General features: G+C 44.1%; 3 protein-coding genes across 7 annotated transcripts in view; all 3 read right to left on the minus strand.

The window, feature by feature from the left end:
* Positions 1-13,577: 13,577 nt before the first annotated feature.
* Positions 13,578-104,180, minus strand: LOC147638484 (uncharacterized). Of its 5 annotated transcripts, none has more exons than XM_086798392.1 (14): positions 103,968-104,180; positions 80,651-81,108; positions 80,445-80,558; positions 80,055-80,161; positions 78,027-78,132; positions 77,848-77,936; positions 77,688-77,765; positions 77,466-77,530; positions 68,015-68,081; positions 67,742-67,924; positions 44,196-44,252; positions 43,956-44,051; positions 14,207-14,383; positions 13,578-14,055 (listed from the first exon to the last, which is right to left on the minus strand). In XM_086798392.1, exons 2-14 carry the CDS (start codon positions 81,072-81,074, stop codon positions 14,008-14,010), a joined length of 1,611 nt encoding a protein of 536 aa, XP_086654518.1. In that variant the 5' UTR covers positions 81,075-81,108; positions 103,968-104,180; the 3' UTR covers positions 13,578-14,007. The 5 variants fall into 5 exon arrangements, with proteins under 5 accessions (XP_086654518.1, XP_086654520.1, XP_086654519.1 ...); XM_086798394.1 differs by having other exon boundaries at positions 13,578-14,101; XM_086798393.1 differs by having other exon boundaries at positions 80,055-80,152; positions 103,968-104,137.
* On the minus strand, positions 56,673-58,522 carry LOC147638485 (uncharacterized). The gene is made up of 3 exons (XM_086795865.1): positions 58,076-58,522; positions 57,657-57,975; positions 56,673-57,529 (listed from the first exon to the last, which is right to left on the minus strand). The coding sequence occupies exons 1-3, from the start codon at positions 58,519-58,521 to the stop codon at positions 56,996-56,998; spliced, it is 1,299 nt and encodes a 432-aa protein (XP_086651991.1). The 5' UTR covers position 58,522; the 3' UTR covers positions 56,673-56,995.
* A 26,621-nt stretch (positions 104,181-130,801) lies between the features above and the next one.
* The window catches only part of ATSEC20 (Sec20 family protein), a 40,971-nt gene continuing 27,593 nt past the window's right edge, over positions 130,802-144,179 (minus strand). Inside the window, exon 8 of the mRNA XM_086798397.1 lies at positions 130,802-131,260. Coding sequence (XP_086654523.1) covers positions 130,942-131,260 — 319 coding nt within the window. The 3' untranslated portion in view covers positions 130,802-130,941. The remainder of the gene's footprint in view (positions 131,261-144,179) is intronic.

A 144,179-nucleotide genomic window follows, 5' to 3' on the forward strand; every position in this document is an offset into this window, starting at 1 on the left:
GCTTCTATTGGAAAAACACAACACCTCAAGCTATGGCTATAGAAGCTTGTGGGGGGCTAATGCAAAACTCTAAAATAAGATGGATGTTGCCTAAGTACACACATAATGATGAGAAAAGAAACTAATTAAGCTTTAGAATCAAGTTCAGTTAGGTTACAAGATTGAGACTTGTACTCATAGAAAGTCTTGAGAGCTTGCTTGATTTGATTACTTGAAAGTGACCCCTTTTATATGAGGTGGGTACATCTTGGCTTTGTTAGCTCATGTGGGATAATTCCTACTTGCTCATGTGACAGCTTGCTAGACTTACACTCGCTCCTTACCTTGTGCTCCATGGCACTGTATCTCTCAACACCGACGGCATATTCTTAGGGTACTGTGAGGTGGTTGGATGGTTACAACTCCAATACCCTGCCAAGGTGTATAATTTGCTACTCTCAGGTGGTAAGGTTTGATTACAACATGCCATCACCCCCCTTAGTGCCAACATAGCTACTTAAGATGGTAAGGTGTGGTGAAAATAATAGAAATGAGATGAGATAAGTGTTTACTCATATAGTGACCCCTTTTACAACATGTAAGCTAAAATATAGGCTTGGGTAGTGAGGTTTATTGATATAGCTCTTAGAAGAGTCTATCATTGGGAATCTCCATGTAGTTGGCTTCTTGGTTCTTGAATCTACATTCCTCTTCTTTTTGTCGGCTTCTTGCAATGGTCATACTTTGGCTTGTGCTTGAGTCTACATTCGCTTTGGCAATGTCCCATCTTTCCACAATGAAAGCATTTCTTTGTTGTTTTGTTGAAGAGTGCATGTTGGACAGTTATGCTTCCTTGCTTTAGCTCTTTTTCTTCTTCAAGAAGAGAGGAGACACATCCTTCAAAGGTTAGTTCTGGCAAATTTTTTGGTGTAGTCACTGATGCATTATAATCCTTTAGCATGCTTTTTAAGAGAATGGCTAATGTATCTTATCTCCTATCTTGGCATCTATGCTATCTAGTTGTGTCATTATACTTTTCATCTTGCTAACAAATTGTGCTAGTGACTCACTAGAATTCATTTCTAGCCCATAGAATTCAATTTTGAGATGATTTTTTTTAATTTTTTGCTTTATCTCTAAAGAATGAGTGTAACTCTTCCCATGCATCTTGGAATTATCCATGTGATCAATGTGGTGAATGAGATTAGGCCCCAAATGCAACCTAATAAGTGACAATGCTTCTTCATCTGTCTCTACTCACTCATCAGTTTTGTTATTAGGTACATCTTCCTTAGCCATCTTCCATAGCTTTTTATGCGTTAATAGATACTTCATTTATGTAGCCTAGATGTGAAAACCTTCCCTATTAAACTTCTCATCATGACTTGTTGTGTTTGTTACCATTTTGAGGTGGTCTTACTAGAGAACTACTCTTGACAATGTCTATGCCTCTTACAAGATTTGGCATGCAAAATAGGTCTTCGATTTGGCATGAAAAATAGGGCTTCGATTTGCAATGATTTTCTTCAAACTTGATGCAATAAGAGAAGTGCACAATGCAAGTATAACAAGATTTTTTGTTAAAAATTTTGTGATGTTGAAAATGCTAATGCAAGATTAGTAATGCTTAGTAGATAGATCTAATCCTAAAAGTTCTCGAAGATGTGATATATATATATTTTTGGCTTCCTGGACCTTTCCAACACACCCAAAGTGCAATGTGATATGCTTTGATGCTTGGCACACCCAAATACACCCTCACTTTTTAAGTTTTTACCTTAATTAAGCTTGATTGTTACTAATTTTAGTTTAATAAGCTTAATTACCTGCGTAATGTAGTGATTAATAAAGCTGTGAGGTGGAGACCAAAATTGAGCTGATCAATGGGGCTAATCAAGGAGGAAATGTGATAGAGACTTTGAACTTGATTGCTAGGAAAGGACTAAGCTAGAGATTTAGCTCTCCATGCCTAAATGATGGTACTTTGAAGCAAAAATTGTTGATTGGTTTTTCAGTTGTAGAGTCATGAGGACCAGTGCTTTAAATACCTTGAGATTTGGGTTGTGAGTTTCTTAGATGATAAGGAAGAAGTCCCTAAGAGCTTATAGCTCAAGTTTACCACATAGGGAGAATGATAACTTTCTAACTTCATTAGATTTTTGCAGACCTACTACCAGCGATTTCACATGAATTGGGCTAAGAGACTTATCATGGGGGGTCTCCTAGAGATGAGAAAGCTTGCCCTAAAGTGGCTTGACTAATGGTGAAAAGGGTGGGGAGAATGAAGCTCAATAAATTTGGGCCACAAGGGGAGTGAATGGATATGATTGTGATTAGTGAGCTTAATGATGAGATTAGTGATAATGAAGTGCTAATGAGGTTGACAAAGATAAACTAAGCTAAAAGTTGAGAGAATCATGAGGAGAGGGGAGGCTCTGATACCATGTTGGAAAAACATATAGCTTCGAGCTTGATATTTTTGCTATGAAGGTGATGAAAAGTTAAGGTGGGATGAAAAGGGATTAGCCATCATTGTATTAGAATTAGGGGATGAATTTATCCATCACATTGCATCACAATATACATCTAAGGGTGTTTGGATGAGCTAGAGAAATTACTTAGGGAAAAACAATAAGGTTAAAAATATAATTCTTTGGCTTAGACATCAAAGATAATGAATCTCTTTCAACTCATCTCAACAAAATGAAGAGTATAGCACAACAATTGGCTAGCATTGGGGCACCCATAGAAGAAGAGGATGCCATAGCCATATTGTTAAAAAGCATGACACTAGAGGAGTATAGCCCCTTGGTGACTACCCCCTAGAATCTCCTAGATCTAACCATTGCAGGAGTGAAAGTAGCACTCATAGAAAGAAGAGAATAAAATTTGAGAAAAAGTAGTTGAAGCTACATCAAGTGAGGAGAAAACATTCTTATCAAGAGAACCATGATCGAGAACTAGAGAAGGATCAAGGACAAAGATGACCTACCACTGATGTGGAAAGGTAATCACATGGCAAAGGATTGTTGGCACAAGAAACATGTTGAAGAAGCAAATATCATGAAGACAATGGCGAGGCTTCCAAAGATGGAAGCAACCCAAAGACGATTGTTCTAAGCTTGAGAGGCATGGCTTCTCACCCCTAGCTATGACCCCATCCTCTCGTGTGTGTAAAGTATCAAGTCAAAGCCAATATTATACTAGGGTAAGCTAAGATAGACCACTCTAGCATATGACTAGGAGTGCATGTCCCATGTATCATATTAGGTGATATACCCTCATCACATTGAGGGTCTATCACCTAATATAGATTACTCTAGCATATGTTTAGGAGTGTAGGAGACCCTGATCACATTGAGGGGGAAAATGTGTGAGGGTACAACAAGAGTAGAGCAAGGGGGATAGCATGCACATTAGAAATGAAGAAAGACTAAGAGTCCTAACTCAAAGGTTGATTTGTATGGTTACTTGTAAGAGGTGAGGTCAATGGTCAAAAGGTAGCACATGGAAAAAGCACAAGGAGGCACACGTAGTGTGATTTATTGACACACGGATGGCACAAGGTTGCACATAGCTTGTGATTTGGGAGCTCCATGAGAACTATAAAAGGATGCACTTGGATAAAATCCAATGCAAGCTAATTATACTATTTGTTTATATTCTTGTTGTGTCATCTTGCTATCTTTCGCTAATCTCAATTAGCACTTAGACTATGTCTAAACCATGTTTTTAGTATGCTTTGATCTAGCATGAGCTTGATCCAATGTTGATTTTCAACTTTCCCTCTTCTATTTCTTACTTCTCAGACTACTTAACTATTTCTATAAGCACTTTTATAAGCCTTTCTTATACAAGTGTAAATTTATAAAATTCTAATATTCCTAAAAGAGAATTTTGACATCCTATTATGTTTTGGACACAACCTAAAAATCTTTCTATCAATAAGTATAGGTTCTTCAAATTTCTTCTTGATGATTAATGATTGTTTCCCCCTAGTAAGATTGCCAAATGTGGATGACTGTCATGTTCAAATAAAAACTTGAATAAGCTATGATAAGAAACCTTTTGAATTTGAGGGTCTTTGTTGTTGGCACTTCCACCAATAGCACCTTGCCTTTTCTGGGGAAGGTATTATTTACCTATTTTACCTCAACTTTAGGGACTCTTAGGGTAACTCATTTTTTTGGGTATATCCGAGTTGGTGTGTTTCCTTCGTAGAAACCAGATTAGTGCGTTTCCTTCGTAGAAACCAAATTAGTGCGTTTCCTTCATAGAAACCTTGAGCATGAAGTAGATTTTTGCTATCAGATCTTAGAGCAATCGTAATCCACGAAGCTAATGACTTCTTATGACTTTTAGCTCTAGTGAATGTGGTAGCTCATTGAGATTTAGGAAACCATAACCATGTGCTACCTCAAAACTATTCTTAATCTTCAAGTAGTTTCTGTAGCACCAATGCTGAAGTGTTGGTTGGCTACTTTGATGATACTCTTTCTTGGACTACGTGTGCAATGCTTCTATGTGCATTAATGATACTCTTTCTTAGAATACTTGTATAGTGCTTGCTCGTGCATTGATGTTGATGGCCTTTTGGGAATCCAAACTTTAGGTTAACCATAACAGTAGCCTAATGTTCACTTTCATTCCTTTGAGGACCCATTGTTATGAAGCTTTCTTGGGTTGCAATGGAATGCACACTTTTGGCAAGGATTGGATTGGTTTCTATAGGGTCGTTGATGTAAGGGTCTCCTTGATAGAGGATTCTCTTCATAAGATTGTAATATTGGGTTTAATAAGATTCTTGGAAGAAGTGGTTGTTGATAATGAAGCTTTTACAAGATTTTAAATAAAGATATGATATAAGAAACTTCTTGTTGACTGGTGGTTTTCACTGTTTTTAGAGGTTGCTTTGTATAGCATTCTTTAGATGGAATTGAGCATAATGAACTTTTTCTTGCATTATTTAGATGGGATTGAGCATAATGAAGTTTTGGTTCTTAGAAATATCTCTTTAACAAGAAGGATATCCAAAGACAAGGATAACTCTTTTGAAGGGGACTTTGTGATATTGGGTTTGGCCAATGGCCATCTTTTCAAAGCCAATAGATGGTACATTAGGATTTTGGTCCATTCCCATCCAAGGAGTAGAGGTGAACTATCTCATCCACCAGGACATATATTCTACATTCCACAAAGTTAGTTCCCACCACAAATACACATTGCTCAAAATAACCAATGCTACATTGGTGTGTAGCACCACCCATGATGAATGGAATATAACCATGTGTTAGTTTTGACACACGTTTCCCTAATGACTTCCAAGTATCAAACGTGTGTTAGTTTTGACACGAGTTTCCCTAATGACTTCCAAGTATCAAGCCTCATTACATTTCATGTTTTCAATACATGGGTGTTTGTTTCACTTCCACATCTTTATGGGTAGGAAAACCTAGCCATATTCTGGGTTCCTTTCTTTTGGTCATCAAAGGGTCATGAGTTTTAGAAGTTGGATATTCTGTTATACTCAAAATGTTGACTAACCATTGGGATATATTTCTTGTGTGATAAGAACTCTCAATTTGTTCATCATAAACCCCAAAGGATTAGTTTTATCAGCTAGGACATTTGTGCATATATTCTATGGAGGACGGGTCTAGTAATTAGTACCTACCTTGGGCATTATATCAATTATTCCCAATAATATATCTAGTTTTCACAAAATTTTGGCTCTCAGGAAGTGGAAAACACATAATAGGTTCATAACTTGCCTTTTAGTATTGATGAATGTGCCTTGATGTGTGTGTGTGTGTGTGAGAGAGAGAGAGAGAGAGAGAGAGAGAGAGAGAGAGAGAGAGAGAGAGAGAGGACATTGATAGAAGTCCACAATCCATGTAACCCTAATGAGATGTTCAACTCGTGTTTATATATGGGTTTTCCATTTGATTTAATCAATAGCACACTCTTTATGGACACGTTTGCCATTTGTGTTAAAATATTAGTTTGAGCAGTAATGCAAATCTAATTGTACTATTTCACAAAATCAAGTCCCATGATATATAATATGTATGTAGGCAAAAACATATGTATAGGTGTATACATGCACTTACACATATGGGATGAACCATGAATTGGCTAGGTGTAGGGAGCCATTTATATGCCTAATATATATACACTTTTTTTCTTGACCCAAGGTACCAAAAGAACCCTAAATTATGGTATAAAATTATCCCAGATAAGGGCTCCTTAAGGGACACAAAACATGGGCACTAGACAAGGGCTCCTTTAGGGATACAAAACATGGGCACTAGACAAGGGCTCCTTCAGGGATACAAAACATGGGCACCATCCCCTATATGAATGGGCATCAAACGATCCCAAACTAGCCGGCTATGTGTTGTTGCTAATTACTGTAATGTGGCTAAAGCTATATATTTTGTGTAGCTTGAGAAAAAGTTGTAATCCAATAATTGCACCATGATCCTTGTGTGTGTGGTGTGTTTACATTGTGTGTTTACACTGTGTGCTTACACTCTATGTTTACATTGTGTGTTTACACGATAAATTAGACTCTCTAGCTTTAGCCAAATCTTCCCATAGATGGCAATCTACCATCAATTATCAAATTAGCATTCAGTGTCCAAACTAACATGACAAGTGTCTAGTGTGCTCAAACATGGCATCATAAAATGGGCCTTAGATAAATGAGATATACGGATCACAAAAGCACACATTACTTAGGGTGGAGCATTGATTTACAACATAAACGCCTACCTATTTGGTTGGTATTTTTTAATGTGTTGTTTCTTTTCTCTTCTCAATTTGCCCCAAGTTACATATGTAGAACCTTCGCTAGAGGATTGTTCCATGTCACCTTTGACACACCTATTGGTTTTGAACTCAATCACATAGCCATATAGGGATATTTTCCTAGCTCTTTGGTGCTCCAAATGATGCGAATGTTCTTGTATAGTATAACCCATTTGTATGGATGTATGTAAAATTAACAAGGAGTCATCAATACACAAATAACAAGTCTAGTGAGTGACAAAAGATGAACATATCTTTGCAATCTTACCTTGGAATGAGAGTCTGGTTTTCCCCAATACATTTACAAGAGCTTGAGTGAAATCTTTTGCATATACCTTAAATTCCTCATGATCTTCACAATTGGTGTGACATTTGCAACTTTATTATAATACCTAGGCAAACTTTGGCATGTTTTTTCATGTCCACATGACCAGCAAGCATGGCAACCCCTATATATAAGGGTGTTTTTGCCCTTGGCAAGACATCTTAGCATTCCCTTACACACATATCTTTAACATATGGTAGATACAATTGTGAGATGCAGCCCTCAACAAGTCCCAAATCAGCGTTTACAAAGCAAAATGCAGTTCATCCTTAGAGCTTGTGTGAAGGAAAACACACATCATCAAGCTGTCCACAACAGGTGCTACAATAGACAGCCATCATTTAGCCCAAGTTCATATGTTCCCTTGAGCAGCTAGGAACTATGGTAGTGAAAGGAGTCAATAGACAAGGGATTGTTACTCCTCTTTTCATACTTTATGTGCTGTGTCAGGGAAACTAGTTGTAAGTATGCTTGCTTTTAGTGCAATATAACCAACCTCACCATGGTACCCTTAAGCATCTTTGATAGCTTTTATCAATTGAAAAGTTTTTTCTATATGCTAGTTAGCATTTAAATTATTTTTTTCATGCCTACTGCTAATTAATAGAATAAAAATGCATATTATCTAGGATACAGCTTTTCGGTTTACCGTACATTTATATACTTAACTCCAAGATTTGTGAATTTCAATTTTCCCCATTCATCCCAATTCTTTTTAAAAGATCTTCTCCCAAAAAAGGAAATCTTTTTTATGGTTACATTATGTAAGCATATTCAATGTGCAATCACAATCTTGATATCCATTAAAAAAATTGGGATATGTTCATCATTTTTTGATTGTGATTGTGCAATCACAATCATCTTGATATCCATTAAAAAAATTGGGATATGTTCATCATTTTTTGGCTTCTACTGGGAGAGAATTTGATCGCAAGTTATAATTTCACACCGTCAAAATCCGTGATATCTTCTTCTTATCCTTATCTTTGTGATGTTGGCTTGCACCTTGCTTTCTACTTACCTTTATAGAGGGTTCTTCTTGAACCAACTCTTCAAATTATTCTTCAGAACAAGTAGCTTTCTCACATGTGCACGTGTGTTATTAATATAGATAGGATGGGAGGAACATCACGCTTATGACATTCTAGGTTTTACATCTATTTTGGTGAAATTACATGCTTTCTTATTAGAAGCACTTCTACACATGCTTGAGAGAAGTTAGTTCAAGGGTTAGGTTCAGTAAAGGCTTCACTTCTAAAATTAAATCCAAATCATTAACAATGTTTCTTCCTTTTTGTTTCATGTTTAGTAGTGTGAGCCTTGAGAAAGGTTTTGCATTTTTTTTAAGTGCCATATATTTTTGTCAGCTTTTGGTAATTAGTTGTGCCTCTTAATCATAACCCACCAAACAGTTGACAACCACAGGGAGCTGCTATTGAGCTTTGTTTAGTTGCAGCCATCAATATGTAGAAAATGTGCAAGTCTCTCAAGCTCTTGTGGTCATATGTTGTAACATGCGACTGTTGCCAAGGCCAAAGACATTTTGATTCTTCAATGCCAGCCACTTTTGTGGCTGGCATTGCCGAGGCTCAGGGCTTCAATGCCAGCCACAAGTGTGGTTGAAGACATTTTCTAGCAAGTTTAGTGTGTTGCCATGAGAGAGGGAGGGAGGAGGGCTGTGTGTGTGGGGGGTCGGGTTGGGGGGGGGGACATTTTTGAGTTCTATGTAGATCACAAGGCACTCTTGTATTTGGTAAAAAGGGAGGGGGGTGGTCTTTTTCTTATCGTGAAGGAGTAGTGAAATAATACAAAGATTCCTTTCCATGTTAGGGAATGTTTTTGAGTTCTATGTAGATTACAAGGCACTCCTGTATTTGGTAAAAAGGGAGGGAGGTGGTCTTTTCCTTATCATGAAGGAGTAGGAAAATAATGCGAAGATTCCTTTCCATGATGGAAGAGGACATCGAACAAGAGCCCCTTTCCTCTAGGGAAAGGATGATTTGTTGCCATATATATAGGCAGTGATGTGTGTGAACACACTTAGGACCGTCGGGCCACTTTTTTCCTCTTTAGGAGGTTTTTTTCCCCCGGCTTGTATATACGCCCATTCTTCTAGGGCTAACTTATCTTTTGTACATTGACACAATCTAATACACGATGTGTTGTGTGCATTCTTGCTTCTTCTTCTCCAAGCTTTGTGTGCTTTCCTGCAACCCTAATTCCAACAATTGGTATCAGAGCAGGCATCGGCTCCCAGGGCTACGCCGCTAGCACCCTCCGACTCACGTTCTCCGATTGAGGTGAGCTTTGACGAGCGCTTGCAGGTCCCTATACTTTGTAGATAAGCCCGTAGGGCCATGCGTTCTCAGAAATTGCATCTGAGGTCGTTTCGGGCTCTGTTTTTGCATTTCAAGTTCTGCACAGGTGTTTTGGTCATTTTGTGCAGAAATTTCAACAGTGCAGTTTTTTGCAAAACAAGAATACGTATTCTATTGTGGACCGTGCTACATAGCACGAGTTGTTTTCTGTTCAGTCTTTGCTTCATTACAGGTAGCTTTTGCATCAGTTTCAGTCAGTGGCCATGGCTGATAACAGCAATGATGTATTTCACATGTTGTCTGCTGATGACAAATTGGATGGAGATAGCAACTACCCACTTTGGGCATACATGATGCAGCATGTTTTGGTTGCAAAAGGAGTGTGGAACATTGTGCAGCGTATGGATGTACATCGAGGTTCTGTGGATGTAGGATCTGTTGAGAATGTTGCAGGTTCTAGCAGCTCTACTGTTGCTGCTGTTTTACCCACTGCTGAACAAGCTCATTGGGATGGTAAAGATGCGCAGGCTCATGCCTTGATTGCACTTTCTATCAAACGTAACATCACCCCACATATTCGTTCAGCTAAAATAGCAAAACAGGCTTGGGATATTCTAGCTGGTTTTTTGTATGCAGGTCATAACGAGGCGAAAATCTCTTACCTGCGTAAAGAGCTAGAATCGAAGATTATGCAGGAAGATGATGACATGAATGTTTTTCTTGCTGAGATTAAAGATCTCAAGGAACATTTGATTTCTACAGGTGAGATTATTCCTGATCATTCTCTTATGCAAATTGTTCTTGATGCTTTACCTGAGTCATATCAGACTTTTGCTTCCACATGGAGACTTGTTAAATACTGAGGACAGACCTGCTGATGTTGTCAAGTATGATACTTTAGTCAACAAGCTCTTGTAAGAAGCGCAGTTCAGGCAAAACAGGGCTAGGCAGCGTGCAATTGATCAGGCATTTGTTGCTGCCCAGCAGAGAAGAAGTGGTAAGGCAACCCCTTCCACTGTTTCTTCTCCTATTAGTAGGTCTGCAACTTCTTCTCCTTCCACAGGTAGCAACAATAGGTCTGAGAAGGCTCTTGATAAAGGCAAGAAAAAAATGAGGTGCAACTATTGTAAGGTAACTGATCATGTCATTAAGAATTGCCCTAAGCTAAAGGCTAAAGAGGCAAAGAAGAAAGAGTCAAATGCAGCCACAATAGCGGATGCTTCTACAAATGCAGATTCTGCAAATGTTGTGCAGGGTACAGAATGGGCGTTTAGCGTGTATTGCCAGTATGACCCATCTGTACATGATGCATGTTTGGCAGTTTCTGTTGACTCTCATGTATGGTATTTTGACAGTGGTGCTACAAAGCACATTACCTCGCATCGTGATATGTTCACCTGTCTTGAGACTGTCCCTAATGGGAATACTGTCACATGTGCCAATAATGCTTCTTACCCAGTGAAGGGCATTGATAAAATTATGCTTACTGTTGCAAATGGCAACGCTTTCACACTTTCAGATGCTTTGTATGTGCCAGGGATAAAGAAGAATCTATTGTCTGTCTCTGCGCTTGCTAGACTTGGACTTGTAGTCAAATTTCTGGATGACAGATGTACTGTTCATGATTTGACTTCTGGTGATACGATTATTGTATCTGGCACCTTGTTTCGTGGGCTGTATAGGCTCAATTCTTATGATGACAAGTGTGTGGAAGATTTAGCAAATGCAGTTTTTGATGAAAAGGTAATTTCAGATGCAAAACTATGGCATGCTCATTTTGGTCATCTGAACTTTGCTAGTTTGCTGCGTTTGCAAAAATTTGATATGGTTGCTTCATTGCCCCTCTTGAGGCACCATTAAGATATGTTTGTGAAGGCTGTATTTTGGGCAAAATGCAGCGTTTTACGTTTCCAAAGGATGGTTCTGTGCGGGCCACTCGCAAATTGCAACTTGTACATAGTGATGTATGTGGGCCTATGCAAACTCCGTCATTTAGTAAACACTTGTACTTCGTGACTTTCACACTTGCAAATATTATCCAGTTACATCTTGGATAATAGCGAAGACAAGAAATGGATGAGTAGAAGGTTCTCTGCAATTTGAAAGTGATGAAGCTCCCTCACCTTACACAATGCATAGACATCAATGAAATTTTCTTCACGTATACTCCTAGTGCAAGATATTTCGATCCGCAATATGGCAAATCAAAATCGATGAAGATGAGTGACAAAAATGAAGATGCATGTCACGATGAGTGCAATGAACGTGATACACAAGTGATTTAATGAATTTAGCCACTTCTAGAACCACTAACCTATACCACAACCGTCTACTCATAAATCAAGGTTACCATTCAAAGATTTGCAACCTCCAAACATGCTATCTCTACTTAAATAGACACATGGATGCCATTGAAAAATGCTGGTCATATTTGGAATAATGTTTCTACTTACGTGAGATCTATTATGAAGAGACACACATCAAAGAAACTGACTACATCTATAATGGTGGCATAACTCAAACCTAGGATGAATTTAAGATGATGTTTATGAACAATGTCATGCATTTACTCATGGTTTTTCATGTCACAAAAGGATCTCTGTCCATGAATAATCAGATAAGTAGAAAGCCACAAATCTTGAAAGTGTTACAATAGATTCCAAAGTTCTTATAGGTACATAAACTTGTATTGCATCTCAATAAAAATACTTGACCTTTAGAAGAAGTGTTAAGATCATGCAAGTCCCATTTGTATGAGGATGGCAAGAAAGCTAGTGTTATTAGGTGGCCAATAACCCACTCAATTTAAGTGAATTATCTTTAGACCTAGTTCACACACTTACTAGTGCCTGCTAATGCCGCGCCCCCTGATCCAAGTGTTTCCCACTTAAACTATGAGTAAAGTCACGCATTGGCACAATATTTCAATAACAGGCACCATACTCTTAAAAAAAACACATGTGGGCATCTCTTTTTAGAGAGCATACCCTGGTTAGTTTTGTCGTATTCACACCATCTCAGCATTATGCATTTCTTTAACATTCCATTTCTACATCAAATGACACCGAACACCCACCCTAAGATCTTTCTACAAATCAAGACTTGAAAGGTCTTTCTTGACTTTTTGGAAAGGTCAATCTAAGTAATATAGTAGAAATGATATTCAAACAGAGCAAGCTCAATAAAGCACCACAGGATCAAACAAGCAAGGACAAGCTGTATCCAAAGAGGCCAAGCCTCTGTAGCAATTTCACATTGCCTCTCCTTGCCTCTCTGTAGTAAGAGCTTGGGTCAAGCAAATAGCATGGAAACCAGACATTTCAAGGAATCTATGCACGTTCTAAAACTTACTGATGTGTAAGCTATAGGCATAGTCTACTGCCTGCAAGAACTAGTCTGTTCCTTGTTGATATGTCAAACACGCATCAAATCTGCTGTCAGAATGCGGTGTAGAATGTGATGGTACCAATAATGTTGTGCTGTTCTTTTCTCAAGTCACCATCACAGCTGGATTAAAGCCCCTCTCCCCAATCTTGGGTTAAAAACAAGGCATTGGTGGTGCAAATCTCAAACAAAACTGGCTATTGCTGCAAACAGGTCTTTCATGTCCTACAGAAATGCCATTGTAAAAGCCTTTTTTTTCCCGGTGACATCAGTGAATTTTTTCCCACCCAGTTGTAGCCCAACTGGTTGAAGGTCTCACCCGGGACGGGGACAAGGACTACTGTTACTTGAATGTGTTTAGGATTCCATTGAATTTCCAAACTTGGGAAATGGCATGGCAACCAAACGTTTCACTAACCTGAAAAGGAGGAATCTCTGCACATTCTGCGTCAGATCCAAGCACGGTGTATTGCCTACCACTGCTACCTTGCAAGTATGCACCAAATCTGAAACTCAATGAAATCCTGGACACACTCGAGTAAAAGGATTTTCTTTTCAAAACAGCTTTCTACAAATGCCTTTTATGTTGTATACGGTGAATGCAGCATTAACATTTCAGATAAGTTTAGGGGGCTTAGTCTTCCCATTCATACATCCCTTGGAGATAGATACATCCATTCATACTTGGTGAGGTACTTGGATGCTGATAAAGGTGCACATGCCATGTTGCCTTGATGCTCCTCACAATTGAAACAAGTTACGTCAAACACGATCTAAGATAAAATGTCAGTCACAGCATTAGGTAATATCAACTAGCATCTGCTTATACAAAGGCGTTCACTTTCGCGTTTCCAATGTTTCCTTCAGAGGTGAAGAAGCCAAATCCATAGCCACTTTTGGCTCAAAATTGCAAAACATTAACAATCTCTCAACACAAGGTTGCTCTATCAGAAGCTATCACACTTTAGAGTGCCTCTAGGAGAAGCTCCAAGTAATAAATTTGGGGTTGATAAATTAGTACCTACTGAGGCAAGCCTATATTTGTAGCACTTCACCAGACTTCTCGAAGTCATACAAACATTCGTAGATACGAAATCAAAGAAATCCAAGCTATTCACTGAGTATGAAGATGGGGCCTTTTCTCTGAGTATGAAGACAGCAATCCCAACCGCTGGAGAGTAAGCTTACCCTTCATCTGCAGGCTTTGATGGTCACAACTTCGAAATTAGTTGCTTCTGACTGTGGGACAAAAGAGTGCTCTTTAGCTTGACTCATCTTGCACTACCTGTGACATAAATGAAAAGATTTGACCACCTACCAATAATACTGCACCAGAAAAGACCTAACATATAAAAAAACTCGGCGTTTTACTTAATTTTAAAAAAATTACCTGTTCCATTTTGAAGGCTGCTACAGAAGAAATGGCACCTGAGGCAGCTGCTGAGGCTGCAACACTAGCCATTGCAAGATTTTGCTGCTTACGCTCCGCTTGTAATGTCCGACACAGTGCTTCTAGCTTCTCTTTCTGATTCCTTGCCGTCTCCAGCTGTTTTTTAAGATTTGCACGCTACAAAAAAGTGATCCTACTGTCAAACTTGTAGCTCTCCCTTCTCCAAGGCTTAACCACAAATCCAGGCAAACTGGACGACTTCCAATACCTCACTGATATTTTTTTACCGATCACTATACCCAGCTCCACAAGTACATGAACTATCAAATCAGCTCTAAAAGTATGACTAGTCATGTGCATGCGAGGAGCAAGAGCCCCTCTAATTGCCCAAAAAGGGTTGAGCACAATCTTGACACTTGAACTATTAATACTATTAAACGAGATGAAATGGCACAAAACCAAACGAGATAGCAATGCTGAAATTTAAATGACATTGCAAATTGCAATAGGGCCGGAAAGTGCCAACCGCCCTTGTAATATGATTGTATTTAAGAGATAAGCTTCATGGGCATCACATGCCAGATTTCCAATGACATCCATGCAATGAAATCATTTTCCAAACATGTTTTGTCGAAGTCGGGGTTGATTGCACAGCTTTTGTCGTGGAACCTCACTCCCCAATCCCCCGTGTCTTGCCACAAGCAGCTATGCTCCACTGGCATCCATACACAAGCATGTGTGTGCCAGGCCGAGTCATAGAAGACCTTAATGGTCAAGCACATGGATGTAGAGTAGGTGAAGAGAAAGTCAGCTTTTGATCAAATTGTCAGCGATAGTGTAGCACTCATCTGCTGGCTGATCCAAGAGTTGGAGAAGCAAGAAATCATGCCAGAAAGTGTGTTGTGCTGAAAATTGTCTTCCTTTTCCTCCTCATGAAGACGGTGCCTATTTCCCTACAAGTAAGGGAGAGGATAAGCCTTTCCATTCATATAATGGATGGCCATTGGCCCACCTCAACAGGAGCCACACCTCTCCCATAAGTGGAGAGGGTGCCCAATAAGTTGTCCACACTCTTTTATTTAAAAGTGTGCCTGATTCATGCCGCCATCTAATAAGTGCCCAAACTCACTCACAACCTGTCCGCCTAGTCTTTAATGAGGTGTGGATGCCCAAACTCACTTATAAATTGTCAGGCCGTACTTTAATGAACTGTGGACCTGCAAAGCAACACTATGCCCAGTCTTTAATGAGGTGTGGACGCCCAAACTCACTTATAAATTGTCAGGCCGTACTCTAATGAAGTGTGGACCTACAAAGCAACACAATGAGCTAAAACACAATAAGCTTAAACAAAGATATACCTAGATGAATCCAGGAAAATGCCCAAATTCACCTTATAAGAAAGTGCAATTTATAACCTCATGGTAATCATTCACAAGACAATAAACCATCAACTCCATCATGCGTAGTATGGACTAGATACTACAACATCCCCACGAACGTCATCGGTGTCCAATAATGGATGTAGAACTTGGTATCAATATATGCTCCTACCCCCCCCCCCCCCCCCCCCAATGCACCCACACGTAAGAGCATACATTCTCTGTACTGAGTTTCTGTCTCACAGCTTCGAAGATGTAGGGCAGACTTAGCCATAATGAAGCCTAGCACTAAGGATCATAACAAATAGAAAGAATTATTACAACAAATAGGTAGTTGATAGGGCATAAGCACCACTAAAGATAGAAAGAATTAACACAATATCAACTGGCTGCAACTTGGACGAAAACATCACAATGTGAAATTTGCATGTTTGCTAATACAACATAGAGATATACCTAGATGAATCCATGAACATGCCCAAATTCACCTTATAAGAAAGTGCAATTTATAACCTCATGATAGTCATCCACAAGACAATAAATCATCAACTCCATCATGCATAGTATGGACCAGATACTATGTCATTAGTGCCCAATAGTGGGGTTTAGAGTCACACCTACCGGTGTGCTTGTAGCTTCCGGAGTGCCTTGGGGTTTTGCAAAACACTTGACCATTAATGCAATCAGCCACTGAAATTGGCCACAACCTTAAACATATGCCACTTAATCCACAAAACTGTAAAAGAGAGATGTGCAAAGGTGAGACCACGTGAGGCTAAAATGAGCCGCCCTCCCCCTTGGAGTATATTATTACCCGTTCACACTTATTATTATAAGTGGTGATGTGCAATAGTATGCCGCCATTGGTTTTCCCCCACAACGTCCACGTGTCACACGCATTACTTGCATGTGAATAGTGTGTACACGTCCCACGTGTAAAGGTCATAAACAAACACTAGATTAGAGAAAACCCAACAAAGGGGTCCAGGCAAGCTCACCACCCAACCGTAGGATCAATACTTCGATCCACCCCCAAGCCAAGGGCTAAGGTTCCACTCCACAGATACATGCCAATCATTGGCATCCCATACCACCAATGTGTCACGTGCACCCATGCACTGTGGTACACGGTTACAAACTGGCTCATCAACAGTGCAAGAATATTGTACAAAAGTAGTACCTTTTACCAGCCTTAGAGTGTCAGGTCAATCCTCTTAACCCACTGCGGAGAATTCAGCAAGCATTCATCATTCAGGAGCATGTAGAGGTTAGCCGTAGCAGTAGTTGCATGTTAGGCATATAGTTGCAACACATGTAGAAGGGGCCAACCCCAAGTGGTGGCTAGCCTTGCAAGGGGTAGTCAAGCCCCTTGTCATGCCACATTAGACTAGTCGGCAGCCCTTCATGGGCTTGGGGAGCCAATTGACCAGACCAGACAGCTTGTCAGCCAGAAGCCCAACCACTGAATTGCTCTTGCCTTTTTATATGGCCTATGGGGGTTGGTCGGCTGCCTGAAGAGGCTATCGGCTTGCAAGAACTGCTCACACGACTAGCTGCAAATGGCATTAAATGCCTATGTGCATAGTTGGCTGGTACTATACCTGGTCGGGCTGCTGGGGCTGGCCCGAGACTACGGGAAGGTGTGCTCGAAAAATCCTGAAGAGACTAAGCTTCTTTGCCTTGGGTTGAGAGCACAAGTGGGCTGAAAGTATGCACAGGCACAAGCCTAAGCATACATGCTTGAGTACTGATGTTGAACTCTGATTTTCAGACAGAGGGTGTATTACTCTTGAAGATAGCTTCACAGTCGCCTAAAGCTTATGCACAGTTCTGCCTAGTGTTTAGTCGCTTTGTCCTTGCGTTTGGCGGTCAGTCAATCAGTTTGTCCGCTCAGTCTTGTAGGCACAGTTCAGCTTGTTATAGTTCTCCAAAAGAAGAAATAAAGCAAATACTCCTGCTTGCAGAGGGGGGCCCTTCAATGGGTAAATCAGGATCCCATCTGGTGTCGTCTCTACTACATCTACTTTCAGATTCATGTATTCTGTTTTAAGGGATTGCTGAAGACTCACTAAACTCGGGTTTAAAGAAAGGCTTCATTGTTTCACATGGTCCTAGCTCAGCGCATGCTACATTGGTATCAGAGCTTGGGACGTGATTCAACCAGGCAACCTAGGGTGAGGGCATCTGGTGGATGGTAAAGTTGAGATCGGGAGAACCACTCGCCCATCCACAATGGCATCAAGCTCCAAAGACATCACTAAAGAAGAACCAATCAAAGAAACGCTTCCGCAAAAAGAAGACGAAGACAACCAAAAGCTAAAGGAGCAGATACGGCAAATCCAAATTCAACTCGAAAGAGTGCAGATGGAAAAAAAAACTGACAGAATTACAAGCAACCTTGGCCCAACAGGAGACACCCAAAGAACAAAGTTCCTCAATGGAACAATGGTGTCGATGAATGACTGAAAAGGAAGAGCAAGACCGTGAAGCAAGATTGGCCAAATAGCTGGCAGAGAGAGCCATACGCAAGGCCAAAGAGTAGCGATTGTGGGCGGAGCTCGAAGCGAAGGCGTACCACGAGCAACAAGCCTGAGAAGACTTGAGGGACTAGTTCCAACAAACACTCCCGACTCTGGTAACTTCTTTCCACCTTGCTCAATCCTCCACAACCCCAACCATAGCCTCGACAACAGTTATCTGTGCCGCACCGAACTTCACCAAGTACGACGGCAAGTGCGACCATTCGGTTGTGACTCAGTTTATTCACTAGTTTGTTGCCCACTTTCCTCTTTGAGAGATCATAGAAACCCAAGACAAAGTCCATTTGGCGGCTCCACGCCTCACGGGTGATGCAATCACTTGGTGGCAACATTAGTCCCGTTTGCATACAGATCCCTACACTAGCTTACCGGACTATGATTGGGACACTTTAGTGTCAGATTTGAAGACCAGGTTTCTACCTCCGCAATACATGACAAATCTAGAAGATGAGTTCTACGAACTCACCCGGAACAGTTCCCCTATGCTCACTTACTCCAACAAGGTGATCACATCAGCTCAATAGTTGGGAAAGTCCGAGGAGGAGAAGCTCAAGCAATTCATTCAGGGATTGGATCCAAACATTCGGTTCCCCGTTCGAAATTTTGAACCTCAGACATATGTAGGGCTTTGACTCTTGCACAGAATCAGGAGATGATGCTCAATGGAGGCAAGCCCAAGACCGCTCGAGTCACCCCCAAACCTCAGCAGTAGACTCAGACCAACCAATAGAACCAGGCGTCTAACCAACAGTTAGACAAGGGGGTTCCCAACAACAACAACAACAACAAGGATCAAAAGAAGAAGGGCCAGAATAGCTCTGGGAAGGATGAAAAGATGCAGGGGAGAAGAGAGCTTGAGCTCTTGCAAGCACACACACACTCACAAAAGCCTAAAAGAGAACACAAGGTGAGAGGCTGAAAATCTTCTTCTTCTTCACACAACACTCAACACACCATATACAAAGATGAGAGTACACACTATATGAAAAGGTACTCAACCAAATACATACTAGGGTTCTCTATAGTGTGAACCAACTAAATGAGCTGGCGCTATAACTATGCCAATCTCTAGAATGGCTGTCACACAGCCTGTCATCCCACTGGCCGCATATCACCCATGATCTCACCAACCATGCCAGTGGTGTGTGGGGCCTATCCCCCAGGCGGGTCATCAGTGTCCACCCCCTCACTAGATGAGCTCGATATCTCAACACTCCCCCTTGAGCTCAACTCCATCTCATGTACACCAAGCGAAGCCCTGAATCTGCGGAGCTTCTTTGTACCCAATGCTTTGGTGAAGATGTCAGCGACCTGATCCTGTGTACTGACATAAACAAGGTCAACGTCTCCTGCCAAAACCTTCTCTATGACAAAATGGTAGTGGACCTCTATATGCTTCGTGCGAGCATGAAAAACTGGGTTCCTGGCCAACTGTATACTACTGATGTTGTCACAGAAAATGACAACTTGTCTATCCACTGATAGACCCAAATCTGCAAGTAGCTTTCTCAACCAAGCTACCTCACATGCTCCCATAGCAGCACCTCTGTACTCGGCCTCTCTACTGGATAGAGCAACTGTAGGCTGCTTCTTGCTGCTCCAAGTCATAGCAGCACTCCCCAAAGAAAACATGAAGCCACCAGTAGATCTTCTATCTGAGATACTACCAGCCCAATCAGCATCTATGTACCCATGCACGCATATCTCTGTCCCAGTTTCATAAAATAGTCCACAATGCAAAGTAGACCTCACATACCTCAGTATGCGTCTCAATGCATCCAAATGCGGCTTTCGAAGAACCTGCATAAACTGACTCACCAACCCAACAGCATAGCTCAAATCTGGCCTGGTGATCGTCATGTAGATCAAGCTTCCTACTATGCGCCTATACATAGTAGGATCCTCCAAAATCTCTCCTGAATCTGCACTCAACTTGCCATTCTAATCCAATGGCACTGAGATAGGCTTACAGCCTATCATACCATACTTGGACAACATGTCCAAGCCATACTGTCTCTACAGTAATCCAATACCATGTGGTGACACCTAATCACCTCAATGCCCAAGAAATATCTGAGCTCCTCCAGATTCTTCATCTCAAACTTCTGTCTAAGCAAGATCTTTACATCAAAGATCTTTGCATCATGGTCCCCTATAATGATCAGGTCATCTACATAGATGACAACAAGCACAATCCCTCTATCACTGTGTCTCACATACAGCGAGAAATCTGCATTGGCTACATGAAAGCCAATAGTGACAAGATATTCAAAAATCTTGTCAGACCATGCTCTTGGTGCTTGTTTTAAGCCATACAAGGCGTTCTTTAACCTGCAAACATGCTCGGGGTGACTCACATCCTCGTAACCAGGTGGCTGCAACATATACACCTCTCCTTGCAAATCCCCATGCAAGAATGCATTCTTTACATCCATCTGATGTAAAGACCATTGCTTTAACGCAGCCACTGCTATCACAACTCTCACTGTTGCCATCTTGGCAACTGGGCTGAAAGTTTCCTCATAATCAATGCCATATGTCTGCACATATCCTTTGGCTACCAATCTAGCCTTGTACTTGCTTATGCTTCCATCACTGTTATGTTTTACTTTGTACACCCACTTGCATCCAATGGCTTTCTTGCCTTCAGGCAATTGCACTAAATCCCAAGTCTCATTTCCATATAGTGCATCCATTTCCTCATCCATAGCTTTCTCCCAACACACATTTCCAACAGCCTCATCAATGCATGTGGACTCTACAACCTGTACAACTTTTGCCATGTATGCATAACAGGTGACAGGATATAGATGGGAGACAACTTGCAGAGTAGAGACGAGATCGGTACACAGTAGTAGAGGATCAGGGGGGGTGGCAGTTCTTTTCAGGGAGGAGCTGCAACCGCTTCTACACATCGTTCGGAGAGATGATCAGACCAGATATATGTGGGTGAGACTGAGGGCCGACACAGGCAGATTCCTGTATATTGCCATATGCTATTTTGCTCCTAGTACATCGACATATGCAGCACCTAGAGGGCAGTCTCCTTTCTCTGTGCTAGATGATGACATATGGGAGTTCTCTAGGGATGGAGACATCATCCTGTTAGGGGACTTTAATGCCCGGACGGGCAACCGCCAGACAGCCTTTTATGATACCTCAGAGGAGATGCTGAGAGAGCTGGACACTCTGGATATGGGATTAGACAGACGCTCACAGGATGTGGAGTGCACAGAGTATGGGAGATATTTGGTAGATATGGGGACTGCACATGGGTTGGCCATACTTAATGGCTTGCAGAGGTTTCCGTCAGCAACTGGTTTTACTTGCTTTCCACAAAGACATGGTGCTAGCACAGTGGATTATGTTATGGCTATGCCGAGCTTTGTTTCATGCATTGAGGACTTCACAGTAGGATCTCGGCCCATTGGGGTAGTAGTGGATCATGCATTGTTGACATTGACCATCTCTTTTCACTTTACCACAGCTCAGAGGACACGAGGGGCAGATCACACTCGATATACTTTTACTTCAGAGACTGATGCTGTCTACAGAGATGGGATTTATAGACGTTTGTACACAGAGGAGCCAGAGAGACCTTTTGAGGAGCTAACCCATATACTGACAGAGACTTTACAGGATGCAGCGAGAGAGGCATATCCACATACTTAGCCTGGACACAGACAGCGTTCTAGGTGTATGCCCCAGAACAGCTGGTATGATGAGGAGTGCAGAGAGACAAGAGCCCGACTGCAACGGGGGAGTCACTACCCACCGACAGTCACGTATTGCCTTCTGGCGCCTTGTGCGGAGGAAGAAGCGGGCCTTCCTTGCTCAGCTAGAGCAGGAATTATACCAACTGTTCTTTAGCCAGGATACGAGGGAGTCTTGGCGCTTGTTTCATGAGTCCTCCCCTGCTTTGGCAATCACTTCTACAGAGGTCTGGGGTAGTTATGCAGCATCTCTATATACAGTTCCTGGACAGACACCTTTTCCTGACCTGCCAGCACCATGCCCACAGACATGTACTTTCTTTACCGCAGAGATGGTAAGGAAGGCCATTGATAGGATGAAGACTGGGAGAGCTTCTAGCAGTGATGCTCAATCGTGCCATGTGTGAAGGCTTACCCGAGACTTGGAGTATGTCCACCATCGTGCCTATCTTCAAGTCAGGGGACCCTATGGAGCCAGGGAATTATCGCACTATTATGATTGGTCACACACTAGCACGATTGTATGCATCCATTCTTGAGCAGCATTTGAGTAGATGGGCAGAGAGAGAGGGCATTCGAGCAGAGGGACAGGCAGGGTTCAGGAGAGGTTTCTCTACTCTTGACCACATCTTGACTCTGCGGGCCATTATTGAGGAGGGCAGGTCGCATGGGCGACGGATTTATTGTAGCTTTGTGGACTTCCGCAAAGCATTTGATACAGTCCCCAGAGCCAGATTGATGAGGCGATTACAAGAGATGGGACCCACAGAGCTCATATGGGGGATTATGGCTTTATATAGATCAGTTGTAGGACAGGTACGCACCCCAGAGGGGGTCTCTACTTTGGTTCACTCAACTATAGGAGTGAAGCAAGGTTGCCCGTTATCTCCTTCATTGTTTGGTATGTATGTGGATGAGGGTTCTAACTACATTGAGAGATTGGGGGACAGAGGAGCCCAGCTAGCAGGTACATGGATCCCACTATTGTTATATGCTAATGATCAGACCCAGTCACATGGATGTACACTTGTCTCATGCAGTACGATGTGCTATTGGTCAGATTCGCACATCCTCACACCAGCTTGGCCGATATATAGGTATACCAGCTGAGGCCAGGATATGTCGAGTATGCCATGGGGAGCCAGAGACAGAGCTGCATTATATATGCCATTGTACTGCATACTATGAGATACGTGGTTGTTTCCACTGTTTATTCAGAGAGGGTTTTGGACCACTTTCCAGAGTCATGGGGTACCAGGACCAGAGGTGTTTGGGATTGTTCTTGCTTGAGCTGCGGAGATATAGAGATAGCCTGCTTAGGCGCACAGAGAGCCAGACTCAGAGGCACATTACAGACTTCTTTAGTCCACAGCCAGATTGATGAGGCGATTTACAGGAGATGGGGGTACCCACCACAGAGCTCATATGGGGGATTATGGCTTTATATAGATCAGTTGCAGGACAGGTACGCACCCCAGAGGGGGTCTCTACTTTGGTTCACTCCACTATAGGAGTGAAGCAAGGTTGCTAGTTATCTCCTTCATTGTTTGGTATGTATGTGGATGAGGCTTCTGACTACATTGAGAGATTGGGGGACAGAGGAGCCCAGCCTAGCAGGTACATGGATCCCACTATTGTTATATGCTGATGATATTGTGTTGATCTTTGACTCCCCTGAGGGTATGCAACGTCATCTGGATGCTTTACATGAGTTTGCACATGATAGTGGATTGTCTATCAACCTTGGCAAAACCAAGGTTATGGTGTTTAACACCACGCCACAGTGGGTTAGGCGATCAGCTCCCACATTTACATATGGGTAGGAGATTGTGGAGTATACAGATGCATATACATATCTTGGGGTAGTATTCAGTGGGCCAGTGTTTTCCATGAGGAGAGCAGCAGAGACTAGATTGACTAGAGCACATGCAGCCCTGGGTGGTTTGGAGAGGATGTGTTCGCAGGTTCAGTTTCACGAACCTCGAACGAAACTTTGGCTTTTTGACACTCTAGTGACATCAGCTATGCTTTATGGAGTGCAGATATGGGGACCTCCAGTGGGCCATCACAGCGCAGGCGGGAGGAGAGGTATGGAGAGGCCTTTGGTATCTATGATTATTAGAGCCAAGGCCGTGGTACCTCATGAGATTATTCGAGCAGAGCTGGTGGCTGCCCCTCTGGTGATTGAGGCTCTTACGAGATCAGTCTCCTACATACATGGCTTGTGGGATTTCCCCCGAGACAGATATGCATGCCTCACCCTTGAGTCCTCCCGACGGCTTGTTGGTATGGACAGATGACATCTCGGTTCCAGGCACATGGTTTTAGCATGGACAGATTGCCTCCCTTCCACTATTCTCTGGAGGCACCCTCTCTCACTCTCACACGGACAGAGATTACCAGACTCATCCGTCAGGATTGCCTAGAAAGGAGTGGAAGGTACTCACGGCGGAGTCCAGGGAAGCAAATTGTAACATGGAAAAGGCGCTCTCCCTGCTCGGCCGCTGCTGGGTCAAAGCCATGCTGCCAAGGTTTGAAGAATGCCTGAGCGCCCCTGATGTCAAGGGGACTCATGGCTAGGACCTGGGCCACACTCTGGGCTGTCTCGAACTCAATCTGGTAGGGTCCACGGCCCAGTAGCTGAACGTCCAGGATCTTGCCCACATCTGTAAGAAGGCGGGCTTGGAGAAGATCCCGGATCTCCCCTCTGCTGGGGCGAGTGCCGACTATATAGCAGATGGTGGAATGTGCCTGGAGGCGTTCCACCCAGAGTCACACGGGGACGCGGGGACGGGCCTTAGGGACGCGGGACGCGGGGACGCGGAGACGGGGACGGCCGGGGACGGCCGGGACGCGCAGGGGACGCCGTGCAACACGGGGACGCATGAGGGCGTCCCGGGGACGCGGTGAGGGAACCTCTCCAACGGCCAGAAACGGGCAGAAAACGGCCTGAAACGGGCAGAACGGGCAGAAACGGGCAGATTTCCAACTATAAAAAAAGGCACACTCTCTATTGTACCCACACTCATTTCTCAAGCCTCAAGCTTCCAGAATCCAAACTTCAAAGTTCCAAGTTGTGCCAACTTCCAAGCCATCTCTCTCTCTCTCTCTCTCTCTCTCCAAGCCATCTCTCTCTCTCTCTCTCTCTCTCCAAGTTCCATGATCCATCCCTCTTGAGACTTGCAAGCCTCAAGAGTCAAGCGGCAACTTGCAACTCTCTATTGCACCCTTCTTCCCTCTCTCTCACACTATCATCATTCATGGCATCTCAAGGTGAAGGCGCCGCCGCCACATCTTCCGTTGCGGGCTCTTCACGAAGGAGGCCAGCGGTGCACACATGGTCATGGTGGGATGAGGTCCACTACGCTAGTCGTGGAGTGGGCGGTGGTTCAAGGGCATGGAATTGCAAGCTTTGTTCCTACAAGAGAAGTGGCGGCGCCAACAAAGTGTGAGCTCACTTTTTGCACGAGGCCGGTCATCAAGTGCAATTTTGCGCACGCGCTACTCCTGAGAAGCGAGCGGAGCTTCTTGAGAAGCTCAAGGTTTATGAGGCGGCCGAGGCGGCAAAGAGAGGGCGACATGTTGCCGTTGATCCTCATGATGTGGTGAGAGCACGAGAGCAACCGACGCGAATGGAGGTGGAGAGGAACCCAAATCTTGCTTCAAGCTCTCAACCATTCAAGTCCACTCCATCCACATCGGGTGCCTCCATTCCCATCCGCCGTCAATCCACTCTTAACGAGAATTGGAACCCAAAATTGAAGGATGAGGTGGATAGGTCGGTGGCTAGGTTCTTCTACCACGACCACACTGCGTTTCAAGCGGCACGGTGAGAGTCGAGACTCAATTCTCTTCAGTCTTTTTTTTTTTAATGTCTCATGCTTCAAAGCATTTGTCATATTGCCAAAAAAAGCTAACATGCTACATGGTTTTCCTTACTTGAAATAGGTCTCCTTACTTCCGTGAGATGGCCACAAAGATCGGGGAATATGGCCCCTCTTATGTGCCACCTTCATCGGAAAAGATTCGCACCACTTTGCTTGATAGGGAGAAGTTGGCCGTTGAGTAGGCAGCGGCGGATACAAAGGCAACGTGGGAGACTAACGGAGTCTCTCTCATTGTAGACGGATGGAGTGACACGCGCAAGCGCTCCATCCATGGAGTGGTGGCCTACTCAAGGGGCAAAGTGTACTTCATCGAGTCACATGATGCAAGTGGCACTGGGAAGGCCGTGGATGTGCTTGCCGCGGAATGGGCGTCCACGATTGAGGTCATTGGGCCGGAGCTTGTGGTCGGCATGGTGGCGGATGGAGAGGCGTCAAATAGGGCAGCCGGGAGCATTATTGAGTCAATGTATCCATCCATCACAGTTTCTTTTTGCATGGCCCATTGTCTCAACAACCTCCTCAAAGACATAGGTGCCTTGCCATGGATTGCACCCACCATTGAGGAGGCTAACCAGCTTGTATCCTTTGTCCTCAACCACCAAAGGCTGCGACATGAGTTCTCTAAAAGGAGCACTCTTTCCCTCCTCAAGTATTCTGAGACAAGGTTTGCATACAACTTCCTCATGCTAGGCCGCTTGTCTACATGTGGTGGAGCCCTAAGAGGGCTTTTCCTTAGTGATGAATTTTCTGCCATGCCGCAGTCAAAATCGGCAACAGGGAGAACGTGCCGAGATCGCGCCGACGATGCCGCTTGGTGGGAGAAGGTGAAGACACTCGATGCCTTGGTCAAGCCTATTGTTCACCTTCTACGAGTCATTGACGGCCGTGAACCATGTATCGGCAAGGTCTATGAGGCCATGGATCGCATGATCGAGTCACTCCAGCAGCTTGTGCCAGACAGGGCCGAGTTTGAGGAGATCCACTCATTATGTGAGTCCAGGTGGAACTCCTACTACTCCCCTCTTCATGCGGCTGCCTTTGTGGTTGATCCAGAGTTCCAGGGCAGAAAGCAAGAGGGCGACAAGGAAGTAAGCAGGGGATGGCGGATCATTTTGGAGCGCTTAGAGCCCGACCCTACCATCAGGCGGAAGATCAGGCGGAAGATCAGAGACCAGCTATCTCAGTACAGGACACGGCAGGGATCTTTTGGATGTTTAGATGCACAGCTTGACCGCCTCAAGATTGGGTCTCCTCTTTGGTGGGAGGATTACGGATCAGATGGGCCGGAGTTGCATCGCTTGGCTATTCGCATCCTTAGCCAGGCTGTGAGCTCTAGTTGCTTGGAGCAACTTTGGAGCGTTTACAGTCACATTGCCTCTAAGAAGAGGAACCGCCTTGAAGTGCAAAGGGCAAGTGATTTGGTTTTTGTGAGCGCTAACTTGCGCATGCTATGTGCGACAGCAACAGGGAAGGCGGATCCCTTCACCGAATGGGAGATGGCACAGCAGGATCCTGCAGCTCAGGAGCATCTTGAGGAGGTAGAGGAGGAGCTACAGCCTGAGGGGGAGGAGGAGGCTTCAAATGGCATCGACGACTTCGACTTCCAAGCCTCCCGCCAGGCTAGCACTTCAAGAGCTTGAGGCTTGACTCTTGAGCCTTGAGCCATCTCACCTTTTTTGTGCCCACTGCCAATGGCCATGATCTATTGTGATCTATCTAGTATCCCTATTTTGTACCCACTCTTTTTTGTAACCCTCACTGCCCATGAGGCATGTACTTATCTCTTTGTATCTATCAGACTATCAATCACATAATCAGTGTGCCATCGATGTTTTATTCGCGCATTTTGCTCAAAATGACTCTTGTTTTTTTGTCTATTCGGTGTAAAATTTTGTTCAAAGTGTGTCTCTATATGTATGTCATGCATACAACTCCTAAATTGCTTTTAAAAAAGAGGTTTTTTTTTGCCGTTCCCGACCCCGTCCATCTCCGCTTCCAAGAAAGCCTATGCTCTGATACCAATGAAACTCGCGGCGGCGGGTGCCCGGGGGACTAGGGCCTTTGACACACTTGTTGATACCATCAATGCATATTAAAACATTTAAATGTGGCCACAGCCTTAACACATATCCATCATCACTTTGCATAAAACATAAAGCTGGACAAAACATCCACAAATGCTGCAAATGGAGCTTGCACGAGTGACACTGCATAGAGGCCGGAATGGGCCGACCCCCCCCTTGGAGTATTTTATTACCCAAGGAGAATAATATCATGTACAAGCTTTGCGGGCCTTACTCTCCCCACGGGAGATGCCGGATTATCCATATACAAATGCCATAACACAGCCCAACACAAGGCAACTGAGCCGGAACATAGGCTGTAGAAACGCCGAGCCAACAATATAATCCATATACCTCCGTGTGGGTACTGATTCTTCCCCAAAAACCACGGGTCTTCATGCAATAGAAAGGGTACAGCAAGTACAACTCTCCATTCAGCCGGTACAGTAGGTACAATGGCTGGTACAGCTGGTACGGTGGCTGGTACAGCCGGTACGGTGGCTGGTACAGCTGGTACAGCAAGTATAGAAGCTGGTACAGCAAGTACAGTGGCTGGTACAGCTGGTACGGTGGCTGGTACAGCAGGTACAGCAAGTACAGAGGCTGGTACAGCCGGTACGGTGGCTGGTACAGCAGGTACAGCAAGTACAAATGCTGGTACAACACATACAATGGCTAGAAATCATAATAAATGATTGAATACCCTTGCCTTAAGTCTTTCTTCGCGATGGAAGCCTCCAAAACAGTCCCCAACAGCCGGTATTCTTCATGGGCAGCCTTCAAGAGAGAGAGAAAGAGAGTAGCCATCATTAGGGAAGCCTTCAACGGTGGTAGAGGCTAGTGTACAGCAAGAGAGCCTCCATTAATGAAGAGAGAGGGCTCCAATTTATAGATTTGGGCCTCCCATGAGCTAAAATGGCAAGAGAAGGCTACGATGACAAGTGGAGAGCCACACAATAGCTGAAGTGACAAGTGTGAGGCCACTTGTCTCACTTTGGTCCACTTTCTTGCCACATGTCCCAATCTAAGAGATGGGTCCTTCCATAATCTTTACCTCTAAAAATATCCCAACTAGTAGACATTCTGTCATAGGCACTTTGCCAACTCTTGGTATCTGCTCAATTCCAGATGTAATGACGCGAATAGAATTTCCATCAGAGTCGGGCCAAAAATAGCAACTCTCCTAAATTTTAGGAGTGTGGTCCTTTGTATTCTAGGATAATCCCCCATTCCCAAAGCTTGTACTTTCCAAATATTTAAACATCCTGGAGTCCACCCGACCCCTTTCAGATTGGGAAATGTCCACGCTGGTGACACGTCCCCGGGACGGCACTTCCCCGTCCCCGCCCCCGTCCCCGTCCCCCGTCCCCATGTGACTCTGGTTCCACCTCTGCGTTAGGCTCGCTTCCTCTTCTGGCGAAAGAGAAAGCCTGATGGGGGTATCCTCAGGGACGGGCGAGGGGGCTGCGGAAGAGTCCCTCTGAGGTGGGGCGGGAGGAGCCTCCATCAGAGTCTGAAGCTATGTCGAAGGCGGAGCGGATGCGGAGAGTCCTGCAAGAGCCGAGCTGCACACAAATGGCGGAGGGGGAAGGCAGAAGGCAAAAGAAAAAACCAGGGGACGGAAAAAACAGAAAGAGGGGGGGGGGGGGGGGGTAAGGCGGCGGCGAAGAAAAAAAACCCGGGGGGGGGGGGGGGGGGGGGGAGCAACGCGAAAGGGTGAGAGGGCGGAGACTGACGGAGGGGGGCGGGGCGGTGAAGAAGGGAGGGGGGCGCGGTGGAGAGGAGCAGGGGGCGGGCGCTACAGCGCTGGGGCGGGGGGCGCAAGAGAACCAAGGGGGGGGGGGGGACAGACGCGTTGGCGGGAAGGGGGGAGGGCGTGCAGGCAGCAGCGCGAGCAGGGGGGGGGGGGAGCGGGAGCTTCAGCGGCGAGCGATCCTGTGGCAAGGCATAGTAGTATCATCTTTATTTTTTCATTTTCTGGTTTTTTATCCAGACATTGTATCAGATCCACCATGATGTAACTTTTTGGTCTCATAGGTCATTATGGCCTTTTGAAGACGTTAATATAACATTTCATTTCATTTCTCTCTGCCCCTTCTCTCTGTTCGCTTCTCTCGCTTCGCAACTGCGCATCCCTTTCTCTCTCTTCGCCCCAACCTGCAGCTGCGCATCCTTTCTCTGTCTTCGCCCCCAGCCGCAGCTGCGCATCCTTTCTCTCTCTTCGCCCCCAGCTGCAGCTGTGCATCCTTTCTCTCTCTTCGCCCCAAGCTGCAGCTGCGCATCCTTTCTCTGTCTTCGGCCCAACCTGCATTTGCGCATCCCTTTCTCTCTCTTCGCCCTTTCTCTCTCTTCCCCCCCAGCTGCAGCTGCACATCCTTTCTCTCTCTTCGCCCCAAGCTGCAGCTGCGCATCCTTTCTCTGTCTTCGGCCCACTTTCCCCACCCACCCTTGCTCAGCTGCGCATCCCTTTCTCTCTCTTCGCCCCAAGCTGGGGCTGCACATCCTTTCTCTCTCTTCGCCTCTCTCTTCAACCCAAGCTGCAGCTGCGCATCCTTTCTCTGTCTTCGGCCCCAGCTGCAGCTGCAAATCCTTTCTGTCTTCGGCCGCAGCTGAGCTGCGCATCCCTTTCTCTCTTCGCCCTTCTCTCTCTTCCCCCAAGCTGCAGCTCCGAATCCTTTCTCTCTCTTCGCCCCCAAGCTGCAGCTGCGCATCCTTTCTGTCTTCGGCCCCAGCTGCAGCTGTGCATCCCTTTCTCTTCGCCCTTTCTCTCTCTTCGCCCCAAGCTGCAGCTGCGCATCCTTTCTGTCTTCGGCCCTAGCTTTCACCACCCACCCTTGCTCAGGCCCCCAAGGCAGCAACATAATCCTATCTGCTGCTACTTGCCTCCCCACTTGCAGCTGGCCATCTATGTGGGCCACCAGCTGAGGACCAAAATCAATACTAGAAGGGGGACCCCTTCAGTCCAACATGGACAGCTCGCCGCCAACAAGGACTAGAGGTGAGAAGGAGAGGAAATACGGCTCGATTTGGGCGAGCACACAGAAGATCGGCGACCCCCATATCAAAACATGCCTGACCACCATGAGAGAAGTATGCAAAATACAGGATACAGACATTGAGCACCTACAAAAGAAGCTCGGGGAGAACAAGGATAGTATGACCTTAGGCGTGAGTTGCATGCCTCCATGCAAGAGGAGATGGATAGGTGGAAGGCAGACATGCAGGCATACATGGCAACTCAGCTAAGCAAGATGCAGTAGGAAATGGTCCAAATGTTGGACGCAAAAACCAGCCACCACACCTCACTAATCACGGAGCTGGAGGCCCAAGTCGCCACCCTTAAAGTGGAAAACGAGACCTTGAGGGCACGTACTCAATTCGAAGGAGGAGAAATTCAACTATCCCTCAATGATGAGCTGAATACCCTTCTTAGAGAGCAAATGAAGACCCTCCAAGAACAAGAGGAGAAGAAGGCAAAGGAGGTAACCACATGGGCCGAGGTTATTAAGAAGACACAGAAACAAGTGGAAGAAGCGGGCAGCTGGATTGAGGTTGCCAAGAAGCAACGGAACCCACCATCATCCCCAAACATCATCAATGACACACTCAAAGAGGAGAAAAGAAGGAAGATTAGGCCATTGAATGTGAGAGTGGTGGGAAGGAAGGAAGAACCCTCGCCGAAAGAGGATGCCATAGCACTATGCAGAAAGCTGGAAATCACTGATACCCCCTTCGTCGAGGCATGGAGGGTGGGCAAAGACACCACCAAGGAACGCGCACTCATCCTCAAGTTTGCGGGGTTGGAGGCGAGCCAAGCATTCCTTACCAAAAGGCAGGCACTAAAAGGAGAAAAGACTTACCTCGAAGACAATCTCACACTACAACAGGTGGCACACAGGAGGGAGTGCATGCCACGCATCATGGACGCACGGAAGGGAGGGAAATGGGCAGTGTACAAAGATGGGAGGGTGATCATCACCGAGCGACGTGCCCAATGACGGTGCGAGACCTATGAGACCAAACTAGAGATTGCGCAATGGCGCCTTGAGGACATATGCAGGTCTGTTCAAGGAGACATTTAGAGGGAGAGACTTGGTCTTATACACAAAGACACACCAGTGCCAGGGGAGTCCGCTTCCAAAGGTGAGAGGATACACATGGGAGTCTGTTCACCGCCCACACCCACGCACAGGAGGGGGTACCCGGGGGTCGGGAGGGGTGGCTTTACTATACAGGGAGGAGCTTCAACATGTGACACATGTGGTCGGATGGGATGAGGCCGCACAGTTTTTGTGGGTGAGGATCCAGACAGAGAGGACCCAAGACATCTACCTTGGAGTATGCTACTTTGCACCCTCCAATTCTAAATATGCCACCCATGGAGAGTCCCCGTACCTGCCCCTTTATGATGACATTATGAAGTTTTCCAGTCTAGGGGACATCCTCTTGGCTGGAGACTTCAATGCCCACACCGCAAGTGAACAAGTACCCTTCTTTGAGACAGATGATCCCATGTACCAGGAGATTGACACGATGGGTACATATCTGGAGCGGACATCACGGGATACAATAGCCCGCACAGACTATGGAGAGTATCTCTTAGCCCTCAGCGGGGCTCATAGGCTAGCCATTTATAATGGCCTCGCTAGATGGCCAAGATCCAACTCCTTCACCTCCTACCCCTTCGGACATGGAGCCAATACACTAGACTATCTAATCGGATCCCCGTCTCTGATCCCACTCATTCCGGAGTATACCATCTCTCCTCGCCCCATCGGTGTTGGGGCCGACCATGCGTACCTGGCCTTCTCCCTCACATGCCGTTACACCATCCAACCAAATGCTTTGCTCCTTCACCGTCCGAGATACCACTTCACCAGAGAGACCTCTTCCATATGTTCTGATCACATCTATCGCATCCTCTCAGACCTCAACCCCCACATCCTACTTGATGAGCTTACCACACCCCCTCTCAGCCACCCTCCATACGTCCACTGCAGCCGCCTTCCCACACTCCAGAGCCACCCCTACATCACCACGAGGGACTCTCCCATAGAATAGCTGGTACAAAGAGGAATGTCGTGATACCCGAGCCCGTCTACATCAAGAGATGGCGCTAGGATCCACCACTTACCAGCAGGCACGAGTGATCTTTCCACGTCTCACAGGGAGAAAGAAGAGAGCCTACCTAGCCAGGCTTGAGCAGGACCTATACCAACTATTTCTTGGAAGGGACTGTAAGGAGGCCTGGAGGATCTTCCAGGATCATCGCCTTTCGACTCCGATTACTTCACCCAGCACATGGCACACCTATGCCACCTCTCTCTACCATGCCCCCGGGCAACCACCTCTCCCCCATCCACCCGAACCTCGTCCCCCCCACTCTTCCTTCTTTCACCTCAGCATGGTGAGACATGCTATTGACAGGATGCAGATTGGGAGAGCACAGGATCATGGACTCCTCACCGAGCATTTCTCCCATGCTAGGGAAACGCTAGCCCCTTTACTGGACTGGTTCACATGTTTAACAGGGCTTTATGTGAGGGCTTCCCTGTCAGCGGGTCATCGAATACTATTGTACCTATCTTGAAAGCAGGTGACCCCATGGACCCCAACAACTACAAGACTATCATGATTGGTCACACCTTGGCCAAGATTTTTAGTTTGATTTTGTAGCATGAGCTTAGTAGATGGTCCGAGAAGCAGAGACTCAGATCAGAGCACCGGGGCAAGCAGGCTTCAGGAGAGGGCACTCCACACTAGATCATATCTTTACACTATGGGGGATGATTGAGGAGGGGAGAGCTCACGGGCATCAGATATACTGCTGCTTTGTGGATTTCCGCAAAGCTTTTGATACCGTCCCATTGGCCAGACTGATGAGGAGACTGCAGGATATGGGAGTGCTAGCAGAGATGCTTTGGGGGATCATTACACTCTATGAGTCAGTCACAGGCAGAGTATGGGCTCCAGGAGGTGACTCAGAGATCATACACAGCACTATCGGGGTGAAAGAAGGCTGCCCCTTGTCTCCTACTCTATTTGGTCTATACATTGACGAGATCTCGGATTACATAGACAGACGGGGAGGACCAGAAGCACATTTGGCAGGAGTCTTGAAACCGATCCTCTTGTATGCAGATGATATTATTCTTATTTTTGATTCACCAGAGGGGCTGCGGAGGCATTTGGATGCATTACGGGCCTTTCGCGAGGACCGGCACCTCATTGTGAACCTTAGAGAGACCAAGGTCATGATCTTTAACACCTCCTCACAGTGGATAAGTAGATCTGCAGTACAACTTACATACAGTGGAGAGCCATTGGAGTATGTTACCTCATATGTATACCTTCGGATCACTTTTTTTGGACCTCAGTTCTCGATGCGGAAGGCGGCCGAAGCTAGATTATTGAGGGGATATGCAGCCCTTGGCTCGCTAGAGAGGCAATGCTAAAAGATACAGTTTCAAGAGCCGAGGACGAAGCTTTGGCTATTTGATATTCTAGTTACACCTGCACTACAATGGTGCCCCCATCTGGGGTCCTAGCTTATACCACAGCAGGAGACAGAGGAGAGAGCCGGCCGAGACAAATACAGAGGAGGTATATGATGGGTGGAAGCCAATGGAGAGGCCCCTAGTGGCGATGATCTCACGCATGATTAGGAGTAAGCCATCGGTTGCACATGAGATTGTGCGGGCAAAGATAGGGGCTGCACCGATAGTGACAGAGGCTCTATTCCAAACAGTGACATATTGGCACAAGCTATGGGAGCTTCCACTTGATAGATACCCCCGGCTAGCCCTGGAGTCCTCGAGATAGTTGACACTTGAGGGAGATACCGAGTGCTGGTATGCACAGGTAGGCACTTAGTTTGGCATGCACGGTATGCAGATGGAGGCACTCCCCCGTTCCAGTCCAACATAGAGGCCCCGTCATTTGCTCTTAGCCGCACAGAGCGGAAGAAGGACATTGTCAGACTGGATACTCAGAGGACATGGAGTTCACCTAGTCGTCCACTGGGGACGAAGATGGCCTTCCACAGAGATCATCTTCTATGCCTGACAGAGGATGGGTTCATCATCCGCCCACGCTACATGGACACACACCTATCCTTTGGGGTGAGATGTGTGATCGGCCAGATCCGCACCTCGTCCCACCAACTGAGAGTGGAGACTGCCAGATATGGGCCTACGGCGGCCGCACCAGAGCACAAGATAAGCCAGCTCTATCACATAGAGCCCGAGACAGCGGATCATTACATATGCCCATGCCCTGTATACTATGAGATTTGGGGGAGGTTCCACTGCCTCTTGGCATGCACGGTATGCAGATGGAGGCACTCCCCCATTCCAGTCCAACATAGAGGCCCCGTCATTTGCTCTCAGCCGCACAGAGCGGAACATGGTTATCAAGAAGGACATTGTCAGACTGGATACTCAGAGGACATGGAGTTCACCTAGTCGTCCACTGGGGACGAAGATGGCCTTCCATAGAGATCACCTCCTATGCCTGACAAAGGATGGGTTCATCATCCACCCATGCTACATGGACACACACCTATCCTTTGGGGTGACATGTAGGATCCGCCAAATCCGCACCTCGTCCCACCAGCTGAGAGTGGAGACTGCCAGATATGGGCCTAGGGTGGCCGCACCAGAGGATAAGATAAGCCAGCTCTGTCACATAGAGCCCGAGACAGCAGATCATTACATATGCCCATAATCTGTATACTATGAGATTCGGGGGAGGTTCCACTACCTTTTCCGAGCTGGGTTCGGACCACTTTCCAAGATCATGGAATTCCTAGATCAGAGATGCCTGGGAATTTTTCTTCTAGAGCTCCATAGACACAGGGAGTGAGATCCAAATCAGTTGTACTTGCTCGAGGACCAGCACAGAGAGCTCTAACCGACTTCCTCCATACCAGCACTCCGAGGGCCGATCCACCCATCACACGCAGACCACACGCTAGTGTAGGAGCTCGGCCGAGAGGTGTGACACTCCACAAAGCCACTGAGTTATGCAGAGCTCGACGCCCCAGACCCCATGGCTCTCACCCACGGCCTCGCCACCACAGGAGGATCCGAGCCATCATCTCCCATCACCGTAGGTCCTCCTCGCGCCAGCTCAGTTTTACCACCTTGAGTACCATGTCACAGTGGCCCATGAGGGATGTATTAGGGTGATATGAGAGCTCTCTGCTCATGTACCTAGATCAAATTTTATAGTTCTAGATTTTTGTCATCTTTCTTTATTACTATTTTGTACCCAGGATGATGTACCTCATGGATATGATGTAGCATTTTGGTCTCATAGGTCATTTTGGCCTTTTGAAGATGTTAATATGTCTCTCTCTCTCTCTCTCTCTCTCTCTCTCTCTCTCTCTCTCTCTCTCTCTCATTTCGCCTGTCTGCTCTGCTCGCCATTTCGCCTGCTCGCCATTTCGCCTCTCTGCCCGCCTCTCCCATTTCGCCTGTCTGCTCTGCTCGCCATTCCCATTTCGCTTGTTTGCCCCCCTTTCCTATCCCATTTCGCCTGTCTGCTCTGCTCGCCATTTCGCCTCTCTGCCCGCCTCTCCCATTTCGCCTGTTTGCCCCCCTTTCCTATCCCATTTCGCCTCTCCCATTTCGCCTGTCTGCCCTGCTCGCCATTCCCATTTCGCCTCTGCTCTGTTCGCCTGTCTGCCCCGCCTCTCCCATTTCGCCTGTCTGCTCTGCTCGCCATTCCCACTTCGCCTTTGCTCTGTTCGCCTGTTTGCTCAGGCCCCCAAGGCAGCAACATAACTCTCTCTCTCTCTCTCTCTCTCTCTCTCTCTCTCTCTCTCTCTCTCTCTCTCTCTCCTCCCTGCCTGTGGGAAGGACTGCAGAGTGATCTGGAGGAATGGCCCCGAGTCTCCAAGAGAAACTCGAGGCCCTCGAGATGGCAATGAAGGCACTAATCAAGGAGAACAAGAAGACAGCCGATTCCAACCTCAATGAGGTGGAAAACAAACTACACCGGCACATCATAGCTCTCGAAGCACGGGTCACGAACCTCGAACGAGAGAACACAGCACTCAAGGAGGAGGTGAGTGCATTGAAAGTGGAAATGGTAGCCATCAAGAATGCTGAGAAGGAAGAAGGGGAGATCAATGACAACACTCTCACGGCCATCAAAGAAGAGATCTCCAAGGAGATCACAAAGGACATGGAGGGAAAGCTGGAAGCCAAGCAGTTAGGATGGGTCGAGGTGGTGAAGAAGAACATCCGAAAAGAAGTGAGGGAGGAGACTCAAAGGGAAGAACACCAAATCATTCACACCACCATTGAGGAGGAGAAGATGAGGCATGCCCGCCGCCTCAACATTCGAGTCACAGGTATAGCCGAGACACCCGACTCCACCCCCGAGAAAGATGGACAGCTTCTATGCATGAAGCTCAGCTACAAGGAAGAGCACCCTCTCCCCTTCACCAAAGCATGGAGAGCCGGGAAAGACTCAACACGCAAGCGAGCCCTCATCCTACAGTTTGCAGGAGAGACGGAGAGGGTCACCTTCATGAGGAAGAGGGTGATTCTACGAGGATTACAGGGAAATCCTATTTTCTTGGATGATGATCTCACGAGGATGCAGCTTGAGCATAGGAGAACTTGCATGCCACGAGTCTTACACGCGAGGAGAGAAGGCAAGAAGACCTTCTATCGAGATGGTCGGGTCATCATTGATGGCCGGCCCATGGATTAGCGGTTTGGGGCCTATGGGACATAGACCAGGCCACTGACAGAGATACACATGGCAGTATGGAACTGTAATGGTTCACTATGGGTGCAGCCTGGACGACTGGAGCATGTTATGGTGGGGAGAGACATCATACTTCTGACAGAGACACATCAGAGCCCAAAGAGAGGGCTACCTCGAGTAGAGGGATTCCAGTGGGAGTCAGCATACAGGAGGACCACACGCCAGGGTACCTCGAGAGGGTCAGGGGGAGTAGCAGTCCTATTCAGACGGGAGCTACAGGGGAGACTGAGAGTGGTAGCACAGGATCCAGAGGCTAGATACATGTGGATCAGCTTACAGCTCTCACAGGACAGGGTTATATACATAGCTTTATGTTACTTTTCTCCATCAGGATCCTTCTATGTCATTACAGAGGAGGAGACAGGAGCCTCGCCATACACTTGTCTGTCAGAGGAGATTATGCATTATTCTACACTAGGGGAAGTATTTCTTACGGGTGACTTCAATGCCCACACACAGAGCAGACAGTGTGAGGTGTATGACTATGATGACATGGAGATCCTCCACCCTGTGGATCCAGAGGAGATAGGGGCTAGTCGGGCATCAGAGGACACTGGACCAGACAGAGGACATTATGGGGACCACTTACTAGAGTTGGGAGCCAGGCATGGTCTCGTTATTTATAACGGGATGCTACAGTGGCCGGGATCAGGAGGGCTGACATGCTTCCCACATGGGGGTCATACACGGACCGGAGGCACGGTGGTAGACTACATTATGGGGTCTTTGGAGGCATCACAGCTAGTCACCTCATTCTCCATTCCACCTCGTCCTATTGGGGCAGATCATACATACTTGGCATTTTCACTAGCCGGATCACCAGTATCACCAGCCCCCCACATACCGACGCCACACACTACCATCTACTTCACACATGACATGGCAGACATATACACTGGCAGAGTAGAGGATGGGCTCCTACTCATGGATCCCCTGGCACCTATGGATACCATTACAGCCCAGCTAGCATCACTCCTACACACGGCTGCATTACAGAGCTTCCCACATCGTGTACACTCAAGAGAGCCTGCGGGACCTAGGACTATGCCCCAGAACAGATGGTATGATGACGAGTGCAGAGCCCTATACTCACGGCTCCGCATACAGAGAGCCTTGGGAGCCATCACAGAGCAGGAGTCGAGGAGAGAGATGAGGAGACTTACTCGCCGCAAAAGGCGGGCCTTTGCAGAGATACAGGAGCTAGAGATCTTTCATTTCTTCATGAGTAGAGATAGCCCTGTCTCATGGCAGCACTTCAGAGAGCCCCGGACCCCGACACCTATTGCAGACCCACAGACATGGCACACATATGCAGAGGGCCTATACCATGCCCCACAGCAGCCACCTATACCTCAGCCACAGGAGCCTCGACCTACCACAGCTAGCTTCTTTACCCACTCGATGGTACAGGAAGCTATCCGCCGCCTACAGCATGGACGGGCCGCCGACCATATGGGCCTGCAGGGTGAGCATCTCATATATGCAGTAGATTCTTTAGCTCCTTTTCTTGCACACCTGTTTAACAGGGCACTAGCAGAGGGTTCGCCTGCGGAGTGGACGATGCACACCATTGTGCCGATTCACAAAACAGGGGATATGCTCGATCCGAGCAACTACAAGACGGTTATGGTTGGCCACGTGCTGGCCAAACTCTATGGTGCAGTGCTGGAGCAAGAGCTTAGCTTATATGCTGAGCGAGCAGGTTTACGCTCATCAGGGCAGGCAGGCTTCAAGAGAGCTTTCTCTACCACTGACCATATATTCACTTTGAGATGTATGATTGATCAGGCCAGAGTGAGGAAGAGAAAGCTCTATTGCTGCTTTGTGGATTTCCGCAAGGCATTTGACACAGTACCACGAGAGAGGCTCTTTCAGCGCCTGCAGTCTCTTGGCATACCAGCAGATATGACATGGGGCATCTATGCATTATATGAGCAGGTTTTTGGGCGAGTCAGATGTCCAGGAGGTATGTCCGAGACTATTGCTAGCACCATTGGTGTGAAGCAGGGATGCCCACTTCCCCCCACGCTATTTGGGTTATACATTGATGAGGTGGCTGACTTCATTACACGGGGAGGCGGAGATGGAATTGATTTAGCAGGTACCTCAGTACATATTATGCTCTATGCTGATGATATTGTATTAGTGTCTGAGTCTCCAGGTGGTCTACAGCAGCATCTACATGCACTCGATGATTTCTGCACACAGAGGGGTCGTACTGTGAACCTTGGGAAAACCAAGGTTATGGTCTTTCATACATCGAGACAGGGCAGGAGTCAGCTGACATTCACTCTCGCAGGATGCCAGGTGGAGGTGGTGACATCATACGTGTACCTAGGGGTTACCTTCTCTGCAGCAGCCACACGCTTCACCATGGGTTCAGCAGCCAGAGCTAGATTGACACGGGGGATATGCAGCATTGGCTATGCTAGAGAGACAGTGCCACCAGGCGCATTTTCAGGAGCCCCGGACGAAGGGGTGGCTATTTGACACATTAGTCACACCGGCATTGATGTATGGAGCAGCGGTATGGGCGCTAGGCCTTGCTACCCATTGGTGGACACAGATAGAGAGACCACAGGCCCTCATGATGGCACGCATGATACGCAGCAAACCGTCAGTACCTCATGACATTATCCGAGCAGAGTTTGCTGCGCCTCCTATGATGGTAGAGGCCATATTTCAGACTATATGCCTGCTAGACAGATTCAGAGAGATGCCACAAGACAGATTGTCATGCAGAGCTTTTGAGGCATCTAGACAGCTGGCTGAGGCAGGAGACAGAGGATCATGGTATGCAAGGTCACACATTGGTTCTCACAGCATGGCCTAGACATGGATCATCTACCACCATTCCAGTATGACAGGGATGCACCACATATCCGTCTCTCTCATAGTGAGAGGAACAGAGTATTGAGACAGGATCTATGGCAGCTCTATACACAAGAGACATGGATATCGCCTACACAGCCTCTTCCACCGAAGATGCTATACTACAGAGATCACTTCATGAGTATCACTGATGATGGATTTATAGAGAGGCCTAGATACATGGAGGGCTTTTTACCACACGGCTCCCGAGTGGCTATTGGTCAACTCAGAGTTTCATCACACCGATTGGAGATTGAGACTGGCAGAGCAGCACGGATCCCCCGAGAGGAGAGGGTATGTAGATTGTGCAGAGAGGAGGTGGAGAGTGAGGAGCATTATGTATGCAGATGCAGAGCATATACAGCCATCAGAGAGAGATATCCCATTCTATTCAGAGAGCCACGTTCCCTACGCCAGATCTTTGAGGCAGTAGACCAGCGCATACTGGGGAGATACATTCTAGACATACAACGACACAGAGAGACATTATTACAGGCTCAGACAGCTCCAGAGGGGGGGCGACAGACACAGATTACTGCATTTTTTCAGAGATCCATCCCCCTCCCAGCCCCTACACGGCAGGGAATTACTCTCCAGAGAGCAGAGACACTTAGAGCCCGCAGGAGACAGAGGACACCTGGCTTTCGGACACCACGCCTATAGCAGAGAGAGATGACAGAGATCAGAGCTCAGTTTCACAGAGAGGGTGCGGAGCGACTGGCTCGCTTCAGAGCACACCCAGGCATGTTCTTCAGGGAGATGTGGACACCCCCTTCACTGATGTATACCATTTTATACCCCCAGTATGGTACAGGATGGAGCTAGCTAGGTTGCATATCATGATTGTATACTCCATGCATATAGCTTTGCATTTCTCCTAGTAGTAGAGCTCCATCCCCTGCACACCCAGATTCAGCTTTTTTTTGTTCAGTACTTTTTCATTCTGTCGGGATGACAGAGGATACCCCATACAGGTACTCCGATTTGTCTCATAGGCCGAGTTCGGTCTTCTGGAAGACGTTAATAAAATCTTTCTTTCTTTCTTTCTTTCTTTCTTTCTTTCTCTCTCTCTCTTATGTTTTCATTCTGTTTTATTTTCCATTCCATGATGAGATATGCCATGGACATTATTGTACCACTTTGGTCTCATAGGCCCATTGGGTCTTTAGTAGACACTTAATATATCTTTCTTTCTTTCTTTTTCGCAGTGCTTCTAGGCACATTTCTAGGAGCCCAAGACGAAGGGTTGGCTTTTTGACACCCTCATCACACTAGCCTTGATGTATGGAGCAACCTTCTAGGGGCCAGATTTATCCGATGAAGATTGCAGCGAGTTGAGAAACCCCAGGTCATGATGTTCTCACGTATGATCCGCACCAAACCATCGGTCCCACAACAGATTATCCAAGCAGAGTTTGCTGCAACCCCGATGGTAGTGCATGCACTCTTCCAAACAATCACATACCTCAATCAGTCACATGGATCCTCGCGAGTACCCAAGGCTTGCCCTAAAGTCCTCGAGACAACTAGCACAAAGGGGCTACCCTTGGAGTATGGTATGTTCGCATGGACCACCTCCACCCCTTCACTACAGTTTGAACTCCCCTTTTCTCCGACTATCTCACGAGGACACCAACCGGGTTATCCGGTTAGATCTTCTCAACCTCTACACCCACTACACATAAATCACATCTTCAGGGTTCCCAACGAAGATGCACTTCTTTAAAGATCACTTCCTCACGTTCACTGAGAATGGATTCATCCAACAACCATGCTACTTGAGTGTTCAGATGTCCCATGCCATGCGAATTGCAATTCGCTAGATACAAGTTCCATCCCACCGCCTCTAAATGGAGATAGGTAGAGCTGAGCTCGTCTTCAGAGCCGAGGAGCTAACTCTGTATCAAGATATGCTCTCACACACACACACACCACACACACACACACACACACACACATAAGAGCATATATTCACACAAAGGCCTTGGTACTAAGTTTCTGTCAAACCTCCGAAGATGCAGGGCAGACTCAGCCATAATGAAGCCTAGCACTAATGGAAGTAGCAAATAGAAAGAATTAGTACAGCAAATAAGTAGTTGATAGGGTAAATGCACCGCTAAAGATAGAAAGAATTAGCACAATACCAACTGGTGAGGGAGGTTTCACTCTCTCTATCGTGAGGGATTTGGTCAACTCTCCAGGATCATTGACTTCCTGGACTAGCGTTGCCTAGGGCTCTTCCTGCTTTAGCTCTGCACAGACACAAGGACACTTCCTTGAGAGAGCTTCAGCCCCAGCCACCCCGACCCCTCCTTCACCAACAACCATAAATAGCTTCTTCCGGACCCATGAGGTGGAGGACACCCATATATAGTGGATCGTGTGGACCCGCCTCGGTCTACTCTGGACCCACCTTGCCCGAGAGGAGTTACCTCGGACTGGGCCTCTGCATTCAACGTGCCCGATGCCCCCGGCCCCCCAGATTTCGGCCTCGATCCCCTCATTATCTCCAGATCCACGACATGCTCCACCCCCTCGAGCTACCTTTCCACGTGACGTAGCTCAGAAAGACCTCTCGGCCATACTCATTAGCCCCATGCTTAATATTTTGGAGAGTGGTATACCATTTATTGGGGGCTGATGCTCCTCTCATGTTCCATGTTCCTAGTATTCCATAATGAGATTCCATGAACAATTTTGTATCACCCCAGTGAGATAGCTTTGCTTTGTCTTTCCACGATGAGATATGCCATTCACTTTGGTCTCATAGGCCCATTGGGTCTTTAGTAGACGCTTAATATATCTTTCTTTCTTTCTATCTTTCTCTCTCTCTCACACACACTCATAGTCAATCACAACACCCCCCCGCCCCCCGCCCCCCGCCGTGGGCCGTAATGGGGCCAGAGAGGGCTGGTCAAGGATTTGCTACAGAGGGCACTAAACTACATGCAAAGGGCTTGAAACCATGCCCAAAAAAAAGAGGAGCCGAACAGCATGCTAAGATAATCAACTTCCAACTGTTTCCAGTTTAAAAAAAGCGAAAACCATTTTTCAAAAACTCTCTGCAGACATATCCATAGGGCAACAGCTAAAATGTCAATGATGCACCCCGACTTGTGAAGTAAAGTGGCTTGTAGATTCTCTTTCCCAAGCCTCTCTGAGAGAAGAAGGGGGAAAGACGCTCACCAAGGTATCCATCAACAAGAACAAAGGGGAAAAGGGAAGGAAGATGCACACAAAGGGAGAAGAGCAGGACGAGAATATATTGTTGGTTTGACACAAAAGAGTGTACAGGTGACGGGGGCTGACAGGCCATGCAAAGGCCAGGAGCTTGAAGGTGCAACTTTTATTAGCCTGAGCTACAACATCTACTTGGAAAATTTTGTTAAAAAAGATATGTCTGCTAAGCACGTCACTTCAATTTCTTATGTAGGCAGGCTTAAGAAGACACATCTCACAACAGCTTTGCTACTTCTCCTGCTCTTTTCATAGAAGTAGTGTCTTCGTATATACCTCATCAACCAGCTCAATCAGTGAAACATCTGACTTTTCACATTTCTTCTGAAGAGTAAAATTCTCCTTCTCTAGTTTCTTGATGGTCTTAGACATCTGTTACGAATCAAAAATAACTATGTAAGTCTTCAAATAGCTTGGTCTTGCCCAACTGACTATCATATCATGCTGCCTAGAAGGGGGTGAACCCCCTAAACCTTGGATTTATTATATAATCCAGTACAAAACTGCACATATCACCTTCTCCATTTGCGTCTTGAATGAAGCGAAAACTTCATTGCTCTTCGTTAATGTTTCCTGCAAAAAAATAAATTATCCATAGCGACTCCAATTTGATTTTGAAAAATTACAAATCAGTACAAGGGAATCAAATCAGAAAAAAAAACTGCTCCTTTCCCTAATGCACCAGACATGATACTTATCACAGCTTACATGAGCTATATTTATGCCAAAAATGACCTCCAGCCACACAGTTTCTCATGAAACCTTTATGGTGGTTCAAGTAGCACACCAGTAAACAAAGCTCCACCCGTGTAGCAGTAGAAAACGGTCGAGTTTTTTATGGGCATGCCTCCACCCTCCATCCTTTTGCACCTTTCATCAATTTTCCCTCTTTCTTTCTTTCTATTCTCGAGTTCCTCTTTCATGGTGGGTGTGAACAGCCCAGGTCTTGGAGGTGCTTCTCATATTGGAACTGGTTGGCATCGAATAGAGAGACAAATGTCTACCACATAACCGGTCCCGGGATGCTCCACCTTCTTGATACTTGGGTCACGGGTGTTACCTCAGTAAGAGGGCTGCCTTGAGATCAGGATCCCAGGTAGCTTGCCGCTACTTCCCAAGATGGTTAGTCCCAGATAGAGTAGGTTTGGGATGCACCTACAACAAGAAAGTGGGCTGAACTTGGTCAGATTCACTGTAGAGTTAGTGCTAGACTTTAAAGGATGAGCAAAAGCACACTGATAGAACAATGCCAGACTTGACCACAACAGAACTAAATGGCAAGAGAGTGTAAAGACACAATTAGTATATAAAAGAGTGCCTTTCCCCCCCCCCCCCCCCCCCCCCCCCCCCCCCAAGAATCTATCCTTCTATTAGTTAAAAGAAAATCCGCAAAGACGCGTAAGAGAACTAAAAAAAATGGTGGGGGGACTACCTCCATGGGTGGCTGCTCTCGGAGGGAGGCTACATCAGTGAGGGGGGGGAGGGGGGGGCAGGAGAAAGAAAGAAAGAAAGAAAGCTGTATTAACGTCTACTAGAGGCCGAACTCGACCTATGAGACAAATCAATGTACAACTGTCAATGTCTTCTGGATGTCCAGAAAAAAAAGGACAAAATGAACATGAAATAAAGTATGAAAGTACTGAGCTAGTGGGGGGGTGTGATGGATGGAGCACTACTACTAGAGGCTCAGTATGGAACCTATATGCGTAGGGTATACAAGAATGCAATGCAGATCTGTCTAGCTCCAACCAATACCATAATGGGGGTGTAATATGTGATACATAAATACCTCGGAGCATGATCTCCGGGTGTGAGTGTAAGTGAGCTAGCCGCTCCTGGATATGGTGCTGATGTCGAGCCCGTATCTCTGTGATCTCCCTCTGATGTAGTCTAGGAGTCTGGTAGCCTGGTGCTCTCGGTCTCTGTCCGGCTTGGAGGTCCGTAGCGCGCTGAAGTGTAACCGCCTCCTGTGTCAGGGTAGGCACTGGGATAGATCTCTGGAAGAAATCAGTGAGCTGGAGCTATCGCCCACCTCTCCCTATGGTATGAGTCCGTATCAGTGTCTCTCTATGGCGCTGTGTCTCTAAACAAGAACCGGCCAAATCTGCACTGGTCTGCGGACTGCATGATCTGGCGGAGTGAGGGATGTCCACTGAAGATGGTGGTGTATCTCTCTCTAATGACACTATATGCTCTGCATCTGCATACATAATGTTCCTCACTCTCAACCTCCTCCTGGCATAGTCTGCATATCCTCTCTGCTCTGGGGATCCGTGCTGCCCTACCTACCTCAATCTCAAGCTGGTGTGATGACACTCTGAGCTGGCCAATCGCCACTCGGGCACTGTGAGGCATGTACACATCCATGTATCCAGGTCTCTGTATGAATCCATCTGCTGAGATACGCATAAACTGATCTCTGTAGTATAGCATCTTCGGCGGTAGAGGCTGACTGGTGATGGGGAGAAACTGCAATTAGGGTTTGAGTTCATTCATGGGAGACATACACAGAGAAGCAAGGGAGAGAGAGAGAGAGAGAGTTGTGGGGATAAGTCAACTCATGAATGCCTTCCAAGCAATAGACCCGGGTAGCACCGGCGACCAAGCTCTTGCAGTTCTTCGCGACAGAGTTGAAGTTCTTCGCGACAGAAGTCGTCCCCAAGGTCGAGGGAGATGAGAGGAGAACAGAAGAGCACCGCAGCCAAAACCCTAAGCAAGAGAACCAGGCTCTGATACCAGTACTGGTATCAGAGCCTGGTTCTCTTGCTTAGGGTTTTGGCTGCGGTGCTCTTCTGTTCTCCTCTCATCTCCCTCGACCTTGGGGACGACTTCTGTCGCGAAGAACTTCAACTCTGTCGCGAAGAACTGCAAGAGCTTGGTCGCCGGTGCTCCCCTCCCTCTTCTCCTCTGCTGGTCGCCCCCCTTTCTGCTGGTCGCCTCACTTTTGCAGCTGGCCGCCTTCCTTTTGCTGGTCGCCCTGCTGTTGCAGCCAAGAAGGCTGCCCAGGCAGCTCAAGGGGGCTGCCCAGGCTGCCCACGCAGCCCACAGGGCTGCCCAGCCAGCCCACGCAGCCAGCCCACGTGGCTGCCCAGCAGGCCCACGGGCTCCCGGAGTGCCTCCCTTTATCAGATCTGCAGACACACAGCCAGCAAATTTCAAGAGGTATTTTGCTTCATTTTCTGGGGCTTTTTCTTGTTTTCCATGCAATTGTGCAGATTACGCAGGTAATGGTGGAAAACAATTGGGACTTTTGTCAATTAAAGCCAATTTGCAGACATTGAAGCCGAAATTTTGGGGCTTTTCATGTATTGGCACCGGACAGTCACAATTGCAGGCATTAAGGTGTTAATTGAAGCATTATTGCATCAATTGAGTCCAATTTTGGGTAATTGACCGTCAATCGAAGCTCATTGCAGTGGCAATTTGGGGCTTCTCATGTAATTGGACAATTGGTGATGCATATGTCTTGTGGTAACACTGTCCATGCATATTTGACAATTTTGGGTCAATTTTGACCAAGTTTGACTGTCAAAATTTGGGGCTTTTGATGTAATTGTGCAATTAAGCACTCATACATGCTGTATGATGTGAGAAATCGCACATTTGGGCAAAATTGCAGCAAATTGCAGCAAATTGCAGTGCAAATCAAGGGGCTTTTGTGCCGATTTGGTTGATTTGCACGCAGGCAATTGCATTTGATGCTGTGGATAATGTGTTGATGCCTTACAAGCACTCAATGTGCCTGTAAATCAAGGGGCTTTCATGTATTTGATGTATATATGGCCAGGGGGAAGCATCGTGAACACTCTGGATGCCTTCATGTGCGCCAATGTACCATGCATGATCAGAAATTGATCTCAAATCAAGGGGCTTTTCGAGTTTGTATGCTTGTTGAACTTGGCAAAGCAGCAGGCAAGACATTTATGCCTTGAATCCTCAGAAATCAGCTTGCAGTCAAGGGGCTTTTGCCCAATTTCTGTTCGGGACTGTTTTATGCAGTGTACAGGACTGTAAAAGTCTGATTTTTACTCATTTGGACAGCCAGGAGAGCATTTATTGCTATTGTACCTGCTGGTACAGATTTGGCACAGCTTTGTGCATGTTTTGGCATGGCTGTACACTGTTTTGAGTGACCAAAAGGTTCAAATTCAGCTGCTGTACTTGCCGGGACAGGTTTGGTACATCATTGGTTAGCACTTGGTACTGCTGTACAGTACTTTGGAAAGGCAAAAGAGCACATTTAAGGTGCTGTCCAAAATCTGCAGCAACCAGATTTTGGTGTTTTCATCACAAAAAGTGGGAGAAAAGTTGCATTCTTGCTTCCGCAGTGGGAGATAAAGCTTGGGAGAACATTTGTAAGCACTTTGTGTGCTTAGGGTGCAGTGTTTGCACATTTGCAGGGAGTCAGGCATTACAGGTTGCATTTTGCTATGGCAACCACAGGTGAGAGCTCTTCATTGCTTCACATCAAGAAGCTTGAAGGCTCGCATAATTATGATATTTGGCAAACCCAGTGCTACAATGTGTTGCTTCAGAAAAAGCAACATAAGCCTATCAAAGAAAGGGGTGTGATGCCCGCTTCTCTTACAGCTGAAGAGTGGGAAGATATGGATGAGCTGGCAAGATCTACTATCATGTTGTCTGTGTCAGACTCATTACTTTTCAGCATTCGTGAAGAGAAGACAGCTTGGGGAATGTGGCAGAGATTGCAGGACTTGTATGCCCAACAAAGTGCCTCAAGCAAAGTGTATTGGTTGAAGAAACTCATAGGCCTTCAGATGAAGGAAGGGGCTTCTATGACAGCCCATCTCAATGAGTTTAATGGTATTGTCAGCCAGGTTATAAATCAAAAGTTGGCAATGGACGATGAGTTCAAAGCCACTTTTTTGTTATGCACTTTGCCAGAGAGTTGGGACACATTCAGGACAGCCACTAGCAATTCGAATGCTATGCTGTCATATGCAGATGTTGAGGGTGCTCTTCTTCAAGAAGAGATGAACAGGAAGAACAACTCTGTTGGAAAGTCCAATGCAATGAATGCACGTGGGAGATCCCAGCAAAGGGGTAAAAGCCAAGAAAGGGGAAGGAGCAAGTCTCGCTCGAAAAAGGATTTGGAATGCCATTATTGTGGCAAGAAGGGACACATTAAAAAGCAATGCTACAAATGGAAAAATGATCAGAAAGAAAAGGGAAAAGGCAAAGACAAAGAGAAGGATGAAGCCAAAGATGTAAAGCCAAAGGGCAAAAGTGGAGTCAAGATCGAAGAAATCAATGTGTCACATGCAGGTGGCAGTGAGGATGAGGTCCTATTTACTTCTTCACTTGATGCCCATTCACTTCTTACAGGTGGTCATGGTATGCACTCATGGATCATTGATTCAGGTGCCTCCTTTCATGTCACAGGTTGCAGAGACTTGTTTGTCAGGTACACTGCTGGCAATGAAGGAGTGGTTTATTTGGGTGATAACCATGCATGCAAAATTCTTGGCAGAGGTGATGTGAGGCTTGTATTTTCAGATGGCTCACAGCTTATGCTCCATGATGTCAGGCATGTGCCTGAGATCAAGAAGAATCTGCTTTCTACTGGACAGCTTGATGATGCTGATTATGTTACCACATTTGGTAGTGGAAAGTGGAAGATTAGTAAGGGCTCACTGGTTGTTGCCAGAGGCTCTAAGGTGGACACTCTTTATTTCATGCATGCAGGTGTTTGTCACCATGCTAATGTAAATGCAACCGAGCTGCCGGAAATTTCTATGTGGCATAGCCGGTTGGGACACATGAGTGTCAAAGGAATGGAGCAATTGTCTCGTTTGGGTAACTTGCCTTCTCTAAAGTTTTCAAGTTTTCAGTTTTGTGAGCATTGTATTTATGGTAGGCAACTACAGTGCCCCCACAAGAAAGCTCTTGGACAGAAAGATGCTCAGTTAGAGCTTGTCCATACAGATGTATGTGAGATGCCTCAGCTTTCTTTGGGAGGGGCAAAATATTTTGTGTCTTTTATTGATGATGCCACACGCAAGGTGTGGGTTTATCCTCTTCGTTTGAAGAGTGATACATTCTCAGTGTTTGAGAAGTTTGTTGCTCTTGTTGAGAATCAAACTGGCAAAACACTGAAGGCTTTGCGTTCCGACAATGGTGGAGAGTATACGTCCAAACAGTTTCAGGACTTTTGTGATGCTAAAGGCATCAAGAGGGAGCTCTCTACTCCTTATGATCCTCCACAAAACGGGACAGCAGAGAGGATGAACAGGACCATTCAGGAGAAGGTCCGTTCTATGTTGTCACATGCTGCATTACCTCATGGTTTTTGGGCTGAAGCTGTTATGACAGCCGTTCACCTTATAAACAGGTCACCTAACACGAGGCTTGGTGGGAAAGTGCCAGAAGAAGTATGGACAGGGAAGCCTCCGTCATACAAGCACTTGAGAGTGTTTGGTTGCGTTGCGTACGTGCACATACGCAGGGAAATGCGCACCAAACTTGATCCCAAGTCTCACAAATGCATATTCCTAGGATATGGTGACAGAGGTGAAATGGGGTATAGACTTTGGGATCCCATAAATAGAAAGATCATACGCAGCAATGATGTCTTTTTTGATGAAACATGCATGTATAAGGAGCCTGCAAGGCAACAGGAGCCTGGCAGAGTCATCTTTGATGATGATGGACATCATGGACAACAACAAAGGGCTGTAAATCAGCCATTACAGCAGCAAAACCAGCCCTTAAATGGTGCTGAAAATGGTCCAAATGGACAGCCAGAGATGGCAGAAGATATCCCTATGGATATACCACAGTTAGAGGAGATACCGGGCATGATTTTTCAGCCTTATGGCATGGAACAGGAGCCACCAATGGGCGATATGCAGGCTGGACAGCAACCTGCAAATGATGGTCATTGGGTACGGAGGTCCACTAGACCCTCCAGAGCCCCTGACAGGTTTGTTCCAGGGGTTGACTACTTGATGCTCACTGACTGTGGGGAGCCCTCATGTTATAAGGAGGCTTTACAGAGGGCAGACAAAGCTCTATGGGAGCGTGCCATGAAGTCAGAGATGGATTCTCTGCATAAAAATGGAACTTGGAAGTTGGTGCCTTTGCCTGCAGGCAAGAAGGTTTTGCCATGCAAGTGGGTTTACAGGCTCAAAGTTGCACCAGATGCAAAGCCAAGATACAAAGCCAGGTTAGTGGCTAAGGGCTTCAAGCAGGAATATGGTGTGGACTTTGATGAGATCTTCTCTCCAGTGGTCAAAATGACCACACTTAGAGCTGTGTTGGCTTTGGTTGCGCATGATGATCTGGACTTGATTCAGATGGATGTGAAGACTGCTTTTCTTCACGGTGATCTCCATGAGGAGATATATATGCAGCAGCCAGAGGGTTATGCAATAAGTGGAAAGGAGAAGCTTGTATGCAAGCTGAAAAAGAGTCTTTATGGGCTCAAACAGGCACCAAGAGAATGGTATCATAAATTTGATACATTCATGAAATCTCAGAAATTCAGGAGAAGTGACATAGATCACTGCTTGTACACCAAGAAAGCTTTGGATGGCAGTCTCTTGATTCTCATTTTGTATGTTGATGATATGTTGATTGCCGGGAAATCTCGTAAAGAGATGGATGCTTTGAAGAAGAGGCTGCATGAAACCTTTGATATGAAGGATTTGGGTGATGCAAATCACATTTTGGGTATGCGGATACTTCGAGACAGAAATCAGCATGTGTTGTATTTGTCTCAGAAGGAATACATTGGCAAAGTCTTGCAGAGGTTCAATATGGACGGGGGGAAGAAAGCTAGTACTCCTTTGCCTCCATATGTGAAACTCAGTGCTATGGACAGCCCACAGTCAGATAGAGACAGGGCTGATATGGCCAAGATTCCGTATGCTTCAGCTTGTGGCAGTCTTATGTATGCCATGGTTGCTACTAGGCCGGACATTGCATTTGCAGTGGGAGTGGTTTCTAGATACATGGCCAACCCTGGCAAGAAGCATTGGGAAGCAGTGAAAGGTGTCATGAGATACCTGAAGGGCACACAGGATTTGTGCATTTGCTTTGGCAAACAGGATGCATTAGTGCATGGTTACACAGATTCGGATTATGCCGGTCATCCAGATAACCGGAAGTCTACTACCGGTTATGTATTTACATTCACAGGAGGTGCTGTGTCATGGATATCCAGGATGCAGAAGTGCACAGCCTTATCTACTACAGAGGCCGAGTATATTGCAGCCACAGAGGCTTGCAAGGAGGCATTATGGCTATCTCGGTTAGTGGTTGATTTGGGCTATACAGGGGATATTCCATTGTTGCATTGTGACAGTCAGAGTGCCATTCAGTTGGCAAAGAACCCTGTCTTTCATGCAAAGACGAAGCATGTGGATGTGAAGTATCACTTCATCAGAGAGGTGATAGAGAACAAGCAAATTCAGCTTGTTAAGATTCATACGGATGACAACCCGGCTGATCTGTTGACGAAGAGTTTGCCTCCGGAGCGGTTTGCTCATTGCAGACACTTGATGGGCATTGGATGAGGCCATTTTCAGCCTTGATATGGCCTTGTATATTATCATGTACATGCTGATTTTTTCTTTTCCTTCATTTAAGGGCACTTTGCCTTTAAGTGGGAGGTTGTTGGGGTAAAGGCGTTATGCCCACCCTTATAGTGTGTACAAGCCCATAAGTTATAGTACATAGTACACTTAGTACTTTTAATGTACTAAGTGCACTATGTGTACTAGTGCAATATACATGTGTGATAGGGGAGTCACACACTCATGCCTTTCATGAGTTGACTTATCCCCACAACTCTCTCTCTCTCTCTCTCCCTTGCTTCTCTGTGTATGTCTCCCATGAATGAACTCAAACCCTAATTGCAGTTTCTCCCCATCAACTGGGTGTAATCCAAGTCTCTTAAGTGTATCGCTGCCATAAATCCTGCCGAATGACTCTGTTCCTCTCACTGTGAGAGAGCTGGATGTGTGGTGCATGTATATCATACTAAAAAGGTGGCAGGTGATCTATGTCGAGACCATGCTGAGTGAGCCACTGTATCATCTGTGAATACCATGATCTCCTATCTCCACTCTCTGCGAGCTGCCTGACGCCTCAAAAGCTCTATGTGAGAGTCGATCTGATGGCATATCTCTGATCCTCTGTATGAAGCAAATCGTCTGGAAGAGGGCCGGGCCTCGAGATCGCTGCCGGCCTCGGGCTGCGTAAAGCAGGTGCACGCCTGCACTAGATCAAGGCTCCAAGACCATAGAGCTCTCACAAACTCGCGAGACTCTCTATGTCACAATAACTAACCTTGGCCACCCTTTTATAGGCTCTTGGCCGGTCATCGGGCATCCACATTTGGGCGCCCGCCCGTCCATACTTGGGTGCCTGCCCGTTAGTATATCCCTAACTCAGCTCGTCAATCAGCCTGCCTAGTTCCAAGCTTCCCCAAGCCTCGAAACTAGTCTTGCGTGCGTGTAGCACACGTTAGACACACACTGTGCACATGACATATTCCCCTTCCTCTAAGAGCTCACTAAAAAGCCAGGGTAATCTCTCTGAAGAGTAGTCAATGTCTCCCATGTAGCGTCCTCCTCAACACGATCCTTCCACTTGATCTTGTATTCCGTGATAAGCGTATTACGCAATCTTCTTTCACGAAATCCAAGAATCTTTTCAGGTTCGTGCCGAACAAATGTCATGTCCTCGACATCTATAATTTCTTGAGGAGTAACTAACTGATCTGCTCCACCCAGTACTTCCTTAAGTCTACTGACATGAAATACAGGATGAACTTTCACATGAGAAGGCAAATCCAATTCATATGCAACTGAACCAATCCGTCGTGTAATACGAAATGGTCCACAATATCTAGGGGATAATTTCGGAGATCGACCTGTCCGTAAAGTCTCGGAATCTTTCGGAACGCGCAAATACACCATCGTTCCGTCAGAGAACTATTTGGGTGAACGATGTCTATTAGAATAAAACCTGTCTCGGTCTTGAGCACTTCTAATAGATTCCTTTGCAACTTGTAACATTTCCTGCATATCTTGCAAAAAATTACGTGCTGCATCATGCTGAAGTCCTGAGAATCCTACTGTAACAGGTAATCTAGGTTGAAAACCATACATAAGCATGAAAGAACTAAACCCTGTACTCGTATGCTTAGTACTGTTATATGCAAATTCTAACATAGGAAGATAATCCTCCCATGAACTCTGTCTTTTGGATACATATGCTCGAAGCATATCCTCCAAAATCTGATTCACTCTTTCAGTCTGGCCATCAGATTGAGGATGATCAGAGGAACTCAAATTCAAAGTTGTTTCCAACTTCTCAAAAACAAGTTTTCAAAAATCACTCGTAAACTTAGAGTCCCTATCACTGACTATGTTCTGCGGTAACCTGTACAGTCTAAACAATTGGTCGATAAACTGCCGTGCTAATTGCATAGCTGTAATAGTCTTCTGGGTCAGTAAAAATCTAGCCATTTTTGTCAAGCGATCTACCACAACCCAAATAGAATCGTGGCCTTGATGTATTCTTGGCAATCCGGTAATAAAATCCATGGAAATACTTTCCCATTTATTACCTGGGATTTGCAAAGGATGCAACAACCCAGCCTGTTTAAAGCGTTCAGTTTTATTTGCCTGACAAATTTGACACTTGAGAACATAATCTTCTACATACCCTTTCATCTTTGGCCAATAAAAAGTGTGTTTCACTAATGATAGTGTCTTGTGTACCCCAGGGTGTCCAGCAGAAGGGGCGTCGTGACACTCCTTAAGAATCTTGGACCTAATGTCCGAGATCTGTGGTACACAAATTTTGTCATTACGGAACAGTAAACCATTCCGAATCATCCACTGGCCTCCTGCAGCCTGAATGGTAGACTGCTCAGTCATCGAGTGTTGGTCAATCAATGAGCTCCCGTCCTGGATCTTCTGCCAAAATGGACCAAAATAACTATCAGTTCTCCAAAGCCCTCTCAATGACTGAAATAAGTCAGTAGAAATCTCGGTGAACGACAAAGAATTCACCTCTCTAATTCAACTAAGCGCATCTGCAACACTATTCATGGACCCTTTCCGATAACGGATCTCAAAATCAAAATCTTGCATTAACTCCGCCCAACGAGCTTTCTTGCCTCTCAAATCATCCGCATCACACACATACTTGATTGACTGATCATCAGTCAATACCACAAACTTGGAGCCATATAAATAATGTCTCTAAACTTTGAGAGCATGAATCACAGCATAAAGCTCCTTCTCAAGGGTTCGCCAACGAGATTGAGTGTCATCTAACTTTTTACTTTAAAGCAACCGGTCTACCATCTTGAAATAGAGCAGCCCCGATATCATAGTCACTGGCATCAGTTTCAAGAACATAAGGCCAACTAGGATCAGGTAATGCTAGGATAGATGCTTCCTTGACTTTATCTTTCAAAAGTCTGAAGGCCATATCCAAATCGTTATTCCAAGTGATAGGCTGATTTGACTTACGTCCATGACCTTTCAATAAGTCGGTCATCGGTAGTGTGAGCTGAGAGTACTCCCGTACAGATTTTCGAAGAAAAACTACAAAACCGAGAAAAGAACGAAGTTGTTTCACTGTTCGCGGTATAGGCCAGTCTAGAACCTTCTGAACTCGGTCATAGTCAATGCTCAATCCATCTCTAGTGATCTTGTGTCCCAAGTAAATGATGTCGGTCATAAAGAACTCACATTTACTTAACTTAGCATAGAGTCGATTCTGTCTTAAAATAGATAAGACAATCGTGAGGTGTCTGACATGATCCTCAAGAGTACGACTATATATCAAAATATCATCCAAGAACACCACCACAAATTTTCCCAAATGTTCACGAAAAAGATCGTTCATCATTTGCTGGAAAGTGGCTGGAGCATTGGTTAATCCAAAAGGTAATACGAGAAACTCGTAATGGCCATACCTAGTCCGAAAGGCGGTTCTTTCGACATGCCTTTCATGAATACGTATCTGGTGATAGCCAGTACGTAAATCTATCATTGTGAAATATTTCGCTCCTGCTAACCGATCAATCAGGTCATCTGATCTAGGGAGAGGATAACGGTTCTTAATGGTCAGCTTGTTCAATCTCTTGTAATCTATACACATTCTCCAAGTATTGTCCTTCTTTCTCCTAAGCAACACAGGTGCACCCCAAGGTGATTTACTTGGACGGATCTGGCCCATCCTCAAATAATCTTCGAGTTGTTTAGCCAACTCATCTTCCTCGACTTGGCTCATCCTGTAAGGTGGAATACTGACAGGATGAGCACCAGGGATCAAGTCAATACGATGATCTACTTCCCGTTCATATGGTAAACCCGATGGCAGTTCCTTAGGAAATACATCTTGAAACGAATCAAGTATCTTCTGTAATTCTTTGCTTTCAAAAACACTTAATTCATTTACATCCATTAAAGGGATGAGAAAAGAAGAAAGTGGAATCAATACACAATGGAAAGCGGTATACAAAGAAGTATCCATTATATTTCCAAAATAAATTGTATTTACAAGAGGTCCCTGAGAGGGATGAATACAATCACCTAAAATACTATACTTGGTGTCCCTATGCTGAAAAGAAAAAATATGACTAGACCAATCTATCTGGACTTGAAGAGTCTTAAACCACTCAATCCCTAATAACAAGTCTACATTTTCTAGATGCATTACATAGCATTCCAGAGTATCTTTGTAGTCCTGAATCTGGATTGGAAGCATCTCCACCTTGCGATCCCAAACTTGTCTTCCCGCAGGTAGGCGTACCTCATAGGTATCATAGTAGCCAGGAGTTTCATAAAAAAGGTTTTTTAAACGCGTTTCGAAACGTTTCATGGTGAAGCCCAGAAGTATGAAACGGCTCAGGTACCCGGGGGGGAGGGGGGGGGGGGGGGACTACCTTGATCTCATAGGCTTAAATAAATTAGCACAACTTAATAATTTACGATTTACAACTTACAAGTAACCAAATGGCAAAAGGAGTCAGGACCAAAGAGTGGCAATCCATAAAATGAGAAATGTCACATGATACATCATAAATGTCACATGCCACATGGGCTATGGCTGAAGCAAATGAGAGTATGTCACATGTGACATGTGACTGCCACTAACACCATACATGAAAGAAACTCCAAAAAATCTAAAAATAACAACACTATCCAAGGCTCTAGCTAGTAGCCTCCAATGTCAAACATGACATAATACATCATACATGTCAATAAATCATAAATGAAAATGAGAATGAGTCATGACTAGGTACTAAGTAGATACTAGACTCTGAGAGCCTACTCATCCTCCTCTGCATCATCCAACTCAAGATCCTCATCCTCATCTGCAACATCAGATGCCTCAGAAGCTATGGTCCAATCAGAAGAGTCATCTACAACCTCTGCTGTCACTGTCTCACATGCAACACTCGTGCTACCACCATCATCTGTGCCACGTACAAAACTCCTGCTAGTGCTAGCACCATGTGTATCCCTGCCCACCCTGGCTCGAGAGCGGCTACGTGTTTGCCTGGTTCCCTGCATCGCCTCCTCATATAACATGGTGTAAATGTCCTGCTCATCAGGTGGGATCTCTGGGATGTCTTTCACTTTCTCAATGTCGATTTTGTCGACATTCACCTGAATCGGCTCTATAGAAGTACCTCTTTGCTCAAGTAGACGGAGGTTGCAATGACAATAAACCAACCGCTCTAATTGTGGAGTGGTAAATTTGTTCCTTTTCTTTGTGTGGAAAAGGGCCCATGTACTCCAATTTCTCTCACAAGGACCTGAGCTGCAGTCCTGTGAAAGCACTCTCATAGCAAGCCTCCTCTGCCAAAATTCAAACCCGAAAAATCACACATGAGACATGATTCATTATCCATGACACAGGTGAAAGCACATGCATGAATCATGATATATCATGTGACATGAGCATAAAACTTTAATGAATACTCACCAACTGTGGGGCACTTATACCATATTTCTCCCACCAAGATACAGGCTGTAACATCCCTGAATGCAACTCAGCAGTCGGTGACCCAAAATGCTTTCCTGTCTTGTTGCGGAAGGCAAGCCGCTGCTGCTCCAAGGTAGCCAACTGATCCACATCTCCACCCACCCATGCTGTGACATACTCCGTCCAACCATCCTCCAACTCCTCGCAACATGCCTGATCTTCGTGTCTCCACAAAGGATGGAGAATGTGGGCCACTGCATGGATTGGTCTATGAAACCAATCCCAACGATCTTGCCAAATAGTACGGAGGCTAGCCTTCCTAGTTTTTTGAACATTACGAATCACGAATCACGATTTAGAGTTTATATTAAATAAAGTTTAGAGCTGAAATTTAAAGAGAAGTAAAATATAATACTTACTGGATGTCAGAAATACCAGTTGCCTTTATAAGGCACTCCCCGAGCTTGTCCATGTACCCATATAAGAGGCCCATGGTGCAACCCTCCATGTCGGTGATTCGTAATACGCTGTAGAAAGGTTGTAAAATCCTCACCAATCCCTCTGCTGTTGCCCACCACTCAGCACCCATGATAGTGCTAACAAACTTATCTGACTTTGAACACTTATTTTCAGCTTCCCAGTCATACCATTCCTTGGACACCACTAGTCGTAAGAGTCCCTTTCGTACTCTTACTACTCTATCAAGCACTATGAACATATATGCAAACCTAGTGGTGGCGGGTTTACACAGCTCCAACTCACCCTGTGCCCTGTAGATAGAAAGGATCTTGGGCCGCTTTGTGACAAATTTGACAATGAAGCGAGCTGTATTTAATACTTCCTGCAACCAACCTAGCTTGCCCATATCCTCCAACACAAAATCGTCAAAAAGATCGGCATCGGTACCTTCCGTAGCCGGCAAGCCTTCGCGTTCCACAAGGGGCTCCAACTCCGATTCTTGGGTCGACATCGTGAAGAGGGTACATGGAGAGAAAATTCGATCTTTGCACAATGAAAGTGCGAGTGAACTTGAGAGCTTGAGAGCTTGAAAACTTGAGAGATGTGTGGCAAGAAGCCCACTTAAGGGATTTATAAAGATAGCCCCAAAAGCTAAAAATCTCCAAAAGCTAGGCTTAGCTTTTGCTTTGCTTTTGTGTTTTATATATATATATATATATATATATATATATATATATGGATATATATTCTATACTCTTAAAAAAAAATAAACACTTTTAACCTTGGAGGGAGGGGTCTTTTAAAACTTTTAAAAAAAATTAAACTCAAAAAAAGGAAAGCTCTTAAAAAAAACGTAAGCTTTTCTTGTTTTTTTTTTCCTTCCTCCTGGAATAGCCTGCCGGCGTGCTGCTGCCGTCGCCAACTGCTGCCTGATGTGCTGTCGGCGCCTGTGTGCGCGTAAGTGATTTGCGCCAACCCTCACGTAAGCCTGGCCACAAAGCGGCGCAGGCCTAGGCGCCTGCCTTGCTGGGCCTGGGCGTTGCCTGGGTTGGCTACGCAGGCCTGGCCGCATGCCTGGCAGGCCTGGCCGCCTGTAGTAGCTGCTAGTAGCCCAACGCCTACGACACACACGACACACACGACAGTACAGCAGTACTCGGCCAGCAGACACAGTGACAACGACGTTCTCTCCCGCTCTCTCTCGTTCAACGAAAAAGCAGACGTGCTTTTCTTTCTGTTTCTCTCCCAACTTGCTCATGCGACTGCACAAACGAACCTCTTCTCTTCTTTGCAAAGCAAACGACCCTACGTAGACTACCACCTCCCATCAACATGGGTTTCTTTGATGAAGAAAAAACGCATACTGAATCTGAAAACAGCAGTATGCACAGAAAAAACAGCAAGCTTTTTAACACATACCTTTCTTCGACCTCATCTTCTCTACCTACCGACTTGCTCGTTCACGAGGTATGCTCTGATACCACTGTCAAATCCCCACGGATCTCCTCGTGATCGTTCTCGGTTCGAGACTCGAATCCTGCAAACAAAGCAAACAAACAAACAAGGGGATGCAGGCATGACTCACCTCCCAGGTCGCAATAAGACTCGTGTAGCTTACCTTCGGGGCAAGCTTGAGACAGACCGCATGCTTGAAGGTGACTCTATCGATCAGTACCTTACGCATGTGAAAGACCTACGAGAGCAACTCATTAACATTGATGAGGTCTTGACAGATAGCTATCTTGTTCAGACAGTTTGCGTAATTTGCCTGACTCTTATCAGACATTTGGTACCACTTTGCAGTTGTCGGCTGGCAATGCACCTAATGCCGTCACTTTTGACAACCTTGTGACTCTCTTGCTCAGTGAAGAGCAATCTCGTTCCAACGGGAATAACATGATGTCGGCTGAGTCAGCAATGGCTTCTCCCTTTCGTGGGAATCGATCTGGGCCTAAACCTAGCCCATCGGATCCTCCCAAGACAGAAGACAAGCTTGAAAAGAAAAAGCGTTGTAACTATTGCAAGGCACACCATAGAGGAATGCAGGAAGCGTATTGAGAGTGAAAAAAAGAAGGAAGCTGGCATCTTCTTCCACAGGTGCAGATCAGGCCAATTTGGCTACACATGTGTCAGCCTTGACCCTTACATCGTCATCACCTGCAGAGATGTCTTCTGATGCCGTTGCTTTTGATGACTAAGCTCTATAGTCTGTACTCCATGGTATGCATTATCTGGCAGATGCATTTCAGGGGAGGGGATTTTACTTGTCCACATGCAGTTGGTGATGCCTCATGGTCACTTATGCTCGTTGACCCTTATGCTAGTCTATGCTAGACGCTTTCTCTTATGTAATGTCTATTGGAGATGCCTTTTATGCTGTTTTCCCTTGCAGTGGGATTGTTTCTACAGTGTTGACATTGTCACTTTCTCACATGTGATGTTTACTGGGAGTGCCTTTTACACACTGGCCAGTGTTGTTTGGTCTCATGGTTTTGACATGTCACATGTATATTATTCACTGTGGGATTATGCATCTTTACACTTGCCATACATGCCACTGATCATGGCATCGCTGAGAGTTTACCTATCCTCTCATAGCATTGGCTGATGCCCGCCTCGATCCCCCACTTTTTCTCCCCGTTTTCAGCTTTTCCCATTGCTGAATTTTTACTTTTATCAGCCCTACCATTGCTGATTTTTCCTCATCGGATTCTCCATTGATGAGTTTCACTTTTGCAGCTTACATTGCATGTCTCACAGGCATGACTTCCGGATCCTATTGCCTTTACACATGCGTATATCTGCTACCTCTTCTTATGCTTATCACTAGTGCAGTTACAGAGCATTGATGTGGATTACAAGCAGTTCAGCTTGGCATTTGGATGTTTGCCTTCAGGGGGGTATTATGCAATGCCTCTTGATTTGATGGCAGATGCAGTTGATGTCCACATGATCTTTGCCATGCTTTCTGGTAATGCATTTATGTACTACTGTGCTCTAGCATTAGCGCTATGACATTGGGGATTCTCCTTTTCCCCGTCATATAGTGCTTGCTTTCTCCATCGGCACTGCAATTCACTCTTACTGTGGAGCATAGTGCAGGGCAGCATTCACAACTTTATCACCCTGCTGCTACCCGTTCACACCATTCACTTGAGGGGGGTTTGTTGGTACTGTCCACTCCCGGCTAGTTCAAGTGTGAACCCAGCTTACTCACGGGCACTTTTTCCCTGTGACTAGACACAAGTTTTTTTCCCGTGTGAACACACTTACGTGTGTTGGGCACTTAGCCCTAGGCCTTTTAGTACTCACTTGTACTTTCATTTCATATCATTATTGAGTACATCTTTTCTAGCACTCTCACGTTTCTCTGTGCTTGAGGTTGTGTGTGTGTGTGTGTGCAAGCTAGCTTCCCTCCTATCCAAGACAGCTTATGGTCCATGGTCTCAATGGCACCGACAAGAAACCATGCAACAACGAAGGAGCGGAGAAGATTCAAATCTGTCAAGACTAAAACGACAACGCCATCGCTTTCATTGGGCTTGCATTGTCCGACCATCTTGTTCACCATGTGGACTTCAACAGGGGTGCCAATGAGGTACGGGACAAATTGGAAAATTTGTTTAACAAGATAAATAACTCAGCAAAAATTGTTTTGTAACATGGGTGCTTGTGGAAGTGTGTTTGAATTGATTGATTGCAATTAGTGCCTAATTAGAGACTTAAAATCATGCACAAAATGCTTCTTCTTCATACTCAATACACAATAGAGAGATGACCTTATCTACCATATAATATTAACATGATATATATCCAATGTTGCATAGAGATACTCACTGGTAGCATTGCTCTTGAGCTCTCAATGACTCAATAATGATGATCAATGCACGAATATGGCTAAATCCTAGACTCCTATTTATATTGTTGGTGAGTTGGCTACCAACTATACCAACCCTAATAATAATATCCACCTAAGTGTGTTCACACAATAATCCAATAACTATGTCCACACTAAGCTGCTCATTGGGCAATTGGACAATATTACAATGATTTGGCACAATAGCCCTTACAAATATATGAATCCAACCACATACTCAACCTCTGAGTTGGCCAATGGGTAGAAGCATGTCCAGCCTCCAGGTCACACTCTGGAGAGTGTGCACATGACATCCCTCCTGCTTAACTTGGAGCACGGGTGCAACTGATGCTCCACCCCTTCATCCCAATACGGATCTTTTGGCGAACTTGCTCTCTCCTCCACACTCCGGTCCGAAATCTAATAGCATGACTACTGTGTTAATTTCATGGTAGAGCTGCAGCTATGGAGAGTCGAAGAATTACATGGCTATGGAGTGTAAACAACAAAATGCTTCTTCTTCATACTCAATACACAATAGTGAGATGACCTTATCTACCATATATTATTAACATAAAATATATCCAATGTTGAATAGAGATGCTCACTGGTAGCACTGCTCTTGAGCTCTCAATGACTCAATAATGATGATCAATGCATGAATATGGCTAAAGCCTAGACTCCTATTTATATTGTTGGTGAGTTGGCTACCAACTATACCAACCCTAATAATAATATCCACCTAAGTGTGTTCACACAATAATCCAATAACTATGTCCACACTAAGCTCCTCATTGGGCAATTGGACAATATTACAATGATTTGGCACAATAGCCCTTACATACATATGAATCCAACCACATACTCAACCTCTGAGTTGACCAATGTGTAGAAGCATGTCCAGCCTCCAAGTCACACTCTGGAGAGTGTGCACATGACATCCCTCCTGCTTAACTTGGAGCACGGGTACAACTGATGCTCCACCCCTTCATCCCAATACGGATCTTTTAGCGAACTTGCTCTCTCCTCCACACACTGGTCCGAAATCTAATAGCATGACTACTGTGTTGAATTTCATGGTAGAGCTGCAGCTATGGAGAGTCGAAGAATTACATGGCTATGGAGTGTAAACAACAAATAGTGAAGGAGAGAAGGTTACAGAGAGAAAAAAGCTCTTGCAAAAAGAGAGAAGTAAACAACTCAATGCTGTGACTATTGATTGATTTACATGCACCTTTATAGGTTACAAAGGTTGCCTTGGTGACATCACTGCTTATGTCAGGCACACACAAATATCTAGATATTATTTCATGCCCCTCTAAGAGGTGGTTCGCACACAAACAAGACACTCACTCTCTAGGAGGTGGTTCACACACACACACACACACACACACACACAAGCAATACCTTGATCCCAACAAACCCTCCCTCAAGGGATTGCCTCATACTCTGTCAAGGATAAATCTAGGCTCATGGTTTCCCATGCCAGTTTTCCTAGTCAAGGATAAATCACATGGTTCTAGTTTCACATGCCAGTTATGGGGTCCAAAGGGCAAGGACATACAAGAGATCAGGTCACACAAAAGAAAACAACATACACAATGGACTTAAAAAGCCCAATGATCAGTACAATAGTTGGCCTCCTGTATGGAAGTCTCTTCAACAATATTAGTTAGCCTCCTGTATGTCTCTACAATAGTTGGCCTCCTGTATGGAAGTCTCTTCAACAATAGTTGGCCTCCTGTATGGAAGTCTCTTCAACAATATTAGTAGTGGTTTTCTTTGAATAGCAATCTTTTTCAAGATGATTTCTTTTCCCACATACACCACAAGGATTTAGGCTAAAACAATCCTTTTCCAAGTGATTGCTTTTCCCACATAATCTGCAAGCTTTACCTTTGGCTTGTCCTTTGTAAGAGCCCTTGGACTTTCAAGGAAAAACTTGTTCTGTGATGGCTTCTGTTGACCTTTGTTGCTTCTTTCTTTCTTCTTCTTGTAAAAAACTAATGATTCTCTCCAAGGTAAGATTAGAAATATTCTTCAAGGTGGTCACTAGGTTGTCATACTCCTCAGGCCTGCTTTTGAGGCACTCCCCCCGTTCCAATACAGCGTAGAGGCCCTGTCCTCAGCCACACAGAGCGGAACAGGGTTATCAGGAAGGACATTGTCAAACTGGATACTCAGAGGACATGGAGTTCACCTAGTCGTCCACCACTGGGGACGAAGATGGCCTTCTATAGAGATCACCTCCTATGCCTGACAGAGGATGGTTTCATCATCCGCCCACGCTACATGGACACACACCTATCCTTTGGGGTGAGATGTGCGATCAGCCAGATGCGCACCTCGTCCCACCAGCTGAGAGTGGAGACTGCAAAATATGAGCCCAAGGCGAACGCACCAGAGGACAGGATATGCCAGCTCTATCACGCAGAGCCCGAGACAGAGGATCATTACAAATGTCGATGCCCTGTATACTGGGTTCCACTGCCTCTTCTGAGCTGGGTCCGGACCACTTTTCAGGATCATGGACTTCCCGGATCAGAGATGCCTGGGACTTTTTCTTCTAGAGCTCCGTAGACACGAGTCCTTATTGAGATCCAGATCAGTTGTACTTGCTCGAGGACCAGCACAGAGTGCTCTCACCGACTTCTTCCATACCAGCACTCTGAGGGCCGATCCACCCATCATACTCGGACCACATGCTAGTGCAGGAGCGCGGCCGAGAGGTGTGACACTCGACAGAGCCACTGAGTTATGCAGAGCTCAACGCCCCATGGCCCTCGCCCACAGCCACGCCACCACAGGAGGATCCGGGCCATTAACTCCCATCATCGCAAGACCTTCTCGCGCCAACTCAATTTTACCACCTTGAGCACCATGTCACAGTGGCCCATGAGGGATGTATTAGGGTGATATGAGAGCTCTCTCCTAATGTACCTAGATGAGATTTTATAGTTCTAGATTTTTGTTATCTTTCTTTATTACTATTTTGTACCCAGGATGATGTACTTCATGGATATGATGTAACCTTTTGGTCTCATAGGTCATTTTGGCCTTTTGAAGACGTTAATACAACTTTCTTTCTTTCTTTCTTTCTTCTCTTTATTTGTTCATTCAGGTGCTAAGGTGTATGTGTAACAAGTCGTGCACTTGTGGGGGCAGTTCAGAGGTGACAGCAAACAGAGAAGCTGCTGGTCAGTGAAGAGAATAGCGGCAACTTGTAGTAGCTCACAACGGCCATGCGAACTTCAGTAGTGAGGTAGCAGCATGGTGCTTGGTCAGGCTGAAGTGCGGGCGCTGCTGCACAAAAGTACCACTGTACTACAGTACAGACAGGTACGGATTTGCTCAGTACAGACCTACGGATCGCTAGCGTCTGTACGGGCGCTAACGCTCGAGGCAATATCAACCTAGAGCTCTAATACCATGTTGAATTTCATGGTAGAGCTGCAGCTATGGAGGGTCGAAGAAATACATGGCTATGGAGTGTAAAAAATAAATAGTGAAGGAGAGAAGGTTAGAGAGAGAACAAAGCTCTTGGAAAGAGAGAGTATACAACTCAATGATGGGACTATTGATTGATTTCTTCAATGAAGCAGATGCACTTTTATAGGTTACAAAGGTTGCCTTGGTGACATCACTACTTATGTTAGGCACACACAAATATCTAAATATTATTATAAAAAATTCACACACAAACAAGACACTTACCACTCTCTCTAGGAGGTGGTTCACACACACACGCAAGCAATACCTTGATCCCAACATGTTGGACCTACCATCTCCAATGATGTCTCTGCCACTACCTCCTCGAGAATTGCGGGCACTGGAACTAGCTCCTCTGCCTCGAGATGCTCAACTAGCATGGTAGACACCACTGTGGAATCGCTCATCTCACCCTCCTCACTGGATTTGAAGAAAAAAAATCTGAAATTGTATGTGTTGCCTTGCTTGGATCTCTTGTCAACAACCTGCCAGCTGGCTCTCCCACTGCTGGATACTCTCCTCACTCCCTCTATCCTATATGGTGCCACTATGCTCTCGTAGAGATCGATGCTAGTGGACCATGTTTTCTCCCAAGAAAATCAAATAGCTGTGACATCTGCGATGGCAGATGTACTCAAAGAAAACAAACACACCTTTGTGGTCAAGGACTGGGCGAAGGTTTCATCTTTGAGCAATGGACAGTGGGTGTAGCCAATTGGCTCACGCAGAGAAGCAGTGTATACCCAGATGTATAAAACAATGCATTGAGTGCCCCCTCCGTCCATGAACTAGGTGGCCTCCCCCAAAATCTGAATTAAATATTTTGTGTGTTTCCATTTTTGTAATGCTCCATCGTCCCCTTTTTACCCCTGCTTAGCGCAAGGGGGGTTTGCCTTGACAGACTGATGTAGGTTGTCATCTAGTGGTCAAGCTCTTATATCAGGCTCGAAATGAGAGTTCGGTAAGGATCACACAGGATGGCTTCATTTAGAATCTTGGCTATCTTCACAAACACATCTCACATGCCTGAGGATTGTGATCAGCTAGATCAGGGTCTCATCACATCATCTGCATGTGGAGACTGGGAGAGCAGAGGGCATTGCTAGTGAGAACAGGATCTCTTTATTCTATTCAGCAGAGGTCGAGGGGCACTACCTTTTCAAATGCCCAGTGTACTATGAGATACCAGCGAGGTTGCATTGCCTCTGCAGGGATGGATTTCATCCACTGCCTCAGGTCACTGACTTCCCAAACCAGCGATGCCAGGGAGAAATGAAAGTTCAATAAGGATCACACAGGATGGCTTCATTTAGAATCTTGGCTATCTTCGCAAACACATCTCACATGCCTGAGGATTGCAATCAGCTAGATCAGGGTCTCATCACATCACCTGCGTGTGGAGACTGGGAGAGCAGAGGGCATTGCTAGGGAGAACAGGATCTCTTGATTCTATTCAGCAGAGGTTGAGGGGGCACTACCTTTTCAAATGCCCAGTGTACTATGAGATACCAGCGAGGTTGCATTGCCTCTGCAGGGATGGATTTCGTCCACTGCCTCACGTCACTGACTTCCCAAACCAGCGATGCCAGGGACTCTTATCTGATTTAGCTGCATCGCCACAGAGATCAACTATGCATAGTGGCACAGATGCAAACCCCAAATGCCTCACACCTCAATCACAAGCTTCTTTCTTCCAACCCAAGATGGAGGCCTCCACCGGCAAACCACAAAAGAGCTCTAACCTGCATGCCCCTACCCAACTGCCCAGGCAGCGCACCTTAGCAATACCACCCCGCCTCCCCAAGTGTCTCCTTAGACAGAAACGATCCAGGTGCAGCAAGCTAGATGCCCGAGACCCATCAGTCCAAGGAGATGCTCCACTCAACAGCTTCAGATCTGAGATCCTCTGGAGACGCAGCAGTGCCCCTCCACAGACAGTGGGCATGGAAAGCCTATATGCAGACATTGATGCCTACTTCATGGATACACTGTAACACTTCTGGTTTCACAGACACTTTGGTCTTTCATAGATGTTCATAGAACTTTCTTCTTTCTCTCTCTCAAGTTCAAGCTAATGTTAATCCCCAATCATCCAACTCAGACAGCAAGTTTAAGCTTCTCCCTTTTGCATTTGAAAGATTGTTATAGTAGTTAAGTAATAGTGCACCCACAACCATAGCCTAAGGAGGGTTAAAACTCAGGCCCATGCAGTGAAAACCTTAGCCCTCGCCACTAGGCTACTCGCCCCTGGGCAAGTTTGAGTTAATCTTAACCCAATTACCTGAAATTGTTCAAACTTGTCCCCATAGAGTGCAAGTCGTCCCCTCAAATCCTGCTCGGCTTTAAGCTGCTGTGTAATCTGCTCAGTATAAAGTTCAATTTTCGCCTCTCCTTGCTTGCGTAATTCCTCTTGCTGCTTCAACTTTACTTCCAAGAGCTGTTGTTCAAGGGACTTGGCCGTAAGCTGCACCAACTCAATTTGGTTAATGCGAAGGCTTTGCATCTAATACTTGCCAGACTTGACACAGGAGAGTTAAAATAAGAGAGGCCACACCTGTTGTGCATACTGTTGCTCCTGGAACTCATACTGCTGGGTAAACTGCCTTAATTTCTCCTGCAACCTGTGTAAAGCATAAAATCGACATATGAAGATGTTTAAGTTAAGTGAATACAAGAGTGCAATCTAACTTAAAACCGATTTCAACCCTAACATGCAAGAGCTTGAGTTCCATGCAAGCAAACACACACACACACACACACACACAAGAGAAAACAAGACACAAGAGAGATGGATGGCTGAATTTTCTTTTATCTTCTTCTCTTCTCTACAACCATAAACTAAAAGGATAAGAGTACATACTATAAAGAAAAGTACTCTCCTACTATAACATACAATGGTCGGTCCATAGTGTGAACCCGACTATATAAGCTAGCGCTATAACTATGCCATAATCTAGTAATCCACCAAACGTTACTGTCACAACCTGTAATCCCCTTGCGACATATTAACCATAATCTTACCAGCCGTACCAGTGGCATAAGTGCGGACGCTATCACCCAAGCGGATCATCAATATCCGTAGCACTAGTTGAGCTCGATATCTCAACACCCTTCCTCGAGCTCTACTCCACAACTCCAAGTAAGTTCCTAAACCTGTGGAACTTCTCTGTACCCAATGCCTTAGTGACGATGTCAACCACCTGATCCTTCTATGCTGACATATACTAAATCCACATCACCTGCTAGAACCGTCTCCCTCACGAAGTGATAATGCACCTCAATGTGCTTCGTCGTAGCATGATAGGTTGGGTTACTGACCAATTGTATGCAACTCATGTTGTCGCAATAAATGACAACGGCCCTATCTACAAGCTCACCCATATCACCAAAAAGCTTCCGAAGCCAAGCTACCTCACAAGCTGCCATAGCAACGCCTTTGTACTCTGCCTCTGTACTTGACAAGGCAACCGGCGATTGTTTCTTGCTGCTCCAACTCACAGCGGCACTCCTAAAAGAAAACAGAAAGCCGCTAGTAGATCTCTTGTCTGCGACACTACCAACCCAATCAGCATCTATGTACCCATGTAACTGTATCTCTATGCCAACCTTGTAGAAAATTCCATAATCAATTGTGGACTTTATGTACCTAAGAATCTGTCTAGCCATATTTAAGTGTGGCTTGATGGGGCCCGCATAAACTGACTCATAAGTCCAACAGCATAGCTCAAGTCTCGCCTAATAATGGTCATGTAGATTAAGCTACCCACTATGTGCATGTACATAGTGGGGTCCTCCAAAAGCTCACGTGTATCTGTGGAAAGCTTTGTGCTCTACTCCAATGGCACTCAAATAGGCTTACAACCTATCATACATACATGAACAACATGTCCAAGCCATATTGCTTCTGCAACAACAAAATGCTATGAGGTGATCTCATTACCTCTATACCACAGCTCACTCAAATCCTTCATCTCAAACTTCTGCTTTGGGTGCCTAGTTCAAGCCATACAAGGCTTTGCGTAACCTAGACATAAAATCTCGGTGTGCATTCATAACCCCATGGCTGCATCATGTATACTTCTTGTTGCAAATCACCATACAAGAAGACATTCTTTACATCCATCTAATGTACAGACCAACCCTTTGCTATGCAGCCATAGCAATGACAGCCCTCACGGTTGCCATTCTTGCAACTGCGCTAAATCTTTCCTCATAGTCAATGCCATAGATCTACGCATAACCCTTCGCAACCAATCTTGCCTCATACCTGCTCAATGATCCATCCGAGTTATGCTTGACCTTATACACCCACTTACGTCCAATTGCCTTCTTTTCCTTAGACAAAGACACTAACTCCCATGTTACATTTGCATCCAATGCTACCATCTCCTCATGCATGGCATTTTTCCATTTGTGCCTGCTCAACACAAGTAAGCTCCAACTCATGTATTACTTTAACCATGTAAGCATAATGATGGACTCTATACTCATCATATCTCAACCTGTCACAACAGGGTATCTAACCCTCGTAGACCTGCGTACACCTAGATTACTACCAAGTGTCCTCAAAACAACCTTTTCTTGCACCAGGAGTAACCACTGTTGGGATGCCAAGCTTCTCATCAAGGCCCTGCTCACAGCCAATCAAGCACAAAAGATTGATCTACCTTTTCCTTCCCTTTGCATGATTGTGTACCTACATATGTCCTCAACCTGCGTGACCATGGACTAATAGTAGATCCACTGCTAGAGAACTCTCCTGGTCCACTAAGCACCTGTGTTTGCTGCTCTACTGTGGGACAGCATCATTACTTCTTGCACCTACATCTTCCGATGCCTTCACTGGTGCATACCACGTACTCATCTTATTAAAGACAACATCTCTACTTGCTTGCGTCTCAAGAGTAGTGTCACCATTTGGCCGCCCAAGTGGTTTCTCCCCTATTTCGTACTAAGGTACGGGAGGCCAAGGAGCTTCGTGTCGCTCGTACTGAGGCCAGGACTCACATCACCTAAGGGAGGCCATGTCTCGTGACACCCGTAGTGTGGCCAAGGCGTGGAACCAGTGTCAGTCTTCAAGGATCCCAATTTCGACTTCCCACTGAGCCAATTCCATGCTCGAGAAGTCCTGCTCTTTACAAGTTCCAGGAACGGGAGATATAACCATTGCATAATGCAAGTGCATGCATTTATGCTTGCTTGAATCTAATTTCACATGACTTGTTTTCGTGTGAGTGCCTGCTATGATGCATGTTACAATACTAGCATGTTAATCCTACTCCTCTTTTCAGTGTCCGAGGCCCAGTTCCATAACTATTGTCCAGCCAGCCTGGTGGGCACCCTCACCTCCTTTCTCATCCACGTGAGGCCAGTTAATGGCTTGGGCAGTGCCCACCCTGTACTTAAGGGCACTGCCACGTGACAAAAGGGGATTGGACCCCTTCCACCTCCTCTCCACCAACTTTCCTTCACAACTCTCTCTCTCTCCCCAATGCTATCACACATTTGGCAGCTGGCGCATCCCCCCTTGCTCTCTATCGGCAAATTAACTAGCTTCAGTGTGTACCTGTTGCGTACTTGCTGTAGCCACCTACTGTACTTGCTGTAGCCGCCTACTATACCTGCTGTAGCTGCCTTCTGTACCTATTGAAGTCGCATATTGTACATGCTATGTACCTATTGTAGCCGCATATTATACCTGGCTATGTGCCTATTGTACCCACTGTAGGCACCTATTGTACCTGTTGTTGTTGCCTATTGTACCTGCTGCACCTATTGTAGACGCCTTCTGTACCTGTTGTAACTGTTGTAGCGGCGTACTATACTTGACTGTGTACCCAATGTATCTGTTGTAGCTGCCTAGTGTACCTGCCTAATGATGGCTATGCACTTGCAAGTACAAGGTGAAATCCTAACTGTATCTATAAGTACATGCTATAATCCTAACTGTACCTACAAGACAAACTGAAACTCTAACTATACTTGCAAGTACATGTTGAAACCCTAACTATACTTGCAAGTACAAGCTAAAACCCTAATTGTATCTGCAAGTACAAGATGAAACCCTAACTGTACCTGCAAGTACAAGCTAAAAAGTATCTGCAAGTACGGTTGAATATCACCCTACATCTACAATGCCAGATGTAGGTGTTGTGAACCGGCACCAAGTGTACCTATTTGAGTACCTACTATTGACACCACGTAACAGCACCTGTTTGTGTACTCGTACCAGGGAGGCTTGAACCACAATCTCTACAAGGGTGTGAGCCACGCTCTAGCGCGAGAGTGCATGTTTGTGCACGGCCTCCGAATGACAATTTCGCGTTCACTTTCCTCTAGGTGTATGAGACTAGTGGCTAGGCTATTTAGACTCATTCGACAAGTCCGGCATCGACAAACTACTCCGACACATTTATGTTTAGGTAACGTGTCTTCATACTTGCTGTCATGTGCAGAGTGCATATCTACCGTGTGCTACACGCACACAAGACTAGCTTCGAGGTTGGGGAAGCTTAGAGCTAGGCAGGCTGATTGGCGAGCTGAGTTAGGGATAGACTAACGGGCGGGCACCCAAGTATGGACGGGCGGGCGCCCAAGTGTGGACGCCTGATGACCGGCCAAGAGCCTATAAAAGGGTGGCCAAGGTTAGTCATGTTGATATTCTAGCACATTAAGACTGTTTTGTATTGGTTTTAAAAGTAGTCCCCAATAGAGGCCCACAAGGGTAGCTTCGTGGCGGTATATGGGACGTCACGAGGTAGATATTGGTCGGTACGTTCATCTAGTTAGCTCAGCTCGTGGCTTGGTGGGGACAGCCAAGACTTGTGGGCTTGCCCACGGCTGTCAAGGTTGGGAGGTGAGTCAGGCCTGCACCCCCTTCATGTTTGTATGGTTTGTTTGCAAGTTTCGAGTCTTGTACCAGGAGCGTTCTACGAGGAGATCCTATGGGGATTTGACAAGATCAAGTGGAAGGATCGTGTTGAGGAGGACGCTACATGGGAGACATTGACTACTCTTCAAAGAGATTACCCTGGCTTTTTAGTGAGCTCAGGAGTGAGCTCTTAGAGGAAGGGGAGTATGTCATGTGCACAGTGCGTATCTACCGTGTGCTACACGCACACAAGACTAGCTTCAAGGTTAGGGAAGCTTGGAGCTAGGCAGCCTGATTGGCGAGCTGAGTTAGGGATAGACTAATGGGCGGGCACCCAAGTATGGACGGGCGGGCGCCCAAGTGTGGACGCCCGATGACTAGCCAAGAGCCTATAAAAGGGTGGCCAAGGTTAGTCATTAGTCGTATAGAGTCTCGCGTGTCTTTGTGAGAGCTCTATGGTCAGGAGCCTAGATCTAGTGCAGACGTGCACCTGCTTTATGTAGCCGAGGCCGGCAGCAATCTCGAGGCCCACAAGGGTAGCTTCGTGGCGGTATGGGACGTCACGAGGTATAGATTGGTCAGTACGTTCATCTAGTTAGCTCAGCTCGTGGCTCGATGGGGACAACCAAGACTTGTGGGCTTGCCCACGGCTGTCAAGGTTGGGAGGTGAGTCAGGCCTGCACCCCCTTCATGCAGGTTCGAGTCTTGTACCAGGAGCGTTCTACAAGGAGATCCTATGGGGATTTGACACTTGCATTGCATTAGATTATCTGGCTGGCAAGCCCTTGGAACTTTGTACAGATTTAAATATTCCCATTATATACTTCAGTATTGAGGAGAGAGCCCGTTCACGGCCCAAATACTCGTGTATTGTGCAGTGCTTGTCTCTTTTGCAGATTATCTTGTGCAATCATGTATCATTCAGTTGTTATGTGTGGCTTTTATATTGTTCACGAGACCGTGTCCAAGGAAGTTCACACCTAGCCGATGTAGTTTCAAGTAGTAGGGTTATAGCATCCATAACGTTTTTGCTCCAAAGCATAACCAATGAAGATTTAGATCCAAATTTATTCTCGCTTTATCAGGAACATGCACATATGCAATACATCCAAACACTTTCAAGTGAGAGAAACCTCGTTTTATGCTTGTAAATATATGTTCACGCATCATGCCATTAACAGCTGCAATGGGGATCCTATTCATAATGTACACAGTAGCTGCCATTAACAGCTGCAATGGGGATCCTGTTCATAATGTACACAGTAGTTGCTACTGCTCCATTCCAAAAATAATCCAACATATTCTTTACAGACATCATGGCACAAGCAACTTCTCCAATGTGCATGTTTTTCTTTACTGTAACACCATTCTGTTGCAGAGTGTATCTCCATGTGAATTGCCTCTTGATTTCCTACATCCCTCGAGAAATTACTAAACTTCTTAGAGAAATATTCTCCCCCACCATCTGATCTTAGGCATTTAATCTACATACCTTTTTCCTTCTCGTCCAAGGCTTTAAATCTCTAAAAATGAGCAAACACCTCACTTTTCTCCTTCATAAAATAAACCCACACTTTTCTAGTGTGATCATCAATGAATGTAACATAGTAACTGCAACCTGCAATTATTGCAATCTTGGTCGGTCTCTAAACATTAGAATGTATAACATCCAATGGCCTTGCACTGACGTGCTTTTCATGCAGAAAAGTATGTTTGGCTTGCTTCCCAAGCTGGCATCCTTCATATACTTTGTGCATACCATCAACCTTAACTTCAACAAACCTGTAACAACATTTTGGACCTACATAGACTTCAATCACTTTACATCCACATTACCAATACGCTTGTGCCATATGTCAATATCTACAATGACAAATGTCCCATGCGCAAACATGACTGCCTTCACCTCAGGCATGTTAACATTCAAAGTAAACATCATGCCATTTCTATTACCCTTTGCAACCAAGTGGCAATGATTTTTTAATTCTTCCACAAAACATCCTTGAGGATTAAACCTCACTTGCAGACCCTGCTCAACCATCTATCCAACAGAAACTAAATATTTCGTAATATTTGAAACATGAAGTACATATTCCAAGTACTTTATTTTGCCATCCTGCATAGACAATGGCACTTTACCAACATGCACAATGGGATGTCACTTGTTTCTACCTAGCCTCGTTTTTTAATTTTCTGCACATCTCTAAAACACTCACCATGACTGAACATGTGATTAGAGGCGCTAAAGCCTAAAATTCACATCTTGATTTTGATACGTCTCATGTCATGAAGCTGAGCATGTGCTGCATCACAAACAGCTCCTCACTTCTATCATCACCCTGATTACTCGATGATGCATAGTTGCCTTGCCGCAACTTTCCACTTTTGATACCATTCTGCTTTTTTTAGTAGTCCTTTATCATGCACCCTGGATTACCAGGTTTACCACAATAATAGTACTCTATGCTATTTGCATTTTGATGTCTTTGCCAACCACCTCAACCTCTCTGGCTCCCCCGGCCTCTCTGGCTCTCCTTGCCTCTAGAGTGACCTCTTCTAATTGTTTGTACATTAGATTCCTATTGTTGCTTCTGCCCATGATTTTTGTTTCCAAAACGGCCTGCACCTTGGCCTCTAGGTAATGATCTTCCTCTACCTCTACATGTATTTGAGTAGAAGGCCTGCTCATATGAATTTCCAAAAGATAACCTCTCCCAATATAGAAGAGCAATCAGTTCCTAAATCAAGAAGTTCTCTTGAACATCAATGGAGGTCTAAAACTGATGGTATTCCTTTGCAGGTCACCGACACTAGTGATCCAATAGAAACAAGGATATCTGCAAGCCCTTTAACCTTCACTGAGTAATCATTTATACTCAACTTCTCTTTGATCACATTATGCAGCTCCTGCTTTAGCTGCATCTTCCGAACTTGAGTGTTTTGTGTTGTACATCTTCACCAAGGTATCCGAAGCCTCCTTAGGCATTTATGTATCCTGTATATGCACAATCATAGAGTCTGTCACACTAACAAACAACCAATACAACACTTTTTGTCTCTTTCATGCCATGCTTTAAATACATGCCATGCTTTATATACTTACACATGCTGAGAGATGGGATTTTCGTCACCAATCTCTGGCTTCTTTTCATCATCTATCATGAACTCCCAATATCCTTTTTCCATAAGGAAATTGGTCATCCTAAACTTCCATGCTTGGAAGTTATTCTTGTCTATACATCCACCAACAGCCTGCAAATCTTAGATTCTTTGCATAGACTGTTCTACAACCAAATTTCTACTACAACTTTACACCGAACCAAAAATTGGACATATACAGTCAAAATCGACACTTCACAAAGGTCTTCCTCCTCCACCCAAAAGGATGCCTCAATTTGAGATAATGACTTCCTATTTGCATGTAGCTCTCACAACTACCAAAGGTGTTGCTCCAAAATCAAACTAGAAAAGAGATAAAAATACCCTTATCCACGTACCGCTTCCTTACTTGCCTTGTTCTTGCTCTTGCTTGCCTCCTGAGCTCTCACACGAATCGGAGCTCTGATACCATAAAGAGACTACGGAGGAGAGGGATATATTGAGTTCCATGCAAGCAAACACACACACTTTTTTTTGTAATACATTATATTACTAGTAGGAAACTCCAAGCAGAGAAAGAAACCCACAATCAAAATACAGAAAACATAAGTTAAGTTACAAGGCCAACTGTCCAACTTTGAGACATCTAAAATTCAAAAGCAATCAAAGAACACTTGTAGTTGGTTCAAGGAAAGATCTCCAAGGTTAAAAGAATCCCAAAGAGAAAAGAAGAGATCTCCTAAAGAAAGCAAGAGGGAATATCTTGTGTAGCAAAGATCAGCTGACTTCTTGCATGATAAATGAACCATAGGACCCAAAATCTAGTCCATGCAATGAAAGTATCATATTCTGGCAAAGTGGGGAAAATGCTACCAAATAGCCAAAAAAGATCTGCCCACAATTCTCTCACGAAGGTGTCCTGAAGCAAACACACACACAAGAGAGATGGATGACTGAATTTTATTCTATCTTCTTCTCTTCTCTACAACCATAAACCAAAGAGATAAGAGTACATACTATAAGGGAAAGTACTCTCCTCTATAACATACAATGGTCGGTCCATGGTGTGAACCCGACTATATGAGCTGACGCTATAACTATGCCATACTCTAGTAATCCAACTCTGGTTGTCACACAGCCTGCCATCCATTAGCGGCATATCAATCATAATTTCACCAATTGTGCTAGTGGCATAAGTGTGGAAGCTATCACCCAAGCGGGTCATCAATGTCCGCAACACTAGTTTAGCTCGCTATCTCAACACAAGGCACTTACAACACAAAATGAATCCTCTAAAAAATGCAAAGAGCCTTAAAGTTAGCCATCATTTACAAACAATCAGTCAGCCTATTCAACAACGAAACCGAGAAGGATAAAAATACTAGAGGGATAGAGAAGAACTAAGTGTTGTTGCTGAGCGTATGTTACAGACCAGAAAGTGTGACAGGCCTGTTCAAACTAGCCACAGGCTGGGCAGCATGGGTGCCACTAGGGCAGTGGGTTGTTCTATAATAAGACAAACCACCAATAACCACCCCCCCCCAGCCCAAAAAGAAAACCCTGTCTCCTCTCCATCAGGGTGAATGGCAACTCGTGAGAACCCTCAGCGAAAGTCAACCACATAGTCCATCACCAGCTCACTAGTTTGCCCATAATTCATCTCCCCCCCCTCATTCTCTCCATCACTATGAGAAGCAGCTCATGAAGCGCTCCAACCAGTGGAGCAGCCACATCAGGAACTGTTCGACCCACAAATTTCCAGCATTATCCATCACGTACTGTTGAGTTATTGTACTGACAAGCTTGATTCCATGTCAATTTTTAGTTCTGTAAAATTGAATGGCCCTCCATTTGGTATGCCTCATTTTATGTTCTGCTACCTATATAGTTTAGTAGGCTTGATCACATGCTAAACTGTTCTTCCTCTATTTGTTCAAATTTTTCACAACTGATTGGTGGTTCTTTGTAACAGCAAAAATCACAGAGACATGCAATGGAATTGCCCCACCAAAAGGCTTTAAGGAAAAGATCATACAACTCGTTCTCCTTGATCTGCCGCATCCGTTCATCCCCCTGCTCTTCTAGCTTGGCCGTGACATCCTGAAAATCCCATAATTCATTGACTTGTGTATACTTACTCCATAAGAAAATATGCAACTACCCTGACTATGTCGCAAGTACGTGAGCTGTCATGTTACTTTTCCTTTCATTGTTATAATGCAGCATGCTGCATACATCCTAATCAGCATCTCCATACCTTGATAGCATCATGAAATCTGGTAGACAGATCTAAGCGCTTCTGCTGCTCTTCAGAAGCAATTCGCTTACATTCATCCTAACAAAAATATGCATGTGTGTTAGTAATCACATACTGAAACTGGAGTTCATGAGCATTTTTAAGCATCCAAAAATCTTACAACAAGCTGCTTGTTATGTCGTTGTAATTCCCTGCACAGAGACTCAAGCTTCTCCCGTACCAGTACACTTTTAGCTAACTGTGCACTAGCTGCAAAAAAAGTTGCAACTCAGAAGCAGATGTGTCGAGAAGGCAAGCAGAGAGGGAACAAGACAGAAGGGGGGATGGAAACAGACTTACTATTAAGTTTCTCATTGGTCAATTGCTCGTTCTGTTTACGTAAATCATGAATTTCGTCTTCCAATAAAGAAGAATGAAGTCCCTCCACTGTCTGAACGCCATTATCCTGAAAATATGACAACTTTGTTTGATCTTCTGCTTTGTTCAGCCTATTCATCAATCATTTTCATTGCTACAAACAATCTTCTAAAACTTTCTTGTTGTTGATTTTTTAAACGCAATATGGCTCTTAACAGAATAGCTACTTCTTGTTCTCAAGGCTCAGATAAGATATTAGAATTCTATGCACTGCTTTTCTCTCTTTGATTCTAATGATCAGTAGGCACACCACCCTTGAAATCTATATCCAACATCCAACCTTTCCATAAAATTCATAATCTCACTATCACCATGTTCCTGATCAATAGTAACTATGGGAGGATTCCGGGTCCTAAGGCTAGCCGGATAATATATATATATATTATATATATTGTATATATTATATTATACTATGTATATATATATATATATATATATATATATATATATATATATATATATATATATATATATATATATATATATATATATATATATATATATATATATATATATATATATATATATATATATATATATGTATATAATGTAAACCACCAATGAGATGATAGCTCAAGTGGTAAAGGTATTTGTCTAGGACTAGGAGGTCCTGGGTTCAAAACCCCGCAAGGTACTTCCTAGGCCACATGCCTACGGGCGGATAAAAAAGCGTGTACGGGCAGGTGGTACCTACGGGCGGTGAAAAACGAAAACTACGGGAGGATCTTGGGCCTACGCAATATATAAATATATATAGTGTTAACCCTTGAGACTCGATAATAATTGACTTTTAAACGTAAAGTGCAAAACCTTGAGCCTCAAGAGTGGACCCCAACCAGACTTCCAGAAATGGTTAGTTACTAGTCTGCCCCAGAGCTGTTGAGACCTTGGTCCTCCTAAGAGATCTAGATTTTAATGGAAGATTTTGAGCACCGTTATAAAGATGATGCCATTGAGTAAATGAGAAACTCATATTCGGGCCAAGACATATCCAAGCAAGCCAAACCACACTCTGATCAACATCTCGAAAGATCAAGGGGAAAGTGATGTAACCCACGAGACACATCCCCCAGTCCACATTTTAACTCCAGAGTCCAACCATTGTCAACCCATGCAGAAGAAAATAAAGGAACAGAACAGCTACAAATTTAAGAGGAGACTCTAGACCAGTATTTTACAAAGGAAGAAAGATGTACAAGCAGTCTATTCAGTCATGGAGCAACCAATAAATATGGATTTTAACCAGCAAGAGATAACTCAACGAACCATCACCTAGCATTCAGTCAAAAGCTTATGCAGCCTTGTGTGCAGTTAGGGTGTCACACTACACACCATGTCCGCTCTTGAAGCACAGAAGGCTTATGTAGCCTTGTGTGCAGTTAGGGTGTCACACTACACACCGAGGCACAGAAGGCCCTCACACACAAATTCAAGCAGTACTACATGTCAGCAGTGGAGTGCAACAATCTGATGGCAACAGCTCATGCACGAGAGAGACAAAAGACCACAGAAGGACAAGATATTTTTTTAAATTTGTGGTCTAATCTTGCAAGATTTCACTTGCATTTATCATCAAAAGCCATATACATCTACCTCTTGGGTTTCAAACCGTGAAAATACACAGAGATAGTAGAGCACGAAGAAATTCTTCTCAAAGAACGTGCTTCTCCACCTTGCAAGGTTTCTAATGGCTCAGCAAAGCACACAAGAGGTAAAATGTATGCAAACCTTCGGCCAGGGGATGATTGATTTGAAGCTTGCAAACCTAACATGCTCTAAAACTATGTATTTCAAGTTGGTAGCTTTGCTTTGCAAAAAATAACAGATGATATCGAACACACTGATACACTAATTTTCAGAACAACTTCAAATACCTTCTGTTGAGATAAGGGAGGAGCCTACACATTGAAAAAAGGTTCAGAATCAGCAGTTTATTTCTGTCAAACTTACAGATAAGGCGGTTCCATGGATAAGCTGATCAATCTCTGGTGAAGCATCATGCTCGGTTACATGAAGTCCATCCCGTGTCTCCGTTTCCCCTTTCTTCACTGCTCTGGCTAACCAGAGAAAATTAAAAGAATTTTAAAAAGTTCTATCATAAAGAAATTTGAGAAACTTGCAACCGGCCTAGAGACATATCCAGAAAAAATGGGGCGATCTCCGCCGCTGATTGGTCAGGGGATCTTACCCATCGAAGGCCCCACCCCCGATGGACAGGTTCAAGGGTGAGAGGAGAAGAGACGATAATCATCTCAACCTGATCAGAAAATCTGTGGCCCAAAATCCTAATAACTTTGTATCTTACATTCATGAAGTATGAAAAGAACAGAATTTATGTACTTTCTTCCACTGTAGAATGATCTCGTAAGTTATGGATGCCCTGGTTATTGTCCGTGATAAGAAAAGCACTCCCATCCTTGGGGGTTCTGCACACCTCATCTTCAGCTACTGGACCTATATCAAAACAAAAATGAAAAAAAAAAACTCAAAATTGCCACCCAAAACAACTTCAAAACTAACAACACTCTTGGATCGATCCGCCTTACCAGTGGCAAGTTCCTCTTCTAAGTTGTCAGGCGGAGAGAGCTGGACAGGGAAGCGCCTTAGCCTCTCCCGTCTATCTTTCTTTCTCTCTGAAGGCGAAGAGCAAGGCGATCCATCATTCAAATCAACTGATACATCACTCGATCCAGACGACACAATCGACCTTTCTGAACAAGTACTCATCACACCATAAGGATCTGAAAAGCCTTCTGATAAGGCCTCTGAAATGTTGGCGCCCCCTCCTTTACTTCCTTCTGTTAATACCTGAACTTCCTGCTTCTGTGAACTAGTTGGGTCTACCTCTGTGGGGCACTCTGAAAACCCATCGGGGAGTGCATCTCCTTCCGGAAGCTTTCTTGTGAGCTCCTGAAGAGACTCGTCTTCATTGACAACCAATGCAGGTTGAGTTTCAGAAATGCATGCCATGATCCTGCCGCTATAACAAAAGGGAGCGATATGACTGAAAACAAAGTTACGCAGTGAGTGAGCGTGAGTGCAGCTGTATAAGTTAAAAAGTTCACACGAGCATGCACATGCCCCTGTTCACACTTTTTTCATGATATAAAGGTTGAGCAGAAATCAAACTACCGTATGCAGGCATAAACACAAAAACCAAGTGACCATAAGTTATAATCTGAATAGAGTGACAAACCTGATAATAGCCATATAGAAAAATAGCAAGCAAAGAGATAACACTGCAGAATTTAGTAGTTATTTTTTTCCAAAATAAAGTATATTAGTACCATCTAAGTGGAGTACTTATGATTAAAGGTCTAAGGCAAACATGTGATGGATAAGTTTTACTTTAAGACTTAATCTGCTAATTTAGTTATGCTAAACCTACACCATAGGAGCTTGCTTGATCAGAGTTCCCTTTCTTGCTGTCTTTTCAGAACACTTCGTCGTTTTCAGTCTTATCACCACAGGCATGAGTAATTTTTTAACACAAGATAGCCTTGCTGGGATTTCTACATCTTTGTCTCCACATGAAGACATGTTTAATCCAAACTGTCAAATCATCAATACTATACAAAAGGTCTTTCTTTGGAAAAATCTCAGACCCACTTTTTTTCTTTTCCAGTTTCATTCTTTGCTAGACACAGATCTATCCTGACTCTACTGTCTCTACACACAAGTGAGTCATAATGACAATGTTAATAATGAAAAGAATAGAAGCATGACCATAAATTTAATCTACACCATGTATCAATGAAAAGTTTGTGTACCTGCATCATTCCTCAACCTACCTGACCATGGGCTAACATTGGATCCACTACTCGAGGACTTCCCAAGTCCAATCAACACCTATGATTGCTGCTCTACGTGTGGTGTAGCATCAACACTTCTTACGGCTGCATCTTCTGTTGCCTTCACTACTAGTGTATACCAGCTACTCATCTCATCGAAGACAACATCTCTGTTTACTCCTCACATCTCACGAGTGGTAGGGTTATAGCATCTATAGCCTTTTTGCTCCATAGCATAACCAATGAAGATGCATTTCTCTACCTGGATCGAACTTTGTTCTCCTCATGCAAAGTCCTATGTTGCCTATGATATTATGGGTTGGACTCATTATTACATTAAAACCAAACTTAACAAAAACCAAAGTGTGACTTTGACTTCATGAGAGCCCACTCACAAAGCTTCAAATCATTAACTCCATCATAAATAGCATAGACTACATGCTATGACATCCCCACTCACTTCAACAACACCCAAGAGTAGATGCAGCTTCATCCATAAAGGTATGTCACTGTAGTAAACAAATCTTCATAGATAAAACATAAAACTAAGTTTCTCACTTCTCTGGAGGTGAAGGGCAGACTCAGGGCTAGCACTAAAGAGAACACACACGCGCGGTAGATAGTTAGGCAATTGCATCCTTTGGATACAAAGAATTGTTATAAACCAGCTGGCTGCTACTAGGACAAAGAGTTCAAAAAGAATTTTGCATGTCCATTAATACACAAGAAAGATGAACCAATGGAAAGTTCAGGTTATTTCCCAAACTTAACAAAAACCAAAGTGTGATCTTGACTCCATAAGAGTCTACTCGCAAAGCTTCAAATCATCTGACTTCATCATGAGTACCCCGACTCACCTTATCAGCAGCCAATAGGTGAACCTAGTCATAGCCTTCAAATTGAAGGGTAGGGAAGGCCTTCAAATTTCAGCCCTGGGGGCAGCATGCACAAGGTGTGCTTGTTGGCAGGATCAGGGTTACGAATAGGGTTACGTGTTAGCTGCTGCTCAGCGATGAAGATGGAGAGAGAGAAAGGAGCAAAGGAGAAAGAGAGAGGTAAGTGATTAACCAATACCATGACTGCACAAAAGCACTCACAAAGGATTTCATGGTTTGACAGAAGCTGAATTGGATGAAGAAAGAGATGATTTGAGCAATGGACTGACGGCTGCTTTTACACGCATCCAGGCTGTTGGTCAGTGGCTTTATGCTGCTGTCGGCCACGTCTAAATGTCCACGATTGCTGTTAAATAAGCATTAAATGCCCAAAAAATGCAGATGCGCTTTCATACTGCTGATCTATGCTGCCCATGCTGGCAAAGGCTGTTAATGCTATTTGTAAGCCCCTTAGGTATGGCCCATGGTGCCCACAAGCCCCAACGCCCATAGGCTGGCCCCCAAGGGCTGGCCTAGAGCCTTAATACCTTTACTAATGCCTTAAATGCTAGCCAATGCTAGGATGACCTAAATGAATGATTGTTCTCCAAGTGGGTTTGTTGGGAATCAAGGTCTTACCTGTGTGAACCCACTAATATAAGTGTGGTAGTATGTTTGTGAATCCTCTACTAAATGCTTTACATGCTAGGAGGCTAATGCTAGGATGACCTTAATAAATGGTTGATCTCAAGTGGGTTTGTTGGGAATCAAGGTCTTACCCGTGTGAACCCACTCATATAAGTGTTGTAGTATGTTTGTGTATTAGGCTATTAAGCCTGAATATGTGTGTGCGTGTGTGAACATCCTCTAGCAAAGGAGTAAACACCCACTTACGTGTTTGTGTGTGTGAACCACTTCTTAGAGAGGTATCAAATTATTTTAAGATATTTGTGTGTAAATGACATAAGCAGTGAGTGTCAGAGGCAACCTTTGTAACCTATAAAGGTACTTGTACTTTCATTGAAATTATCAAGCAACAATCACATCATTCAATCGTGTTATTCACTCTCTCTCTTGAGCATAGTGTTCCTCCCTCAAACTCTCTCTCTATCTCTGTGCAATGCCATAGCCATGTTCCCCTTTAAGCCACTGTAGCTCAGCCTTGTACCAACATATGGTATCAAAGCCTTGTACCTGTTGTACCTAAAACATCAACTGCTGCTCGCCACCCTTGCTGCATACGGCCGCCTCCGTCTGAACCCATCACTGTCCACATCAGCGCTTCACTTTGCTGCTGGTTGCCGTCATCATCACCAACAACAGCCCCAAGCACTATGCTACCACCTATTAAGCTGCGCGTAACACTTGCTGCTCGTCCATCATCTGTTGATGCTGCTAATGCACCTGCCATAGCTACTAACAAAGATGCTTCTTCATAAGGTTAGCTAAGCTTAAGCTGAGCTTTCCCAAGCCAGGCAGTTGCTGCCAACCAGCAAACATCTCGCACATCAGGCAGCGCACAGCAGCAAGCAAAGAAAAAAAAAAGGGCACGTCTACATCAAATCGATAGAAGGAGCAGAGCAAGCAACACTTGCAGATATCATCAAAAAAGTAATTAACCCTAGTTGTCCCATCAAGAACACTCAAGAAGGTACAGAAAAGGGGCTTTCATCATTTTTTGAAAATCTATCTTAATCAAAGCATTAATCCCAAATATTTCATAATTTCTGAAAGACATGACATTAACATGTTGCTATAGCCTCCTATAGCACCAAATTCAAAAAAAAACCCTAAACTTGACAAACCCTAATTTTAGGAAAACCCACCCTAATTTTTCCAAAGCATAGGATGAAAAATCTTCTCTATGTATTGGTGCAACCTCTAAGCCACCAAATGAGTAGGCCAAGTTGGTATCAAGGGGTGGTGATGATAAATGTGCTGCTACAGAGCATAAATGATGTGTGTCAAAGTTCATTGTGTCTTTTCTATGTCAAGATATGTGTTTGTGTTTTGTGCTCTAGATCAAGCGTTTATCATGGTTGTACCCACCTCTAGTCACCTTATGACATAGGCCATGTGGATTGTGTGAGATTTGGTTGATCAGGCTTCTTGGTTGTAAGCTCTACCCAAGGTGCACCACCACTACAGGCATGTGAAACAAGACGACAAGTCTTGATTTATCCATGCAATGGCAGGAGAGATAGCCCTCGAGGGGTTTGTTGGGAAGTAAGGCCTTATCTCTTTGGTTGTTATGGTCAATGTGTACTTAATCTAAGTGTATGTATACTTGGCCAACATTGTGTGTTGTTTTCACTTATGTCTGTGACCTGATCCTGTGTGTACTCTACCCTTGGGATCCCATAACTGGCATGAGAAACTAGAGCCATGAGCCTAGATTTATCCTTGACACAGTTAAGGGGGGGATTGTTGGGAATCAAGGTCTTACCTATTTTAACCCACTCATACAAGTGTGGTAGTATGCTTCTATCCCTGTGAATTAGGACAAGTTCAAGAACACCATCAACAATAGTGAAAGTGTCATGCCTCCAATCACGTTTGGGTGCATAATCCCTAAACCACTGAATGCCGAGAATCATATCTCACCTCAAAAGAGGTGAGACAATGAAGTCTCATTGAAATGTGGCCTTTTGAACCATAAATGAGAATTGTTGAGCTTTATGAAATATGTAAGTGAGAAGACCGGGTGTGAACAAGTCTACGTCCAGATGATGGGTACAAGTGTACAACTCATCTTCTTAGCCAACTAAGGGGAAATGGCATCCTCACAGTTGCCTATATCAAAGAGATTGTTGTCCCTTTGTTGTGCCATAAGCACGAATAAGGGCTTTCTTTTGCTCCTCAACCTCACCCTCTTGCTTATCGTCAAATACCACTGTGGATACTGCGTTTAAGGCGGGTAAGAGTTGGATCGCATTGGTGGCTGATGCGGGAGGCGTGGATGCTCTCGTGGCAGTAGCTACTATGGAGGTAGAGGTTGGCAACTTGTGCAACTACCACTTGGTACGGTCTTTCTTACCGTGCTGGCAAAAGAAACATCTATTCTTCCCCTTATACTGTGTTTGCCCTTCTGGTTGGAGATATCCACCAGTGATGTCCTCCTTGGCCTTTTCCTCATGTGTTTTCTTAGGCGTGAAGGTTTTATTCTTCTTGCTTGCTGAGGTGCTCTAAGATTCTTAGTATCCTTGCTATTCAGGGCTCCCTTTCCCCCTTGAGATGATGACTGTTGGGTAGTGGATGACTACTATTGGGGTTTGGAGCTAGCCTTGAGTTGCCTGGGCTTACCTCCGTTCAAGATCCTGAGCAAGAGTGAGAGCCCTATCATAGGACTACGGCTCAAAATTACGTACATTAAACCTAATGTTAGTATCCAAACCTTGAATAACCTATTTCAACTTATCCTCCTCGGATATACCTAACTGTTGTGCTGACGTGATTACTTTATTAGGGTGACCCATTTTGGGAGAGTTTGTAAAACTCATCCTCAAGGTTGGTCATGTACCATGGAGGTAGAAATCGTGTCTTTAGGTCAGACACAAAGGTATCCTATACATACTGTGGAGCCCCTGTGAACGGGTCTACATGTAGACTCGACCAATGCTACCACCAAGTGACTGCTTTGCCGGAAAGGAGGTGCCGCCAGGTGGACTCGATCTTGAGGATCTAAAAGCTTAGCTAACGGAAAGTATGCTACAAACCAATGAATGAATTGCATTACTACAGCATGATCACGATTACCATCATACTAGCTGAAGTTAGGTTGAGCTGGTATGATGGTGATGGTTGGGGTGGTGGAGGAACTCGCTCCTTGGTTCGCCAGTGGAGGGAGAAGAGACAGCACATTCGCCTACATAGCGACTATCAACTGGTGGTTTTGGAGTTGCATAGCCTACATAGCGACTATCAACTGGTGGTTTTGGAGTTGCATAGCCTTACATTCAAGCCTTTCTCAAGTAGCTTGGTATGCTCGTCTTTGGTCTTCTTCAACCTTGCATTTAGGGTCCTCGGCCCTTCGTTCATCCTCACGTCGAGCTTCTTGGCCCGTCGCTCTTCCGCCTTTTTGGCTTCTTCTTTTTATCGTTGTTGCTCCATGAGAAGGAATAATTTTTCCAATTCCAAGAGCTCTTTTGGCTTTTCTATTGCTTCTTTAGCTTTTTCAACTGCTTCTTTGGCTTTGTCAACCTCCTCCTGAGCTTTTTTTTTTTGCCACTTCACATGTAGTGGTTGTGTCTTCCTTGTAAATCTCTTCTTCCATATCTTCTTTGTAGCTTGCTGACAATGTCTCTCCTAGCATTGTGGAGGACTGGGTGGTTTTTCTTGACCGCAGTTTTTCCACCAACCATACGTGTATGTCATGTTAGGCTCCATATGCCACACATGAACAGTAGAAAACAGAAGCTGTGAGGATTTTTGTGACATCATCCCAGAAGAAGTTCAAAGACAGGACACAAGACAATGATTCAGATGCATCTAGTGACCCATCTAGGGCTCCCAGGGCACTTCCAGCCAAGGAGGACCAGGATGGTGTTCTTCTCTAGTTATACAGATAGTTCCCCCCATGTGCTTCCAGCCAAAGGAGGCTTGTGGGTGGGAGAGGGGGCTGTTAGCAGCTCCAATTTTGGTGCATGGGAACCGTGGGTCAGAGTTCCAAGCATGGAAAATTTGGCAGGACAAGGTCAACTATGGGAGCTAGATGTGTTCCGAGTTCATTGTTCGAGGTTTTTTGGATGTGATGTGTTCACACTCCACTGTTGGGGGATTATGGGTGTGGTTTGTCGGACAGCTCATCATTCTGTATACTTGGAGTTCACTGCACATTGGTGTGGGATTTCTTTGATGTTCACGGTGGCATTTTGTTTCGAGGAGCCAGGTTGGCAGGAGGTGTATTCGATATCTGCAATACTGGAGGGTCCATGGTTGCATCTTCATTAGCTTATCTTCTTCAAACTTTTGCACACACTGAGCTGCAGACGGGGTGTTAGAATTTTGTGCATCTCATTGTGTGTGGGAACTGGCCCTTTTATTGGCTACCATGTATTTTTCTCATGTTCACTAGTCGTAGGGGCTGATTAAATGTTGTCGGCTAGCTTCATGAAGCTAGTTAGCCAATTACATGGCCTCCTTTATAAAGGACTCCTCTTAACACTTGTTTATCATTCCATTCACAAGCACATTGTAATGCCCAGTTGCTAGATGTCACCAATGTAAGCCTCGTGCTAATCAATCAAGTGATCTTATCTGCAATCTCTCTCTCTCTCTCTCTCTCTCTCTCTCTCTCTCTCTCTTCCTTTGTCTATGCTTCCGCCTCTGCATGTTCCAACAATCTTGGCATTACACAAATGCCCTGTCACCACATAGGATTGCCCTTTATAATTTTCACGACATACAATGGAGCTTTTGATTCTACAAAAGGTAGCTCAAGGTCGGACACATAATTTTACAACGGTGAAACTCACTCAAAAGGTTGAAAGCAACCAAGGCACTCTCTTCCTCTCTCTTATGCACAACAGTGCAACACAACTCGCTGGTATTCAAGATTACTCATAACTGTTCAAACTCATCATTTTTCTCTCTTCCTTGCGTAGAAGAATGAAGCCCAGAAATTACAAATCGTTTATTCTCTATTGCTATGCAGCACCATGTACAATCATCACTCCCCTCTACAGACTATTAGCTTCCTTTTAGCTTGTTGGATTGTACCCTATGATAACATTTTGGTATGCTCTTTGGCCGCCACAATTCAGCCTATTTGTGCACCAGGACAAGGACAAGGTGCACCATGATAGTGCCTTGTGCATCAAAAAAGAATCAAGTAAATATTTGTGCACCACGACAAGGTGATGCCTACACCGTAGGTACTTATGCATTTGTTATTTTTTATGTGTTGACCACATCCTCCCCACTACTTATAATAGTAATATATGATGATAATTTAGTAGATTACAAAATGATGACGATCATCATTACAAAATACCATTGCATTATAAGTTAATAACGATAAAACAAGTTAAGGCAAGCCTATGTGTTGTCGTACAAACAATTTCTTACGGAACTTTTTTACACTCAGGTCACTTTTGTCTTTTAAATAAAAATAAGCAAAATTTCCATTTTGACAGGTCAATATGGTAATCATGTTTTGTATAAAAATGTTGATCTCCTTAAATAGAAAAAAAAAATTTTGAGCTTTACAGAATCTAGTGACATGCAAAGAAAAGAGAAGACCTAGTAATTGAAAAAAAAAACACTACCGAGAAAAATAAACTAAAGAAAAGGGAGGAGGGAATGAAATTAATTTTTACTAAAGCTAGATCTACATTAAGTGTGTAAGTAAAGTGTCAGAAATAAAAATTCCAAAAAAAAAAAAGAGAATGAAAGAACTTGCTTGTTGATTGTTAGGGTTTCCGCTATGGCGATAGGCGAGCTACAGTGTTCTTCTTCTTCTTCTTCACTTCAGCAAAAAAGAAATTATATATTTTTCACTTTTTTCCCATCTCTTTTCTTGCCTTGCCATGTATTGGCTAGCCCGTTGAATAAGCTTTTGTCCACACGTGGCCTCCCAAGCAACATCAATTCAATCAATTCAAATGCTTGGCCATTTTTATTCACAAGTGCACTTGCCTTTTTTTTTACACTCTTTCACCTCTTATCGAGTGAGGGGCAAGGGTTGGCCAGAATCGACCTCGCGTGCTAGGAGGAGAAAGGGGGAGGTCCCTTGACCACCTAGCTATTGTCCCCACCCCCTTGTTGACTTTTATAAAATGCACATTACCTTACTCTGGCAATTGCTAAGATGATTCGTACTTTGGTAGAATCTAGCAATTGGTCTACGCTGGTAGTTGTTAGAATTGTGCATCTCAGTGTTCTGGGGCTTTACCATTTATCTGGGCATTTTATTGTATTTCTCCTATTTATTTGTCCTGTGAGCAGTCGGCCAGCTCACTCATGCACTATATAAGGAGTTCCCCATTATTCACTCATTCATCCACTTCCCTTGCACATAGTTCAACATTCAGCTGCTGGCCATTGCCATTGTAAAGCTTTACTGCTGTTATAAGAGGTGATCTTGTCCAACTCTCTCCATCTCCTTTGCACTCTCTCATATGTTTACTGTTTATGTCCGCCTGTGCCATCTCCTTCATGGTATCATACGCTTAGGTCCAAGCTGCTCCAAACCCTGTAAATCTGCCCACTTCTGCTGTGCGTTTTGCCTCCATCACTTCTCCAGCTGCAGATCAGTCCATACAGTTGCTGCGTTTTCAGTACCTTGCTGCGTTTCTGGTCCAGCCCACTTCTGCTGTGCGTTTTGCCTCCATCACTTCTCCAGCTGCAGATCAGTCCATACAGTTGCTGCGTTTTCAGTACCTTGCTGCGTTTCTAGTCCGGCCCTCTTCTGGTTGCTGTCAGCCAGCCCTACAAGCTGTGTTTTGCTCTTCAGAGGCAGATCTTGAAGTGTTTTGGCTGCGTTTTCTCCTACAAAGGCTATCCGGCCAGTTTTGGTGGCTGCGTTTTCTTCCACAGAGGCAAACGGTGGATTTGTGGCTGTGTTTCACCGGCATCAGATTTGGTGAGTTCTCTTGCATGTGGAGTTGCCAAACAAGTGGCTGTACATTTTCTTCTTCCTCCACGAGTCCCTGCCCTTCCAGTATGAGGTTCCCGGTGGATCTTGGACTATTTTGCTGATGGGGAGAAACCTGGCAATTAGGGTTTAGAGTTCATTCATGGGAGACATACACAGAGAAGCAAGGGAGAGAGAGAGAGAGTTGTGGGGATAAGTCAACTCATGAAAAGCATGAGTGTGTGCCATAGCAATATGCAACCTTTAATGCCTGACTCCCTGCAAATGTGCAAACACTGCACCCAAGATGTGCAAACACTGCACCCAAAGCACACAAAGTGCTCACAAATGTTCTCCCAAGCTTTATCTCCCACTGCGGAAGCAAGAATGCAACTTTTCTCCCACTTTTTGTGATGAAAACACCAAAATCTGGTTGCTGCAGATTTTGGACAGCACCTTAAATGTGCTCTTTTGCATCTCCAAAATACTGTACAGCAGTACCAAGTGCTCACCAATGATGTACCAAACCTGTATCGGCAATTTCAGCAGCTGAATTTGAACCTTTTGATCACTCAAAATAGTGTACAGCCATGCCAAAACATGCACAAAGCTGTGCCAAATCTGTACCAGCAGGTACAATAGCAATAAATGCTCTCCTGGCTGTCCAAATGAGTAAAAATCAGACTTTTACAGTCCTGTAAACTGCATACAACAGTCCCGAACAGAAATTGGGCAAAAGCCCCTTGACTGCAAGCTGATTTTTGAGGATTCAAGGCATAAATGTCTTGCCTGCTGCTTTGCCAAGCTCAACAAGCATACAAACTTGAAAAGCCCCTTGATTTGAGATCAATTTCTGATCATGCATGGTACATTGGCGCACATGAAGGCATCCAGAGTGTTCACGATGCTTCCCCCTGGCCACATATACATCAAATACATGAAAGCCCCTTGATTTACAGGCACATTGAGTGCTTGTAAGGCATCAGCACATTATCCACAGCATCAAATGCGATTGCCTGCATGCAAATCAACCAAATCGGCACAAAAGCCCCTTGATTTGCACTGCAATTTGCTGCAATTTGCTGCAATTTTGCCCAAATGTGCGATTTTTCACATCATACAGCATGTATGAGTGCTTAATTGCACATTTACATCAAAAGCCCCAAATTTCGACATCCAATTTCCTGCAAATTGATCCTGATTTGACCAATTTCCTGCAAATTGATCCTGATTTGACCAATTTCCTGCAAATTTAGCCTGATTGTGACCAATGTCACCCAATTTTGCCAATTTTGCTCAAAAATTGAGCAATTAGGGCACCTGTACCTGCTCAATTGTTTGATTTGACAAGGAAAATCCAAAATTGAAGCAAAATACCTTTGATTTAATCCAATTTGCAGGCTGAATTTTTGTTGCAGGAATCAGCTTCTGTTTTGTGCAGGTGAGAAGGGGGGGCACTTGTGCTGCAGATTTGATGGCTGCTCCAATCAAGATGAAGCGTTTGCTGGTGTTGATGCTGATTATGTAGTGGGGCTTGGGATGTTGAAAGCACCGAGCAAAGTGCTGTTAGCCGACTTGAGGAGAGGCGCGCCTCGAGATCCAAGCTGAGCTGGGAGGACACGGGAGCCTTCTGCGTGCGGGCAGCCGCGTAGCTGTTCCAGTCCGCCAGAAGTTACACAGACTCCCCATCGCCACCAGTGCCGCCTCCGCTGCTGGATAGCGCTTTAGTAGCCAGCACTTGTTCGCCAACGCCTTCGCCCTTTCCAGCTGGTTGCTGCAGGCGTAAAGCCACGAGGTGTACTTACGTTGCCAGCTATCTTAGCTGTCAACCGACGCCTAGGTGTGTTACACCGTCGCCAGTCCACGCTCACGCTCGACCTCCGCCATGTGGACTTAATTCGCCTACGGCTGCTGCCTTCGCCTGGTTGGCTCGCTGCTGAGAGCCAACGCCTGCCTGCGACCTTCCACGCTCACCAGTTCCACGCTATATGCCTGGGTTCCCTGTTTGCTGCGATGACTGGATGGCTACGCCTCTTAACACACAGGCACTATCTGGCCAGCCCCTGCGACCAAGGAATCAAAAGGCCCAAGAGCAGGCGACCAGCAGAGTAGAAGAGGGAGGAGAACCTGGAGAAAAATCTGGAGACCAAAGCTCTGATACCAGTTGATGGGGAGAAACCTGGCAATTAGGGTTTAGAGTTCATTCATGGGAGACATACACAGAGAAGCAAGGGAGAGAGAGAGAGAGTTGTGGGGATAAGTCAACTCATGAAAAGCATGAGTGTGTGACTCCCCTATCACACATGTATATTGCACTAGTACACATAGTGCACTTAGTACATTAAAAGTACTAAGTGTACTATGTACTATAACTTATGGGCTTGTACACACTATAAGGGTGGGCATAACGCCTTTACCCCAACATTTGCTGCTGTCCCGCCTCTTTCTCTCTACGGTTTGAGAGGGGGTTGATTGTTCCTGGTGCCTCTCTTCGTTGGAAAGCACTTCAGAGAAGTGTTTTGAGAGCTGAGATTTGTTCTTTGCTGTTGTGGATATGGCTCCCCCCTTACGAACAAAGATGACAAGTTGAAAGGACCCAACTACGCTCATTGGAAGCTTCAGATCCGGGTCTAGTTCATCCACAAAGGTTTGTGGGACATTGTTCAGGGCACTGAAAGGAAGCCCGAGCGTCCTGAAAACTCCAGTAGGTGGACTCAGGATTAGGTATATGAATTTGTTGTGGAATTACAAGACCGGGAGAATCGGGACTCAAAGGCGCATTTTGTGCTTGTGCGGACCATCACCGAGGAGGTCTCACCGGCAATGCAAACTCTCTCCAGTGCTCATCAGGTATGGTCAAAGTTGGAGGATCTGTTTGCACGAGATTCATCGATGAGGGCAGTTACCTTCCAGGGGCAGCTCTACGGTTTGTTATTTCCTGAAGGCAATTCCATGAAATCTTTTCTCATGAAGGCCAAGGTTATCCATGACCAGTTACTGGCTATGGGTGCTGCTTTGTCCTCTTCTCAGCTGACTACTCTTATCCTCACCAAGCTTCCTCCGGACTATGATGTTATTTCTCGATCTTTGCGGTGCCAGGTCACTTACACTCAGTTGGATTTTGATGATCTTAGCTCCCTACTTTTGGAGGAGTCGTCCGTTCTCATCTCATAGGTTAAGTTGAAGGTGTCAGTCAACAATTCTGACCAAGCACTTTCCTCAGTTCAAAAGAAAGGTCGGAGTCGTTATTTCTCTTGTGGGAAAAGAGGACATCTGTCCAAGGATTGTTTGTCCAAGAAGAAGGACAAGACCAAGAGCAAGGCTTCATCTCCGAGAAAAGGCAAAGACACGACACATAGTGATACAGATTCTAGTACCACTTCTAGGGCTCCCAGGGCACTTCCGGCTCAAGAGACCCCAGATGGTGTGCTTCTCTAGTACACATGCAGTTTCCCCCATGTGCTTCCAGCCAGAAGAGGCTTGTGGGCGGGAGAGGGGACTGATTACAGCTCCACTTACTGGTGCATGGGGACCGTGATTCGGAGTTCCAAGCATTAGACATCTGGCAGGACATGGTTATCTTTGGTACAACAGAGATTATGAATTGGATCTGTTCCAAGTTCATTGTTCGAGGCTTTGGGACATGATGTGTTCCGTCCACTATTGGGGATTATAGGGGCAGTGTGTCCAGCAGCTCATCATCTATTTTTGGAGTTCACTGCACACTTGTGTAGGAATTCGTGGCCAAGCAAAGTTCCTTGCTGTTCATGGTGGCATCTTGTTTCGAGGAAACAGGTTGGTGGGTGCTCTCTCCAAAGTGATTCCAGTATTCGCAGTGCTGGAGGATCCATGGTTGCATCTTCATCGACTTATCTTCTTCTGACTCTTGCACACTATGAGCTGCAGAGGGGGTGTTATAATTGTGCATCTCAGTGTTCTAGGGCTTTACCATTTATCTGGGCATTTTATTGTATTTCTCCTATTTATTTGTCTTGTGAGCAGTCAGCCAGCCCTAGAGACAGTCGGCCAGCTCACTCATGCACTATATAAGGAGTTCCCCATTATTCACTCATTCATCCACTTCCCTTGCACATAGTTCAACATTCAGTTGCTGGCCATTGCCATTGTAAAGCTTTGCTACTGTTATAAAAGGTGATCTTGTCCAACTCTCTCCATCTCCTTTGCACTCTCTCATATGTTTACTATTTATGCTTCCGCTTGTGCTATCTCCTTCAGTAGTAGCCACGAGATCTTAGTGTTCCAGTCTCCAGATACTCAAATGAGTGCTGTAGAGAGAAAGATATTGACTAAGTATTTCATTCAAAGTTGATTACTATTTGGAAATAGCAAGTTTACGATATGGGCGTCCAATCCAAAATTTCATATGAGTGTTAATTAAAGTCATTGGATTGATTGATTAAGATGGCTAGGTTTATACCTACTAGGTTCAATGTAGACAGCCATGAGTTGGCTCATCTCTTTGTACAGCAACTTTACAAACTCTATGGGTTGCCATAAGAGAATGTAAGTGATGCGATCAAAAATTCATTGCACAATTTTGGCAATCTAGAAAGGGAGGTTGGGATGCCTATTTATAAGGCCTCAGCTTTTGCTGGTCGCCCACTTCCCAACCTCACCCCCCCAACTTGGCCGCTCACACTTGGTGCCTAAACCATCCCATCCTATCTAGCCTGATTACAATGCTGCCCACACAAGCCTTGGCTGTTGTCCACCCTAGACCTCTCATGGCTCTGAAGAGCCTTCTTTAAGACTTGCCATACAACACCTTTAAGCCTTCCCAAGTCCCTTGGCTGAAAACGTGACCACATGCTACCACCTACACAGTGTGGTGTCACACTCCACCACTAGAACTGTGCTTACATGATGTGGCCTTATAAATTCCATAGTCACCATTATCCTTGCAATTCTATTGCTGGTAATGAATGGCCTGCAACAAGGCCGTGAAAGCCGCCATGTGATCTGCCAATAAGCAAGCCAAGATCAGCTCCACTTGCATGGAGGCCATGGCTGCAATCTGCTCTGTCAACACATGGTTGGATAATCTTCAAGAGACATGAAGAAGCTGAAAACTTGGATCATTCAATTGTTCCCCTCATTCAACCTTGGCAGGCAACACACATGGGATGCTTGAAACGAAAACTTTTGTAAATATCATCGGCTCTGATACCAACTTTAAAACTACAAATACAATCTACATGCAAACATAGAAATATATATATATACCTAGATGAATCCAGGAACATGCCCAAATTCACCTTTTAGGAACGTGCATGTTATATACTCATGGTAGTCAACCCACAAGGCTATATAACTATCAACTCCATTATACATAGTATGGACTAGATACTACGACATCCCCACTAACGTCATCAGTGCCCAATAGTGGGTGTAGAACTCTGTATCAAGATATGCTCTCACACACGCACACACATAAGAGCATATATTCACACAAAGCCCTTCGTACTGAGTTTCTGTCAAACCTCTGGAGCTACAGGGCAGACTCAGCCATAATGAAGCCTAGCACTAAGGGAAGTAGCAAATAGAAAGAATTAGTACAACAAATAAGTAATTAACTGCCCAAACTTACACACACATTCATGAGTATCCTACTCTAATCCTCATTTTTAACAATGAATGCTTTCAATAAATTGTATGTACAAGTAAAGTAATATATTCCAAGAAGATGATCAATCCCAAGAGTATAACCAAGTTGCTTAAGACTACCTACTTCCCTAAAACTCTTGTTGCTTCTTAAGTTTTTCTCTTCCTGTAGCATGCAACCGGTATGATCGTGTAACAAACAAGGCCTTCTTTATACCTTTATGTTTAAGTGAGTTTAAGCATTCCACTTTATAATCTTTGAACAAGGAGTTAGACATGTAGAGAGAGAAGATGGCTGAATGCTGAAGGGCACTTCTTGTTGCCTTTGTCTATAGCACATGAAAGTGCCCTAGTATAGAATGAAAGTGCTCTACTGTAGAATGTATGCACAAGTCAGAAGACTCAAGCACAATTTGAAACTGCTTTGTTTCACTGCTAAATGATGTAAGAATGAGATGATTTTATGAATGGACTGAGGCACAAGTCGGCTGCCCTACATGATGTCGGCATGTTTATAAATGCCTATGACGTGCTCAGATTTTTGGAAGAGGCACAGTTTTCGGCCTCGAAAGATCACCCTCTTTCCTTGGCTAATGGCACACAGGAGCTTGGCAGTTGGCACGTGGTTGGCCTTTGGTGGTTGACCAGCAGCTTGTCCAAGGTGCGGCCACCCTCACAAATTTCAACGACACTGTCTTTGGGATTGCCTGAAGGCTCAGCAGGTTTGGCAACGGATTGGCAACGGATTCTCCACCGCAGCTTCACAATGGGCAGGACCTCGACCCGTATCATTACATGGGGCATTGTTGCTTGGGGCACACAGGCTAAGGTTGTCAGGGCTTATGAGGAGGAAGTGTCAGAATATGCAACGGAAATGATAACCAAACTTGGGTAGACAAGAGCAAGTAGACTGCAGAAAATAAACAGCACAAGAAACACAGAGAGATAGGTGTGTAAACTCTTCTCTATACACAAGATCGCGAGAAAACTGAATGAATGAGTGGTGGGGGCAAGGGGCCTATATATACATCCCTGGGAGAGCAGTCGGCCAGCATAAAAAGTGCCCACGACTGCTAAAAATGGTCCCATGACTGCATAAATGCAGTCGGCCAGCAGAGTAATGCCCACGACTGAGAAAGTACAGTCGGCCAGTAGTCCAGTAGCCCACGACTGATCTGTATGCAGTCGGCCAGCACTAGAGTGCTCCTGGCACCCTCTGGCAACCCTCCCCACCACTAGGAAAAATGGGAAAAAATAGGGAAAAATACGGGGAGTGTGGAAAAATGATAAAACACCTTATACTGGGCGGGCACACCCACAACAGAGGCCCTAGTGTATAAATATAGATAGGAGATGACTTCTAACACCCCCTCTCAGCTCCTGGCTGTGAAAGCAACCCAAGGGAGCTGGAGTGCCGCCTGAGCGTAGCCTGAGGTAGAGACTTCGTGAAGAGGTCCGCCGCATTGTCCTCCGTCAAACAATAAAGTAGCAAGTTGTCACCAGCCAAGATCTTCTCACGTACAAAGTGATACTGTATCTCTATATGCTTGGTCCGGGCATGGAAAACCGGGTTCCGAGCAATACCTATACAACTCTGGTTATCGCACTGGATGACTGTGGGCTCCCGCTGTGGAAACCCAATCTCGCCTAGCAGCCTCCGCAGCCATACAACCTCACAAGCAGCACCACAAGCAGCCCAATACTCTGCCTCTGTCGAAGAAAGGGCAATAGTTGGCTGCCTCTTGCTGCTCCAAGAAACTGCTCATGAGCCGAGGGTAAAACTGTATCCTGAAGTAGATCTCCTCATGTCTGGATCTCCTCCCCCATCTGAGTCACTCCAACCTTGGAGCTTAACTCCATTCCCTCCTGTGTAAAAGAGTCCCAGATCCTTCGTACTCTGCAGATACCGCAAGATCCGCAATCCTGCGTCCCAATGAGACTTCATCTGTAACGGTTAACTTTGTGTTCAGGTCCATCGGCGAAGTAATAGGCTTGTAGTTCTCCATCCCAAAGGCCTCAAGCAACTCATGAACATACCGTTGCTGAGAGACAAAAAACCCCCTCTGGGTCTGCCAGATCTCCAGTCCCAAAAAGAAGTGGAGTAAGCCTAAGTCGGTCATCTCAAACTCCTTTGACAAGGCAGCCTTCGTCACTCCAATGTGCTCCACATGACCGCCGGTGAGAATGAGATCATCCACATAAAGGATGATAAGTGTGACCATGCCGCGTTCCCGAAACCATGCCGCTTTCCCGAAAGAGAAACAGGTTCGGATCTGCCAACCGATCTCTGAAATCCAGTCCGAATAAAGAAGGAATCAATCTTCTGATTCCAAGCCCTGGGAGCCTGCTTAAGACCATACAAGGCCTTACGTAACCTGTAAACCATCCCTTCCGATCCTGGAACAATAAAGCCTAGAGGCTGCTCAACGTACACCTCCTCCTGCAGGTCACCATTAAGGAACGCAGATTTTACATCCATTTGATACACGGGCCACCTTTGAGAAGAAGCAAGGGCAAGAACGGTCCGAATCGTGGACATCCGCGCTGTCGGTGCAAAGGTATCCTCGTAGTCGAGGCCTGGCCGCTGAGCATAACCTTTAGCCACAAGTCTGGCTTTGTGTTTGTCCACGAACCCATCAGACGCGTATTTGGTCTTAAAGACCCATTTGACACCAATGACAGACCGCTCCGACGGCCTCAGTACCAACTCCCAAGTGTTGTTCTTCTCGATGGCATCAAGTTCCACCTGCATGGCTTTCCTCCAAGTATCCTGTGAAAGGGCTTCCTTTACGGAAGTGGGCTCTTTATCCCGCATGATACGAGACATCAAAGCATGTGATCTTCGAGGGCCGTCCTCTATGGTCCACTCGGAGGGTAGCTCCGTGACACTTGACTCCCGAAGGGTGTCTAACAACCACCTAGGTACTCCAACAGATCGTGGAGCCTCCTATGGTCGCAGGGACTCAACTCCAGCTGTGGGCTCAACCTCCTGTGATGACTGAGATGGATCAACTGGAATAATAGACTGGGAATCATCATCAGACTCCTCTGGATCTCCAAGAAGTGGCGGCTCCTCGACAGTGGATGCTGGAACATGCTCGTCAAAGACCACATCCTGGCTGACAACAATCTCATTCCTTTCTGGATCATACAACTTGTATCCCTTGGAAAGAGAGTTATACCCCACAAATACCAGCTTGCGGGACTTGGAGTCAAGCTTCCCCCTCTGCTTCTTCGGAATATGTACATACGCATCACTCCCAAAGACACAGAAGTGCGAGACATCGGGTTTCCTGCCAAAGTATGCCTCAAATGGAGTCATATGGGGTACTGAAGTCGTCGGAGAGCGGTTGATGGTATGGACAGCCGTTGCCACAGCCTCACCCCAAAGTGGACGAGGAAGATCACGATGCTCCAGCATGGTCCTCGCCATTTCCACCACAGTCCTGTTCTTACGTTCAACAACTCCATTCTCCGAAGGCGATCCGGTATTGGCCAATTTCCTTTTGATGCCATGATCTGCACAAAACCTGAAAAATACAGTCGAGGAGAATTCACCTCCTTTAGCAGCCCTGAGAGTCTTAACCTGATATCCAGACTCTTTCTCCACCATCACGTGCCAATCCTTGAACCGAGTAAAAGCTTGGTCCTTCTGGGAAAGAAAGTAGACCCACGTGAATCTCGTACAATCATCAACAAGCAGCATGAAATAGAGAGATCCTCCCAAGGATGGTATCTGCTGTGGTCCACACAAGTCAGTGTGAATCAACTCCAATGGTTTCGAAGCCCGCCTGGAAGCCTGCTTCGAAAAGGATTCCCTGTGCTGCTACCACGTATGCAAGAACTGCAGCGTCCTTGCCTATTACCAACATCTGGCAAGCCAACCACCATCTGGTCCCGGAAGGCGCGCCTCAAAGCATCCACATTTAAGTGGCCAAAACGAAAGTGCCACAAATCTCCGACGTGAGAACCTGTTAGTGAGGAGAGTGCAGAGAGCTTGTAGATGCCATTCTCCACACCGCCTTCCCAAACAACTTTGCCAGTCTCACGATCCCTTAGAGCAACTGAATGCTCCTCAAATTCCACCCGAAAGCCAGCCTTGCATACCTCATGCACTGACAGTAGATGAAAACCCAGAGCAGGGACATAAAGAACACGGGAAGCATGCTTGCCCCCCTTGCCGTCGGGAATAATCTCCATCCGGCCCTCACTATGTATCGGAATAGTGGAGTTATCGCCAATAAAGATACGACCTGACTTCCGTTTCAGATCCAGAAAGAAGTCACAGGATGGAGTCATGTGCCTGGAAGCACCACTGTCGAGAATCCATTCCCGGGTATCCTTCGCGGTGAAGCCAACTGCCTCCTCGCTCGAAGATGATGAAGCATCGGAGTCCACCATCTCTAAGTGCACAAATGCTGGAGTCTTTGCAGCTGAGGCTGAGGAATCAGCACTCTTCCCTGTCCGCTTAGGGCACTTCCTCCAGTAGTGGCCTTTCTCGCCACAATCATTACAAGATCTTTCGGCCTTCAGCTTCTCTCGTTCTGGATCAGGCTTCTTCCCAGAAGACTTCTCCGGTGAAGCCTTCCCTTTGCCCTTGTTGTTATTCCGGCCTTTCGACCGTTGGCCAGTTAAGGCCTCCGAACCTCCGCCGTGAGGAGGGTTCGTGAAACGTTCCTCCTGGTCCAAGACCATTGGCACAAGCTCCTCCCAAGTAATGGTGCTGAGCCTGCCACTCGTGATCAACGAGGAATAGAAAGCAGAATACTGACCAAGCAAGTGGGAAAGCAGAGTGATGGCCATATCTTCAGATGATATCTCTTTCCCAGCTTGTAGGACTTCCTGCTGAAGGGCCTGCAGCTTGTTGATGTGTTCCCGCATCGTCGAAGACTTTGCAGGGTTCATAACCCGCATCTGCACTTCCAAGGAGATCCGTTTCATGGGTGACACCCTGTTATACAAAGAAGCCAAGTGCTCCCATATGCCTCTCGCCAACGTCATGTGCTTCACATGATTGATCACTTGTGGTGTGCAATTGAGGAAAATAAACGACCGGACCCTGGCGTTGACACGATCCCACATGTGTGCCTGTGCCTCTCGGTCCTTCCTCGTCGATAGTAACTCCCCTTCCTCAGCTTCCGGCCGTGGAACCCCGATGATGATAAAATCAGCAAGGTCATATGACTCCAGCACTGACTCCATCATGACCTTCCAGATGCCGTAATTGGACCCGTCCAACTGACGATCCACTGGGAACGTGGGGAGAGTCGGAATCTTCACGTGCTTCTCAGCCATCTCTAGTAAATCTACCATCGCAGAGAGTAACCTGAAAGGGTGGGTGGGTGGGAAAAAAAATCTGAAAACCTGCAAGTGGCTGTCCAGCACCTTAGCCCGCCTTCCTCTTGCACCTTCTCTTCCCGTTCAGCCCAAAACAGTCCACCAATCAGTAGCCTAACGCTCCCCCTCTTGCTCAGAAAAACTCCCAAGATCTATCTCGAGCCTAGGGCTCTGATACCATGTCAGAATATGCAGCGGAAATGATAACCAAACTTGGGTAGACGAGCAAGTAGACTGCAGAAAATAAACAGCACAAGAAACACAGAGAGATAGGTGTGTAAACTCTTCTCTATACACAAGATCGCGAGAAAACTGAATGAATGAGTGGTGGGGGCAAGGGGCCTATATATACATCCCTGGGAGAGCAGTCGGCCAGCATAAAAAGTGCCCACAACTGCTGAAAATGGTCCCACGACTGCATAAATGCAGTCGGCCAACAGAGTAATGCCCACGACTGAGAAAGTACAGTCGACCAGCAGTCCAGTAGCCCACGACTGATCTGTATGCAGTCGGCCAGCACTGGAGTGCTCCTGGCACCCTCTGGCAACCCTCCCCACCACTAGGAAAAATGGAAAAAAATAGGGAAAAATACGGGGAGTGTGGAAAAATGATAAAACACCTTATACTGGGCGGGCACACCCACAACAGAGGCCCTGGTGTATAAATATAGACAGGAGATGACTTCTAATAGGAAGGTGAGGGGCTAGCCCTTCAAGTCTCTCGCCTCCGCATTTCGGTAGTACCAATTCCAGCCCCACCTACTGACCACTGGAGACCGGGCTCATGTTAGAGATGGGTGATTTGCAATAGCATTGCAGCCTAACACATATGAAGAGCTAGATGCAGCAATGCCATCAAGGGTGCCCACACTCCGCCTACGGTGTCCATTAGGAGCATTTGGCTCGACATCATCCATCCCTCCGCGGTCAGTGGGGAAAGTTGCAAGGTTACTCTGACTGCATGCAGAAGCAACGGGAGGCTTTCTTGAGGCTCTGGCGGCTTGGCCCTTTTCTCATTGATAGAGGTGGTGATCCCACTCGGCATTACAGACCATCTGTGTGGTTACCCCCCTCCCCCCCTTATGACAGCCTTCTCCTCATAGAGCGGCCCGCCAGAGGAGAAGTGCATCTTTCTCCACCTCTTGATTACTTGATCCCTGCCCCGTACATGGAGGCAAGTTTGTATCTAGCCCTTCATGGTTGTATTTAGCCCTTCGTGGCTACTTTTTTTATTAACTAATATAAGTATCTTTTTCCCGGAAAAAAAAAATGCCTATGACGTACTAAAAATGACATTTTTGTGGCACTTTCACGTGTGGCATGTGGGCGTATTATGGTGACCAACAGGCCTTTCCTAGGCTTGGCCATCCTGGCCTAATGACTGGCCACTATGCCAAGCACTCACGGCTGGCCCCTTTTGTGGCTCTTGGGCAACCCTTATGGGAGCCCTCTTATGACTAACCCTATGAAGCTAGCCTAAAGTCTATGATACCTACATGCTTGCTACATGCATCTATCCTAAGATGACCTAAATGCTCTATTCTCCAAGTGGGTTAAGTGACACATACCGACACCTAAGGCTTCAAATGTAAGCTACGTAGCTCATGCCTAACATGTCCCTAAACTAGGGTTCACAATGGATTCACGACATATGACACATAAATCCCCAAAAAAGGTTCTACCAATGTACAAATGTCTCAACAATGATGAGGAGAGGGATCTCTTTGACGACGGGGTGAGAGTCCCTTGCCAACGGACACACAGGGCATGTGTCACCTGCTGGTGACATGGCATACCTCTCCGTGAGTTTCGGCCCAATGTGCATGGTCTAGGGATCCCAGCACCTAGATCCAAGAGGTAATGAAGATTCAACCTCTTAAATAGGAGATTGTGTAGTGCACCATGAGTCTTGCATTGCATCCATGTCTGTGTGAATAATGAGTTTTTGAATGCAACGTTTTCATGTGCATGCTTGATTTGTGTGTGTCAATCAAGCGGAGCTAGGGACGCCCGGAACTTTCTCCCACATGGCCATGTGAATGACCTGGTTTGTGGGTATTTTGCAGGACCTTCCTAACGCTTGAAAGAGCAAAGCAATAGAGAATAAACGATTTGCAGTTTGTGGGCTTCGTTCGTCTCGGCAAGGAAGAGAGAAAAATGATGATTTTGAACAGCTATGAGTAGTCCTGAATACCAGCCAGTTGTATTGTGAATAAGAGAGAGGAAGAGAGTGGTGGTTGTCCAAGTAAACTCTCCAGATGAAGGATGGCGATTTATAATAGGAATATATGATGATAATAGAGTAGATTAGTTGGTCATTACGAAATACTATAACAATACAAGTTATGATGATAAAATGAAATTCAAAATGTGGTACAAACTCTGAAAAAAGAACGATATAGAACAATTAAAGCGGTTCTATTAAAAATAACGATAATAGAAGTTAAGACAGGCTTCTGTGTTGCCGTACAAACAGTTTCTGAGCTCTACAGAATCTAGAGAAATGCAATAGTAATTGAAAAAAAAAACAGAAAAATAAACTGAAGAAAAAGGGAGGATTTTTGCTACAGAGAAAAGGCTAGATCTACATTAAGTGTGTAAGAAAGGAGCCAGGAATGAAAATTCCCACAAAAAAAAAAAGAAAAAAAGAGAATGAAAGAACTTGCCTGTTGATTGTTAGGGTTTCCGCTATGGCGATGGCGAGCTGCACTTGTTCACTTCAGCAAAACAGAAATTATATATTTTTCACTTTTTCCCCGTCTCTTTTCTTTGCCTTGCCACGTACCGGCTAGCCCGTTGAATAAGCTTCTGTCCACACATGGCCTCCCAAAGCATCAATTCAAATGCTTGGCCGGCAAGTGCACTTGTCTTTTTTTTTTACACGCACTCTTTCACCTCTCATCGAGTGAGGAGGAGGAGTGGACTAGAATCGAACTCACATCCTGGGACGAGGCGTCTTGGGAGGAGAAAGGGGTCCCTTGACCACCTGGCTATTGTCCCCACCCCCTTGTTATCTTTTGAAAAATGCACATTACCTTACTCTGGCTTTTTGTTCGCACTCTTTCACCTCTTGGAGTGAGGAGAACGGTGGGCCAAATCGAACTCGCGTCCCAAGAGGAGAAGGGGGACCCTTAACCACCCGGCTATTGTCCGCACCCCCTTGTTGCTTTTGAAAAATGCACATTACCTTACTCTAGCTTTCTAATTGAAAAAGCAAGTAATTATTCAAAACCTTTACCTTCAATTTTTGGTAACTTGTTTTACAACACAGCAAAATAATGTTCCTCTCATTATAAATATCTTTGTGGATGCAAATTAAATTAACCTGTCATTATAAATATCTTTGTGGATGCAAATTAAATTAACCTTTGATCAGCTTACTATGAAAAAATTATTCAATACATTGTGCAACTTGAAGAGCACAATACAAAAGTTGGAATCCCCAATTAGGCAAACCAATTAACACAACCCATTCCCCCTTAAAATATCATAGGAGTGGTAGCTATAGAGTACAAGTTTGGAGAGACATTATTTCAACATGTTTCCCCATTGATACGTTGCTCTGAAATACATGCATGTATTCAATTTATCAACAATTCATAAACAATGATGAGCTGATGGCTTTAGAGTACAACAAAATAGATGAATACTGCTTGTCTTTGCGAAGGTCATTTTTTACGCTTCTTAGCAACAAGTACTCCATGTCATGAGGTCCTTCCATCATGAAAGGTAGCTTACATGTGTTTGTGTGCTTACACATCCCAGCATGTGATAAGGTACATACTTTACAAAAGGTAGAGACAAAGAAGTTAATTAGTTTAGAACTTCAAATGTCCCCATCTCAAACTTGAAGCCATGCTATTAAACTCTTCCCCACCTAACTAGCATGCTCCATTCTTTATAAGTCAATAGCACTTGTAGTAATCTCTAATAAGGCACCAAAAAGAGCTAGGAGTGATTAAAATTTTAACTTTTGAAAAGAAATTTTTAAGGCTAAAATCTTATGGTTTAAAAAATGTAAAGCATAAAATCTTGTTCCCAAAAAAATTACAATTTTTAAGTACACACGAAAGTCTCTGCTACATACATGTGCAGTGTAAAGTCTCTCTCTCTCTCTCTCTCTCTCTCTCTCTCTCTCTCTCTCCACCATTAGATCGCAACTCTCCTCCATCATCCCATGACTCTGCCCATGTCAGCTTTCCCTTTACCACGTGCTCCTTAGCAAATTTTCTAATTATCTCCCAACCACATAATAGATGGTATGATGAAGAGTGCAAAAACCACTAGGCTTCACCTCTTATGAGAGAGGGAACATGGGTTGATTTCAGCACATGAGATGCAAACTCACTCGTCAAAAAGAAGCGTGCATTTCTTGCAAGACGAGAACAAGAGTTATTTTCGCCAAACAAGAACAAGAGCTTTACTACCTCTTTTTGAGTGAGGATAACTTAGAAGCTTATCACATTCTTGAGGAAAGAAAGAACCCCTACACGTATCGCAAACCCTAGCCTATGCATGATGTGCCATACTATACTGCAAATGTCACATGTCCTTCAACCTACATCACCTTACATCTTCAATTCTCTCAATGACACTAGGGCTCTTGTATAATGGGAGAGAGAAAGATCATGGGGATCTATGCATGGAACACTTTGTCCCTGGGTACACATGTTTGCTTTCGTAAAGCACTTTGTGAAGGGTTCCCCCCCTCCTGGACCACTAACACAATCGTCCCCATCCACAAAGCAAGAGACCCCATGGACCTTGGTAGTTATAGGGGTATCATGATTGACCACACAGCCACACAATGGCCAAGATCTATGGCATGTACTTGATGGAGCACACAGATGTGGTAGCATGCTAGGAGATAAGCCTAGCTCAGATAGGATCCAATGAGCCATCACATATTTCTTTGTGGTACATGCATCCACATCAAAGTCCACCACCTTTATTAGTGCCTCTGCTCCAACATCAGAACCCACCACTCATACCCACACTCCGTCTATGCGCCCCATAGGAGTTCTTAGCAAGAGAGCTTGTTGATCCCAAGCCAAACGCCCATCCATGACCTAGAGCATCAAGACCCTCCACCACATAAAGATATGGATCTTTGCTGACATGACATGCTCCCATCACAAAGGCCTGACTGTCTTTCTACTCCAAGATGGATCATAAAATCATCATCTACTCTATCAAGATGGATGTATACACACGTCGTGTCACGGGACCCTTTTGTACTTCTTCTTGAAGAAATAATTAAAAACTCATAAAATATATCATAAATTAAAACAAAGACTTGAATTAAATTGAAATCAAATCACATAGCATAACATAAGGTAAGAGAGAAAGAATAACATCACCATCAAGACAAGATTGGGTGCAATCTCCCCCCCCCCATGTCATGTAGCTCCACTTCCACGACATGAGTATTTAGAGAATTTTATTCATAAAAATAGCCCAAGGAGCTAAGGATAGATGAGCGTATAATCTAGGCTTGCTTTTTCTTGTGCTCACTTGCACATTCCATTAAGCTGAATCTTACACAAATTAAATCAAACATATTTTTATACGATTATTCATAAAAAATATGATAAAATATATACCTATAACACGTCGATGTTTTCCCCCTCTTTTTTCATTTCCTTTTTAGTTCTTGCATGGCTCAATATATCCATGGTACCATTATATTGCTATGGTCTCATGGACACTTAGGGTCGTTTCTCTCTCTCTCTCTCTCTCTCTCTCTCTCTCTCTCTCTCTCTCTCTCTCTCATCTACATGGTTAAGGAAAGATTCATGAGTTGTCATATGGCTAAGTAAGGTGGTAAGTGAGAGGTAGAGATGGTGGCGGAGGGTGTTTTTAATAGGCAAGAAGGCAAAGAAAGAGGGGGTGGGAGGGGAGGTGATTGAGTACCAACTGGACATGTACACTTGCAAGGACATTTATAATCCAAGCATATTAATGAATATAACATCGACTTTGAGTAAACAAGATCAACTTTGAGCAAATAGGTATATACCATCAATTTTGAGTGAATAGACATACACCTTTGAGTGAATACATATATTGCATCATGCCTTGAAGTAGTCCCTTTATTTCTCACAAGCCAATATTTCTATAGTCTCCACTAGATCTTTTAAATCTTTTCACTGGAAAATTTGTTAGATCTAATTGAACTTGGAAAGTCTAGGAAAGGAAAGTGCACACCAAGAGAGGAGCGTTGTAGATTTATCTTACTCCTAAGATGGTGTCAAGCTTGATAGATTAAATATTCAATGAAACATCTCTAATGGTTTTAGGGTGGTGTAAGATTGTAGTTTGATAAGGCAAAATAAATCCACCATCCCACAAGTTGACATGTGAAATGCTTTGAAGTTTGGGGTAGAACAAATTACTAAAGTCCACACATGAGGCATTGGTTTTATGGTCTCTTTATGAAAAAATATTATGAGTGATGAGATAGACAAGATTACTCCTCGTCTATGAGCATGGGTGAGGGATATCCTCCCAAAATATAAAGATTCTATCAGGTCTCTGATGGGGTTTTTGGTGCTGATTGATGTGTAAAGTACACATTAAGATGCTGATTGATGCTTTCATGTATTTTGGTAGCTCTTAGGGAGTCTACACACTTTAAAAAAAAGGAGGGAGATCTCTCCCCCATGCTCATAACCTTGCCCACCTATGTTATAAGAAGGTAGATGTCATTACTCCCTTTTAGGGTTAACACATTCTGGTAGCACATGTTGTAAATAATAACAATCAAGAGTATATCTCTCAAAAGTCCATGTAAATAATATGCCTTGTTATACATTTTCGCATGTTGTCTCTACTGATGACAAACTGGATGGAGACAGTAACTACCCACTTTGGGCATACATGATGCAGCATGTTTTGGTTGCAAAAGGAGTGTGGAACATTGTGCAGGGTATGGATGTACGTCCAGGTTCTGTGGATGTAGGATCTGTTGAGGATGTTGCAGGTTCTAGCAGCTTTACTGTTGCTGCTGTTTTACCCACTGCTGAACAAGCTCGTTGGGATGGTAAAGATGCGCAGGCTCATGCCTTGATTGCACTTTCTATCAAACATAACATCACCCCACATATTCGTTCAGCTAAAACAGCAAAACAGGCTTGGGATATTCTAGCTGGGATATTCTAGTTGGTTTGTATGCAAAACAGGCTTGGGATATTCTAGCTGGTTTGTATGCAGGTTAACGAGGCAAAAATCTCTTACCTGCGTAAAGATCTAGAATCGAAGATTATGCAGAAAGATGATGACATGAATGTTTTTCTTGCTGAGATTAAAGATCTCAAGGAACAGTTGATTTCTGCAGGTGAGATTATTCCTGATCATTCTCTTGTGCAGACTGTTCTTGATGCTTTACCTGAGTCATATCAGACTTTTGCTTCCACGTGGAGACTTGTTACTGAGGACAGACCTGATATTGTCAAGTATGATACTTTAGTAACAAGCTCTTGCAAGAAGCGCAGTCCAGGAAAAACAGGGCTAGGCAGCGTGTAGTTGATCAAGCATTTGTTGCTGCCCAACAAAGAAGAAGTGGTAAGGCAACCCCTTCCACTGTTTCTTCTCCTATTAGTAGGTCTGCAACTTCTTCTCCTTCCACAGGTAGCAACAATAGGTCTGAGAAGGCTCTTGATAAAGGCAAGAAAAAAATGAGGTGCAACTATTGTAAGGCAACTGATCATGTCACTAAGAATTGTCCTAAGCTAAAGGCTAAAGAGGCAAAGAAGAAAGAGTCAAATGCAGCCACAATGGCGGATGCTTCTACAAATGCAGATTCTGCAAATGTTGTGCAGGATACAGAATGGACATTTAGCGTGTATTGCCAGTATGATCCATCTGTACATGATGCATGTTTGGCAGTTTCTGTTGACTCTCATGTATGGTATTTTGACAGTGGTGCTACAAAGCACATTACCTCGCATCGTGATATGTTCACTTGTCTTGACTGGGAATACTGTCACATGTGCCAATAATGCTTCTTACCCAGTGAAGGGCATTGGTAAAATTATGCTTACTACTGCAAATGGCAGCACTTTCATACTTTCAGATGCTTTGTATGTGCCAGGGATAAAGAAGAATCTATTGTCTATCTCTGTGCTTGCTAGACTTGGACTTGTAGTCAAATTTGTGGATGACAGATGTACTGTTCATGATTTGACTTCTAGTGATACGATTATTATATCTGGCACCTTGTTTCGTGGGCTCTATAGGCTCAATTCTTATGACAAGTGTGTGGAAGATTCGGCAAATGCAGTTTCTGATGAAAAGGCAGTTTCAGATGCAAAACTATAGCATGCTCGTTTTGGTCATCTGAACTTTTCTAGTTTGCTGCGTTTGCAGAAATTTAATATGGTTGCTTCATTGCCCCCTCTTGAGGCACCATTGAAACATGTTTGTGAAGGTTGTATTTTGGGCAAAATGCAGCGTTCTGCATTTCCAAAGGATGGTTCTGTGCAGGCCACTCGCAAATTGCAACTTGTACATAGTGATGTATGTGGGCCTATGCAAACTCCGTCATTTGGTAAACACTTGTACTTCATCACTTTCATTGATGATTACTCAATGCATGCATGGGTATATCCACTGAAGGCAAAGTCCGAAGTGTTTTTGTGCTTTTTACTTATGGTTGAAAATGTATCCAGTTATACTGTGGACACCCTCCGTTCTGATCGAGGGGGGGAGTACATGTCTAAAGAGTTCGATGCATTTCTGGCTAGTCGTGGGATAAAACACCAATGTACAGTGCCGTATACCCCTCAGTAAAATGGTGTTGCTGAGAGGAAAAACAGGTCACTTATGGAGATGGCACGATGTATGGTCAAGAGCCAAAGCCTTGCCACATGTGTTTTGGCTTGAGGCTGTCATGTGTGCTGCATATGTACTCAACAGGTGTCCCACTAAGGCCTTGCAGTTTGTTACTCCATACGAAGCTTGGCATGGCAGGAAGTCTTCTATTGATCACTTGCGTGTCTTTGGTTGCTTGGCCTATGCTTTAGTGCCTGTGCAACAACGTATGATAAGGCTGTCAAATGCATTTTTGTTGGTTACAATGCTGAGAGCAAGGGTTACAGATTGTATCATCCGCAGTAAAAGCATATCTTGATTAGTCGAGATGTTGTTTTTGTGGAAGATGCTGTGTAGCCTTTGTTATCATGTACCAAAGAGACACGTGTGAGCTCACGGGATGTATTTGATACGTTGTTGCCTCTGTTTACAGATGGAAATTCAAATGTAAGTCCTGGGTGTTGGACAGGAGTCTGCCACCTCTATCTACACTGACAGTTAGAGCGCATTGGCAGTTGCGAGAAACCCAGTTTTTCATGCTCGCACAAAGCACATTGAGGTGCATTATCACTATGTCAGGGAGAGACTCTCAGCAGGAGAGCTCAGCTTGGCCTATGTGCCAACACAGGACAACCTCGCCGATCTTTTCACAAAGGCGCTTCCGAAGCTTTCTGTAAAGCTTTGGGCTTGCTCCCCTTTGTGGATTGATCTACTTTGGGCATGGCACTTCCCTATACATGAGTGCCAGCTCTCGTTCTTCACACCATCACTCCTTGGGGGGATTTGTTGCCATATATATAGGCAGTGATGTGTGTGAACACACTTAGGACCGTCGGGGCACTTTTTTCCTCTTTAGGAGGTTTTTTCTCTCGGCTTGTATATACGCCCATCATTCTAGGGCTAACTTATCTTTTGTACATTGACACAATCTAATACATTGTGTGTTGTGTGCATTCTTGCTTCTTCTTCTCCGAGCTTTGTGTGCTTTCTTGCAACCCTATTTCCAACAGGATGAAGTCCCAAGTGAGGTACTTCATGGATATATTATGAGAGTGGTCATAGTAATAGCATTAGGCCTCTTATGAGCCTAAAGTGCCCAGTCGACCATAGTTTAAGTGAGTGTGAATACTTATGGCTATGTATATAACTGAATATTTCTCATAATACAAAGGACTCTTCCATTGTGCAATAGAGTCTTGCTCTTGCTAATCTCTCTCTCTAATGCATGCTAGTGAGTGTGTGTGAATGATGTGAGAGGTGAGAGGAGGGACAAGTACACCTAGTGCAACATGGCGGTGTGACAATGCTCGTGGGAGATGTGGTGGAATTGCTTCTCAAAGAGTTGTAGAGCTTAGAGACCTCAAGGATTACAAGCTCGGCTATTAGAAAGATTCTCACGATAATTGCAGTTCCTCATGTAATCTCTTGTTGGATGTGTTTCAAGGGAGGTTAGGGTGAGCCATAATATTTTTGGTGCCGCTACCAGGGATTTATCCCTTGAGTTTTTTCATCGTTTTTCTCTTATCTATGCATTATCCATTGCCCATTGTCTTTATTAATGGTTTCCCATGAAAAAGATGTGGTTTTGGTGGAGATTTGTGTGTGATTTGGTGAGAAATAGCTCTCTTTTTTATTTTGTAAAGAAGGCTTTTTTGCTTAATCTTTAGCTTAAATTGTTGTTTTTGTTATTGTTAATGTGGTTTTAAATGTTCATAGGGCTTGCACATAGTGTGTACTAGGTTTAGTTTACATCCATTGATTCAAACAATGCAATAGAATGTAATTTTTAATGCAATTGTTAATTAGAGCCCTTGATTCGTCTAAAAGAGAAAAAGTTTAGTGGAAAGATTAATCTTTGAATAATTTCTAATCACTTTTTTACATAACTCATTAAGGCTAATGAGCATTGAATGAGAAGATACCAATGAGTTATCAAATTATCCATTTTGGGGGTCATTTATGTGAAGGGTGTAAGGGGTTGTCATAAAAGGGTTGACTTTTTTGATTCCCACTTGCCTTTTGGAAAAATGCCCATCCCAATTTAAAATTCAAAAAATATTCCCCCCAAATAAGGAAATTCGAATTTTCCACTAGACTTTAAATTAAAAAAATTCACGCCTTAAGGCCTCACGTCAAAAAAAAAAAACTTCCACACCTTAAGGTCTCACGTAAAAAAAAAAGATGTTTTCACACGTTGAGGTTTCACACCTTGAATCATACCTGCAATTTCATGTTGTGAAATAGTCCCCGCAAAAAAGGGGTCAAATTTGATAAAATCCGTAAAGTTCGTTTCACGTCATGAACTACACCCTGCTGGTTCACGTTGTTAAAGGGGGTCTATCGGGAAAAATAAAAAATAAAAAATCATGTCTTAAAGGTTTCACGCCTTAAGGCCTCACGCAAAAATAAAGGACTCTAGAAAACAACCCTGTTTGGAGGCTCATATCTCCTAAACCGTGAACCCGATGAACACACTCTAGTGTTCATTGGAAAGCCGACATTGAGCTCTTCGAAATTGGTCTGAGGGTTCAAGGGCAAAATCCATCGTTTTGGCCTTCGACCAATAGCCTCAAAATTCGACCTGAAAATCGAGGTAAAAAATGATCAAAGTACAAAATCGCCCAAAACAGCGCGAAAATGATTGCGAATCATATTCGGGCTACTTTTGAGGGTCTAAACGACAAAATCACAAAAGACTTAAAGAGACAAAGTTATAGTACTCCAAAAATACTACAACTCTCTCATACAGAGTTTTTCTAAATTCTTTTTGGAACACCTTCAAAAATGGGCTACGAAACATGGAAAATCTTCTTGAAAAAAAATTCATCTTCAGACAGTGATGGAAAATAGGTTTTGAGATCTCCTCTTCCATCTGGTATGCTACTAGCATGCACTTTTTTTGGAAAAATATCTTTAAGAGGTCGTTCACATGTGTGTAATGCCTAAGCTAATTAGGGCAAACGAACACCCAATTGACCTAGTGAAGAGTACACCAGGCCTCCTGAGGCTATAACGGGCTGTAACAACAGGCGGTGATAAAACCTTAAAAAAACGTGTGCTTGCTCATTAAAGGAGCAATTGACAACACTAAGACATGGTAACGATAGAGGGATTACGTGGACTTACATCCCGACTGAACCCAATGGCTGACATCTTCGAGCCCTTGAGATTCATGCCCCAAATGCACCTCCTAATACCATTTGCCATGTCGACAACAAAGCGTGTCATCCCCTGTCCCACCGGGCTTTGGTCCTCTGCCTAACATTCCCACAAATCCTATAAGTACCAACCCTCTTCAACCCCTACATGCTCATACCTTGGACATATTGACTAATCTATGAAGGGGGGTCTCCCAAGGACTAAGTGAGTCCCTACCCACACTCACACATGGCCTCAGTGACCCATGTAGCATTATATGGTAGTGATGTGTGTGAACACACTTAGGACCGTCGGGGCATTTTTCCCTCACTAGGAGGTTTTTTCCCCCGTGCGTATGTACACCCTCTTATCTACTCATTTTGGGGTGTGTACTTATCTTTTGCATCTGCTGGCACACATTTGTTCATTCTATTCTAGTGAGTTTGTGTACTCTTAAGCTTCTCTATCTTGTGTGTGAGCATTATTGAAACCCTAACCCTAATTCCAACAATTGGTATCAGAGCTAGCTTCCTTGACACTTGTTTCAACTTCAGATCCTGTTTCTGTTTCATATTCCCATTCACTTTCATCCTCTTTTTGGCTCTGAGCTTTTTCAAGAGTACCGTGTATAATGACACACTTGGTCCTCTGACAATTCTAACTGAGGTCTGTTTGGAGACTTGTGAATCCTCACAGTCTTGTTCTATGTAGCTCTTGATGTCTTGGTATAACTCATGTTTAGACTTTAAAGGTGCAAGTGCTGATGCTATGCTGGCTTCACCAACCATGAGAGAAGAGCACTCCTCCTTAAGAGAGTGCTTTAATTTCGTAAAAGATTCATCAAATTCCTCACCTGCTTTTTCAACCACATAATTCGTGCAATTTGTCTCTAATGACTCTTCTGTTGAGAGTACGTCTTCCTTTTAAAAGGGGAAGTGGTACTCCTATGGGTTTTGTATTTTTGTTGCTTTTTTAGGATTGGCATTATGAGGTTCAATCACAATCGGTGATCTTGTATGACACTCAACGATGTTAAGCATACTCCCCTGAGCTTACTTTTTGTGTTCCACATATGTCATGTGATCATGATTTTCAATTTTGGGTGGTTGGACCAGTCCTAGTTTCTTAATTGGTCTATTTGTTGCACTAAGTGATGAATCAAAACTTGTTTCATCCTCACTTAGCGACGAACTAGAACTTGTTTCATCTTCTGACTTTCTTTGGATCGTCAAAATTTCATTATATTTGCCCATGCGACGAGAACGAACTTTCTTTTTTGCTCTTTTTTCTTTGTCTTACCCTTGAGTTTTGTGGTTTGAGTGGTACCCTCCTGTGAGGTGGATGCTTCCTCATCATGTATAGCTTTTGGCTCATTTGGGTTTATGTCTTCAACATGCTTCTTTTCTCTATCCTTTAATTCAACCTTGGTGTCGACAGTTTATTGCCCCTTGTTTTTCTTGGGTTTAGAAGGTTTTGCTTTCTCTTTTGGTTTCTGGTTTAAAGCATGTTCTTCTACCCATTTCGAAGTGTTTTCTTTTGCATGCTTTTTTACTGTTTCTCGTGCCTTGGCTTGCAAGCATGTAAGCACATTCAAGGGTACCATTGGACAATTGCCCGTTTTGTACACTTAAGATGTGAAGAGTTGTATTTTATGAGATAAGTTGCAGGGAAGCAACTCGCCTTGGGCAATCTTGGAATATGCGATCAATGCCACATCATTCACATATGGGTTACAAGGTGTTAGTGATTGTGGGCATGGAAGTATTCCAAACTGTTTAGTCTACTACTTTGTGTGGTCCACGACAATAGAAGCACTGAAGTGTTTGCTTAACTGCTTCCTGAGCAGTTTCTACCCTTTGGACTATTTTTGCTTGGTGCATGGGAGATGGAGGTTTTGTGTTAATTGTAGATGAATTTGGACATTGGGATGTGTCATGACCAAAGGTTTTGCAATATATGCAGTACGAAAAAATAAGCGCTTTGTATGCAAAATGGGGATTGGGATGGTCGTAGTGATTGCACTGGACACAAGGCATTTCGCTCATCACGTGGAGAGGCATTAAGGATGGTTGGTTTTGAAGGATCTCATCCTCTCTTAGAGATGTTGGTTGTATGTTTTTAAGCAAGGCTCCATAGAATTCAGGGAATGACAATTCAAAGATCAATTTTTCCTTAGCCATTGCTTCACTTGGTTTAGATGAGGAACATCTCGTATCGTGATCATCTTCCATTATATTATCATCTGAATGTATCGCTTATTTACAACATTGATCAAATGTTTTCGGATTGGATACAATGATCAAGTTGTGTAAGCTATTATTCTTTAAGCCCATCATGAAACATGCCTTCGATTGAGAATCGTTTAATTTTTTCCATGCCTCACATCGTGAGTCCAAGAGTTTTATCCGAAGGATAAAGTCTCTAATGGTTTTATTTAGTTTACGCTCAATTGAATAGAGTTCTTTTAGTGCCATGTATAAAGGTTGTTCTCAAAGTCTTGAAGTTTGTCTTGATCACAGGCATCAATGTGATGAACCATCGGCTAGCGTTTCCCACTAAGCATAGGTTCAACATATGTACCTTGGTGGGGCAGTTTGGATTTCCAAAGGCTTCACATTGTTGTTCAAACATTTGTATGAATTGAACAGGATCACTCATTCCATCATATTTTTCCGTGATTTTGGAAATCTGTACGGTCGTGTTTTTGTATGGGTTGTTAGAATTAGGGTAAGGGTTTTAATAATGCACACACACAAGATAGAGAAGCTTGAGAGAGCACACAAACTCACTAGAATAGAATGAACAAATGTGTGCCAGATACAAAAGATAAGTACATATCCCAAAATGAGTAGATAAGAGGGTGTATATACACACGGGGGAAAAAACCTCCTAGTGAGGGAAAAAATGCCATGGTGGTCCTAAGTGTGTTCACACACATCACTACCATATAATGCTACAAATCCCCCCTAGAGTGATGTGAACATGTACAGGGTATGGCCGATCAATCCTGAAAAGGCAGTAAGCCTAAAGCTTTACGAAAAGCTTTGAACTTTTCGAGAAAGGACCTTCGTGAATAAATATGCCATGTTGTCATATGTAGGTACATAGATCAAGCTGATCTCTGCTGTGCAGAGAGTCTTTCCCTGACATAGTGGTAATGCACCTCAATGTGCTTAGTGCGAGCATGAAACACTCGGTTCTTGGCAACTGCTAATGCGCTCTCGTTTTCAGTGAAAATGGTAGTGCTAGACGACTGTCCAACACCCAAATCATCCATAAGACGTCTGAGCCAAACACACTCAACTGTAGCTGTAAAAGCTGTCCTGTACTCAGCTTCACAACTAGAAGTGGCTACTGTAGGCTGCTTCTTACTGAGCCATGATATACATGAATCACCATGCAAAAGCAAAACCCACTAATGGACACTCGTGTGTCATAACATCCACCCAATCTGAATCACTACTAAAAGCATGTAGCTGTGACACACCCCCCTTTGGATAAAACAATCCAAAATAGTGAGTGCCCTGAAAATAGCAAAAAATCTGCTTGACAGCCTACCAATGCTTCATATCTGGGCTATGCATAAATTTGCTCAACTGTGAGACCGCATATTGTATATCATCTGGCCTCGTGTTGCATACATAAAGAAGGGATCCAATAGCCTGCTGATACAAACTAGCATCAAAAGAGTCTCCTACATCTTGAAGACTAAGTCGAGGACCTGTCTCCATAGGTTTACAGTCTTCAAGATTAAACCTCTTCAATAGCTTCTGTATATATTTAGACTGTAGCATAACAATGCCATCATTGCGTTGCATAAAATGAATCCCCAAATAATAATGCAAGAGCCCTAAATCTGGCATCTCAAACAATAATTGTAAATCAACCTTAAAGGCTGAAATTTGATCTATATTGGGTCCCGTGAGTAGCATGTTATCGACGTATAGAACGATGATAAAAAATGTGTCCTTACTCCTCTTCACATAGAGAGTACTCTTTGTTGGACTATTGCAAAAATTATTTGCAACCAAGTATGCATGAATCTTCTCATACCATGCTCTAGGAGCCTGCTTAATGCCATAAAGAGCCTTTTTCAACCTGCATACTTTAGACTCTTCCCCTTTCACATCAAAACCAGGAGGCTGTGATACATACACCTCCTCATGTAAATCACCATTCAAGAATACAGTCTTAATGTCCAACTAATGTACATTCCACGCATGATGTGCTGGCAAAGCAATGAGACACCTAATGGTAGTCATACGAGATGTGGGTGCAAAGGTCTCATCATAATCAATGCCCTTTTGCTAGGCATAGCCCTTTGCAACAAGTCTGGCCTTATAGTGATCAATGCTACCATCTGCTTTACGTTTTAACTTGTAAACCCACTTAGTACCAATGGCCTTCTTGCCATGAGGTAGATCTGTCAAATACCAGGTGTCATTCTCGAGTATAGAGTTATACTTATCCTGCATAGCATGCATCCAATGATCATCATCCTGTGCTTCCTCAAAGGAAACAAGTTTCTCCTCATTACATAGAGTAGAAATGAGAACATGATCCACATGAGAATAATCTACATGATGAGAACCTGCGCGAGTTCTGCTAGGTAAAGAAGCTGCCAACTTGCTATCCCTCAATGTATGCACAAGCCATTTTGGCATATGCCTAGATTCTTCTATGGCATATGCCTAGATTCTTCTATGGTTGCTCTCTCCTCATCCACTACATCCTCAATAATTGCCTCATCAAAAGGTTGATTTTGCACTTGTAAAGTCTAAATTTCAGCACTTGGTTAAGCATTCAATTGCTCTACATATGGTTGTCTTCCATTAAACAAAGGTAGGAGCGAATCAAACATGTCTTGCGAGCATACATTCTGCTGTTTTTTGCATGAAAGCATGGGCCGAACTGAGTTTTCGATAAAAACATCATCTCTACTTACTAAAATCAGCTTTGAGGCTGGATGGTGGAGTCTATATCCCTTGCTTTCTGAATTGTACCCCACAAATATGCATTTAACTGCCTTATCATCAAGCTTACTGCATTGTTGCTCAAGCACAAGAGCATAAGCAAGACAGCCAAAAACATGCAAATGAGCCACAGAAGGCCATTTATGATAATGTCTACAACCATGGATTCATCTATGCCTGCATCCACAGACTCATCTTATGGATTGCTGAATGAAGAGAGCTTATATTCTTCATCTATTTACACTCTTTAAGATGTTACTTTTGGTGATATGAAGGCATTTTATGGATTGAGACAGCATTCACATGATGATCATGAAGCATTGGGTGATGCTTATGTACATGATGATCATGTCGTATTGGATGATGCTTATATATATGGAGAGATCATCAGGATAGTGGTATTGATGTTGAGCATTACGTGGATCATGTCATTGATGTGGTTAATATGGATGCTCATGACATTGTGGATGTTGATGAGGATCATTACAATGGTTACAAGGATGGACTTTTGAGTTTGACCCGAGCGGCATTGTGATAGAGGATGTAAGCATGGATCTAAGTGGTTACATATTCAGTTTATGGGAGCATTGTGAACGTAGGGGGTATCCATTTGAACCACGAGGAGGATACATGGATAGCTACATTTTTTAATGATAGTGCTGCCCAATTTCCATTTGATCCTAGGCTCTATGTGATCTATGCAAGGTTCCTTGGTGGTAACCACTCATGCCAAAAAAACTATGAGGATTTTGTCGAAAGATTTGGTGTGCAGTAGCATCGACAGTGTCCTCAATAACATCGACCATCATAGTTTCACCAGTAACACTCTATTCTCTACTCTATGCATACACTTCGCATGTGATTCAGTCAATTGGCAGCCATCCGGGGTTGCATTCAGTGAATACTAAGTACTTGCAGTGTGTTGAAAGATTTTGCATTTGGTAGACAGTTAAGCCTGGCCGCAGTAGTAATGTATTCAACATGTTGTTTACTCGGGACAAACTTGATGGGACTAACTACCCATTGTGGTCCTATATGACAAGACATGTACTGGTTGCTAAAGGCCTTTGGAACGTGGTCAGTGGTAGTGAAACTCATCCTGTTTCATAACTACTAGTGCGACCAGGTGCTACAGGTACATCTGAAGTAGAATCTGATACAGATGTGGCTCTTCTCCACATGCACCACCAAGTACCTTCCACTGCTGCTCAAACGAGATGGGATGGAAGAGATGCACAGGCACATGCATTGCTTGCACTCTCTGAAATGAAGCATTATTCATCATATTCGATCATGTAAGACTTCAAAACAGGCATGGGATACACTTGCTGCATTATACCAAGTGCGCAATGAAGCACGTGTTGCGTATCTGTGCAAACAGTTGGAGTCTTAGCACATCAATGAGGGAGACTCAATGGAAAACTTGTTGACCAAGATCAAAGATTGTAAGGAGCAGCTTGCTAGTGTGGATAAGATATATCCTGATAGTACATTGGTGCCCACAGTTCTAGGCATTGCTGGATTCTTATCAGAGCTTTGCCTCTACCCTTAGACTCATGATGAAGGAAAATCCAAATGCCCTTACATTTGATGAGTTGGTTTCAGTTCTCTTGCAAGAAGAGCAGTCTAGGTAAAACAGATATGTTATGCGAGTTGGTGACCAAGCTTTTGTTGCCAGTCAGAAAGGTAGAGGTAAAGCTTCTTCGCATGGTGGCTATAAGTCAAATGCAGAATCCTCAGGTAAGGATGCAATGAAAGAAGTCAATAAGCCTAAAAAGAAGGGCAAGTGTCACTATTGCAGGAAACCAGGGCACTACATAACTGAGTGCAAGAAAAGGCTAGAGAAGGTGAAAAAGAAAGAATCGGGCATGGCTGTGGTGGCTAATGCATCAGCACTAAGTGTAGAAACGAAGGAATCTGAAAGTTTTGCTCAAGATGATTGGACATGGATTGTACATTGTAGTTATGACCCTTTTGTTCATTATTTATGCATGTCAGTGGAAAAATTAGATGCTTGGTACTTTGACCGTGGGGCTAGTAAACACATTACTTCACAAAAAAAATTATTCTCATCTCTGGAATCTGTCCCAAACAAGTGCAGGAACTGCCACATGTGTAAATGGTTCCTCATATCCTATCAAAGGAGTTGGTAGAGTTGTGCTCACTCTACTGCAAATGGGGGCACATTTACTCTTTCTAAAGTTTTATATGTGCCAGGCATTAAGAAGTTGCTGTTAGTTTCAGCGCCTTAGCCTTGTCAAGCTTGATGGTGAAATTTGTGGATGATAGATGTACAGTTCAGGATAAAAATGATGGTTATTCTATCATTACCTTTAGGTACCTTGTTTCATGGCCTATACAAGATGGATGTATTTGAGAAGTTACAGCATGATGCTTGCTCAGTCTCTACGACTCGTGCTATGAGTGATACAGAATTATGGCTTGCACGATTTGGCCATGTGAATTATGGCAATTTGTTACACCTTCAAAGGCATGATATGGTGTCTGAGTTGCCAACTCTTGAGACCCCTACTAGACACGTATGTGAGGGGTGTATTCTTGGTAAAATGCATCGGGCATCATTTCCAAGGATGGATCAGTGAGAGTTGTTAAGAAATTGCAGCTTATACATAGTGATGCATGTGGTCCTATATGAGGACACCATCTATTGGGAGATATCTCTACTTCGTCACTTTTATTGATGATTACTCTAGATATAGCTGGGTGTATCTATTAAAGCAGAAGTCAGAGATTTTTATGTCCTTTAAGCACTTCGTATCCATGGCTGAAAATGCATGTGAATGTAAAGTTGGCACCCTTCGTTCTTCAGATCGAGGGGGGAGTATATGTCCAAGGAATTTCATGCATATATAGTTGAAAAAGGCATAAGGCATCAATGTACAGTGCCATACACACCTCAGCAAAATGGTGTGGCTGCTGAGAGGAAGAACAGGTCTCTCATGGAGATGGCATGATGTATGGTGAAAGCCCAAGATTTATCTCATGGTTTTTAGTTAAAGGCAGCTATGTGCGCAAACTATGTGTTGAACAAATGCCCTACCAAGGCCTTGCAGTCTAAAACTCCTCGTGAAGCTTGGCATGGCAGGAAGCATTCTGCAGGGCTCATTTGCATGTTTTAGGTTGTCTTGGTTATGCTCTTGTGCGTGAGCAACAATGCAGTAAGCTTGATGATAAGGCAGTTAAATGCATATTTGTGGGATGATACAGTTCAGAAAGCAAAGGATATAGACTCTACCATCCGGCCTCAAAGCGGATTTTGGTAAGTAGAGATGTTAATTTTGTCAAAAACTAGGACATGTTTGATTCGCTCCTACCGTTGTTTAATGGAGGGCAGCCATATGTAGAGCAATTGAATGCTCAACCAAGTGTTGAAATTCAGCCTTTGTAGGTGCCAAATCACCCTCCTAATGAGTCAATTATTAAGGATGTAGTGGATGAGAAGCAGCCATAGAAGAATCTAGGCGTATGCCAAAATGGCTTGTGCAGACATTGAGGGATAGCAAGTTGGCAGCTTCTTTACCTAGCAGAACTCGTGCAAGTTCTCATGCAGATTATTCTCATATGGATAATGTTCTCATTTCTACTTTATGTAATGAGGAGGAACCTGTTTCCTTTGAGGAAGCACAGGATGATGATCATTGGATGCATCCTATGCAGGATGAGTATAACTCTATCATGAAGAATGACACGTGGTATTTGACAGATCTACCTCATGACAAGAAGGCCATTGGTAACTAAGTGGGTTTATAAGTTAAAACGCAAAGTAGATGGTAGCATTGATCGCTATACAAGGCCATACTTGTTACAAAGGGATATGCACAGCAAAAGGGCATTGATTATGATGACATCTTTGCTTCCATATCTCGTATGGCTACCATTAGGTGTCTCATTACTTTGGCAATACATCATGGGTGGAATGTACATCAGTTGGACATTAAGACTGCATTCTTGAATGGTGATTTGCATGAGGAGGTGTATGTATCGCAGCCTCCTGGTTTTGCTGTGAAAGGAGAAGAGTCTAAAGTATGCAAGTTGAAAAAGTCTCTTTATGGCCTTAAGCAGGCTCCTAGAGCATGCTATGAGAAGATTCATGCATACTTGGTTGCAAATGATTTTTGCAACAGTCCAATAGATAGTACCCTCTATGTGAAGAGGAGTAAGGATACATTTTTGGTCATTGTTCTATACGTTGATGACATGCTGCTCACGGGACCTGATATAAATCAGATTTCAACCTTTAAGGCTGATTTGCAGTCATCGTTTGAGATGTCATATTTGGGGCTCTTGCATTACTATTTGGGGATTCAGTTTATACAACGCAATGACGGCACTGTTATGCTACAGTCTAAATATATACAAAAGCTATTGAATAGGTTTAATCTTGAAGATTGTAAACCTATGGCTACACCTATGGAGACAACGCAATGATGGCACTGTTATGCTATAGTCTAAATATATACAAAAGCTATTGAATAGGTTTAATCTTGAAGACTGTAAACCTATTGCTACACCTATGGAGACAAGTACTCGACTTAGTCTTCAAGATGCAGGAGACTCTTTTGATGCTACTTTGTATTAGCAGGCTATTGGATCCCTTCTTTATGTGTGCAACACGAGGCCAGATATACAGTATGCGGTCTCACAATTGAGGAGATTTATGCATAGCCCAGGTACGAAGTATTGGCAGGCTGTTACGTGGGTTTTTTGCTATTTATAGGGCACTTAGTATTTTGGATTATTTTATCCAAAGGGGAGTGAGTCACAGCTGCATGCTTTCAGTCATTCAGATTGGGCTGGATGTTATGACACATGAGTGTCCAGTATTGGGTTTTGCTTTCGCCTTGGTGATTCATGTATATCATGGCTGAGTAAGAAGCAGCCTACAGTGGCCACTTCTAGCCGTGAAGCTGAGTGTAGGATAGCTTTTACAACTATAGTTGAGTATGTGTGGCTTAGACATCTTATGGCTGATTTGGGTGTTAGACAGTCGTCTAGCACTACCATTTTCACTGATAGCAAGAGCACATTAGCAGTTGTTGTGAGCAACCTAGTGTTTCATGCTCGCACTAAGCACATTGAGGTGCATTGCCACTATGTCAGGGAAAGACTCTCTGCAGTAGAGATAAGCTTGGTCTATGTGCCTACACATGACAACATGGCAGATTTATTCACGAAGACTCTTCCTCGAGAAAAGTTTGAAGCTTTTCGTAAAGCTTTAGGCTTACTGCCTTTTCAGGATCGATCGACCATTCCCTGTACATGTTCACATCATCACTCCAGGGGGGATTTGTAGCATTATATGGTAGTGATGTGTGTGAACACACTTAGGACCGCTGGGGCACTTTTTCCATCACTAGGAGGTTATCTTCCCCCGTGTGCATATGTACACCCTCTTATCTACTCATTTTGGGGTGTGTACTTATCTTTTGTATCTGGCACACATTTGTTCATTCTAATCTAGTGAGTTTGTGTGCTCTCAAGCTTCTCTATCTTGTGTGTGTGCATTGTTGCAACCCTATTCCTAATTCCAACATATATAAGTCACTAATGGGACATCTTTTGTACCTTTTTGACATCTTTTGATATACAACCTTCACTTGAAGCTTATGGCTCAAGGATCCATGGTGATAGTCCATCCTTGTGTGCATTTCATGTAATGAATTCTAGGATGTGTGTACTCCATCCCAATTGAGTGCAATCCCTTTCTTGCAATTCCTCCCTAAAGCCTATGGGAGATAATATCACGGTGGTGGTGGGCAACGATGCAAAGTGCTTAACCAAAAGTTCAAATGCTATTCACTTTAGCCTAAAGAAGATTGTGCAAGAACTCTTTCGAATGTTCTTTGGGTGCCATAAATAAAGAGAAACTTCCTTTCTATCATCTCAGACATCACCATGACTTGCGGATTCATTTTTTATAATTCTTGATGGGGATGACAAGATTAGTGTACATGACATCAGGAGAAGCGACTTCTATGAGTTTTCATCGGCATTTGTAAAATCCAAGATGACTTGGGTTGTATTAGCAAACGATGGCATGAGAACATTGTTGCAACATTGTAGGTTGTTTTTGCACTATACCCATATCCTAAAGAATCCTCCTCGATCACCATGCCTCACATGATGCAAAGCATGCAGCTTTGTACTAAGCCTCTATCGATGAGAGTACAACAGTGGGCTATTTCTTACTGATCCAAGAAATGCATCTCGAGCAAAGAGAAAAACAATACTGGGTTGAATCACCCACCCAATCTAAGTCATAAAAGCCATTGAGGGTCTTACCTATATAGCATAAGTGATGCAGTACTTATGAGTACTTCGAAAGTATCTTAACACGTAATACTTGCTTTCCAATTATTCTCTTGAGGCTTGCTGTGGAGAACTTGCTCAAAACCCCAATAGCAAAACTGATGTCTCGAGTAGTATCACACATTATCCTTTCGTGGCACAGTATGTTTAGGTTCTTCTTCTTCAAAATCCATCTACATGGGCATGGCTTGTCTTTCATGGGAAATGGAGAAAGCTATCCTCTATTGGAATACAAGGAAGTGTATATTGCATGTGGAGGAGGTTGTATTGCTCTAGTGATTTCCTTATTGTACAATGAAGAAGAGCAAAGATCCTCCTCTGTTCTATGTGGTTGTTCCTAGAATACTACATCACAACTCACTATGATCTTTTTGCCTAAAGTTTATAGAGCTAATATCCATGCATTTCCAACTTTTGGCATCCAATTTGGTTCTCTTAGTATTTGGAACATGTACATGTCTAACATTCACACCCAAAAGTTTGTGTGCAATTGCTAAAGGTTTCTTACCTAGCTTGTAAAAAAAGTCATCCCTTTAACGGTATTTTTACACTCCTGTTAAGAATTTACACAGTTGTTTGTAAATTACCTTAGCCCAAAAGGATTCAGGATTATTTTTTCCATTAAGCATACTCCTTTTCATCTCCACAATAGTGTAACACCACCATTTTGCTAGAGAGTGTGAGCTATAGTAAGCTACCACTTTATGCATGTTTCCTTGTCGTCGAAACCTTAGAATTTATCAAACATGAATTCTCCTCCTCGATCTATTTTGAACTTCTTTAATTTGTTTCTTGCCTCAATTTCAACTAGTGCAAGACATTCCGTAGACTTTCCAAACACCTAACACTTTTCCTTAAGGAATACACCCAAATCTTTCCATTGTAATCAATGTGAAAAAAATAGGAAGAACCTCCAAGTGCAAAAGTACTCATTTTTCCTGCAAAGATCATCGTTTATGAGATTAAGAGAAGCCTTGGTCCTAAAACAAGCCTCTTGTGGAAAGGGTTTATAGTATTACTTGCCCATCATGCTATCATGCAAGCTTCACATATATCTAGACTGTCAAACATTGGTGACAAGCTTCACATATATCTAGACTGTCAAACATTGGTGACAAATTCTCAATTAGCTTACCTTTTTGCATCTCTGAAAGAGTCTACATATTAAGATGCCCATGTTGCAATAATGTATTCATATGCATTGGTATGGAAATTTGATTAGAATTGCCCATGACACTATGTACTTGATTATCCCAGGTAGTCAGAGTTACATGGCCATTGCTCGAAATCCTATGTTCATGTTCAAACAACACTTTGAGATTTAATATTACTTTATGTGCAAGCTTATGATGTTCAGGGAGGTCTAGATGCTCCAACAATGAGGCAGCTAGAGTTACATGGCCATTGCTTGAAATCCTATGTTCATGCTCAAACAAAACACTTTGAGATTTAATATTACTTTATGTGCGAGCTTATGATGTTCAGGGAGGTCGATATGGTCTACTATCCGCCACCGACGAGACAACAAAGAATTGTGTACATATCTTCACGAAAGGCTTTTAGCAAGGACCAAATGGATCAACATCTTCATGAAAGGATTTTAGCAGGGACCAGATTAATCAACATTTTCATCGACTCGGCATCATCCAACCATAGAGGTAGTTCACATTCAAGTGGACATTAAGGGGGAGTTTTGATTAATGCTCCACCTTCATATTGTATTATCTTTTGGCTCCAGCTACTTAGATAAGATTTGGCATACTGCAGCCAAATAGGCTACATGTTGTAGAGGACCGTTATTCCATAACAAAGTAGGTAGAGTTATGATAGGGTTATCAAGAGTAAAGTCTACCTACTTTGTTATGGGATAACGGTCCTCTACAACATGCAGCCTATTTGGTAGTATGCCAAATCTTATCTAAGTAGATGGAGCCAAGATAATACAATAAACCCTATCCTAACATTGTGGGGCCCAAGTTGAGCCTGCCACATGGCCATGTGAGGTGGGGACTATATGGTTGAGTCTACCCCACAAAATAGTGGCACCAACTATGACTGTGGACCTATTACACAATCATGTCATAGTCATGATACACACGGCAAGCCCCTTCTCTACATAGTTCATCAATCATTACTATATATGAGTTTACTCCCTAGCTTCTTCTAGCATATAGCCTCTCTTCTCTATCTCTATAATTGTATAATTTGACTTTAAAAGTTTTGTGATGTAAAAGATCCTACTTCTTGTGAGTGTTCTCTCGTATACACCACATGCAGTATCCTCTTATAAATAAAGAGTGCTAGAAGGAACATGGACAAGTATGTTTCCCAACACCTTTCACAAACCCCAATATTCACATGATGAAGTTAGGAGAGAAATTGAGCTAGGTTAGGTTTTTCCAGTTTCCCCTAACATTTTCTAAGACCCCCTAGAATAAAAAGGCTACTTTTGGACTACAATCCAACCACCTTTCTGGGAACATTATTTTAGCAAACAAGTTACAAATACCAAAACCACTTCAAACACATGCTTTGATACTCATAATCATTTAAGATATTATGGCCTTTACACACCATGTGAGGAAATGTTTAGACATGGAGTTCAAAATTTAGTAGGCAGCACAAATACTCTTCTTTGAGACAAAGGATCCCTCACACCTCACTTGATGAGCTCACCACATAGCTCGCAACTACCCTCCACACATCCACCCAGGTGCAACCACCTTCCACACATCTGCCCAACCGCCTTCCCCCATACCAGAGCCACCCCTAGGCGCAACCACCACATATCTACCCAGCCGCCTTCCCACATACTAGAGCCATCATGCAGAACTGTCCCACCGACTCCGATCACCTCACCCCACATATGGCATACCTACACTACCTCCCTTTACCACGCCTCCTGGTGGCAGAGCCACCCCCTCACCCACAAGAACCTCATCCCCTCCACTCTTCCTTCTTCCACCACCACGGGAGCATGGTGAGAGATGCCATTGAGATAGGATCTAGAATGGAAGAGCACAGGATCACGATGGACTAGTCACTAAGCATTTCTCTCATGCAAGGGATGTGTTGGTCCCACTCTTGGTTCACATGTTCAACAGGGCCTTATGCGAGGGCTTCCCCACCAGTTGGTCCGTCCTTCAACACCATTGTGCCCATTCTGAAGGCAGGTGATCCCATTGACCCTTGTAATTATAGGATCACGATGGATGGACTAGTCACTTAGCACTTCCCTCATGCAAGGGATGTGTTGGTCCCACTCTTGGTTCACATGTTCAACAGGGCCTTATGCGAGGGCTTCCCCACCAGTTGGTTCGTCCTCCAACATCATTGTGCCTATTCTGAAGGTAGGTGATCCCATGGATCCCTGCAATCACAGGACTATCATGATTGGTCATACTTTGGCCAAGATTTATGGGTCAATTTTGGAGCATGAGCTGAGCAAGTGAGCCGAGGAGCAGAGACTCAGGGCACCAAGGCAGGCATGTTTCAAGAGTGGGAACTCTACATTGGACCACATCTTCACGCTAGGGCCATCATTGAGGAGGAGAGAGCCCAGGGGCATCAGATGATATAGTGCTGCTTTGTGGATTTTCGCAAGGCTTTTGATACCGTCCCATGAGCGAGACTGATGAAGAGACTGTAGGATATGGGGGTACTAGCAGAGACGGTTTGGGGGATTCTCACACTCTATGAGTTCGTCATTGACAGAGTATGGGCCCTAGGGGGGGACTCAGAGGTCATACATAGCACTATGGGGGTGAAGCAGGGCTTCCCCTTGTCTCCCACTCTATTCGGGCTATACATTGATGAGATATTTGACTACATAGATAGACATGGAGGACCAAGAGCACGACTGACAATAGTCTTGATCCTGATCTTATTGTATCCAGATGACATTGTCCTTATCTGACTCAGTAGTAGGGAGGGGTTTGAGAAGCACCTAGATGCATTACAAGTCTTCTGCAAGGACCGGGACCTCATTGTGAACAGTTATGATCTTTAACACCACCCCATAGTGGATAGGCAGATATGCACATCATTTTACTTACAGTAGTGGGGAGCCCGTGGAGGATGTCACATCATATGTATAGCTTGAGATCACTTTTTATGGACCCAAGTTTTGTATGAGGAAGGCAGCTGAAGCCAGATTGACATGTGGCTATGTAGCCTTGGGCTCACTAGAGAGGCAATGCTCACAAATACATTTCTAGGAGTCGAGGACAAAACTATGGCTATTTGACACACTAGTCACACCTATACTATTGTGTGAAGCTCCCATCTGGGAGCCCAGTCTATACCACAAGAGAAGATGGAGGGGGGAACCAATTGAGATAGATATGGCAAATGCATATGATGGATGGAAGCGGATGGAGAGGCCTTGGTGAGGATGATCTCGTGCATGATTAGGAGAAAGCCATCAGTGCCACACAAGATTGGGGACTGCACTGATAGTGACACTCACTCTACTTGAGACACTGACATATTGGCATAGATTATAGGAGCTCCCACAGGACAAATACCCCCGACTCCCATGGAGTCCTCGAGACAGTTGGCACGAGATGAAGACACACAGTGCTGGTATGTGCAAATCCACACTTGCTTCAGTATACATGGCATGTAGATGGAAGCACTCCCCCCTTTTCAGTACAACATATAGGCACCCTCCTTTGATCTCAGCCGCACAGAGCTGAGCAAGGGCGTTAGGAAGGACATTGTCAGATTGGATACACAGAGACCTAGCACTCATGTACTCAACCCTTGGGGAATGAATATGGCCTTCTACAGAGATCACCTTCTTCACTTGACGAAGGATGGCTTTATCACACTCCCACACTACTTGGACACACATCTGTCATTTGGTGTGAGATGCGCGATTGGCCAGATTTGCACATCATCCCACCAGTTCTTAAGAGTGGAGACAACCAGATATGGGCCAAGGACAGTTGCACCAGAGGATAGGATGTGTCAGTTTTGCTATACAGAGGCCGAGACAAAGGAGCACTACATACGCAAAGATATTAAATACAGCTCACATAGCCAACCACTAGGCTAGACTTTCTAAAAACGCAAAAAATGTGAATTTTGAGATCATGATGCATGAATGAGGATAGCCCTTTCTTGCATAGTTCCATACCAGAGGCCTTTAGCCCTCTTACTTCCTAGTACAACACTTTGTCCCATGCATGACCAAAAGGCCTTTTGGTAACACTAGGTATTGGCACGACCACAAAGAAATGGGCCTAGATTGAGATCATTTTAGCTAGATCTAGAGCTTCACCACTAGAGGTTGATGTCACTTTCCAAATGGTTAAATACCTCCACAAGATTTGGCCACGGGCTTCAAAGCTTGCACTCTTCTTATCCACCTAGCTAGTGGTGTCAATATGGTTTTAGGCCCAACTACTTGAAATACAATTGACACACACTCTAGGATGGCCATTGGTGTTAGTTTGATCACAATGTGTGAGATAGCCATGTGGGGGCCCACAATCATGCAACTTGTGACAAGGTGGACAAAGGAGCCATGTCTTTTCAGATGCCATGTCCATTATGAGAATCAACGAAGGTACCATTGCCTTTTCATTAATTGATTTGACCAACAATGCTTTGGAATTTTTATTTTAAAAATGAGAAAATGTAAGGGTGGTCCGTTAAAAGCTAAGAAATTCAGGCAACTATAGAGCTCTTGCCTTGTTTTACCATGGTGCTAAAGAGGGCTTGGGAGGCCTCTAACCTGGGAAATGTTGCTATTTTAGTAAAAGAGACGAGATGTACAAGGTATCACACTAGATGACCTTGACAGTCAAACAAAGACATGTCAACAAGATGACCTTGAGACTCTCATTGTTAAGGAAAAGGAGCTAGTGCTGCATGAATATTTATATGGACATTGGACACAATACACATGCCACGCTTCACTTAACTGGTCATCTTATTAGCCAAGCACTTATACAAAGCAAGTTTCCGTCAGCCAATTTGTATGCTTCTCTACACCATAAAACAGCTCCAAATGCATAAGGGGACTTTCGTGGTTAATAAAGCCCTTGGACCATTCTCGTTACTTATTTTGGACAAGAAAAGATAGAAAGGGCAAGGTGAGAACTGTATTGCTGTTGTCGCAATCTGCGTCGATTCACACAAACTAACATGTTGATTCATGATTTGTCATTAACATTGCAGACCCCAAAACTCTCAAGAATCCCACTTAATGAAAAAGGAAACCTAGAACATTAGTTTAGAGATACAAGTAACCATGTTTACATTTATTTGATAGACCATTCATTTCATACACAAAAAATGTCCTTACTAATGCTGTTGAAGGCTTGCTCGTGTGATCACATTGAACCTGTGTAGAAAACACACTCGAGGGCTGTGCAGTTTGTTAAAGCTCTTTATGAATTGTGGGCATTGAATTAGATGGACCAACAGTTGGACAGCTGCTCAAGGACACAGTGGCCTCACTCTTTTCTTCAATGGGTTGAGTTGTTTTGCATTCTCTTATGTCCGGAGGATGTTTCAGCTGCATATCTGTTCCTATTTCCGGAGGGATATCAATATAAACAGGGGATGAAACTGCATGTGATTCGTGACCACCATATGGCACCAGAGTAGTTCTCTGCATTTTGAAGATTCCAATCCGTTGATTGAATATGTAGGTAACTACCAGGCTGAAAAAGATAAATCCAGCCACCAAAATAATCCTGGATCGCAAGCATTAGATGGAAACAGTCAGACAAAGGTAACAGAGCTTCAGTTTCATATGATCTGTAGTATGCATAGACTCTTGAGATATGGCAGGAGAAAAACATGCAATTTTCCAGGAAGGTAATTCCTCCCCATTAGACGCACATCACATAAATAACAATTTCCCCAGCTCAATCCATTTCTTATATATCACCTTTGATAACTCTGACATTTCTTTTGAAAGTGGTGTAGAGGGCTAATCATTGTACTTCAATGGCGGTAGGGATCAAGAGAGGGCCCAGGCTGTGAAGCCGTCCACCTGGGACACAACATACCAACAATCTTCTATCCCCTGCCAGACCAGGTGCAGAGATATACTCACTGGAGTATTTTTTATCTGCGTAAGGGAACTGTGGGCAAATAGTAATAAGACCATGAGTCTAACTACATACACATTGAAGTATTTTAATGTGCTAAAACGGTTTGTGGGTACCTCTGAATCCTCAGAGGTCCACAACCTTTTTCTCAGGATCTCTCTTTTTGTATAGCATTCTAGTGATCATTTATTTCTACAACTCCTACTTCATGCTCACGTTATAGATTTCTCTCTCTCTCTCTCTCTCTCTCTCTCTCTCTCTCATGCATTCACTGCTCCCATTTGCCCCTCTTTCTTCTGCATCCTTCCTTTTCATTCACTCTTTTTACCCCTTATTCCCAATCTGCAAACCCAGCCATCATGCCAACATCACCAAGAAGAAATGGGTTACACACTGCACAAAGACACAGTCAAGAAAATGAATGCACTAGCAACATTATTCTCTAAACTCATCAGCCCCGTGGCACACCTGATATGCATTGCCTAAAAGATGCCATTTTTCCTGCATGCTAACAAGCTACGGTATGAAACTGGCTCCCTAAAAAAAGAAAAGGACTGTCTCAACCAAATGGAAAGAAAAGGACTGTCTCAACCAAATGGAAAGAAACTAAAGGCTGAAATTGCCTTTCTCAAAGGGGACAATGCGAGTCTCAAAACACATGAGCAGGAAATGGCTGAGAATCAGGAGGAACTGAAGAGCATAAAGGCCACCGCTACCCAAACCCAACAAAGAGTGGAAGCCAACTACAAATGAGTCGAAGTGTCGACACCACAATGGGTTAAATCTCCCCCACTTGTTTGATGGCTCTCTCCTCAAACAAGTGTATTTTTCATATATTCAAGAATAGCTTGCAAACATACATACATATATGTCTATATATATATGTGTGTGTGTGTGTGTGTGTGTGTGTGTGTGTGTGTGTACATACATATATGTATACATACATACATATACATACATATATGTATACATACGTGCATACATACATACATAGATACATACATATGTATGTATGTATGTATGTATGTATATACATACATACATACATGTGTACATACATATATCTACATATATATATATACATAATGTATCTACATACATGTGTACATACATATATACATATATATACATACATAATGTATCTACATACATACATACATACATACATACATACATACATATATATATATATATATATATATATATATATATATATGTACACATACATATATGTATATATATATATATGTACACATACATATATGTATGTGTACATACATATATCTACATATATGTATGTGTATATATATATATATACACATATCATACACATACATATATCTACATATATGTATGTGTATGATATGTATATATATATACATATATGTACACATACATATATGTAGATATATGTATGTACACATACATATATGTATGTGTACATATATATACATACATATATGTGTATGTATATATATATATGTATGTATATGTATATATATATATACATACATATATGTAGATATATATATGTACACATACATATATCTACATATATATATATATATATATATATATGTATGTGTACATACATATAGTAGATATATGTATGTATATATATATATATATATATACATACATATATGTAGATATCTACATATATGTATGTACATACATACATACTCTACTATATGTATGTATATATATATATATATATATATATATATATATATATATACATACATACATATATATATATATATATATATATATACATACATACATACATGTATGTATATATACATATATATATATATATATATATATATATATATATATCTATATATATACATACATATGTAGATATATGTACATATATCTACATATGTATGTATGTATATATATATATATACATATATATATATATATATCTACATACATATGTAGATATATGTACATATATATATATATACATATATATATATATATATCTACATACATATGTAGATATATGTACATATATATATATATACATATATATATATATATATATATATATATATATATATATATACATACATATATATATATATATATATATACATACATACATATGTAGATATATGTACATACATATATATGTAGATATATGTACATATATATATATGTATATATACATACATACATATGTAGATATATGTACATATATACATATGTAGATATATGTACATACATATGTAGATATATGTACATATATATATATGTATATATACATACATACATATGTAGATATATGTACATATATATATATGTATATATACATACATACATATGTAGATATATATGTACATATATATATATGTATATATACATACATACATATGTAGATATATATGTACATATATGTACATATATGTCTACATATGTATGTATGTATATATATATATATATATATATATATATATATATATATATATGCATGTATGTACGTATGTATACATATATGCATGTATGTATACATACATATATATATATGTATATATATATATATATATATATATATATATATATATATATATATGTGTGTGTGTGTGTGTGTGTGTGTGTGTATGTATATCTACATACACATATATACATATATGTGTACATATATCTATATATATATATATATGTATGTATGTATATCTACTGTCACGTGCATCCCGCACTTGGATGCCACGTAGACATTTCTGTACAGAAGGTGCAGGACCTGGGATGGTGAACTGGTCCCATGTGAGCCCAGTCCAGGACGAGTCAACCACGGATCCATCTCAGTCGTCCGAGGTCAGGAGTGCATTGTCCTGCACATGAGTCCAAGGTCAAGTGTGCACTGTCCTGCACATGAAACAGTGCCAGTCCGCGCTGTGAGTCTCCCTCTAGAATGATGTCAGTGGTTCTGTGTATCTGGTATGGTACCGGATGCCAGATCACTGAGTAGATTATGTTTAGGACAAGGGGCAAGCCCATAGGACTACCCCGGATTTGAGTGTGGGCATGGGAATGGTGTAGAACCACCCCCATGAGGGCCAGGAAGGCCCAGGCTGAACCCACCAGCCATGGAGGGGCTGTAGGACAGCCCTAGGGCACAGATAAGGCAATCTCCAGGAGATTACAGCCTTTGTATGGCTGTAGGGCATGTATGGGGCAGCCCATACAGGCTGCCCAGCCTTGGGATTGTGGACAAAAGTGGTGTCCAGCCAATCAGAAGCAGGCGCATCACTTTCAGCCTGTTAGGAAAAAAAGGTAGTATTTTTTGGGATTTAATTCAGCATTTATTGCTGAATTTCACCAGTCGTGGGACATAGCTTGTTTTTTCAGCTGGCCGACTGCTCCTCAGGAGGAGTATAAATAGTGGAGGCCATAATCCCATCATTCATCTTAGTTTTCACCAAGTGCTCAAGCCAATCAAGGGCCAGTCAAGCCAAGGAGATTGCCAAGCAAAGGGGTGGACTTCTGAAGGTCAAGGGCAGGATTTTCCAGCCAAGAAAAGGTCAAGTTTTCTGTATTTGTTTTCAGATTTACATCATTCTAATAAAGCAAATACACCATCCGTGGTGGGGGCCCTACAGAGGGTAATTGGGACCCAATACTGTGTCCTCTCCATCTTCCCCTTCTCTCTCTATTTTCTGCACATCTCCTTTCAGTTTGCGCATTAGTTTCCGTCGCGAAAAGAGTGCTGATTTCTGAGTTTTGAAGTACCGATCCTTCTCTGAAGCTTCCGCATATTAGAGTGGTATCAGAGCCTACTTCAAGGACAAAGATTCAGCAAAGAAAACCAGAAAATTTTTTGGCTCGTGTGGTTGGTTTTTAGACGCCGGTGGACTACCCCTTTCGGAGTGACTCCTGTCCCTCGAAGGACGGTTGGTTTTAAGCCTCCCGAAGTCTCCCACACAGATAGTGGATGGTCAGATTGCGTTCCAGAAAGGAATTGCATTTTCCCGCTATGGCGAGCTTTGGCGACGAGAGAGAACCAGAACCATGGGACCAGAGTGCACCAGGTAGCCCAGCTAGGGCACCAGGCTTGAGTGTCACAGACATGTTCCAGCAGATGATGTGAGCAATCGCAGACCAGACAACCAAGTTGGATGAGCAGAAGGCGCGGATCTTGGCTCTGGAGGAGCGTTCTCGCTCTCCAGCGTCGCGTTTTCCATCTCCTCCTCCCTCTCCTTCCGTATCCCAGATACCAGATCCTCATCACAGGGACCCTCTCGCGGGGTCACAGCCGCAGCCAAGCTCCTTGCTTGAGTTGCAGATGCGTGCATTGGAGATTCGACAACGAGAAGACGACGCCATGCGACGCGTGGAACACGAGCGTTACCTCAGAGCTTTGGACGCCAGATTGACACCGGCGGCGCCCTCGAATCATTTTCCCAAGAAAATGAATTTCAGTAAGTATAATGGTAAACTCGACCCCACAACTCTTTATTCATGGTTACATCAATTTGAAGCTTACTTTGCCGCAGTTAGGAAAACAGATACAGACAAAGTGATCTTAGCTAGTTGGTACTTGGAAGGTGAGGCCATTCCTTGGTGGACTCAGTGGGCTCATGCCCACACCAGAGCAGGTATGGCAGCTTATGTGTGGGACGAGTTCGTCCGCGACCTTAAGCAGCGGTTTCTACCGCCCCACTACCTTGAGCGACTCGAAGACGAGTTCAGGGGAGCGCGTCAGAACGCGCAACCAGTCCTTCAGTTTGCCAATAAAATTTCGACCTTGTGTCTGTAATTAGGCTTATTTGATTCGGACAAGAAAGGGCAGTTTTTGTATGGCCTGGACACGCAAATCCAATGGGAGGTGCGTATGTTTAGGCCAGCCACCTTTGAGGACGCACTCTCGCTTGCGCAGAGTGCAGAAATGAAACACAATGGTGCCAAGCCCAAGACTTCCCAACCGGCTTCTCCCAAGGCTAACACCTCGGGGGGCAAAAGCCAGAACCAGACGGGGTCTTCCCCAGGATAGAGCCCAGGAGCCTCTGGCTCCAAGAACTCGAACAATGCGTCTAAGCTTACTCCAGACCAAAAAGCGGAGGCAGGCAAGAGAGGTGGCAAGTTGAGTGCTGAGGAGCTTTCTCAGTACAAGAAGGAGGGTAGATGTTTCTTTTGTCACACAAAAGGACATACTTCTCGGGATTGTCCGAAGAAACCTCCAAAGGCCGCCGCCTCCTCCACAGCTTCCGTGGTGAGCACAGCTCCCCCACAGACCCCAGCGGCTATCCCTAGTTCTTCAACCCCCGGTGCTTCAGTTGGAGCAATTATTAGCCGGGAGCTCGAAGATAAGCAGAAGGGCGCCCATGACCACGAGTATGAGCGCAACGAATTGCTCAAGTCCTTCGGCTACATAGGTGGCCAGAGAGTCATTGTCTTGTTTGACAGTGGCAGCACGGAGGATGTGGTCACAGAACAGGCCGCTAGGCGTGCCCGTTTCGAGCCGACTCCGGTGGACAAACAGGTTGCGGGTTTTAGCACAGGTATGACAACGAGCGTCAAGTATGAAGCTCTAGGTGCTAAGTTAGTGATTCAGGGCATAGAGTTTGTGCGTGACTTTATGGTTGCCCCTCTTGTAGGAGCAGACATAATTTTGGGTATCCAGTGGTTTCACAAGTTTCTTCCTGATGTCAAGTGGGACAAGCACACGTTCCAGATCGATCGAAATGTGTCAAACACCCCGGTGACCATTAAGTGTGAGCCAGGTATTCCAAACTTTCCGCTCATAAGCCACTTGCAGGCTAAGCGAGCAGTCAGGAAAGGTGCACAGTGTGCGATGATTTACATCCAGACAGCCCAGACGGTGGCCAGTGCTTCCGAGAAGTACTCGGTTCTCCATGAAAAGTTCCAGAAGATTTTTCTTCGGGACAGTCTCCCTCCCCAGCTCCCCCCGTCCAGACCGGAGGATCACAAGATTGACCTCCTCCCAGGCTCGGAACCCCCGAGCAAGTTTCTAAGGCAATGGAATCGGAGTTGGACCGCCAACTCCAAGAATTGTTGCAAGCTGGCTTCATCCGCCCCAGCGTGTCGCCATTTGCAGCACCGATCTTGTTTGTCAAGAAGAAAGATGGATCTTCTCGGTTGTGTGTCGATTATCGTGCACTCAACAAGCTGACTATCAAGAGCAGATTCCCGATGCCTCGAATTGACTATATTCTCGAGAGGCGAATGGAGCTAAGGTGTTCTCTAAATTGGATTTAAAGAGTGGGTACCACCAAGTATGGATTGTAGAGGGGGACATCCCCAAAACAGCCTTCCGTACAGAACGGGCCCACTATGAATTTGTGGTCATGCCATTTGGTTTGACGAACGCCCCAGCTACATTTAACCGCATGATGATGCGTGTTTTCCGAGAGTTGATTGGAGAGAGTGTGTTCATATTTTTGGACGACATACTCATATTTTCAGCTACAGTTGAGCAGCATGACATTGATGTGGAGAAAGTCCTTAAGTTGCTGGAAAGCAACGAGGTCTACGTCAATGAAAAGAAGTCAGAATTTTATCTGTTCCAGGTACATTACTTGGGATATATAATTAGTGCTGAAGGCATTCGATTGGATCCAACTAAAGTGGCCGAGATTGTTAACTGGGAAGTACCACAAACAGCTTATGACATTAGATCATTTGTGGGTATATGCCAGGCATATTCCACCCACATTGACAAGTTTTCCGACCTCTCGGCAGACCTCACCGATCTGCTAAAGGGAGTGAAAACAAGAAGGCAAAAGATTCGAATGACTCGACGAGCGTTGGAGGCATTCCAGAACCTCAAGGTGGCTTTGTCAGAAGCGCCTTGTTTAGCCCTTGCCTAGTGGGACGAACCATTTCAAGTGATCACCGATGCGAGTAACATCGCAATTGGAGGTGTATTGCAACAGAATGGTCATCCAGTAGCTTACATGTCTCGTAAGTTACTGCCCGCCGAAAAGAACTACTCAGTCTATGATCGTGAACTCCTAGCAGTTATACAAGCCTTGAAACATTGGAAACATTTCCTGTATGGCCGTGACTTCGAGGTTCGCACTGACCATCAGGCATTGCGCTGGATTCAGACGATGCCAAGTGCACAGTGGAGTGATCGACAACACCGCTGGAGTCAGATATTCCAGCAGTTCGGTGGTATGATTGAGTACCTTCCAGGAAAGGCCAATCCAGTGGCCGATGCTTTGAGCAAGAAGGGACAAGTATCTGCGATTCAGACCACTAGACTTGACCTTGTTGATACAGGACTAGAAGACATGAAGCACACGTACGCGGATTCCGAGGAATTCGGTACTCAGTGGGAACAGGCACTGGATGCCACAGGACCATGCCATTTTCTGATACGCGATGGTTGGCTTTTCTACAAAGGTCGACTATGTGTCATGAAATCATTCCGGGCAGCTCTTCTCCATGATGCCCATTACAGGTGGTCATAGGGGCATGAATTCGACTCTGGAGAAATTAGAACGGCAATACTATTGGCCAAAGATGAGGCGTGATGTGTTTACATATGTACAACGCTGTGACATTTGTCAAAAGGTGAAAGCTCCTCGTGGAAAGAAGATAGGGTTGTTACAGCCTTTGCCAATTCCTGAGGGTCCTTTCCAGGACATTTCGATGGACTTTGTCACAAATCTGCCTCCCAGTCCGAGTAAGCGTAATACGCAGTGTTTAACTATTGTTGATAGGTTCAGCAAATTTGTTATGCTTATTCCTTGCAGGGCCAATGTGACCGCCGAGGATGTTGCCCAGCTATTCATTCGGCATTGGTACCCGATTGGCGGGATTCCTAGAATCATAGTGTCAGACCGAGATGCCAAGTTTACCAGTCATTTTTGGAGGGCATTGTTTGATAATTTTGGTACTAAGTTGAATTTTTCCAGTGCATTCCACCCACAGACAGATGGCCAGACAGAGATATACAACCAATTGGCCTTTGATGTGCTGAAGTGTTATGTCCACGATCAGCAAGGTAAGTGGGAATCGTTTTTGCCTTTAGTTCAAGCTGTTTTGAATGACTCTTTTTCTTCAGCTATTGGCAGGACTCCATATGAGGCAGCGTTTGGAAGGCCTTTCCAATCGTTGTTAACCAGGACTTCGTCTTCAGTACCGAAGGCGAACAGAGTGACGGAGTCTTACCAAGAGATCCTAGAGTCCGTTAAAGACAGATTGGCTAAAGCGCAAGAGGCCTACACTCGACAGGCCAATAAAGACCGAAGGGACATGAAGTTTTCGGAAGGGGATTGGGTGTATCTTCGGATTATGAAGCAAAGATTGAAGCAGGTGGGCAAGCGATGCCCAAAGTTGTCTTTCAGGAGCTTCGGACCATTTCCCATCCGGAAAAAGATTAATGAGGTGTCTATGCAATTAAAGCTACCTCCGAGTTGGACTATGCACAATGTATTTCATGTCAGTTGGTTAAAGCCATATGCAGGTCCACCCCCTTCAGAGGTCAAAGACGAAGCGGAACCAGACATTGTTGATGAAGCAGAAGTAATGGTTCCAGAACAGATCCTTCTGCACCGTTTCAAGCATGGCTCAGGCCGAAGACTACGACAGTTCCTCACGAAGTTTCAGGACCGAGGAACTCATGAAGCGGTATGGCTCGACAAAGAATTTTTCGAAGACTATCCGGCATTATTGACGGATTATTTGGAGGCTATGCAGCTTCCGTCAAGTTAAGCAGAAGGGGATGTCACGTGCATCCCGCACTTGGATGCCACGTAGACATTTCTGTGCAGAAGGTGCAGGACCTGGGATGGTGAAATGGTCCCATGTGAGCCCAGTCCGGGACAAGTCAGCCAGGGATGCATCTCAGTCGTCCGAGGTCAGGTGTGCATTGTCCTACACATGAGTCCAAGGTCAGGTGTGCACTGTCCTGCACATGAAACAGTGCCAGTCCGCGCTGTGAGTCTCCCTCTAGAATGATGTCAGTGGTTCTGTGTATCTGGTATGGTACCGGATGCTAGATCACTGAGTAGATTATGTTTAGGACAAGGGGCAAGCCCATAGGACTACCCCGGATCTGAGTGTGGGCATGGGAATGGTGTAGAACCACCCCCATGAGGGCCAGGAAGGCCCAGGCTGAACCCACCAGCCATGGAGGGGCTGTAGGACAGCCCTAGGGCACAGATAAGGCAATCTCCAGGAGATTACAGCCTTTGTATGGCTGTAGGGCATGTATGGGGCAGCCCATACAGGCTGCCCAGCCTTGGGATTGTGGACAAAAGTGGTGTCCAGCCAATCAGAAGCAGGCGCATCAGCCTGTTAGGAAAAAAAGGTAGTATTTTTTGGGATTTAATTCAGCATTTATTGCTGAATTCCACCAGTCGTGGGACATAGCTTGTTTTTTCAGCTGGCCGACTGCTCCTCAGGAGGAGTATAAATAGTGGAGGCCATAATCCCATCATTCATCTCAGTTTTCACCAAGTGCTCAAGCCAATCAAGGGCCAGTCAAGCCAAGGAGATTGCCAAGCAAAGGGGTGGACTTCTGAAGGTCAAGGGCAGGATTTTCCAGCCAAGAAAAGGTCAAGTTTTCTGTATTTGTTTTCAGATTTACATCATTCTAATAAAACAAATACACCATCCGTGGTGGGGGCCCTACAGAGGGTAATTGGGACCCAATACTGTGTCCTCTCCATCTTCCCCTTCTCTCTCTATTTTCTGCACATCTCCTTTCAGTTTATGCATTAATTTCCGTTGCCAAAAGAGTGCTGATTTCTGAGTTTTGCAGTACCGATCCTTTTCCGAAGCTTCCGCATATTACATCTACATACATACATACATACATATATCTACATACATACATATATGTATGTATACATATATATCTATATATCTACATACATATACATATATGTATGTACATACATATATATATGTATATGTATATATATATGTATGTACACACACACACACACACACACATATATATATATGTATGTATACATAAATATATATGTATGTACACACACACACACACACACACACACACACACACATATATATATATATACATGCATATATGCATGTATATATGTGTGTGTGTGTGTGTGTGTGTGTGTGTGTGTGTGTGTATACATGCATATATGTGTGTGTGTGTGTGTGTGTGTGTGTGTGTATACATGCATATATGCGTGTGTGTGTGTGTGTGTACACATATATATGTATGTACACATAAATATATATGTGTACATACATATATGTATATGTGTATATATATATATATATATATATATATATATGTACACATAAATATATATGTGTACATACATATATGTATATGTGTACATACATATATATATATATATATATATATATATATGTGTACATATATATATATGTGTACATATATATATATACATATATATATATATATATATATATATATATGTGTACATATATATGTGTACATATATATATATATATATATATATATATATATGTATGTACACCTATATATATATATATACATACATACATACATATATATATATATGTGTGTACATACATATATATATGTATATATATACATACATACATACATGTCTATATATATATATGTGTGTGTGTGTGCATACATATATGTCTACATACATACATACATACATACTACATATATGTATACATACGTACATGTCAGATTGGTGCACGCGGAAGCCACACTCATACACACGTAGAGAGAGAAGTTGGCGCAGAGAGAGAGAGAAAAGTTGACGAACAGCTAACTTTAGCAATGAATAGTTGAATAATACAATGGGTGGGAATGGGTATATATACCCTCACAAGTGAAATGGCCGACTACCACTCCACTTTGAGATACTATATTTAACACCCTCTCTGTAGCTCATAGTGGGCATAGATGAAGAAACCAAGTCAATGCAGATGCAACCATGGACACCTCAGTACTGGCCGGATACTGAATACACCTCGGAAAATGCACCAAACAACCTGTCTCCTCAAGGAATGCCATCTTGAGCTTCAGCTGCCACATAGAATAATGAATTGCAGACAACTCCACATCCATGATCCCCCATTCGTTGAACTGAGAACACACACGTCCAAAAGATCTCCTGAACATTGAACTATCGACACATGACGCCCAAAATTCTCTGACAATGAACTAGGAACTCATCCCATCCATAGTCTACTACCAATGAACTACGAACACATCACGTCCATAGATTTGTCAAGCTGTTCCATGCCAGATGCATGTGCCTTGAACTCCGACACACGGGTCCAAATCACCAAAACGGGAGCACAGACTGCCCCTCTCTGCCACTCACATGCCTCTCTCTGGCTGAGCACGTGGTAGCATCCATCCACCAAGCTAGAATGCTGGAGTATGTGCCAGTGTAGTCCTCGCCACACCGGCACACGCCGTAGCATCCCTCTTAGAATCACTGTCGCTGTCATCCTCGTCAGCTTTGCCTTTGCCTTTGTCATTTGTCGAGCCTTGAGCTTTAACTTTGGATTTGCAATCCCGAGCCAAATGCCCTCGCTTTCCGCACTTATAACAACGGCTCCTAGACTTCTTATTGGATTCCGATTCAGCATGTGCTGATTCTACATCCTTCGGAACCCGAATCCTGCCTTGGGAAATGAGCACTGCTTCCTCCTCAATGAGAAAAGAGCTGAGATCATCAAATTCCAGCTTTTCCTTCGTGACTTGTAAGCGTAATGCCCTCGAGACCATCTCGTACTCCTCAGGCAACTTCGTAAGAACCAAGGCAGCTAACTGGGTACTAGTTAATGCACTATTCATAGCCGATAACTGATCATGGATAACCTTTGCCTTCATTAGAAGTGACTGCATAGAGGTCCCGGTTTCAAACTTGATGGAAAACAACTGGCCGAGAAGGGTTACTGCTCGCATTGTTGAGTCTCGATCAAACATTCCTGCAAGCTTTGACCACATTTCCTTGGCAGTCTTTAAAGTGTGAATGGCAGGGGAAATTTCCTTGGTGAGAGATTCTGCAATCGCCGACATCGCCTTCGCATTGTGAGCATCCCAATCCACAAGAGATTTGAGAAACTCCTCCTCCTGAAGACGTGTGAACCGATTGCTATCCCTTCGGGGACGTTCCTCCGAGCCATCAACAATGTCCCATAAGCCTTTTCTGCTAAACCATAGCCTCATGATCAAATTCCAATGCGCATAGTTGTCGCCATTCAGTTTGTCGTCCTTGCTTGAACACGGGAGACCCATCTCATAAACTCCGTCCAAGATCTCAGTCGAACCAAACCTCCTCTCCGTAGCCGACACACTTCTCGTTCCTCCTTTTGTAACAGTCAAAATTTTAACGCTGCACTTGATCGCTTGCTCCTACAAATTCCCTTTGTGCCTTGTTAAATAGAAGTGTGCCAGGCTGCAAGGCCGCATTGGACCAGCAGAGGCATGACAATGATCAACTGCACTTGTAGTGGGGGATTAGTGAGACACGTAGTGCTCCTCGCCCCTCGCCACATATGCTCACACGGCCGCTTTGCTCCTCACACTCATCCGGACCAGCGAGTGCCCACCATAAGCACCCACATGTCACCCGAAGCCAGC

The sequence above is a fragment of the Cibotium barometz genome, chromosome 5 (assembly GCF_041138505.1).
Source record: "Cibotium barometz isolate CiBa-2024 chromosome 5, ASM4113850v1, whole genome shotgun sequence".
Taxonomy (NCBI): Eukaryota; Viridiplantae; Streptophyta; class Polypodiopsida; order Cyatheales; family Cibotiaceae; genus Cibotium; species Cibotium barometz.

Excerpts from the sequence above, each read along its gene's own strand:
- LOC147638485 (XM_086795865.1), bottom strand. The coding sequence starts at position 58,521 with ATGGGCAAGCTAGGTTGGTTGCAGGAAGTATTAAATACAGCTCGCTTC. Across the intron at positions 57,976-58,075 it reads ACTGGTATTTCTGACATCCA|GAAGGCTAGCCTCCGTACTA; the intron begins GTAAGTATTATA and ends TCAAAAAACTAG. Across the intron at positions 57,530-57,656 it reads GTATAAGTGCCCCACAGTTG|AGGAGGCTTGCTATGAGAGT; the intron begins GTGAGTATTCAT and ends GAATTTTGGCAG.
- LOC147638484 (XM_086798392.1), bottom strand. The coding sequence starts at position 81,074 with ATGGCATGCATTTCTGAAACTCAACCTGCATTGGTTGTCAATGAAGAC. Across the intron at positions 80,162-80,444 it reads TCATTCTACAGTGGAAGAAA|CCAGAGCAGTGAAGAAAGGG; the intron begins GTACATAAATTC and ends TTCTCTGGTTAG. Across the intron at positions 14,384-43,955 it reads TGATTGAGCTGGTTGATGAG|CGTGCAAATCTTAAAAAACA; the intron begins GTATATACGAAG and ends ACTTTTTTGTAG.